A 144,179-nucleotide genomic window follows, 5' to 3' on the forward strand; every position below is an offset into this window, starting at 1 on the left:
TCAGTGAAATCCATAGTATGATGAAACTATTACCCTATTTACTAGAAATGCTTTAAGGAGAATGCAAGAGTCAACACGCTTAATGTCTGCAACTCCTATCCACACTGTCAGTCAGTGGAAGGGTACTAAAATAACATTAAAACACAGTAAAACAGCTAATTTGAGAGGACATTCATGGTCTCCAGAGGATGAATCCTCACTTCTCCTTTAGCGCCACTAACATGTTGACAGGACTATGTGCCAAACGGCTTTTCATCCATTGCCAATTGTCCAATACTTTATCTTTTCCAAAGACAAATATCTGCAAAATGTAAGACAATCCTATTGACTCTATCTCAACTTTGCATTAAGTTCTTATTCAAAACTATTCACATGCTAACATGCTTTACTAAAGTATTTGTCTTGTAGTGGATGCATTCCGTAACAGGTCATTTTAGGTACACTCAATCTGTTTTTAAACAAACTTGATTCCTCCTCACTTAACCAGCCACCAAACCATTGTTGTGACACTGTCCAGACTGGAGCGGTGCCCACTTCCCATGAAAGAGGAGCTTTTAACACCTCAAAGTATTTACAATAGAGGCTTGGTGAGATTAACCCTAACCCCCTAACCCTCCATAAACTTGGAAATCACTCCATAAACTCCAACTTGTCCAGAACGCAGCTGCGTGTATCATCACCAGAACTCCCTTTGCTGAACACATCACTCCAGCGCTGCAGCAACTCTATTGGCTCCCTATCAAATCCTGCATCGATTTCAAGATCCTACTCCTCACTTTCAAGATCCTACATCATATGTTGCTGAACTGATCCATACCCACACACCCTCCCACACCCTCCGATCCTCTTCTACCATCCAGCTATTTACCCCATCTGCCAACCTAACCACCATGGAGTCAAGAGCTTTCAGCCCATCTGCCCCCAGCCTCTGGAACTCTCTCCCACTAGACATTCGCACTTCTGACACTGTCTCCACTTTTAAATCTCGCCTAAAAACACACTTATTCCGCGTGGCGTACTCTGTATCAGCCTAATTATATAATCACACTCCTGCCTATTCTCCATTTCACTCTATAGCACTATTCCCACCCCGGAAGCTCAGCCCTGCCTAACCCGGCCAGGTTGACTTCCTGTATGGTGAGGACTGTGGAATCTGAATCCTGCACACACTCTTCCCTACTCTTATCTATTGCACTATTCACACCCCAGAAGCTCAGCCCTGCCTAACCCAGCCCTGTTGACTTCCTGCTAGACTACAGAGTCTAAATTCTGTTTGCACTAAATTGTCCTGTACTTATACTGTTTTATGTTGTACTGTTGTTCTTATGTGCGGCGTCCTTGAGTGCTTTGAAAGGCGCCTTCAAATAAAATGCATTATTATTATTATTATTATTATTATCAGGGTCAAAGGGAAAAATGATACCACACAGTATGGAGACAGGTATGTTCACAGTTTGTGAATAATCAGATCTAATCTTTGATTTGTATTGACTGTTTGTTAAATGGCTGTGGACACTGACATCAAATGGATTGTAAGTAACACTTCAGTGTGAAGCCCTTTTCAGTTACAGCCCTGACAATAACAGAAAAGGGACAGTCAGTGAGTCTGATAAAGTCCCTTTTCCTTACTGGGGAGCCATGCAGATACCAGCAGACGTAAATCTACCTGCATACCAAGTTGACTGAACATCAAATATCGCTACCTTTGCAGCACACTTCAAAATCAGTAGCCTATGACGTAGCTGTTTTTTACATTTGTCATCATGATCATCACATTCAGTCACAATTTGTGTTCAAGGTAAAAAAAAATCCCATCATTCTAATACTTTCCAAGCCTGAGCTATTCATGTAAGGGTTTGATTACATTTCTAATGTGTGACAATGCTGCCATCTACCGATCATTTATGAGAAAATTATTCTACATTAATACGTACATAGACCGAGTAACCAGGATATTTACTATTACAATTTGTTAATGAAATGTCATAGAATCCCGATTTTTTTTAGCAATATAGTTAAAAATGATTTACTCTTTAACAGTCATTTGCATAAAGTTAACATTCTTCACGATAATTAGCCTAAAAGAGGGATTCACTCATATACATTTTTAGTTTCTTTCTGTTAATATAGTCCTAGTTCACATATTGCTTATTTTTGATAATATAATGTGTCACAGTGGATGACATAAATGTATTTACAGCACACAAAACTCCATGATTTAATTATTTAAAGCTTCGAGAGTTACCATCTCAAACAATGAAAGGAGAAGAGACTCTTGATTGGTTGACTGACCGTGACCACACCCTCTTTCCTCAAAAATCAGGAAAGGACTAACAGGAAACATCTTCCCTCAGTATTACTTACTAGATTGTGATTGAACAGATTATTTCTTACACTATTCCCTAGTCATCATTACAATTCATAATCTGCTTGTGTACGTTAAATACTCATGTATGAATTCATTGAATTTGTATTTTATCAACCAGTGCATTGCCCGTAGGAAGCATGTATTTCTATAGAAAAGTGGGAGGTTAAGTAGCTTTTTCATGGATGGCCAAATGAGGCTGTGTTTGAAGGTGGGACGTCAGGGATATAATTGGCTGTTTTTGATTATACCATTATATGTCACCTTAAAAACTATTTACCTCGCCTTACTTGGTGTAATTATTTTTAGCACAACCTCACGTGTGACTGTACAGTTATTTTTTCATTTTAAGGTACTATATTAACACTATGGACCTAAAATCACAAAATAACATAAAACCAGAGTAGAAAAAGTTAGTTTTTTTACTGTGAAAACCACAAATATGTTTAAAGGCAGGAACACACCAGCCCAACCGTTGGACGTCTGAAGCGTTTGGAGAGACTCAGACGAGGTCGGGAACAAATATGTTTGGTGTGTTCGGCTCTGTCGGAAGCTTTCGGAGCCGCGCGGACGTTGTCGGATCCGACTGAGCATGCGAAGTCTGAGGAGGAGGGCTGTCGGACGTCTGAGCCATTGGATTCTCTGATTGGTTGTGTGCCAGCTGAATGGCCGTTCTGATTGGCGGTGTGCTGGCGAATCAGCGCGGTGTGTGGGAGGGGCGGAATACTGTGTGCGATTTGTTTTTCTATGCACTCCGTTCTGTCATTCCCCGTTTTCATGTTTTGCAGTAGTGGCACCAGACTAGTTGTTACGTCCGTTCAGGACGAATTAATTTGTGTAAGTTTGGTAATGCCTCGCTGCATGTTTAGTATGCAGCTGTTTTTTATCGGAAATAGTTAAGTTTCGTTTTGATCGAAAGTAAAGAGAGTTGCGTGCATAAGGTTCTCGTTTACAACTCACAACACAAGCGCCACCCGCTTATTGCATCTCGCGCAAGCGCAGAACGTACACGCTACTGTGGCATAGGCAGCACGTCGAAGCGGTGTGTTCAATGCAACTTTTCTGCCGAACGGGTCAGACAAGAGGCAACGGAGTGGTCGGAGAGTGGTCGGATAAGGCAGTTGGACGTCTGGGCGGTGTGTGGGGGCCTTAATGGACCAATTGCATTAGTTATAATGCAAATATAAATTGTTGTTTGCTAAACTGGTGCATAAGTTTTTGAAATTTACAAAGCTATGTGTAACTATTTACATTTAAATGCAGGCAATGCCTCAGGCTCAGGGCTCAGCTCATTCCTGTCTGTTCCACATTCAGCCGTCTCCTCCTTGGTTTGCCTCACAACACGACTCCACTACTCACTTAACACACTACACCAAACACTACATAACACACTAACTATACACTCCAAACACGCTATATGTCACAAATCTCTCAACTCTCAAAACTCGCTATCTCTGTCGCTGTCTCATACACATCACTGCTGCTGTCAATCATCCGCCGATGTCCCTCCCACATCTTCCTGTTCCTCAACAACCAAACTTGCTGCTTGGACACTTTCGTGACAAAAGCCTGTTTTTACTGTTTCTTCCTGCACCAGACATAAAGCAAACGTAACGGCAATGTTTGCGAAAAAGCATGTTGGACATTATTTACCCTAAATCCGGTTTTGGACGTGCCGGTGCGCCCGCTCCGTCAACTCTGTAGGTAACGTTAGGCCGTGTGGGTCGGCTAGCGGCTAGCAGCTAGCTACACACGAACATCCACAGATTCCGATCCCACTTTGTTGACCGCGCGTCTCCGGATCTCCTCAGACCCGAACAGACTCAGTCTGGACTTGTTTAATCTCATTATAATCCACAACAGTCAGTTTAGATGAACAGAACAGAACAGAATGGGACCGAACCGCCGGCAAAATCCCAGTCCAGCTCGCGCCGCTGCAGGTATAAATCCGCTTGTGACAAAAGCACATTTTTACTGTTTCTTCCTGCACCAGACACAAAGCAAACGTCCGGTGGACAATGCTTGCAGAATTTGTAAAGCATTTATGAAATAATTTATTCACGCTATCATTGCAGTCCAAGCAAATGCTTATTGCACACCACTGAACCACGCAGCAGCCATGTTGAAAGTCTCAGGTCAGTCTGATCCTGATCCGCAGAGATATTTGAGGAACACACACACACACACACACACACACACACACACACACAGACAGACAGAGATTCCTTGTATTATAGATAGATGATTGACTATTTTCATTTAAGCCTAGTCATTGACCTTTACATTCCTGATAATGTAAGAAATTATTGATTTGATTTCATGTTTCCTCTTTGGAGGTGCTGCCCCTAAAACAAGTTCAAAATAATGGAAATTCTACTACACTCAGATTTTTAACATTAAACTTCTAGGATAAAGGAGACACATTCAATGAAGGGATTGTTAACAATGCCATCTAATAACCAGTGTTGTAAAAATTACCCAAAAGAAATAAGCTGTTTTGGCTCTGATTCAAAGTACCAAGTGACTTGAATTGCCTCCAAAATGTAGTGGTGGGAGAGTATAAAGGAGCAGAAAGTAACAGAAAGAAAGACAGTCCAAGGACCTCAAAATTGTAAATGTACTGATTATGATTAAACTGATGCCCGCTTATGTGTCCCGGCTGCGGCGTGAGAAAGCCAGAAAGGTGGAGGTTAAGAGCTGGACTGCTGCTGCAACCGTGGCACTGCGAGACTGCCTGGAGCGCACGGACTGGAATGTAGTGACCGACGGGACTAAAAACGTCAATGATGCAGTGCTTGCTATCTCGGGGTACATAACATTCTGCGAGGACACAATTATTCCCAAAAAGACTGTTAAGATGTTTTCCAACAACAAGCCCTGGGTAACCCCAGAATTAAAACAACTTCTTAACCAAAAAACCGACTTTTCAAATTAGGTGGAAACAGAGAAGAGAAAAGGACAGTGCAGAAAAACATAAAAAGTATGATCAGGGACTGTAAAACAGCATATATTATATATTATTACAACATCAATTAGAAAGCTTTTTAGATATGATGCTAGGAGAGCATGGCAGGGGGTTCAGGCAATTACTGGCCTAAAAAATACCTCATGGCAGTGGATAATGAACTTGATATAGCCAATGATTTGAATGATTTTTATTGTAGATTTGACATACATGATTTTATGGCTGAACAGGACTTGATTTATAAAGAAATAAGTGGTATGAAGTGTGTGGACATTTCCATAGATGAGGTCAAATCTTATTTCAGATATGTAAATCCCCATAAAGCAAGTGGGCCAGATGGTATTAGCAGCAGTACATTAAAAATGTGTGCAGATCAACTGGCACAGCCCTTTCAAAGGCTGTTCCAGCTGTCAATAGACACTGGAGTAGTTCCTTGTCTGTGGAAAAAATCTCTGATCGTGCCCGTACCCAAAAACAATAAACCTAGGGAACTTAATTATCTGCGCCCGGTTGCCCTTACATCTACAGTAATGAAATTTTTTGTAAAAAAAAATAATCTGAAACAGCTTTTATATGAGGTCTCTCCACTTTTAGACCCAAACCAATGTGCATATCGTGCAGAGAGAGGGGTTGAAGATGCACTGCTGACCTTGACAAACAACATATGAGCACCTTGAATAGGCAAAGAGTCTTGTCAAGATTGTGTTCATAGACTTTAGCAGTGCCTTCAACACAATCCAACTGCACCTGATGGTACAGACATTGGTACACATCGGGGTAAATCCAAGAATAGTTTTGTGGATTTATGACTTTCTGACTAACCGTTGTCAACAAGTCAAATTCAATTCATGCTTTTCATCCTTAAAAGCCATGAACATAGGGGCACCACAATGGTGCGTTCTGTCTCCTATTCTATATACCTTATACACCAATAACGGTCAAGCAACCTCCTCAGACCACACTTATTTTAAATATGCTGATGATACAGCATTAGTGGGTTTTTTTAAAGTCTAACAGTGCATCCCAAGAGGGTTTTGAAATGGAGATGCAGGGTTTTATTAAATGGTGTACAAATAATTTTCTTGTGGTTAATGCAAAGAAAACAAAAGAGATGGTCTTAGATTTTAACAAAAAAGGAATTATAGTTCCGCCCTCAAATGTTAATGGTGAAGTGGTAGAGTGGGTCTCAACATATTCATATTTAGGTGTTGAAATTGATGACAAACTGACATTCAAAGAATGTGCACAAAATCAGACCAAAAAAACTGTAGAAGAGGATGTTTTTTCTTAGGAAACTTAATCATTTTAAGATAGATAGCTGCTTTCTTCAGATGTTTTACAAAACTCTCTTGCAGTGTCTAATCCTTCGGCCTTATTTGTGCCTTTGAAAACATGTATATTCAGGATCAAAAGAAACTGCAACGAATAGTCAAAATAGCAGGTAGGATCATTGGAGTTGATCAGATATCTGTCGCTCTATTGCACAATGACCTCAGGTTAAAAAAAATAGATCAAATCCTAAATGAGTCAACCCACCCTCTTCACCTGACTTTTTTAAGAAGTAGCAGGTCAAGTGGCAGAATCCTGCAGAGGAAAATCAGGACTACAAGGTACAACAAGTCTTTTGTGCCTACAGCAATTAGACTGTACAACATTAGACAAAAAAATCCTAAGTATTTTAAACTATTTCAAATGAACACTCAACTATTTTATTCATTCACACAGGCTTGTCATGTCTCCTCAATGTTTTTACTGTTTTGTCTGACCTGTTATTTGTTTCTTTTTTTCCTCTTAAATGTTTTGTTATGTTCTTCCTTAATGCTGTATAGTATAGAGCAATGTAACGTGCAATGGCGACCACATGAATTTCCAACCTGTGGGATAATAAAGTTAACCTTAACCTTCCCCTTACTTAGTTACATTCCATCCCAGCTAATGAAATTGACTGTGAGACAAGCTAGGTCATGATATGTGTGATTCATCCCAGTGGGATACAATGTTTGATTTATGCTTAGCAACAGATCAATGCATTTTTCATCTTCAAGAGGACCATTGGCCTGAATGGTTTAAAGTTTGTGAGCTACCTCACTGTGGTTTCAGACAATTGTGCTTACCAAAGTAATAGCTATGCAAAACATGCACAAGCACGCAAATTCATAGCAAGGGTGAGTTTTTGTCACCCTTTCTTCCTAAAATAGAGCCAGAGTTTTATAATTCATGAGAAGGTATGAACATTAACTTAACATGACGTAGAGAGAGCAGATAAACATGATCTTTGACCATAGAGAGAAAAACACAGAAATAGCTTACAGTCCAAAAGGCAAGTCCTTCAGCAAGCTTTTTCTTTTGTCTTCACAGGACTTGGTGATCAAATGCCAGTCGGACGGTGATGTTGTGTCTTTGGCAAAAAGTGGTCTTGTTTGGACAGCAAAAAAAACAGATATTAATGTGTAACTGTTCACTCTTAGTGGACTCTCCCTGAATAGATAAAGGTAAAAATACATTTTAAAAAACCCCTGAAAACTCAGATTATGTAAATAAACAGAAAATGTTGACAGATCTGTGCACATCTTTGAAATAAAGATAAAGACGTGCAAGTGTCAAAATCTTCTTCTCAGGACTGTTATATTTGGTCTGGTTTTGGTTATTAAATTGTTGTAAACAGATGGTGATATGGTGTTGTCCTTTTCACATCTCATGGAGTTGGTTTCGTTACAGAAAACTTAAATGTCTCAGAAACAATATGTCAATATGTTTTCTATTTTGGCAGCAGAAAAGTAACATGCAATTCTTGTTTCATTTTGTTAATGCATTAGAGTCAAATGACTTTACTGAGGTAATGTAGGATATCTCTTTCTTATCACTGCATAGTTCAGGACATACTGTAAACAGCCTTAAAGAAAAAATGTTTTCATGTTTTTAGGAATTAAATGTTATATGAATGAGGCTATAAATAATGTATAAACAGACAGCTCTGTAAAAACCATCAGAATACAGACAGGAATACAATGGAAAGCTTAGTGTGTGTGTAGGTGCCACTGATTCAAAAACTGCTCCTTGTCCTCTGAGACACTACAAGACAGCCTTCATCTGACAGGACCACTGCTGATTGGACTCTTGTGTTGTTTAGTTGGAAGTAGTTTCTTTTCTAGCTCTCAGTAAACTCAGCTTGATGTATTGATGTTCTGATGTTGTGCTCCTTTTGGCTCTGCCTGATCGTGCTTTGGATAAACTGATCCAGTTCCTATAAAGTGTTTGAGAGTGTACATTCACTGGAAGCTTTTAGTCTAGCCATGATTTGATACTGACAAAGCCTCTCTTTCATTAGAATAACAATTTGACACATTTGCTTAGTTCTGATCCCATGTGTCCCACGATCACAATGCAAATCTAGAGGCAATGATCTGCTGGAAACTTGAGGCACAGCCATATTTATAACAGGGCCTCTGATGATTAAACCAAAATGGGTAAATAAAAACATGTTAAATTGAAGAGATACAATTCAAGGAAATCTGGCCTTTTGTAAAAATAATGTTAGAAGCTTGCTGATTTAGTAATAGGGCAGGATATTAAATGTTTTATCTTTATTTTACATGACATAACATTACTGTGTTGCTAAATGTTTCTGAATCCTCAAATGGCTTATTTCTATTTATTGGAAACACAGCTGTAATTGTTGCCGTATTTTTGTTTTAGAAAAAATCACTGAATGGTCACAGTTCTTTTTGTGGTGTTGACAACATTAACCACAGGTCAAACCAGTTGGAGCTTTAGTAATATCAAAGGAGAGTTCTGTGAATATCTTTTTGTAGGCCATGATCTAACATTAGATGAAAATCTGCTAAATTGACACTTACTGTTAACAGTTACTGTGACAAGAAATGCTTTTGGTAATGTTTTACCAATAGCATTACTTGAGGCAGAGAGACTATGGCAAACATGCTAATGAAAGCACAAGGATGGCAACAACTCTATCATTGTTTGTTATTATGCATGTTCTTTTTTCTTTTTTTCATTTGACCCAGTGATACATGTGTGGTGTAAGCAGGGAATGTGGCACCTGATAAATGATGGGACAGACAGGTAGTCAGTAAGTCAGTCAGTCAGTTGCGATGCCATCCTGTCAACATAGTTGCAGCACTTCCTCCCCTTAAAAGATTAGTTTATCACCAAAATACTGCTGGAGGAATCCTGCCTGTCTGCCCTCAACAGGCTGCTCCAGCTGAGCTGAAATAGTTAGATTTTTTTCTGCTTCTCAGTGAAACATTAAGAGGTCCCTTGTAAAGGTACTTTTTGCATGTCAGTGTGTCACTCATTAGCTCATTGTTAAATAAAACCATGACAGATTTAACTTTTTATGGAGTGCCCCTGGGATGTGTTTGTGGGCCTTTGCTTTTTGAGGAGATAGAGTTGATTGTTGTCTAATGTTTATGTGTCTTTATGTTCTTTTCAGTGACAGTCAGTTTTCGTTACTGTTGTCTTTCTTTCTGACCTTCCTCCAGTCAACAGCTTACTCATTCCCCCTACAGGTAATCATTGACCACCTTGCCAAAAATAGCACTCTCACCTTGCTTCTGTGAACAATGAGTGAACTTTTGACAGATGAAAAGGTTTTTTCTTAACTGCGTCTATGAAGGATGAAAGCTTAATCATTTTCTTTAATCAAGATTGTTTACTCATTGGAGAAGGCAAAGATCAGAGAAATGTGCAAAGTAAATGAGAATGATGAGTTCATGCTGAGGTGACATTCAGAAGGGTCTGTGTAAGAATGACAGGTCTCTAGCATCTGGCCTTGAGTTGTAGCAGATGAGGTGACTTGTTCGCTATAAAGTACATATGAGGTGTGATGAGCCGGTCTTGTTATCTCACCTGAAATTCAAATCTGCAGGGTTGAAAATCTAATATCAACTTTGAAGGCACAACTACATGAATTCCTAAGTTGGACACCAAAAGTTGTACTGTAACTGCTATGGGACACTGTGTCACCCTACCTGCTAAGGAAAATTATATTGCTCCTGTCAACACTGCTAGATGTCAGTGTAAATTAATTCTTAACATTCTTAATTTCTCATTCTTCTCACTGTCAGTTAGGCCACTTGTCCGCTGATAGCACCACCCTCCATGTGGGGTACAACTTACAGGAAGGCTCAATTTATAGCCACTTGAATACACCTGCAGAATTCAACCTGTGACATGCTGGAGTCAGTAGAATAGGGGCCATTCTCAATTTGCGGTTGAGTAATGAAAGGAGTTTGAAATGGTGCTCTCCCAAACAGATGGCAATAAACTTCCAGGAATAAGTCAATTCTTGTTGTCGCTAAAACAAGTCTCCCAGAGCCAAGCCACATGGACACTTGAGAGTTGTCCAGGACACCTTGCCTTTGATAGAAAGACATTTCCTGGCAAATATCTGAATGTAAAGGTGAAGAAATTCAATGATACACAAGTAAGCATCACATCCTTAACTCATGCCTTCTGATTGGGGCGCAGGAGCAGCAGGATGACAGTAACTGTGGAACACACTTCCAGAAGCCTCACAAAGCTGCTATGAACCTGCCATATATCAGAAGGCTTCTTGATGGATCACCCACTGAACACTGTTTTAATTATCTGACCACGGAACCAAGACAAATAAAAAAGGTGTGGTTTCTCACCTCTTTTTTACCCTATGATTTTGACAAGATATGATTTTGACAGATTGTTTTTTTTCTAGACTGTGAGCAGCCCCTCCCTCTTTCACTCTAGTTTACAGCAGCACACTGCATTGACAAGGCCACCCACAGCTAGGTAGCTGCTTTAAATGTGGGCTGCACTATGATAAAATGGCGAAAGAAAGTAGTTTGATTCAGTTTGTAACAAAAAGATGTTGTAAGGAGCAGTACAGCAGGCCCTTACGTCAGCTTCTTCTGTGCTCGTCCAAAATAATGACATGTACATGATTGCTATTTCAGCCCTCTTACCGTCAGCAGCAGCAAATTAGCTCCTGATTCTCCATCCCTCCATGCCAAAGCACAGGCACTCACAGCCATGCACTTAGAAGTGTGTTTGCCATGTGTATGTGTGTGTGTGTGTGTGTGTGTAGATCATGTGGTTAAAAGGCCGCTTTGCAAGTTAAATGTTAAAGTCTAATTTTTAAAGTTCGTGAGAATGTTACATTTAAATTTAGGGCATTTAGCAGACGCTCTTTGAAAAAAGCGACTTACAATAAGTACATTTGTCACAAGAAAGAAACCACAACATATCACCACTGATAAAGTATGAATGAAAGAATAGAAACTATTTTCTAGCCCTCAACTGAGCACAGTAGCTGCTATTTATCAAGGATACTTTAAGTACATAAGTGCAGTGATTTAAGTGCTAAGGGTGACTACATACAAGTGCATATCCGTTTTTTGTTTTTTTGGGGGGTCGGGGGGTGGGGAGTCATAGTATGCGGGGTCGAGGTGAAGTCTGAACAAGTGAGTCTTGAGTCTTTTGATGTATGATGCTGTTGCCATAGTGTACATAGTGTACTGTATCCATGTACTTGATACTAATGCTGTTCCGTCTGATAGCCGTGTGTGTTTGGGAATAGGACGCTGCACGAGGCTATGCAACACTGTTAAAGTTTCTCTTGGGGCCTGTAACATTACCTATGATGTGGCTTGTTAAATTAATAAACCGATGTGTATCAGGCAGGTAGTTGTAATGTTCTGTTTTAGTTGACATGTGTTTCAGAACCTTATAAGAAGGACTGTTTTAAGGGTTAAGTAGGCCCACTTGATTTTTTTCTGTGCCCACCCACACTACGAGTTCTGCCGATGCTACTTCTATGAACGGATCTATTATGCGCTGGACCGGGATTTTGCCGGCGGTTCAGTCCCGTTCTGTTCTGTTCTGTGCATCTAAACTGACTGTTGTGGATTAATGAGATTAAACGAGTCCGGACCGAGTCTGTTCGGGTCTGAGGAGATCCGTTGATGCGCGGACAACAAAGTGGAATCGGAATCTGTGGATGTTCGTGTTTAGCTAGCCGCTAGCTAGCAGCTAGCTGCTAGCCGCTAGCTACACGGCCTACCTCCCGAAGCGACGGACCGGAAGCATCGGCACGTCCAAAACCGGACCTAGGGTAAATAATGTCCGCCACGCTTTTTCGCGAACATCGTCGTCACGTTTGCTTTGTGTCTGGTGCAGAAGAAACGGTAAAAACGGGCTTTTGTCACGAAAGTGTCCAAGCAGCAAGTTTGGTTGTTGAGGAACAGGAAGTTGTGGGAGGGACCTAGGCGGATGATTGACATGCAACGACGGTCGGTGTGTGTGAGAGTTGAGAGATTTGTGACATTTAGCGTGTTTGGAGTGTGTAGTTAGTGTGTTATGTAGTGTTTGGTATAGTGTGTTTAGTGAGTAGTGGAGTCGGTTTTTTGTTTAATGAGTCAGAATGAGAAGAAGCTGAATGTGGAGCAGGCAGTGCAACTCTTCATTCAGCTGGAAAGAGCTCAGGCAGACCTGAGCATTGCCTGCATTTAAATGTAAATAGTTACATATAACTTTGTAATTTTTTTAAATGTATGCACACATTTAGATAAACAACAATTTATATTTGCATTATAAGTAAAAAAAAAAAAATGGTTTGTTAAACATATTTGTGGTTTTCACAGTAAAAACTTTTTCTACTCAGATTTTATGTTTTTTTTGTGTGATTTTATGTCCATTGTGTTAATCCAGTATGTCAAAATAAAAAAAATAACTGTACAGTCACACATGTGAGGTTGTGCTGAAAATAATGACACCAAGTAAATAGTTTTTAAGGTGAAATATAATGGCAAAATCAAAAATAGTCAAAAACAGCCAATTATACCCTGGAATATCGGATTTCACAACAAACCTAAATATCCCTGACGTCCCACCTTCAAACACAGCCTCATTTGGCCATCCATGAAAAAGCTACTTAACCTCCCACTTTTTTTATAGGAATACACTTTTCTTACGGGCACTGCACTAGTCTTAATTTAAACAGAGGTAATTGTAATACAATCTATCTTAAAATGTTGGATGACCACGAAGTACAATAAACAAGATTCACTGTTTTGTTTGTTTTTTTACTTATCTGTATACTACAATATGATTATCATTAGGAGAGAGAAGGGTTACTGGTGAAACCCTTTTAAATAGGCTATATTTAGAGCACACTGGCTTGGTTCTAGATGGATCCCTTTGAATATAAAAGAGTTTTTTTCAGAAGAACCCACCTGAGTAGGTTTGAGATGAAACCCTTGGAATTAAGCTTGGTGTAAGTGTCGTTATAGCAAATGAAAGTGTCTTTTGCCTTACAGTCTGCAACCTTCCAACAGTCATTTTAAGCAGTAAACAACATAGGTAGAAGAGTTATACTGCTAATTCAGAGTCACTTCAATACAAATTGTTCATGGCTGAAGCTGCAGCAGAACACCATTTTGACCTTCATAACCCCCATCAGCCCTGCTGTCTATTCCTGTCCTAGACTGATCCCATACTCCCACGCCATTACATCATGCCTTCCCCTTCCCCCTGGCTGTGGAAAGATTAGTATACACATGCTGTAAATGTGACCGCTCTAGTGCCACCTTTACACAGATAAGGCTATTTTCACACAACAAGAATGGTGTTGCATATATTTAGCATTAGTTCATGCTATTTTTAACCCAATCACCTAAATAAACCAAGGAAGTACTTTTTCCACTCACTACAGCTCTTTGTTAATGGTCGTTGGATTAGGTGCTAGGTGGTGACATTTATTTTCATTAAGAAATCGTGTAATCGTATCATGAAACACATTTAATATTGAAAAAACCCATTTCACTGGATCAGATCTATACAGAAGTGTATACAGTTTGGTGCTGTAGATTTATGTATTATAATGAGTCGTACAGCACTGTCAGTTAGAGTTATTATGGCCTCTAATTAGCTCTAGGCTTTTGTTAAATGAGAGATTTGATAGGTGTGTCTGAGGCCTTAATTCTCAATAGCTGTGCCCCTGTGCTGCTGCGCTGGGAATAATATGCCCTTTATTCATTTCATGCTTTCCTTTGTGACTTTTAATTAGCTTCTTCTGTGTAACATGTTTGAGCGGAGTTATTGAGCTGAACTGTAAAACAAAAACTACAAAAAAAACTTTAGCTGTTGATATATGTAAATTACATTACATTTTGAACTGCTACAGTGTATTTCCTCTGATGGAAGTAGACTGTGGCTATTGGAATACAGAATTAAAAAATATATATATAAAGAAAAATTGAAAAACTAAAAAAGCAACAAAGCAATTCAAAATATATTTAATATCAAGTATATATTTGCTTCTATGATATAGTTCTCACACATGCAAATAACTGCCAACAATGTCATTAAAACCTCTTTAGCGCCCCTCTTGACTTCCCACTGCGTTCTGACAGATATAAATGGCATTACCTCAGGCTGCAGGGACCCCCACAGTCACTAATGCCCTGGCATTAACACACAGAACAGAAAGTAATCCAGTGTCAACGTGAATAGTGAGGCCACTCACACTCACTAACACAACAACCTGCATTCATAATATGAAACACTAATCTAAAGCAAACAAGTCCCAGGGAAGCCATTTTGAGTTTGTCCATAGGAACCGGATGACTGCATGAAAAACACCTTCAGCAGACCACCTGTGACTAATTATCTGCTCATTAGAAAAGTACATAAGGTTTTCGTATTCCTTATTTACCATTAAAACTAATATTGAATAACACAAGTGCTGAGGCAGTGCCAGAGCAGTGGGTAAATATGACAGAGCTAGAGGAATTGTCCTAAAATACAAAAAATCAGATAGCTTCAGGTTCCCTTATCTCAGACTTTGAGTTTTTTCTAATCGGTTTTGAAATGCTTAAAATAAGGTCTGTGGTTAACACAAGCTTGGGATATTTTTACGTTTTGTTCTACAACATAAAATATGTCAATAAATACCCCACATTTGAATTATACAGCTCTTTGTGTGTGAAAACAGCAGTTGCTAACAAGCGTCTAAATAAGACCACAGAAGTTGTCAGGGACACTAGAGGGGCATCGTGTAGTTTTGGAGAAGAAATTCAAACTCTGAATTTTTATATTTGCAATATTAATGAGGAAATAATACATCAGTGAATAAACAAGCTGTTCTCAGAGGAAAATAAGGTCCCAGAACACTGTTTGAAGCTAGAAAGGTGGCAGGGTCTGCCACATATAAACTACGGCTATATGTACAACAGTGTAAATTGTGTTATTTTTTAAGGTCAGTTTGTCTAATCAGTTTATTCAATTATGAAAACAAATATAGTTTCTTTACTTAGTTTGTTTAGCCAGAAAAAAAACTCTGCCGATGAACATCTTTGTCTTCTCATTAACATTTCTTTGGGATGAGTGCCCCTTTAAACATCATCACAGTCAACATGGAGACTCATCCACTCCCTAATCTGTCTTCACGGGCCCATGTTAACAATGTGTCAAAATCTTGTTTTGTGGCTATATCTTAGAGCATGTTGTCTTCTATGCCAATCAAAGATTTGACTAAAGCTATTTCTGGTTGCCTAGTCATTAGTTCATGCCATTCATCGACTAGTTGTTGCTTGTTTATTATATAAATTAAATTTCAATACAGTTAAATAAAAAATTAAAATAAAAAATATATATTACAGTAACACAATAATAACAGTTAAGAATTATATTAGGTGACAGACCCACTAAAAATGATTACAACTGTCCCAATATACATATGGGCATAATTTTAGGCATTAAAGGGTCAGGTGGGTTTTGCAACAGAAGCAATTGTTGTACTATATACTTAGGTGAGTATTAGGTCTCGCAGAGCTTCCTAAACCAACAACATGATGTATAGTGGTTAATATGGTTAAGACAACCAATTATTCAAACATGAAACGTCTCTTTTAGCTTTATTTAAAAGATAATATAACCAAAGAAGGACTTAGGAGAAGGCCAGCGAGTGAGTCAGACAGAAAGCGTGTTCTCCCTAATCACTGCAGCACTGCAGTCAGCACGCTGTCCCCCCTTGTGACAGTTTTATTATCAGGGCTGGTATGCAACACAAGAGTAATTTCCCCTAATGATCTCAACTGCCTTCCACACCTCAGGACAAGTGAGTGTGGCTGACATGGGTGGAGAGGGGGAGGGAGAAAAGAGGGGAGGACCGGCGTGACAGATAATATAGGAAGAAAATAAGTACGGTGGGTCTTGCAAGAAGATGATTGAGATCCATAATAACACGTATCAGACTAAACTGAGCACATGCAGCTAATCTGGCATATATAACATCCATACTACTGACATCCTAGTAATGAACCAGCATGAGTAAAATATGTTGCTCAAGAATCATTATCATTAATTCTTGCTCATACATTTAATGCTAAAAATATCCAATATTCTTTTTTAAAAATAGCAGTATACGATGATTAACTGAGTGCTATGTACATTGTTCACTCGTTTGTCCAAAGCACAAATAACATAACCCTAACATCTGCTTTGTCAGCCCTGCAAAACGTGCATTACAGAAATCTAGTCTACTGGCAATAAACATGCTTTTCAGAACCTGACATTGATAGAGAGCATCCAAATTTAGATGTATTTCTAAGATAATAAAAGGCAGTGTAGTTTCTGGGCTGCAGTCATGGAGTTATTAGCAATGTCTTTTTGAAAGATTAGAACAGCATCTAAAATCACACTGAAGTTTTTGGTTTTACTTACTTTTACTTGGTAGTGAACTTAACAAAGAGAGACTTTTGGACCTACTAAAAGTATCTCAGACTCTAAAAGATTTGATATCAGCAATGCAAATGCACTGAATGAGGTTATTTTCTTTATTGTAATGCCGATTATTATTATTATTTATTGCATTTATAAATGGAATCATGGTCAATATACAAAGAAAATTCAAAACAAAAAAATTATAAAAAAAACACTCTTTGATGTAAAAGTTTCTACAACTGAATGTCAATTAATTCACCCCCGTTAACGTGACTAACCTTATTCAACAGAGGCCTAGACAATTGGTCCTAGTAGTCTCACAATTAGTGGAATGGAGATCAGTGCAGTGAATGTATCTCAAGTGATTGTAGTATACAGACACTGTGTCTGAAGGTACAGTCACTGATTAATTAGTATCCCTGGCTACAGTCACACCATGAAGACAAAAGAACACTCCAGGAAACTCTGTGAAAAGGTTATTGAAAAGTATAAATCAGGGGATGGATACAAAACATTTCCAAAGCACTAAACATCCCCCGGAGTTCAGTTAAATCCATCATTAAGAAATGGAAGGAATATGGCACATTTGTAAATCTGCCTAGAGCAGGCTGAACTGAGTGACCATGTGTGAAGGAGACTGGTGAGAGAGGCCACAAAGACACATATGATTACTCTGAAGGAGGACAACCTGGTTCAGACTGCAAAAGAACTATGACTATGGCAAAGGTATATTTTTCAGAAAGACAATGACCTTGTGGAGTGACCGAGTCAAAGCCCAGACCTCAATCCAAAAGAGAATTTTGGCTGAACTTGAAAAGGGCTGTTCAGTTGATTGAAGGGGTGAATACTTATGCAGTCACTCACTTTACATTATTAGGGTCCAAGCACTGACCAGTACAAGGACCTATTAAATCCTGTAAGGATGCTTCTTCTTATTTTTCTCCCACTTAGATCACAGTTTTGAAAGCCTGAACATACCCCAAAACTCACCAAACTCGGAATATATATGTCACATCTGGCGAAAATTGCGACATGCACATTCATGAAAGAAATTTGGTATGCATACGTATCATGACCAGATGCACAAAAAACCCTCTTGGACACATACCCTAAGCCCAACAGGAAGTTGGCCATTTTAGTTTTCGCCACTATTTGGACGCATTTCTATGCCTTGTACTTTAACGATCTCCTCCTCCAGATTTTACACCACAGACTTCAGTCAGTCTCATCGTCAGACCTTGACGATGAAAAGTTGTCAAAAGCTTTTGCCTCCCTCATACCTGGTGGCCGTGGTGGTGTGCCGCAGCTTTGCCATAAAGCAGGAAGTCCTTATAACTTCAATATACAATTTCCCATCTTCGCATCTATGCAGAAATACCATGTCATATCAACAGCGCCACCCACTGGACACAGAAAGTCACTGAATATGCCACTGTTGTTTTTTGGGTTACATGTTTCCTATTTCGGTAGGAACCTTTCGACAGGTAAAAGGTGAGCACGCCCTCTGACCACCCCACAGCCTGACGTGTACTTCGAGTAAGGGCCCGTTCACTATTGCTTGCAGCTTTACATTATGGTCTTGTACATTTTTGTATATTGACTATGATTTCATTTATAAAAGCAATCAAACAGGAAAACTATTAAGGGGGTAAAAACGTATTATAGACAGCTGAAGTTTCAGCAACTGTGGCTAACCAGGTTAAAATAATTGAGAGCTGATTTAGTGTCGCACTCTTGTAACATTGGATAGTTGGCAGTGGCCAGTGACTCTTTTTATCATCTCAGAGAAAGCTGGCAGGAGAAGCAGGAAAATATGATCTGATTAGTGCTGGAGATGAGAGGGGGACGCAGAGGAAGCAAAAGTCTTGGATCTTGAAAATCTATCAAATATTCGTATAGGGTGCTGCTGGTGGTATTAGAAAAAAATCAAGATGTCTATGTAATTTTGCGTGTCTCAATCAAGAAGAGAGATCCCTTTTTTATTAAGAGACTGGGCTAAGAGAGATGGGCAATGCTTAATGCATGCATCTCACAACAATTCCAGCATGTTGTGAGAGTGCATTACGTACACATAGGTGGAGAAATGCACATACCATCTTGTTCATCTCTCGTTTCCCTATCCGCCTTAGGTGTGTTACAGAATTAACTATACAAACATGGGTTAATAATTCAAAGTAAGCATTAGAACGCTGATTGTTCAGCTACAAAAATACGTTCATAAATTCGATCAGATGTGGTTGAATGATCCGAAAGTCACAGTTCCAGGTTCAAAATGCTCCGAGTATCCTCTGTATGGAGGATATTTTTGTTCATATACACAATGAACATAGAATAGAAAATTTAAAGAGATGAGATCAAAATGTTTTTGTTTTCATACACTATGAGGCATCTATCTATAAATACAAGGAATCTCTGTCTGTCTGTGTGTGTGTGTGTGTGTGTCTGTTAGTCAAATATCTCTGCGGATCAGGATCACACTGACCTGAGACTTTCAACATGACTGCTGCGTGGTTCAGTGGTGTTGTCGTGGAAATTCTCCTTGTGAGGAAGAGAGTGCTAAATCTCAGAAGAATTTCAGATTTCAGCATATGAATCAGATGTCATTTAATACACGCAGCGTGGAGGGAAGGCAAAAGCATTCTCTGACAAACTCTTAATTGTTATCCCTTAAGTACAGAACAGAGAGGAGGTTACCTTCATTTACAACAGTCATAAAACATCTTCTTTACAGATAAAGGACTCTGATATTTTGGTGTGTCCTGTCTTCCCAGGACAGTGACCCTTTGATGAAATAGATGGGACAGTAAATGTCATCTTATCTAAACTTTGTATACATTCCAATGTGGGGATGTGCCCCCTCCTGTGGCTCATGTGACACCTCAGGCAGTGTGACAATCTCTCTCTCCTTCCTGTCCTTACAATACATTTGATAAACAAAAGGAATCCTATGTAAATTTCTCACAGTGTGCATCTAAGCATTTGCATGGACTGCAATGATACCGTGAATAAATTATTTCGTAAATGCTTTACAAATTCAGCCGAGCATTGTCCACCGGAGCCACCACAGTCATGTGTGCACCAGAGCCAATCACTGCACACTGTGGCCACGTGCGCACCAGAGCCAATCACTGCACACCGTGGCCACGTGCGCACCAGAGCCAATCACTGCAGAGCTCAAGCCCACGACATACGTGCAGCGGAGCGAGCTGGACCGGGATTTTGCCGGCGGTTCGGTCCCGTTCTGTTCTGTTCTGTGCATCTAAACTGACTGTTGTGAATTAATGAGATTAAACGAGTCCGGACCGAGTCTGTTCGGGTCTGAGGAGATCCGGAGACGCGCGGACAACAAAGTGGAATCGGAATCTGTGGATGTTTGTGTGTAGCTAGCCGCTAGCTAGCCGCTAGCTGCTAGTGGCTAGCTACACGGCCCATCTCCCGAGGCGAAGGACCGGACGCATTGGCACGTCCAAAACCGGACCTAGGGTAAATAATGTCCGCCACGCTTTTTTCGCGAACATTGCCGTCACGTTTGCTTTGTGTCTGGTGCAGAAAGAAACGGTAAAAACGGGCTTTTGTCACGAAAGTGTCCAAGCAGCAAGTTTGGTTGTTGAGGAACAGGAAGTTGTGGGAGGGACCTAGGCGGATGATTGACAGGCAACGACGGTCGGACAGCAATATTGAGAGTTGAGAGATTTGTTACATTTAGCGTGTTTGGAGTGTGTAGTTAGTGTGTTATGTAGTGTTTGGTGTAGTGTGTTTAGTGAGTAGTGATGTCGTTTTTTCGTTTAATGAGTCAGAACAATGAGAAGATGCTGAATGTGGAGCAGGCAGTGCAGCTCTTCATTCAGCTGGAAGGAGCTCAGGCAGACCTGAGCATTGCCTGCATTTAAATGTAAATAGTTACATATAACTTTGTAAATTTTTTAAATGTATGCACAAATTTAGCAAACAACAATTTATATTTGCATTATAAGTAAAAAAAAAAAAATGGTTTGTTGTAAATATGTTTATTTGTGGTTTTCACAGTAAAAAAATCTAACTTTTTCTACTCGGATTTTATGGGGTTTTTTGTGATTTTAGGTCCATTGTGTTAATACAGTTTGTCAAAATAAAAAAAATAACTGTACAGTCACACATGTGAGGTTGTGCTGAAAATAATGACACCAAGTAAATAGTTTTTAAGGTGAAATATAATGGCAAAATCAAAAATAGTCAAAAACAGCCAATTATACCCTGGAATATCGGATTTCACAACAAACCTAAATATCCCTGATGTCCCACCTTCAAACACAGCCTCATTTGGCCATCCATGAAAAAGCTCCTTAACCTCCCACTTTTTTATAGGAATACACTTTTGTTATGGGCACTGCACTAGTAATCATAATAATGGAAATGCTTAAACTGAAAGCTTAAATTATAGAGATGAAATCTGATGTATTAATGCATGTTAATTGTCACAAATTGTTACATAGAACCCCTTTGACCATCAGCTGTTCTGCGTGTAATTATAAGACATGGATATGACATCATTGTCACAGATCCCTGCATCATCACTGTAACTGCAATCATGTTTCTTCTCTTACAGCAGCAGCCTGCATGCACTGACGTCATTACTGTCTCCATCTGCGTACAGGATACAAGACTGATACATTAGAATGATGGAGACCTGCTTTTCATCTCTACCCTCATCCACTCACCCATCATTCAGTCTGTTTGATATGATGTGGCCAATTAGCCCAGAGGTTAAATGTAAAGTTTAGGATTAAATCGAGGTAAATGACTGCATGGCATTCAATCATCCCAGGAGAGCCTCTCATCAATATCATCACCTCTTATCATGATGTTGGAGTGCTCAGGGTCAATTACATCAGCTGGAATATCAAGTGCCATAAATATTCCTTTTTTTCTTTCTTTCTATGTTCACTGTTACTGAACAGATGAATACTTTGGTTCAAAATAAGCTGAATTTGAAGTGACATGCAAAGCTGTCAGTCATTGCAACAGCCAAACCATCTCTAGAACTTGTCTAAAGTGCTAATAGCCTCAGCTTTCACAGCTGTAACCTGGTAGCCAGTAACACCATAGTTGTATGTAAATTTGCAACTGATGGTAATAGAATGTAATCAAATTGTTAACAATGAACTTAAGCTTAATGTATAATGTGTAATGTAAATGTAGCATTTATTAAAGTTGTAATTTGTAAAATATGTCAGGAATTCAAAGGTAGCTCTAAAAACATAGGGGGCAGCATTTCAACAACTATTTTTGCTGACTTAGCTGTAGCTAGCTACTGTTGACTCATTAGCTCAGAGATCAGTAAGCCACAGAATTACTGGACTGTAAATTACGGGTGTCGTGGGGGCATTGCTCAAAGGCTCGTTCTAGTTCATACCAAGATTTGTCACACAGCACAACTGTTTTAGAAGGTTGCACGGGAAAGTTGCAACAGTGTGAACTGACCTGTTAAAAAAACCAAAAAAAAAAACCCATAATGCATGTAATCAGTGTAATCAGCTCCCAATGCTTATCTGACAATTTCAGTGCTTTTCCTCCTCTCAGACGCATTCACAGCCACTCAGTCGTTCTCTATTATTTTACAAAGTACAACTGTAGCTAGTAAGTAGCCCCATTCACACTGCTGTTTGAATTCTCTGCCTCCATCTCAGTGTGAAAGTCAGACAGACCTCTTCAGACAGCGTTAAGTTTACCGATGGTGATTATTTAATTATGTAATTCAGAGCGAAAAACGTAACTTTGACAATTTCCAGGATGTTTGCTGGGTCAGGATCTCAGTCACTACACATTAAAACAGCATCCATATGATTATAAACTGTCAGCGGGATTAGATTGATGGGGGGACACCAGGGCCACCCCTCTTTAAGAGCCGCAGCGCAGCTTTCTGTGTGAATTACACAGCGGTTCCTCTTAAGGCGGAGATGCTTCTCTCTATGTGAGTCCCTAACGGTGGAGAATCAGCGAACCACCGTTGCAGCGTTTATGCTGCTTCTCTGTGTGAAAGGGGCTAGTCACTATCACTGTGCTCATTCATCTGTTAAGGCGCTACAAATTCTATTTGTATCTAGTTATAAAAAAGCCAGCAGTTAACACGGAAGTCCAAAGAGTCATTGCAATAGAGATAATACATCTCTTCTACTTGCATTGGTGCCAACTGGAAGGTTTTCTGAATGCACTGGTACATTGTATTTAGTTTCAAGTTTCAACTCTTCTCATCACAAATCTTTGGTCTAAACTGGGCTTCGGTAAAAGTTTGGTAAAATTTGAAAAACTTGAATTCAGAAGGTGAACATAGGACAATGAATGTAACAATATTTCATTTCTTGAAATTGTGTGTTTATTTTGTTTTTTATTATACTAAAAGACAAGACAGCTTGTGAAATTTAGTGACTGCCACTGGAGTGTATCTCTGAGCTGAAACTTGCCTTAGTTCAAAGTGGTGAAGAATTCTCATGAGGCGTAATTCAACTAACATCAATTAACCATATAGCAAAGCAAACTACCAATGACCTGACTACACAGAGATCACAATATCTCCCAAATAGTGAACAAACACATAGATTGAAAACGTGCATTACATCAGCCAGAGTTAAAAAGTCCTGTGCCTAGCCGTGCTATGCTATGCTGTACACTGTCTAAGCCCTGTTCATTGTTACCAGTTTTTGAAGAAAAGGTGCTGGTGGCTCCTTGGCTGATGAGCCAACCAGGAGAAGGTTGTTATTCCAATGTTGAACACTGACGTTCTTGTCCTGCAAGGTCTGATTAAAGACAGCAGGTGGAGGAAACTGGTCGCTCCTTTCCTTTGCAGGGATAGCAGCATGATCCTCTGGTTGTGGAGTTAGCTGGCAAGCTTTGCGTCGCCGCTGCTGGTGCTTACTGATCAGGGCCCGTATTTACAAAGACTTTTATCTTAACGTTAGGAGTACTCCTAAATGGGACTAAAAGTTTTTATGTAGGAGTTGTTTCTTAAAAGTAATTCACAAAGCCGCTGAGACCTACATTTAGTTATGAAAACAGTGAAGTCCTAAACTAGAAGTAACTCTCTGTTGCTATGGATGATGTCATTTTCTAAGGACGCACTTAGAAGCGGTCACAACGGTGATTGGTTGTTGAGTGACAGGGCAGCCCATTGTAAAGTCATTTAGGCTACGCAATGCATGAAGTGAAAATAAGGAAGTTGCCTACAAGCCCATGACAAAGCCTATGAAAAGATATTGGATAAAGAAATGTATTTATGAGGAGAATTACGTGCACCCCCCCGCTCCAAACAAAACGCTTTGGCCAAATAAAATTAGAAGATTGCGATGAAAAACGTTAACGCGTCCACGTCGGCCAATTATCCAATAGGACTATGTTGCGACACTATAAATGATCGCCCGTTCAAGTTCAACAACAGAAACAATGGAAACAACAAAGAAAAGGACAAGATTGCCCAATTGGTCACAGAACCAGTTGCTGCTCGTGGCCCAGTTGGTGCTTGAATTCAGACACATGATCAAGGGTAAATCTGGCTCCGGGGTAACGAGCAAAGCAAAGCAGGATGCATGGGAAAGCATCAGCTTTAACATCAATGCTGCGTTCCCAGCAGTATCGCGTTCAGCCGACGACTGCGAGAAACGGTGGTATTTGGTGCAATCTCATTCAAGGGCTGAGATTGCAGCCTACAAACAAGCCATCCAGAAAACAGGTGGGAATTAACATTGCTAATTTACAATGCAATTTACAAAAGCCAAATACAAAATAATCTTTATGTTTACAGTCTTGTTTTATCCAAAGTGCTATTTTGATATGAAGATATTTAAATGTAAGGTAGCCTATGTTTTACATATTGAAATATTATATGCACAGGAGCAGGTTCAGCACCAAAGCCTTTGTCCCCAGTCACGTCAGTGGTGTACAGCGTGCTGGGGTCAGACACCAGTATAACGGGTGTTGAGGGTGCAGCTGACCCAGCTATGCTGTTATTGTCAGAGTTAGAGGGGTAAGCATTATGCAGTAATCAGACACTAAAATGTATGCACAGTGATATTTAATGAAATGACACCCAGCTCCCAAAAACGTGTTCAGAAATAAGGATCCTAATTACAATATCTCTCCCCTATACAGGGAGGATCAACACCCAGAACCTGCAGGCATCCCTCTTCCTCTCCCAGCCGCCCCTCTTCCTCTCCCACGTCCTCCTCTTCCATGTTCTCCTCCTCCACCTCCACGTGCTCTTCCTCTTCTTGCAGCTCCTCTTCCAGCTGCAGCTTCTCCCTCCAGTAGCTGTGGGCCTCTGTCACCTCCTGCCTCCCCTCTCCTTTCTGCTGCAGGTGCGCCCTCCTCACCCCTGATGGAAAAAAAAATTAAGCTGGAAATGCGTGTGCTTGGACGGAAAAGGAAAGTATTGAAAGAAAAAGAGAAGCTTGTGAAATTCAACAGTGAATATTACAGTTTACTAATAGAGAAAAGGAAAAATGAATAAATGGCTTTGGATTAAATGTGGTTTGCTGTATTTGATATAATTTTGTCATCATTGTGTATTCACAAAGTGATCCCTCTATGCTAGTCCACTTTGTTCCACTTCATCCACATTGTCATTATCATCATCATCATCATCATCATCATCATCATCATCACCATCATCCTCTGGCTGTGGGATATTCCTTTGTTGGCAAATGTTGTGAAGAATACCACACACAGTGATAGCTCTGCTTGCTCTCTCTGGGCTTAGTCTGACTTCACTGTGTAGCACATGAAATCTGCGTTTCATTTGGCCAATTCCTCTCTCCACAACACTGCATCTCCTCTTGTGTGCTCTAAAATACACCAAGAAAGCCAAAACATTGTTAATTGTGTATGTAGTCTTTAAGTCAGGGTATAGAATTGTATGACTAGTAAATAGCCTAAAAGCTGTACAGTCATCACAACCTACCTGTTATAGCTGCAGTGTGGTCCCGGCTGTGGATTGAGGTAAGGTGTCAGGAGCCACCTTTTGCATGGATACCCACTGTCCCCCAGCAAGTGACATCCAGCTGGTACATGGTGCCTCTCGAAAAGCTGCATCAATCCACTCTCCATTAAAATTCAGGAATCGTGTCGATCCGAGCCATTTGGCAACAATGTCCAGTATATTGTAACGTGCATCAAAGACAATTTGTGTGTTGATGGAATGAAACTTTTTCCGATTGACAAAGACGTCTTTGTCCTGAGAAGGTGCAATTATTTTAATATCCGTCCCATCAATGGCACCGATCACACCGGGTATACCTGCAATTTCCATTAATTTGGTTTTGATTCTTTATTGCTGGCGATTGTCTAAAGGAAACCGGATAAACTGACGGATTATATGGGATCTGCAGAGCGTGTTAATAGTTTGGTAAATAGAGCGGCTTACTGATGGCTGTGATATTCCTAAATTATCCGCGTTGCAGAGCTGCATTTTCCCCGTAGCCAAATACCGGAGTGTTGCCAAGCATTTTAACTCCGGCGTAATTGGATTGTTTTGGTTCGTTGGGGAAGTTATTGCGTCTCTCACTAACTCAACCACAACTTCGATCCCTTCGCGGTCCATCCGATATCGTTTTAAAGGAGCCATCACCCGGAAATCGCAATTTCTCTCGTTAAATCATGCATATTGGTGTTGGACCTCTGTTGAAACTTGCCTGAAAAGCTGGAGTTCGCTTTGGCTCTTTTTCCGAACAGGAATAGTGCACAATAGTGCGCATTCCTAAAGCACGAGATTTTGACTCTGCTCCTGTGGTGACGTTACCACAGGAGGCTACTTGCATAAGCTTACATAAGCATCGGCTCACAGCCGTCCTCAGCCAGAATTTGTGAGTGAGCACGCCGAATCTGCCTATTTCTCTGTCATTTTCACGCCATACATCGTGACCGCCAGCATTATAACTCAGGTCTTACATGTAAAACACGAATGTGAAAAGTAAGAAGAAGAAGAAAAAAAAAAAGAATTTACCATTCAGAGACGTCCTGCTGTAAACGTGTCTCTTCCACCGTCTCTGCCTCTTCACTCTCCCGTTCGGGTTCAGACTCCGGCTCGTACATAAATGCCTGAATTCCGTAAGGTTCGTCATTTAGTGTGTGCGCCATGACAGGGGGCTGTTTATGTTTTGGAGTCTGTGTGCATGCAGGCTCGCCCCCGATTCCGGCTCTGTCCTTCCTGCGGCCAATCAACGCGCGCCTCATTACATATTAATACAATGCACATCCGGACCGGTCAAAACCTCGCGCATAATCTTGCGTGAGAAAGTCGCGGTATGAAAAAGTGTCAGAACAAGCTCTATGTTTGATTCGTTTTTTTTTAAATTTTCTAATATGTTTTAAAGGAGTCATCACCCGGAAATCGCAATTTCTCTCGTTAAATCATGCATATTGGTGTTGGACCTCTGTTGAAACTTGCCTGAAAAGCTGGAGTTTGAAAGTGGCTTATTTTTTTCGCTTTGGCTCTTTTTCCGAACAGGAATAGCGCACAGTAGTGTGCGTTCCTAAAGCAGGAGATTTTGACTCTGCTCCTGTGGTGACGTTACCACAGGAGGCTACTTGCATATTAAGCATCGGCTCACAGCCGTCCTCAGCCAGAGTGAGCACGCCGAATCTGCTTATTTCTCTGTCATTTTCACGCCATACATCGTCACCGCCAGCATTAAAACTCAGGTCTTACATGTAAAACACGAGTCTGAAAAGGAAGAAGGAAAAAAAAAGAATTTACCATTCAGAGACGTCCTGCTGTAAACGTGTCTCTTCCACCGTCTCTGCCTCTTCACTCTCCCGTTTGGGTTCCGACTCCGGCTCGTACATAAATGCCTGAATTCTGTAAGGTTCGTCATTTAGTGTGTGCGCCATGACAGCGGGCTGTTTATGTTTTGGAGTCTGTGTGCATGCAGGCTCGCCCCCCATTCCGGCTCTGTCCTTCCTGCGGCCAATCAACGCGCGCCTCATTACATATTAATACAATGCACATCCGGACCGGTCAAAACCTCGCGCATAATCTTGCGTGAGAAAGTCGCGGTATGAAAAAGTGTCAGAACAAGCTCTATGTTTGATTCGTTTTTTTTTTAAATTTTCTAATATGTTTTAAAGGAGTCATCACCCGGAAATCGCAATTTCTCTCGTTAAATCATGCATATTGGTGTTGGACCTCTGTTGAAACTTGCCTGAAAAGCTGGAGTTTGAAAGTGGCTTATTTTTTTCGCTTTGGCTCTTTTTCCGAACAGGAATAGCGCACAGTAGTGTGCGTTCCTAAAGCAGGAGATTTTGACTCTGCTCCTGTGGTGACGTTACCACAGGAGGCTACTTGCATATTAAGCATCGGCTCACAGCCGTCCTCAGCCAGAGTGAGCACGCCGAATCTGCTTATTTCTCTGTCATTTTCACGCCATACATCGTCACCGCCAGCATTAAAACTCAGGTCTTACATGTAAAACACGAGTCTGAAAAGGAAGAAGGAAAAAAAAAGAATTTACCATTCAGAGACATCCTGCTGTAAACGTGTCTCTTCCACCGTCTCTGCCTCTTCACTCTCCCGTTCGGTTTCCGACTCCGGCTCGTACATAAATGCCTGAATTCTGTAAGGTTCGTCATTTAGTGTGTGCGCCATGACAGGGGGCTGTTTATGTTGTGGAGTCTGTGTGTGCATGCAGGCTCGCCCCCCATTCCGTTTCTGTCCTTCCTGCGGCCAATCAACGCGCGCCTCATTACATATTAATACAATGCACATTCGGACCGGTCAAAACCTCGCGCATAATCTCACGTGAGAAAGTCGCGGTATGAAAAAGGGTCAGAACAAGCTCTATGTTAGATTTTTTTTTAATTATTTTTTTTCTAATAAGTTTTAAGAATTGATCCAAAGCGATCCAAGAGGGACTGGATATGTAAAAAACCAGGTGATGACTCCTTTAATTAATTCTGCGTCATTAAGCGTCTCCAAAATATTCGGTCATGGATTGACTTCAGCCATTTTGGGACTTTTTGACTTTTTTGGACTTAGGAGTCCTCTGGACTACTTCTAAGGTCTCCCAGACTTAGGTGCTACTTTTAGGCTTAAATGTTTTGTGAATAACTCTTATTTTCAAAAATTAGGAGTCCTAAAGTTACGACTGACACGCCCATTATTTTTAGGAGTTGCTCCTAAATTTGCCTGTTAGGAGCTACTTTTAGCCTGGAAATGTAGCTTTCACCTCTCAGCAGCTGTTTGGCCCAGAAGAATCCAGGAGCAGAGAACTTGAGGGCCGGCAATCCCGTGGGGAGAGAGGTGAAGAAGAGTGAGAACAAAGGAAGAAGCTAGAGTTTTGATAATGTGGTCACCGTTGGGTTTTTCACCCAGACTAATAGTAGCACATAGCTAAGTTTGCACCCTGATGTGAAGACTGGGGAACTCTGGGAAACTTAGCTCAGTTCAGAGTTCAGTTCAGAGGGAAAATAAATAATAGCCGGGGCATTTATTTGTTTCAATCACTGAACAGACCAGGCGTTTATTTAGGACCAGGCGGCAATTTGGGACAGGCGTTTAATTCCTTCCTCTCAAAAATCCGGGATGAAAATGTCACAAACTTCACCAGCTTCTCTGTGAATTCTCCGGCATCCTGCTGGGCAATAGTTGTCTTCTGCAGGTGAAGTTGTTGTGGCGGAGGAAACGATTCAGCCGACCAGCACTCACAGATAATTCCTCATCTCTGCTGTCACTCACGGTGGTGTACATTTGTTTCGCCATCGTCCTGATCATTTTGTGGGACACTCTCTCGTGGCGTGCCCGTTTGCTGATAACTAATTCTCAGGCTCCTCACTAGCCTTCTTCTTCCCTCCAGCAGGCAGCCTGGCCCTGTTGCTGTCCTCCTCGGACAACTCTGTTTTTTTTTTTTATCGCCAATCTCTCACTCTCTTGGGGTCGACAGAGAAATGTCTAGCGGCTGCTTCTCCCGACTTTTCCTCTGCATATTTTACGGCAGAAAGTTTGAATTTCAAGCCGTACTTTTTATTTTTTTTTTGCTCCAGCTCTGACAGTTCCTATGTTGCCATGGAGATGGATACACTATTGCCACAGACTTGGCGGAGTAATATTTTGAGTAATGAGTCAGGCGTGCTGTCATGCTGTTTGAGCACGGTCAAAATGTCTAGTTGACCAATCAGATTGCTTGGTCGGAACTACTTGTTGTATAATTCCGGTTCAACCCCGGAGTTGGTACATTCCCTTTCCAGTTGATGTTATTTGTAAATTTGTTTTGGGACTTGTAAAAGTGTTTCACCACTTGTAAATTTGTCTCGGCATTTGTAAAAGTGTTTTGTATCATGTTAATTTGTTTTCTGAAATGTAAATCTGTTTCGGTAATGTAATTTTGTTTTTTGATATGTAAAATTGTTTTCCAAAATGTAAATTTGTCCCAAGCTTCGTAAAAGTGTTTCACATTTTGTAATTTTGGTTTGCACCTCCCGGCCACCGTAGAGAGCTATGCAAGTGCTGTAATATTCATTGTAAAGAAAAGCAAAGAAAGGCACTGATAGAAGCTAAAGTCCATATATCTTTGTTTTTCTGTTGCTGAGACAAATTCAGGTCTGAGTTCTTGGTTTCCACAGCTCTCTGTTGGTCATGTCAGAATTGGTTAATGCTGAACTGCACCTGAGCTGATAGGATGTTAGGGTATTAGTCTCGGTCTGTCAGTGGCCACTTATCGGATGATGCTTGTGGACCGATCCAAGTTGCAATGCAAATTGACAAGCAGACGAAGAAACATGCAAACACACACTGTTTGATCAAGATTATTTATTGTTTAAAGGCACAAGACAGAGGTCTCTCTGCTTTATTGTTCCGCGGCTGCAGCTTTTTGCCATGTGCCAGTTGTCTACATTTGTAGAAACTCCACATTCCTTAACAAGCACAGGGCGCTATCTAAATCTGCACATCATAGAAAGTATTCAGTCAAACAGTCCCTCAGGTCTGGCTTCAAAGCATACATGTGCTGTACACTGTTTCTCTTAATCTCATATCTTGCACACCACCTGTCATGCCATATGTAGTACTTGGAATGGACAACATAAAAACAATCATTTAAAACAAATGAGCAATGCCTACACTATAAACAACAACACTATCCAGTAAATCATAAAAATACAATTGTATAAAAAATATTTTCTTAAATAAAACACAAAGATGGGGCAATGAACAGATTAGGAATGTTTCATGTACATATGCTGTATGTGCCATTGTGTTTGCTAATAATCCATCAACCTTATAATTCCATATTGCGTTCCTTTACATCACTGAAATCATACACTAGAAAAAACAGAAAAATCTGACGCTGCTGAAAACAGCAAAGGACTAACATGTACATTTGAGAAATTATTGTCAACAAAATGATTTCAGCTTTCCCTTTCAAATCCCCAATTACATGATAAAACCTTGGTCAATGTAATCTGAGACTGTAAATCATACAGTTCTCTGATCCTAGACATTCCATAACACTGAACTGACTGAAGAGAAGCAACAATGCCACTGCATATCATTAGTGAGAAACAATTCTGCTGTATTAAAGGTCCAGTATGTTGGATTTAGGGGGATTTAATGATTTATTTTTATTTAAATGTCTACAACTTTAGAAATATGGCTCCTTTCATGATGTTCACGAAACACGTAGACAGATTTTCATCAGTAATGGTGGTACAGTTTATGGTGAGTTGTTGTATTTTTCACCTGCCATTCCTCATATGAGTTTGAACACAAGTTAATTTGTGTTATTTCCTGTTACTCATGTGAGTGTTTCTTTGCCATAAAAAAACTGACTACTGTACTTTATCTGAAGCTAGTGAGCAATGGCACACACAGCGGGTGTGTCTGTGTGTTGGCATTCATGTCAACCTCTGAGTGAATTCAGCGCTCAACAGAGATTCTGGTTCTCTCTCTTCTTTCCCCCCTCTCCTCTCTGTAACGTTACGTTTATGAAATAAAGAGCATGTCCCATCCAGATAAATCCACTTTGAAATCCCAAAAGTTGAAAAGTAATCTGTGAGCCTTCCTCCGTCTGTGAACTCCTCTGGATCAGAGCAGAATCTCATGTGACTCTAGGTGTTTTTTCCTACAGAAGGTCTGGCTACACAGACTCTCTCCGCAGTTGCCATGTATAGGCATGTTCAGTTAGTTGCAATCTGCAACTAACTCCTACATACTGGACCATTAAAAGACTGCTGAAGCAGTTAGCACTGTCACTATATGTCCAACTTGGAATGAACCAACATGGTCACTAAGCAAACGCCTCAAAGAACTACTGAGGTGAAGATTGGTTGCAGACCATGAGGGGATGTTGGCCTGCTTTTAGTGCACGTATTCCAGTTATATACAGATTAAATAAAACAGTAAAGACAACACTCAAAAATAAAAGTGCTACAGTGACATCGATGATAAAGCATGATTACAAGCTCAAAATAAAAGTTTCAGTCAGGAAGGCCGTAGTGAAGCCTCTGCAAGTGATATTTCACTTTGAAGCCTGGGGTACAACAGATTACCAAACTGTGAGTAGCCTTTTACTACTCTCTACAAGTAGTCACTTTTCCAACCCCTCAAATTCAAACAAATTCAAACTAACATGCACTTGTCTTCTGCTAAGATGCATCTGGAGCAAACAGTCTAACCTTCTTAGTATTCAACTGTTTTCCATTTAAAGACACAAGGTACTTCTTCACATCAGTGTGTCTGTTCAGCACAGCTTGCTCTTTTTCCCTGTGTTGTTTCAGTAGAGACAGCGACAGCAGCAAAGCATACTGACAAGTCAACAGGTCATGGTGTGTGTAAGAGAGCATCTGCTGCATTTTTCATCGTCTTTTTCGGAACAGAACAGAATCTGTGATAGTGGTTTTTAGGAGCAGTTACTGTTTTTCACTATCATCTAAGACTGATGCAGATTTCAGAGTTATTTAATTAATGTACAACAAAATATTCGGCTACATCAATCACATATAAAACACGTTGCCAATGTGTATCCATTTCCCTTTTGCATTTTTTTCTTGGATATGAGTAGCTGGCTACCTAGGTAGCAGCATAGGATGATGACCTCTTCACCCCTAATTCTGCCTAAAAAGCTCTGATTGGTCATTTGTGTCTCCAACCAGCAGAAACAGCAGTAAGCACCACATAGGACCTTTGACCTTCGTCTGCGTGGATGACCAGGGAAAAATACGAGCCGTGGAACGACAGTGAAAAGAATAATTCAAGTTGGGACAATCAATAAACTAGATTGTGCTGCTGAAAGCAAGGCTATCTTTCCCAAATAAACAAGAAACTCAGTCATTTTCCTCACAGTCGTTTTGCACAGCAAGTGTTCATGAATTATCAGCCGTCATTATGGATCCTCTGGGGGACATCTACGACTTTTTAAACTGTTTCTATGCAAATCAAAATTCAATTAAATTTAAAAAAAAATATTTTTTTTTTTCATGGGGATATCTGTTAGTTAAAAAATGACCCTGTTCACCGTTAGTGTCTGGTCTTAAAATGACATTGTGATGATAATGTTTGGGGATTTAGGAAGACAGACAGACAGAGTAAAGCATAGCCTCCACCACTTCATTAGCAGCGGTAATAACTAATAATGGTGCGGCCTGTGGGTGAAAACTCAAAACTATGTATTTTTCCTCTGTTTTTGGTTTTATGTAAAGCGTCTTTGAGAGCTGTAAAAGCGCTGTACAAATAAAATGTATTATTATTATTATTATTAAAACTTGAACGGATGTTTGAGCATCTTCTTGTTTTTGTTCAGCCTCCTTATAGCTATCAGGGTGTGATGTTTTTAAATGTTGTAGAGGATAGGATTAAAAATCCTCCTCACATACAAAGCCCTTCATGGCCTGACACCGGCATATCATAAAAACTTAATAGTAATTTATTATCATTTCATGTCTCATTAATGCTGTTATGCTGTAATGCTGTCATTAATGTTACTGATTTGGCCTCTTCCCCAGAGTCTCTGTGCTCTCTTGTCTCGCAGGTTGCAATGACAGGTGGTTGGCCCAGCTTCTGTTGTCCTGCTTGCCTTCTACTATCATCATTATTGTGTATTTTGTATTGTTCTTGTTGTTGTTATACTTGTAGTAGTATTACTATTCACATAATTGCTAAAGCTTTTATCACTGCTGTGGCTGCTTTACCTTTCCCCCTGTCTCTACAACTGCCTTTCTCCCCTCTCTCCCTCCCTCACCACAGATTGATCTTTCAGCTGTTTTATCGTCAGGTAAAACAGAGCACTGAACCATGCTACATTTCTTTCTGCCATGCCCCCTTTTCTTTGGTGCCTGCTCGTTTTACATTAAAAAAACAACTATGATAAAATTTCAAAGTACATTCATGACCAGAAGTTTACATACAGTTGTAAGGAACATGTATATTATGGCAGTCTTGAGCTGAAATGATTATTAAGACTCTCATTTTTCTGTGATGCATAACTTGAACAATCAATTTAGGTGATTAAAGGAGGTTGTATGAATCAAATTTTCTTTGCTACATGGCCTCTTAACTTCTTCTGAGTGATTCTAATTGATAGCAGTTGGTGACTTTTCTGGACCCATGTAATAGGTAGGGCTTGTTGCTCAGGATTGATCTGAACTGTTTGTTAGTATAAGTACATGGCACAGTTGTGTCACTGCCACAATAAGGAAGAAAACACAAACTATCACCTACTGCTGAGGGAGAACTGGTCAGGATGGTCAAGAGTCAACCAAAAACCACCAAATAGCAAGTCTGCAATGAATTAGAAGCTGCTGGAAGCCAGATCTCAGTGTCCAAAGTCAAGTGTTTTTTGCATCAACATAGGCTGAGAGGCTGCTGTGAAAGGAGGAAGCTCTTGATCCAGATGCAGCACCTTATAGCTGGACTGAAGTTGGTTGCTGATCACTGTTGTGTAACTGCATGGTCGCAGGCAAGTCTTCAACCCTCTGGAGAGACTCTACAATCGTGCACTAAAGACCTTAGGTAAGAGGTCGATAAGATCTCATCACTGTGATGTTCTGCGGGACCTGAACATGCTCAGCTTGGATAATTATATAGCTTCATCCAACATCAATTTAATTTACAAATGCCTGCATGGTCAAGCCACACAGGTTCTCTGTGACCTGGTCCAAACGATGCAGGCTGCAGGGCGGTCCACCGGAAGAGCCGCTGCAGGGAACTGTAGGGTACCTCACCGTAAAACCTCCCTTGGCCAGTCTTCATTCCTTATTAAGGGAGTTAATATATGGAATAGTCTGCCAACCGAGCTCAAGGCCATTCACAGTCATGAGCGATTCAGGAGCAAAATTAAGGAATTCCTAAAAGACAACCAAGTATGTAGCCACATACAGGGAAATGTGGGTATATTTTAAGAGTGAGTGTGTGTGCGTGTGTGTGTGTGGGGGGGGACGGGACTGTGGATTGTGTGTGTGTTTGTGCATGAATGTATGTATGTGCATGTATCTGCATTATGTTAGTTAATTTCTAGGCCCAGATTTAGGGAAAGATAGGCTAATATGTGACCATGTTATTTGATATATTTATGGATGAATGGAGGGATGGATGAATGGATAGGAAGATATTGCTTATGTATAGATGGATAGATGGTTGAGTGGAGGGATGGATGAATGGATAGGATGTTTCTTAAAACAGGTTCTTTGTATGTTATTCTAAAGGCCCCTCTAGGGACGGGCATTGGAAATTACCTAAGGCTATAAATGCTATGATGCTTTCTGTTGGATTGTTGTACAGCCCACATGATTTGTATCTGTCCCTATCAAATAAACCATATACTATACATGGACAAATAAAACATCCAGTAATAGAATTATATATATATATATGTATACTTTTGATCCAGCAGATTTGGCCCCTTTTTAAGAAGATTTTTAATAAATTAATTATTCAACCAAACTTCATGAATCTTTTTTGTGACAAAGTAGTTTGTGTTCCACTCATTCCATCACAGAAATATGAGAGCTGTAGAAATCATTGGAAGTGAATACTGCCATGATATACGTGTTTTTTAAAAGTTGAGGGAAACTTTTTCTCTGGGTGGCCACTTCTCTTCGGGAAAATTTGGGAAAAAATCATGTAAATACAGGCCCTTACACCTACAGTATGTGTCCAGCCCAGTGGATCTGAGGTTGGCAGAAGGCTGACAAATCATCAACACTAACTAAGTTAAGAAACTACATGGTTTCACGTACTGTTCCTACTGGACCTCAGCAAATGTGTGCATGGTTGTGAATATCCTGTATGTCTTTGGAAAAGCCTACATGCTAGTCGGAATGGACAGAGACAAAGGCTCAGGACCAGGTCGGATCAAATAGTGATGTAGTGCTGTCGAAGTTTGGCCACAAGGAACTCCTGGGTTAGATTATGTCTTGTGATAATTCCAACAATCTGAAAGACATTGGGAGATGACAAAAAAGAGTTTGGTCGGACACAATATAAGCCACTGCATGTTGGAGGGAAACATCATAGAGTTTTTATATAGGCTTTCCCTTGACGTGTCATGATTAAAAACATTTGCATGAAAAACTTTGTATCAGCCTTTATACGAGAGCTTTTCAAAAACTTGCTTCCATAACTACTTACTTCCCCGACAGCATTGACCACTGGTAAGTGTCGCAGGCCCATAGTCCTGAACAAGTTGAACACCTGGGAGATGCGGGTGTTGGGTGATACTGTGTAGGGACACGAGTTCATGTAGGGGGTGACATCCTGAGAAAACAAGGAACATTCAATTTTGAAGTGGAAATTATTTTTCCAATCAGTATTGTTACTGGTGCCGCTATTAAAAATGGTGACTAGACTGCTTTATTATTCCTTCAAAGTACCAACTACCAACAACTCAAAACTTAGTTGATTTATTAATTGTGACAGTCATGGAGATAAATGTGTATAGAAATGGTGCCAGCTTGCCTAGATCATCAGTCTACCTTTATTTTCCTGGGAGATTTTGTGCCTGGTCACAGAAAAAATTACATTGTGAAAGCGAGGTTCATAGGCAGCCAACCTAAATTATGTCATAGCTATTGTATTGGGCAATCAACAATCACTTCATAATAAGCTACACCATTGTCTATTGCCGATTTAAATGTAAAAAATCTTGAATTTGAGATTCTGTTTTTGTTTAAATTGGTCATACCACTATCATGCGGGGGTTGAGCAGGGTGAGGTCCAAGTCATGGATGTCTGGATAACGAGGGTAATCTTCAGTCATCTCTGCATAAGACAGCCTGGGCTGAGTGGCACTCTGTGATAGATGTTAAAGAGAGACATTCAATTAGATGTACATTATTACTTTGTCTCAGAAATGAGTCTTGTGAGTAGCAGTGATGGTTAGGGTAAGGCTCCCAGAGATTCATGCAAGTCTATGTAATGTGTGTGTTTGTGCGTGTATAACTGACCGACTGGTTCTCGGCATAGCAGACACCTCTGATGAGCAGGTTGACCAACTGGGAGCGCAGTATCAGACCGTGGAAGGTGAGAGGTCTGAAGCGCTCCTCCATGGTCCACTCCTCACTGGGAGACTGATCTGGGTACAGGTTGGGGTAGGGAGCATACCTGCACATGGACAGCAACAATACAAGTATCAGATCTGAGCTATAACACTGATGTTAGGTAATGGTCACATTCAGCTAGATATAGCTTCTATAGTATAATCAGAATTTTACATTGCATTGCATTGCATTACTTTCACACTATACTAATATTTCTTAGGACTAGAGGAAGGTCTACGCTGCTCTCTACTGGACATCACCTCTTCACTTTGCATGCCGTTTTGTGAATCAATTCAAATTCAGCAAATTTAGCAAAGAAAAAAATGAAATTATTGTCTTTCTAACAAAGGTTTTTATGTGATCATCATGACTCAGTGAATACAAACCAATACAGTGAGCAAATAATGTACATTGTATTCCCCTTTATCTTTATGTTGTATTTGATCCACTTTTAATGTCAGTGTACTCGATATTTCAGTAAACTCTGATGTTTAGTGGTCTCAGTGTGTGAACTGAATAGGTAGGACGTGACTAGCATGCCTGTGTGTCTGTCCCACCTCCTCTCTAACATCTGCTGCAGCAGGTCTTCTCCCTCCTCTGCCGGCTCCACTGCAGCGTTCTGCTCATCACAAACATTCCTCAGCTCGCTCGATGGGTACGACTTCATGGATTGACAGCGCCGCCTCTGTTCGCCCGCACGGGACATCACACTGGATTTCTAAATGCAACAGTGAAGGGTAAATTTACGCTGATGTGTGAATCTGCATGTAAGCTAATCCATGCAGACACAATTATTTTGCTGCTCAATCAATTAAAAATAAATATATTTATGGATTTGATTTGCAATCTTAGTTGATTTTGATATGTGCATATGATATGCATTTGATTCGGAATACAAGCTGATACAATCTTCTATCATGTTATATGTAACTTTACATTGAGTCATCAATATGGGTCATTCCACGCCAACCCAGAATTCAGAACTTTTCTCTCTTCATGAAGAAAATCTATTCCAAGCCAAATACCCATTTTTCATGGGACTGGGTTGAAATTTGCACTGAACATTCCTAAAAAAATGTTATTGTGACCAATTTGACTGTAAACATTTTACAACAGCTATTTTAATTTATACATGATGTAAATCATCCTTCAGGGTTTTATGATGTTCAGGACAAATTTCAATCCAAACAAGTGGAAAAGTAGTGATTTGTGAGTTTCAGATTACACATACAGAGAATTTTTTAAAAAATGCTGAAATTTAGCAATGAGGAACAAACTTCCTCCTAACCCTAACAAACAAAAGCATAACTATTTGGAGTATCACCACAGTTTACAATTATGAAGATCCCACAAATTTAATAAAAGTTTAACATGTTTTAAAGAAAGCCCATGACGTGAACTGGGGGGGGGGGGGGGGGGGGGGGGGGGGGGGCTCAGGTGAGCTGGTGTGGAATGATCTATATATATTATAATATGTTATATTTACAGGAAATTCAATAAATTAGAGACCAATCATTCAGGAACAAATCTAGTAAATAATCCAGTGAATCATTTTTTGCAGTCCTTGATTTGAAATGTGCAACCAGAGATATTAAAGCTTAAATCTTTTACTTAAGGTTATGGTCTTTGTGAAGGAGAAGTTCACTGGGCTTTTGTACTTGGTCTTACACATGGACCTCTATCTCCATCTACTGTTCAGACTGCTGAACGCACATTCTACATATAAATCAGCAATGTAGTGTTGTCAACGGGAAACGTTTCCACAAGAAAGGAATAGATTCACAAGAAAGACAGATTTAGAAGACAAGGAGAAAAAGACTGGAACAAAAGAGAACATTTAAATACAATGTGATAATAGCTAGAACAGACAGAACTTATATTCTATTATCATATAATTATAGAATCTTATATTAGGCTGGCAGCATCATTAGAAAGGTGTTTCACAATTACAAGGTCATTCCTGTCTGGTGGAATGTCCTCAACCCTCTCTTCTCTTTAACCACCTCCTCTTGATATGAGGCTAAAATGCACAATGTCACCGACAGACCTTGAAGTGGATATTGTTGCTGACCAGGATGTTTCCCTTCATGAAGTCCTGCTCGTTCTGTCTGTTTTCAGTGACCACAGGGAAGGCGTGGTACACAGTGGTGCGCAGGATGCTGACTAGAGACTGGACCCGAGTGTGGGGGTAGACATATGTCAGGTTGGGCTCCATGATATCACTGGCTGTCAGCCTTGGAAAGATGAGGGAAAGAATACTCAGTTAACATGACCGCACAGGATGAGCACTAACGTTCAGTCAGTATGGGTTGCCTGAAGCTGATGACAGTTGATACATACAGTCAGAACTCCAGGGGTGACAAACCCATGACTTATGCCACATGCCTCTAATGAACAAAGACTTGGAGATGAAGTTAACTCCAAACCATCTGTTCAGTTACAGAGGTGTATGTGTGTGTGTGTGTGTGTGTGTAAAAAGAGCTCTGACTGCAGCAAGGAGGACGGAACCACTGTGAACAGGCACAATTCTTGTCTTTTCTATTACTTTGTTTACAGGCTCTTCTAGTGCATGGAGGCCGCATGTTAGGCTTTGGATTTACACGCAGGCCTCTCTATTGTGAGGACCATATGGTGAGGTCCCAACAACAGCAATCCAACGACTTTAAAAGTCATGTAGTTGGACCAAGACATAAAACACCCTCTACTGGATGCAGCAGTGTCAACAAGCACTTTGCACCACGCGCAGCGGGTCAGACATAAGGGCCTGCTTAGGGAGTCTCGTTTGGTAAATAGTAAATCTTACTTGTCCATCTCAATCTCAGTCTCCCACTCCAGCAGGGGCACTCCTCTCAGCTGGATGTGGATGTCGTAGATGCCCTTGTTGAAGAAATCTCCAGTCCACTTGGCAACCTGATAGTGCAAAAACCTTCACTACATCAACCCAAAAGTAAATACATCACTGTACCATTCTGAACTTATCAACCTATCTGTGTTCTCATTTCATATAAAAGGCTTGAAATCCTGTGACTGTGCTTAATAGTTTGATATAACTTCACAGTCTACCATTAAAGTGATCATGATGGGCAGCCCATATGTGATTTCATTGGTGGATTCAATGAGGATGACAGTCAGACTGATGGTCATTCTGACCACGCCTCCAAGGAAGGCAGCGGCTCCGATGAGAGCGAAGGTCCCTGAATAGATGTCCATTCCCAGTTTCCTAACAGAGGGGCAGACACACAATGAGAACCAGTATCACTCCAGTCAGAGAGGAGTGTGATGAAAGCAGATGGAGTAACAGCTGCGAGAATGTCATTCACTCATCATCTCCTCCCTCTATATGCTGATGAAAGTCAGGTGAAGTTTTTCGTAGTCCACAAAATATTTCTGGAGCTTCACAGCAAAACAGCTTTGCAGCATTCTCCTAAACAACTGAAGTGGTTGATGACTTGTTTTAAAACACCAAAACAACCAAACAATCCATCAAATGGCTCCATACAGCTCATCTACTACAATCCAAGTCTCCAGAAGCCCCGAGTTCCCAGACTGATTTGATATTACTTACACCCTCAATGTGCGACAGTGCATTTCAGACGGGTTATGTGCATTGTCGCTACTAAGCGAAAAACAAACTCTCCTCTTTGGGGTTGAAGAGTTGTAAATCCCACTACGGCCCTGATAAAAAAAGGATTTTCAAAACTATGTCCCAAGATTTTAGGACCTTAAACTGTTCCTGGTTTGTTTTTAACAACAGCAGTACTAACAAAGACCCGTTAAAAGAACTTGAGTGTGAAATACAACCCTGAACTGCTGTGTAAAACATAATGAAACAACAGAATGCAAACATTTGTAAACAAACTGTGTTTACTCAGTGCTGAGCCCATGTAGTAATCTCCTAAATACAATCATGTGTTCCGCCTGTTTGAACCTGTTTATTATCAGAATTTTCCAAACAGCTGTTTTTGGAGCATTCCTCAACTTTCAAAGGTCTTTGTTGATCCTGTCCCAACTTGTTATAAAAAAAAACATTGGTACTAATTTGAATTATTCTGGCCATGTTTGTCGAAAAAAAAGAGCCACTCACAGGGCAAAGGCCCTCTTGGAGATTTGGAATGCCAAATCAAACAGATTGTTTGAGATAATTTGTTTCATCGCCCCTTGAGTACCTGAACAAGATATTGGTTATTTTACATTACTATTTATGTAAAGTGAAATCTTTTGTCGGCTTCATTAATGTATTGCATATGGTATAGTGTGCTGTGAAAACATCAGGAACTCAATTAAGGAGTTCATCCTAAAGGGGGGGTTGTGAATCCTCTTCTGTTGTGTTCTGAAAATAAGTTGATGTATGACACACAACAATGGTTGAAGTCTATAGGAAGTTTGATGCTTATCCTGAGGTGGATGTGGAGATGATGGGAATGTAGTTTTGAGTGAGATCACTTGTTGACTTGTGACTGCTACAATTGTGAGTATTGTTTTCTGCTATTATAAAGGATAAGGAGAGACTGCCCCTCTTCAGTCATCATCTATGCGCTGCTGATGTGTCACTCTTGCTTGCAAGCAATAAAGAACTTCTAGAAAATAAATATTGTGTCAAACTTGGTGTTTAGATCAACTCTCATTAGTATTTCTCACTGCAAGTGTTTTATGATGACTTCCTGTATCTTATATGTTGTATGACATGTCACTATGTATTGTATCTTAATAGGATGATGTGTACTGGTTGTGTTGTCCTACTGCACACCCCTCAGGGAAGATAAAGAATCTAATCTAATCTGACCTAAAACTGGTTTGAAACATGTTGCTCCCATCAAATTCAGAATATGCATATATTTACAAAAATCAATAATGTTGATTAGGTAACATATACAGTGGGGCAAAAAAGTACTTAGTGCAAGTTCGCCCACTTAAAAAGATGAGAGAGGCCTGTAATTTTCATCATAGGTACACTTCAACTATGAGAGACAGAATGGGGGGAAATAATCCAGGAAATCACATTGTAGGATTTTTAATGAATTAATTGGTAAATTCCTCGGTAAAATAAGTATTTGGTCACCTACAAACAAGCAAGATTTCTGGCTCTCACAGACCTGTAACTTCTTTAAGAGGCTCCTCTGTCCTCCACTCGTTACCTGTATTAATGGAACCTGTTTGAACTCGTTATCAGTATAAAAGACACCTGTCCACAACCTCAAACAGTCACACTTCAAACTCCACTATGGCCAAGACCGAAGAGCTGTCAAAGGACACCAGAAACAAAATTGTAAACCAGCACCAGGCTGGGAAGACTGAATCTGCAATAGGTAAGCAGCTTGGTGTGAAGAAATCAACTGTGGGAGCAATTATTAGAAAATGGAAGACATACAAGACCACTGATTATTTCCCTCGATCTGGGGCTCCACACAAGATCTCACCCCGTGGGGTCAAAATGATCACAAGAACGGTGAGCAATAATCCCAGAACCACACGGGGGGAACTAGTGAATGACCTGCAGAGAACTGGGACCAAAGTAACAAAGGCTACCATCAGTAACACACTACGCCGCCAGGGACTCAAATCCTGCAGTGCCAGACGTGTCCCCCTGCTTAAGCCAGTACATGTCCAGGCCCGTCTGAAGTTTGCTAGAGAGCATTTGGATGATCCAGAAGAGGATTGGGAGAATGTCATATGGTCAGATAAAACCAAAATAGAACTTTTTGGTAAAAACTCAACTTGTCGTGTTTGGAGGAGAAAGAATGCTGAGTTGCATCCAAAGAACACCATACCTACTGTGAAGCATGGGGGTGGAAACATCATGCTTTGGGGCTGTTTTTCTGCAAAGGGACCAGGACGACTGATCCGTGTAAAGGAAAGAATGAATGGGGCCATGTATCGTGAGATTTTGAGTGAAAACCTCCTTCCATCAGCAAGGGCATTGAAGATGGAACGTGGCTGGGTCTTTCAGCATGACAATGATCCCAAACACACCGCCGGGCAACGAAGGAGTGGCTTCGTAAGAAGCATTTCAAGGTCCTGGAGTGGAGTGTGATTTTCTGGATTTTTTTTTTTCTCATTTTGTCTCTCATAGTTGAGGTATACCTACGATGAAATTTACAGGCCTCTCATCTTTTTAAGTGGGAGAACTTGCACAATTGGTGGCTGACTAAATACTTTTTTTGCCCCACTGTATAAATTATATCTTGCCTATAGAAAACATTCACATCATTTATATATGGCATCACAGTCAATATAATTTGTCCTTTTTGAAAAAAATGTACATGTCAAAAGTGAAAACCAATTTCTACAAAGAAATGTCAATTAATCAGTAACCCTGGCTTCAATTACACCATGAAGATAAAAGAACACTCCACACAACTCGAGGGGGGTGAACACTTATGCAATCACTTATTTTCCATTATATATTTAAAAGTAATTGACATTACTTTGGTGAAGTCTGTTTTCACTTCGACGTCAAATAATTCTTGTAAATCCCTTGTCAAAAAAGCCAAAATATATTGACCATGATTCCATTTGTAAAAGAAATAAAAAGGGGAACAAAATCCAAGGGGGTGATTACTTTTTAGAAGCACTGTATATACAAAATACATAATAACATAACATATCATGAAATAAATAATGAATACACATTAAATATAGGATCAAAAATTATCACAATTTGTTTCATCATGTTGAACACAGGGTCACAAGTTCTTTGAAGGGGGGTTGTACTGTTGAAAAAGCATTCTACTGAACTCTTTACTCTGAACGTTTGTTTTCAAATTCTGTGACATTCACCTACTGACCCCAGGTAGGTTGTAAGTTTGCTGTTTTTTTTTTTTTGCTGTATTGGATGCAATTCTGACTTATATTGGTATTCATGATATTTCATAGCCACTTGGAGTGGGGAAAGTCAGACCTTGGTCATTAGAACATGAGGAGAACACTGTTCTTACACTTTGAGGATGTTGGAAACCAGGCGTCCAAAAGCTGCCCCACAGAGCAGAGAGGGGACAAAGAGACCACTGGGTACAGACACGCCATACGTCCAACAGGCTAACAGGAAGTACAGCAGGAAGAACACTGACAGAGTCATAGGGCTGAAGGTACCTAATGGAAGAACAAGAAACAGGTGTTTCTTTATGACCAGTCCATGAATACCTGAAACTGACAAATAAGAAGCAAGGAGAATTAAAGCTGCAATCAGCGATGATCAGGCCCTCGCAACCCACGTACGTCAGGCTGTGGCGCTGTTGGAGGGTGTACACATGGATATCTGCATGTGCACGCGTTTACTGGACGTTGAATAAATTGGTGAAATAACAACGCCTGTGCTCGAGATCACCCATCAATTATGTGTCATGTTGTAGTGTATGATGTGGAGAAAACAACCTGTAAATGTAATGTAAATCAGGTGATGTTTGTCCGCACTGCTTATGGCTGACAGTTGTCTGCCAGGTGTACTGTAAAACAACTGGTGTCATGAGACCGAGGACGAGACGATAATCACATTATTACTCGTGACCACAGTTATAGGTATGTGTTATAAACACAACAACACGAAGTGTTCCTGACCGAAGGATTAGTAGTAGGGCTTGTATTGGTCTCTTTTTTGAGATTTTTGTGCTGGCATCAACATGGATTGTTTTATTTTGAGAAGTAACCAGATGTTATATTGTTGTTTCGGTGCATGACTCCCTGTCTGCTCAGTGCTAAATCCGGCTGAATTGCTGTGTCGTGGCTCTGGCACCCGCTAGAAATAGAAGTCCTGTGCATCTGCTCTGGAATCTTCGGACTGCTAGGGCTGGGACAGAGCCGTAAAAAGTCAGATTCATCGATATGAGGCTGACTTCCTGTGTCCAATGGGTGGTGCTATGGATATGACACAGTACTGACACATTGACATATTCAGGACAACATCCTCTAAATGTGTGACCAATTTGGTGTAGATGGGAAAGTGTATGTAGTCCGGCAGATTAGTGAGATAATCGTTCACTTTGTGATACAAGCATCAAACTTGGCACAAATATTCTTTGGGACCCACTTTTTCCAAAAAGCCCGTTAGCCACGCAAAAAATCCAATATGGCCGCCAATTTCCAATATGGCCGCCATTGAAAGCCATTAGACTTGGTATTTGACCTGGATTTAGATTGGATAATCACATTTTGATGATCTTGATTTTTAAATATAGGTGGCAGGATCTGAGCTTTTCAACTCTTCGATAAAAAGTCCAAAAATGTGTTAAATTGTGAAGGCAATGAATGGCAAAAATTACACCTTTTTGTACAAATTTTCGTTAGTTTAGTTAATTGTTTTCTCACTGTTTTTGGTATTTTTTTTGTTTGTTTGTTTTGTTACATTTGATACATTTTATATCATAGAATAGAATATTTAAAATGAATGGGAAATGATCACTGGTTTGAACTGAACTTCACCATCCTTCCAGGTTAAGTAAGTGCATGTTTTTCTTTTTTCATTTTGTTTTCTTTTTTTTTGGTATAGATTTTTATTTCAATAGAACAGTGAGGTTTGACAGAAGGACAGCTTTGGTGATATTTTGCACTGTTCCTTCTCAGTGTTTCCTCAATGCCCTCTCCATCATCCAACCAGGACATGTCTAACCTGACTGGCAACTGGTTGATTGCTTGAAAGAGTGGTATGTTTGTGGCAATCATTGAATAGCCATTGCTCTCAGGACTACATGGATAATGAGTTGGAGGAGATTTCAACTCTTCCTTTAAATCTGTCTGACAAAGACAACACTTTCTCCAGTCAGTTTGAGATGCAGAACTCAGTGGATTAGAAGCAGCCATTATGTGCAATAGTTGAGGCCGAGGGGCTATCCTTTTACCACCTAACCATACAAAATACAAAAGCACATTCAGATATGGGACATAACTAGTTTCAAACATCAGAGTGCCCTACACCTAGCCCGATCATTTAAGTCCCATGTGATCTGTACACTATCCAGGTAATTAAAGCCCCATTAACCTTGGCTCAGCTTTCCCGCGCTGGCACATCCTGTCAGTTCAGGTGCGGCTAACTATATTACAACTAACTAAACTACCAGTTTGTGTATATAAAGGGCTAATTAGACAGCATTTGGGACACTAAGCTAAACTTGCTATAACTACATTTAGTAGACTACAACTACGGTATGATGCCACCAGTGTGCCCTGGTTGTGCTTTGACATCACGCCGTCGGCACAATAAACTTAATCGGCAGTGACACTGGCCATTTCTGATTTTTCGTTTTAGGTGTATTGTGGTGTTCTGGGATGCATATCAGTAGAAATAACGCCATTGAATAACTTCGCTAGCAACCATGCTAACTAATCAATTACGTGCAATGTAATGGCTAGCAGCGAGCGAACTAACATCAAATATATTACAGCCTGATCTTTGAGTTGATCCAAGCTCACAAACAGTATTTCTGGTATGTGACAAATGTATTGCACTTCCTTTTCAGCTCACTACATGGGCTGCATTATCTAGATATTCAGCATTTAACCAAGTGTCCCAAATTTGAATAGTCAGAGCTATATTTTCCACTAGCGGGAGCTAGCTAGAAATAAGATGGATAAGCGCTGTCTGTATGGAGACTTATTATGATTCATGTATACGCAGAACGTATGGTCAAGTCGGTGGTTGTTCTGTTGTGTTAGAGACACTTTTCTGACCACCTAAGTGGGACAGGAGCCAACTGATCAGTCCGACTGCCTTTTCTGACGACGGTCGGAAGTCAGATAGGTGTGTGAAGGCCTTTATGAAGACATTTTTCAACATTTTGAGATTGATTTTTGATGTGGATCAAAAGATTTTGCATAATCGAAACTTCATGTGTGATAACATTTTACAGAAAACTGCGAATCTGAGTCGAAAAATGGCCGCCATCTTGAAAACTAGCCTTGAAACAGTTTTTTTATTTGCATCATTGGATTTGTCTACTCAAAATACATACAATTCGATGTCTAGATCTTTTAAATATGCCCAGCCATTACCATTCTACAATAAAAAGGTGTTTTGGTACATTTTATGTGGCGGCCATCTTGAAAAATGGCCACCATGTTGGATTTTCAGGTGGCTAACGGGCTTTTCTCAAAAAGTAGGGTCTAGGCATCATTCATGCCAAATTTGGTGCTTGTATCACAAAGTGAACGATTGTCCTGGAATTTGGACTTAATCTGCCAGACTAATGTTGGAGTAATAGCGACTTCCTGCTTCATGGCGAAGCATCGAAATAGACTACAATGCAAAGCCCACCAGGTATAACGGAGGCAAAAGATTTTGACCTTTCATCTTCCATGTCTGAGGATGATACTGAAGATTAAAGAACTTTTTTGGGCACATTACCCAGCGTTAGAGGGTGCTATGGAGTCCCCTGGCCACACCCACACCCAATCATGTTGAATTATAACATTTTTCACCAGATGTGATGTGTGTGCAGTTATGGGAGTTTGGGGGTATGTTTAGGTCGCCAAATATGCACTTCTTTTGGCAGACAAACATTCTGAACTCCCAGAAACAAAAGGATCCTTGCATGATAGTGCTCAGGCCCTAATTAGTCTCTTTTTAAATTAATTCAATAGTCTCTAGGGACGGGTGGTATACCTGTTTTAACAATGTCACCAGTGTCACATTCTGCCACAACATGGATTTCCAATACCCTTATTACTGTAATAAATGTGTCTTATTGTGGTTGTGATAACATGCAGATAGAGGGCTTGGCACATACTCATAGAAGTGGAGTTACATCCACTACCTACTATTTTCACATAAAACTACTCCTACCATCTGAGGAAGTGGAGGCCTAGAATTTTACCTTTATTTGTGATGGACATGTTCCCACAACAAATGAAAAAACTAATTTGTGCATTAAGTTCACCATTTTTCTTAATACTGCTCTCTCAACGAATGTTAGTACGAAGAAGAATGTGCTTCAAAACTGATTCTCAATGCTGGATGGTTACCAACTTCAAACTTGGATGATGATGATGAACTTAGATGTATATTATTTATTAAATCCATTCCAATTATATACTAAATATAAATAAAACTGAAACTTTTAAACATGGTAAGATTTGTTAATACTGGGGATCATACTGGATGTGTGCCACTCGGGAAGCTGTTGGTGCAGCTAACAAACACACGATATCTAAACTTTGTAACTTGTTTCAGAGCGGACGTAAAAGGGTTTTTAACATCCGCTCAGTAAAGAGTCACACTTTTATTGGCAGAACTGTACTTGCTATTATACTGGCTATACCACTACATGCAGTATTATTCAGAGAGTGTGTGAATATAAAGCATTTTAAGTTTAAGATGTGATGTGATCTCATAGGTGTAAGGCAAAAACGTTGGGGTTCCAACAATGCTGGGGCTTGGACACCTGACTACACCAATGACAAACTTGGTAGAAAAAAACAGAACTAGAAATGAAACTATGTGTTTAAGTGTCTGGACATATCAAAATTATATGACTTTACCAACTTACAACTGCTAAGAATGTGTGTATGTGCTCATCTCACCATCTTGGTGGAAGAGCTGATGGATGGCAGCCTCCTGCGGGTTAAAGAACAAAGTGGCCATATCATTGTAGGTCTTGTTGGTGCAGAAGAACCGGCGGATGGTCGAGTTGATGTCCTCACTGCCGGACAGCTGAAAAAGATCATTCAAACTTTATATAAGACAATAAACATGATGATGAATGTAACCTAACAAGGTTTCTGTAAGGTTTTACAAATGTAAGACTTTTTAAGACCTAACCACAACAAAAACAAACATTTTAATACTAGACTAAATAGACACAAAATAGACACAGAATAGATGCTTTATTGTCATCTCTCTATAAAAGCAAATAACCTCTGTCTGTCTGTGTGTGTGTGTGTGTGTGTGTGTGTGTGTGTATTCCTCAAATATCTCTGCGGATCAGGATCAGACTGACCTGAGAGTTTCAACATGGCTGCTGCGTGGTTCAAGGGTGTACTATTTCGCATTTGTTTGGACTGCAATGATACCGTTAATAAATTATTTCATAAATGCTTTACAAATTCCACGAGCATTGTCCAATGGAGCCACTACAGTCACATGCGCACCAGAGCCAATCACTGCACACCGTGGCCACGCGCGCACCAGAGCCAATCACTGCAGAGCCCACCGCGACCCCCCACCTTAAGAAACAAGCAGATTTATACCTGCAGCGGCGCGAGCTGGACTGGGATTTTGCCGGCGGTTCGGTCCCGTTCTGTTCTGTGCATCTAAACTGACTGTTGTGGATTAATGAGATTAAACGAGTCCGGACCGAGTCTGTTCGGGTCTGAGGAGATCTGGAGACGCGCGGACAACGAAGTGGAATCGGAATCTGTGGATGTTCGTGTGTAGCTAGCTGCTAGCCCACCCACACGGCCCACCTCCCGAGTTGACGGACCGGACGCACCGGCACGTCCAAAACCTGACTTAGGGTAAATAATGTCCGCCACGCTTTTTCGCGAACATTGCCGTCACGTTTGCTTTGTGTCTGGTGCAGAAAGAAATGGTAAAAACAGGCTTTTGTCACGAAAGTGTCCAAGCAGCAAGTTTGGTTGTTGAGGAACGGGAAGTTGTGGGAGGGACGGAGGCGGATGAATGACAGGCAATGATGGTTGGTGTAGAGACAGCGATAGAGACAGCGATATTGAGAGTTGAGAGATTTGTGACATTTAGCGTGTTTGGAGTGTATAGTTAGTGTGTTATGTAGTGTTTGGTGTAGTGTGTAGTGGAGTCGGTTTTTTGTTTAATGAGTCAAAACAATGAGGACACTGCTGAATGTGGAGCAGGCAGTGCAGCTCTTCATTCAGCTGGAAGGAGCTCAGGCAGACCTGAGCGTTGCCTGCATTTAAATGTAAATAGTTACATTTTTGGTAGTAGCAAATATCTCCTCCTTGAACCGGCACCTTATCGTGGTGGAGGGGTTTGTGCACCCGAATGATCCCAGGAGCTATGTTGTCCGGGGCTTAATGCCCCTGGTAGGGTCTCCGAAGGCAAACAGGTCCTAGGTGAAGGGTCAGACTAAGATCGGTTCAAAAGCCCCTTTCCCCGAAAGGAAAAACACCAAGGACGTTCACGTCGCCTGGATTGGCGTCACCGGGGCCCCACCCTGGAGCCAGGCCTGGGGTTGGGGCTTGCAGGCGAGCGCCTGGTGGCCGGGTCTTTGCCCACGGGACCCGGCTGGGCACAGCCTGAACGAGCAACATGGGCCCGCCCTCCCGTGGGCTCACCACTCGCGGGAGGGTTCAGAAGGGGCCGGTGCTGTGGGATATGGGTGGCAGTCGTGGGCGGGGGCCCCGGCAACCCAATCCCCGGATGGAGACTCTAGCCATGGGGACATGGAATGTCACCTCGCTGGGGGGGAAAGAGCCTGAGCTGGTGCGGGAGGTTGAGCGGTACTGGCTAGAAGTTGCCCGCGGTGAGAGGCGGCAAGTTGGTGTGGGCTTGCTTATACCTCCTCAGCCCAGCCGCCATGTGTTGGAGTTTTCCCCAGTGAACGAGAGGGTCGCTTCCCTGCACCTCCGGGTCAGGGATAGGACTCTCACTGTTGTCTCGGCTTATGGGCCAAACAGCGGTGCAGAGTACCCGGCCTTCTTGGAGTCCCTGGGAGGGGTACTGGAGAGTGCTCCAACCGGGGACTCCTTCATTCTACTGGGGGACTTCAACGCCCACGTGGGCAGCGACAGTGTTACCTGGAGGGGTGTGATTGGGAGGAACGGCCTTCCCGATCTGAACCCGAGTGGTGTTTTGTTACTGGACTTCTGTGCTAGTCACAGTTTGTCCATAACAAACACCATGTTCAAGCATAAGGGTGCCCATATGTGCACGTGGCACCAGGACACCCTAGGCTGGAGGTCAATGATCGACTTTGTGGTCGTGTCATCTGACCTCCGGCCGCAAGGTCTCCGTGCCTGTCGCGGCAGCAATCCCTGAACCCGGTGGTGGACCCCGGAAGTAAGGGTGGCTGTCAAGCTGAAGAAGGAGTCCTACTGAGCCTGGCTGGCCCGGGGGACTCCTGAGGCAGCTGATGGGTACCGGCAGGCCAAGTGTGCAGCAGCACGGGCAGTCAGTCGGCCTCGAAGAAATTCTGGCAAACCATCTGGCGCCTCAGGAGGGGGAAGCAGTCCTCCACCAACACTGTTTACGGTGGAGGTGGGGAGCTGTTGACCTCAACTGGGGACATCGTCGGGTGGTGGAAGGAATACTTCGAGGATCTCCTCAATCCCACTGACACGCCTTCCATAGAGGAAGCAGAGGCTGGGGACTCAGAGGTTGACCCATTCATCACCCAAGCCGAAGTCACTGAGGTAGTCCGGAAGCTCCTCAGTGGCAAAGCACCGGGGTCGGATGAGATCCGCCCTGAGTACCTCAAGTCTCTGGATGTTGTGGGGCTGTCTTGGCTGACACGTCACTGCAGCATCGCGTGGCAGTCGGGGACAGTGCCTCTGGACTGGCAGACCGGGGTGGTGGTCCCCCTATTCAAAAAGGGGGACCGGAGGGTGTGTTCCAACTATCGGGGGATCACACTCCTCAACCTCCCTGGGAAAGTCTATTCCAGGGTACTGGAGAGTAGAATTCGGCCGATAGTCGAACCTCGGATCCAGGAGGAACAATGCGGTTTTCGTCCTGGCCGTGGAACACTGGACCAGCTCTATACCCTCCGCAGGGTGCTCGAGGGTTCATGGGAGTTTGCCCAACCAGTCCACATGTGTTTTGTGGACTTGGAGAAAGCATTCGACCGTGTCCCTCGTGGCATTCTGTGGGAGGTGCTCCGGGAGCATGGGGTCGGAGGCCCTCTGTTAAGGGCTGTACGGTCCCTGTACGACCGGAGCAGGAGCTTGGTTCGTATTGCCGGCAGTAAGTCAGACCTGTTTCCGGTGCATGTTGGACTCAGGCAGGGCTGCCCTTTGTCACCGGTTCTGTTCATTATTTTTATGGACAGAATTTCTAGGCGCAGCCACGGGCCGGAGGGGATCTGGTTCGGGAACCACTGGATTTCATCTCTGCTTTTCGCGGATGATGTGGTCTTGTTGGCTCCTTCGAACCAGGACCTCCAGCATGCCCTGGGGCGGTTTGCAGCCGAGTGTGAAGCGGCTGGGATGAGAATCAGCACCTCCAAATCCGAGGCCATGGTTCTCGACCGGAAAAAGGTGGCTTGCTCCCTCCGGGTTGGGGGAGAGTTCTTGCCTCAAGTGGAGGAGTTTAAGTATCTTGGGGTCTTGTTCACGAGTGAGGGAAGGATGGAGCGTGAGATTGACAGGCGGATCGGTGCAGCGGCCGCAGTAATGCGGTCGTTGTATCGGTCTGTCGTGGTGAAGAGAGAGCTGAGCCGAAAGGCGAAGCTCTCGATTTACCAGTCAATCTACGTTCCTACCCTCACCTATGGACATGAACTTTGGGTCATGACTGAAAGAATAAGATCCCGGATACAAGCGGCCAAAATGAGTTTCCTCCGCAGGGTGGCAGGGCGCTCCCTTAGAGATAGGGTGAAGAGCTCTGTCACCCGGGAGGAGCTCGGAGTAGAGCCGCTGCTCCTCCACATCGAGAGGAGCCAGCTGAGGTGGCTCGGGCATCTGTTTCGGATGCCCCCGGGACGCCTCCCTCGGGAGGTGTTCCTGGCATGTCCTGCCGGGAAAAGACCCCGAGGAAGACCCAGGACACGCTGGTGTGACTATATCACCCAGCTGGCCTGGGAACGCCTTGGGATCCTCCCGGAAGAGCTGGAGGCAGTGTCCGGAGAGAGGGAAGTCTGGGTGTCCCTGCTCAGGCAGCTGCCCCCGCGACCCGGCCCCAGATAAGCGGACGAAAATGGATGGATGGATAGTTACATATAACTTTGTAAATGTTTTAAATGTATGCACATATTTAGCAAAAAACAATTTATATTTGCATTATAAGCAATAAAAAATGTCCATTGCGTTAATACAGTATGTGAAAATAAAAAATTACAGTCACACATGTGAGGTTATGCTGAAAATAATGACACCAAGTAAATAGTTTTTAAGGTGAAATATAATGGCAAAATCAAAAATAGTCAAAAACGGCCAATTATACCGTGGAATATCGGATTTCACAACAAACCTAAATATCTCTGACGTCCCACCTTCAAAAACAACCTCATTTGGCCATCCATGAAAAAGCTACTTAACCTCCCGCTTTTCTATAGGAATACATATTTCCTACGGGCACTGCACTAGTAGTATTGAAATAAAAATATATATCCATAGTGAAGTTACTTTTAGCTGTTTACATTATAAACATTTATAGTCTGGTGAATGAAAAAATGTTTTTTGTTGTGCAGTGAATGAAAAGGTTATTGCATAAGAGGTGTTAAACATTTAGCAGCATAAGGTCCATATTGCACATATATCCTTGTCTGTTTGGGAGAGGGGGTTATGGTAACAACAGTTTGTCAACAGCTTTGGGGGAGATGCTGTTTCTGGGTCTGTTAGTCCGTGTGCTTATTGTTATCAGTCTGCCTGAAGGGAGGGTGGTGAACAAAAAGCAGCGACTGCTGCAACACTACGCCTCCACTGCAGTCAATTAAACTGGCCCCACCAGGTGTGAGAGCAGTACCTAAGTGGTGGGTGTATGAAATGAAGACTTGCTCTACAAATGTAATTTGTATTCACAAATGTTTACAGATATATATTATATATTATTCAGAGAAATATTTCTTTCCAGAAGGGGCAATTTGCAATAATTTCAGTTAAATATGTACAAAAATGACTAAGTACTAACTAAAATGATCAATAGAATGTTAAGAAATGACAGTTTGGAGGTAGTGACGTCTATGTATTGTGTTGAAGAGATATCTACTGAAGTTAGCATGCTAACCAGTTAGGCCTGGCCCATCCTGGTCCTAAGCTCCTATGTTAGTGGTGTAAAGAGCAACACTTCCAGTCAGACCACTACATGCACAGATTACTGGGCTAACTAGCAGCTGTACTAAGTGCGATATGCGGCCTCCGGTTTGTTTTGAGTATAAATTTGACAGCTGACCAATTCTTAAAACTACCTGCATATGGGAGATCACTCTCTCTGCCTTTCACTTTGGGGTCTTGATCATCCTGTCTGCGCTAAAAAAAACAGCTGGTGGTGGTTTAGTGACTTCATCTAGCCTAATGTAGCCTGTCCATGTTAACTTACCCACAGAACACAAAATCAGTGAAAGCTTGAAGTTTCACAGCACTGTGATGAAAAATTGAAGACACACCCCCAAAAATGAAAGCTCACCATCTTGTTAAACCTGTGACTTACAAAACCCCATGCAGGTGGTGGGAGTAAAAGAATATATATTTCACTGCACATCAGCGTTGCAAACAGTCTACATAAGTTGCATATTCATTGTAGGCACAGTGATAACCTCTGCTTTTCAGAATTCTATCTCATTAACACTGCTCTGAACATGGAAAGATGGTTTAGTTCACTGAGCATAAGTATTCTCACGAAGGAAAGAACTGATATTTACCGTGGTGTTATGGGTGGTAGGGGAGGAGAGGTCACGACATTCACCCAACAAGATTGAAGCTGCAAATATCACCACTGTCGTCACCATAGAAACCAGCAGACTCTCCAAGACTCTGGAAAAGTGTATTGATAAGATCAACTCCTCTCATCAAACACTTGAAAGCAAATAGGTCACATTTTCAAATATTTTAGGTCAAACAACCAACTGATATTCATGACAATTACATTGACACTTGATCGATTGACAGTCATGATGACTTGTTCCCTGCATTGGAGGTGAAGTAGCTAGCAATCACCTGATAAACTTGGCCTTGGGGTGGATGTGTCTGATGCGATACTTGGCCAGCTTCCTGTTCATGCAGTTGAAGAGCGCCCCCAGCAGGCCACCCACCACCCCCATCAGGACAAAAAAGGCAAGGTCCACTGCTGTCCACAGGTGGCAGTTCGTATCTCCATCTGGACACTGAGGACCAAGGAGTTAAACTGATATATTGCTGTGCTGATATGTTGCATTAGGCTGACAATGAATAATATGAATACATTATTTGTATGAAGCACTTTTGAAAACCCATGACATAGAAGATCCTACAGAACTACACCAAACTACAGATAGCAAAGGATACTAAATACAACACCAAAAGCAGTTCTAAAAAGTTTGGAGAACATTGACACAGAGTTTAGCAACACGTTCAAAGAAAAGGTGCAGCTATGGAGTCCATTCCTCAAGTTCAGTGCTTGGTCTTGGATGATGGAAACAGGTTGTCCTCTAAAGGAAAGGAGACTGCAAGAAGGAGCATGTGTTTGCCCTCTGACAGAGCAAAAAGAACTCCCATCCCGATCCCTCAAGAATGACTCCTGTCCCCTCCTGTTCTGGTCTTATGCTTTTTTGGGGGGTGCAATGAAATGATTTTGATTTTATGTTTTTGCCAGGATTTTCATATTACTTTCACACCGAGATGAAACAGTACTAGAATATCATATTGAAGTAATAGTACTGTTGTGACACTTGTCCAACAAAATAAGCAGGTATACACAGGTTGTTTTTTTTTTGAATGCAGGTACACCTGACCACTTCCAGTTATTGCAGAGAGACTGGTGGCAGCATAATCTGTGCACTCCCCGAAGGGTCCGGTACTTTCCCCATTTTAGAGTATTTTACACACCTATTTAATCATACACCATATGGGGAAGTATAAAGTAAGGAAGGCTAAGAACACAGAAAATCAGACAGAACCACAAACGAAGAAATAGCAACAGGACACGCTGATGAAGTTGTTAAATGGACATGTGCGCACTGTGCGCCAGCATCAGCGCTATCCATGAAAATAAAAGCAAGACACAAGGACATGAAGAAGGAACTAGGCTGTTTCTGTGAGACAATTAAACAAGAAATGAAGGGAGAGTTTGGGAACTTTAAAGAAGAGGTTAACCAGAAGCTGAAACTCATAATGTGAAGAAACAAATAAATGACTTGTCAAAGAATAAGAAATTAAAGAAATGGAACATAATGACCCCTGATTATTAGAGAAGATAAAACTGACTAGACACGCTTGAAGGTATTATGACACAACAGGATAGTGCAGATTCTGGAAGCAGTACACATTTTTTTAATTCAATGGACCTGCCAACCATTGGAACAGAACACATAAGTAAAGTAATGACAGGTGAGATAACGAAACAAGAATTAGATAATGCCATATCGAGACTCAAAACAGATCAAATGCCAAGCGCGGATGGATACTCAGCAGAATGTTACACCAGTATTATTGAAATGGTTTAATTTTGCACTCAAGGTGGAGAAACACCAATATCCTGGAGACAAGCAATCATTTCCGTAACGCCAAAGATGGGTAAAGATAAATCTGAGTGTAGTTCATACAGACCTATATCGATAATAAAAATAGACTACAGACTATACGCCTCAATAATTGAAAAAAAGACTTCAGAACATACTTCCTGACATAAAATATGACAACTAAACAGGGTTCCTCAAGAAGACACTTTTGTTCTCAGCCTCCATGCCGAAAAGGCATTTGACTCCGTTGGCTGGGAATATTTTTTGGTAAACATTTGGCAATTAGTCAGGTTATTAATTAAAATTCCAAATGATTTATCCAACCATTTATTCAATAAATTACCTAACAAATAATAAAGAAATAAAGGCATATTTAAATTGGAAAATCAAATAACATTTTTACGATGGGTGAAACATGATAAAGATTTTAAACCTGCCTGGACGGATGGGTGATTTAAACACTGGTCCTTTAAAGGCATCACAACATACTGTCTCATTTCTGATAAAGGGGGATTAGTTAGCTACCAAAAACTAAAAAGACAAAAATTATCTAGAAAAACAAGATTTCTTCAGATACCTTCGGGTTGGAGCTTACTATAATAGTAATATAATGACTGAAGATTACAACACAGACATACAGAGACAACTGAATGCTAGAATTTTCCTACAGGCGCAAAAAGGGGATTTCCACACTTTATATTAAATCTAAATGGGAGAAAGAAGCTAAGTAACCATCTCAGAAGAGGATTAACTTAACATTTGTAAAACCCACCTCACATTTATGAGTTCAGGTGAGTGGAAGGAATTCACATGGAAAAATATTAACTGATTTTTCATCACTCCAAATATAAAGCAACTTCAAAAGGGGTTTACCAGGATGTGGACAGGGTTGGAGAGAGTGTGGAAACTCTGAGGCAGGTAATTAGCACATCTTCTTTGACTGCCCAACTTTTCAACTTTACTGGTTGAAAATAGTAGGAAAAATGTACTCAATAATTTGTTTTCAAAATGAAACATGATTTCTGGACCTGTTGTCTTGGGAATATCTCACTCACAATCCATTCTAGCAATAAGCATCTGTTTAAAATAATGTTGGCAGCTGGTAAAAAAGCTATAACAAGAAGGTGGCTAAATGAAGAGCTCCCAACAAAAGGGGAATGGATTGGAATTGTAAAATAAATATTTTACATGGAAAGGCTAACTTTTTCCCTGAATCTTTGTATGGACAATTTCAGTAATAACTGGAAAAAATGGACAAACATACATTGCTACAGCAGTTCATGTCTAATCAAGGAAAATGCTTATATGTGTTGTAAAGATACAGAGGTATGTACATGTGGGTGGTGTATGTATGCAGAAGTGTAGGTGTCTGTGTAGTTATATAAATGCAGTATGTGCTAATAGGAACATGTTTGTGACCCAGAGTGCGCTTCTCGGATGACACAGCCCTCTCAGGCGTACATCGAGGATACCAACAACAGGATAATGGATTTCTATTTTGACTTTCAATCAAAAGGCACTCTCTAACTGTATGGTCACTCAAAAGGAACTAGTTTTTGAACTAGTTGTCAAATGAACTGATGTAAAGTGCATGAAGGACACAGAGGTGGACTGATATAGGGCAGCTCTGGGGTTTGACTCCCTCCATTTGGCTATAAGAGCAACAACAAAGTGACTCACTGACCTAACCTTTTATTTCATTGTTTTAATAATCTATTTATTTGTATTTTTCTGACGCAAATCTTTGCCTTCTTATATTCTATAAGTGCTAATATGTATAAAACAATTAAAAATAAAGTTTTAAAGTGTATTAGCCCCCTTTCCACTTGCCACAGGCCCATCTGTGATTTTTATCTGAAGCATTACATTGTATGTCACTGATGTCATGTTTCACATCACGAATAAACCAGAAACAGCTGTGACAGAAGAGAAAACAACAATCGACCCAGCTCCCAGGAGGGGCACCAGGCACTGAAGCTAGTTTTTTTTTGCTAATCTGGAAATCCTCAGTTGACCTCAGCTGCAACCTAATGAACTCTACACAGGCCATCTGTGATTTCTGTTCATGGGTCAGCCTCAATTTTACATACATTCTCCCATTGATCAGCTTCATATCAGTTTGCTGCCGTTTATAAATCATCTGAGCAGATCTGTCCCTCTCAGACTACATTAATAAATGGAATGCATTAAAAGTCGAACATAAATGAAAAAAAGATAATCGTTTTCATTATTGATCTGTCACATATTGATACTGTCAGGGCTTGTCATCTGAATCCTCACATCCCACTGACCACAAGTTTTTGTGTTATTAAATATCTTATAGGCCAATTTAAAGTTGTCAAATGTTACCAATCATTTATTGTGCATGTACCACATGTGCATGACGCCAGAGCAAGTTCAGATCAATCTGAACACAAATCTAACTAGCATGCATTGTGCAGAGATTGCTGCTGATCGCTTCTGCGCAGGACTGGCTTATCTCGAACATCTGTGAATAGATAGCAGCCCAAATTCCGGCAAATTTATTTTGAAAGCAAGTGAAAGAACACACCATTATGCCCATGAGATATTACCTCAGCCAAGAAAAGGCACTATCAATGATGTTGGGGGTTAGGGTGAGAATGGTATGCCTAATTGCTTCCAAAGCAGTACTGAGATTGAGGTAGATGAAATTTTGACCACAGTCTCAGAAGAGGAGGAAATTGGCAGTTACTTTAAGGATGGCTGCATTGTAACTGTGCTGTGTGTTAAATCCAGATAGAAACAGTTCAAACAAATGGTTGGAAATTAAGTGGGCTTTGAATTCAGAGCTGTTGACATGTTCCAGTTGTTTTGACATGAAGGGGAGGTGATAATCGTTGCTCCTCAAAATCAAATATGAGTATTAGGATATCTTTTAGAATTAATATAAAAACACATGGACATAAAACATAAACTTAACACATATTCTGATAAAAAGAAGAGACAACATGAATGATAAGACTTTTACCTTGAACTCTCCAAAGTTGAGCAGACCAGGCAGCTGGAAGGATCCCCACTTGCTGAAGTTGATTCCTGAACGGAAGAAGTTGAGGGTGAAAGTGGCTGACATGGAACAGAAGAGCTGAAATCAGACGAAACAGAAGAGCTGAAGAAGGAACAGCTGTTTATACTTGATGGACAGATGTTTCACTGGGAGACTAAGGCAGTGGTTTCATATTTAACCATAGGTTGATGAAGGTTCTCAGTCATCCAGGTCATGGTAATTCTAAATCCTAATTTTAAAGTTGTTAGGCCAACTTGTGGGTCGTTGACCCAGCCGCCCACAAGTGGCCCCAACAACCCTGGAACTCAGAGAGTTTCAAAGGCTGCAACTCTCCTCCAGTTAGTTAGAACTGAAGAAGCACCTCGGATGAGAGGTGAACATCTTCAAGAAAGTGAAACACGTCCAAATGCTTACTATACAGCACTTATAGTGCTTACACTATTTCACCACAGTTTTGTTTTCTTCACATGCACTCTGAAAAATGTGAGAACTGGCGCAGTTCTGACACTGTCACAAGCTCAGGGCTTAAGTGCAAGTCTGTTCGGTTCTGTGGCTCCATGTCTGTCAACTGGCACAAATGTTCCTACGTTTTGATGCATAGTGAAGATTGTGTGAATAAAATTTGCAGCTCTAAAGTGAAGCTTTGATCTGATCACGGTGCTTGAAAAAAGAAGAAAGTGATGGGAACAATACGGATACATAGTTTCAGAACCATGAGTGATTGAACTGACTTTTGCACCAATCCATCTTGTATATCGGTATTTCACTGCATTAGTGAAAACTTTGCCTGGCTCTAGATAAAAAACACTCATAAAAAACACAACAGTCATCTGGGATCATCTCCTGAATACCAAGTTTCATGACTGTCCATTGAACAGTTATGTGAATGTCCGTTTGAAAATGCATGCATCTATCTAATAGTCAGCAGACAGAAAATAAATCTCTCAACCCTCTTGGGTGTTAATTGGCTTAGGTGACGTACCACTTTCCATGTGAGGGCCTGGTTCCAGAAAGAAGAGCCCTCCTCCAGACTGAAAAGCATGCCACCTATAGGAGCACCAAAGGCAGCAGCTACTCCAGCAGCAGCACCCGCTGACACAAAGTCTCGCTTGTCCCTGAGGAACCGTAAAGACAACAAGCCAACATTTGCACAACATGTTTTACTTACAGGGAAGCAGTGAACAGTGTGCAGTGTTTTATTTAGAAGAGTATGAACCAGATCCATACCTGTCACTGCGGAAGTAGGGGAAGTCAAATTTGATCCTCTTGAAAGTGATACTCTCAAACTGATCAGGAGAGAAAGCATCTGTTGAGCACACTTAATCCATAATAACAGTCAAATATATGTGACATGTGTCAGTGGCCAATTGCACTGTCAAATCTTTGTTTTTCGCTTTTTTGTTTTACAATTGAATCAAGCTGTATCCACTAAAATCACAATCAGTTCTGTCAAGTCAAATAATGTCAGTTTCGTAAATCTAAAACTAGTCAAATCAAACTGTGTCCAACATTCTCCTATACACAAAATTAGGTTATGTCAATCTGGATCAAGCTGAGGCATTATGAGTCAAGTTAGGTCAGATCTAAGGCTGCATACTGGCATTTATTTTGATAATCAGTTTTGAGTCAAGAGTCAACATTCGCTGATTCCAGCTTTCTAAATGTGAATATTTCAACATTTTCAGAAATTTTTTAGATCAAATAACTAATCTATATAAAACAATACAGATGAAATGTGAATCAAATCAAATCAATTTTATTTATATAGCCCAAAATCACAATCACATTGCCTCAGTGGGCTTTACAATCTGTACAGTGAACAACATCCTCCGTCCTTAGACCCTCGATTCATTCATTCATTTGATTTGATTTGATTTGATTTGATTTGATAAAATGTGAATGAAGACAACTGTTGCATTTGAAAAGTCAAGCTTAGAAAAGCTCAATGGAATCATTTCAGATCAAGTCCATTGTAACACAATTAAACCCTGTAAAAACTGAAAGCTTCAAACTGAAGTCAAATCAAGTGAGGTTATCAACACATATTTCATAGAGTAAGGAGCCAAAATATTGAATAGTCTAAGAGCAGGTTGCACAACAACACAGTACAACTGCAGCCTCGTTAACAGCTGTTGTGCAGGACTATTAGATTTATTGAAGAAATTTGATAATATTTTCTGTTCTATACTAAACTGATAAGCAGCAGACTCATGCTTCAGACTCAAAAGTTGATTTTCACTTCTTCGCAGATTGCTCAGCCTCTTACTCAGCTGCAGACAGCAATGGCAGATTTTAGTCTCAGTTGTGTGAACTGATTGTGATCATCAGCCTTAAACATTACAGTGAGGGGTCAAGCCAATGTGCAGACCGCTGGGCAATAAGATATGGATACATCTATAGTCTGATTTCATGAGTGAAAATCTAATAACTTCATTCATTGGAATCATCCACTGGTGCAGGATGAGTCCTTGCTGAAGATTTGCTGTTGCAAGGTATTAGAGGTTCAAATGTCCATGTCATGGGATCTCTAACTGCTGACAGAACAAAGTGATGTTGTCAATTTGATGTCTTTTTCTCTCTTAATGTATAGAACACTTGACTTTTATTAATAAAGACCATCATTGGTTTCTCTACCTCAGTCTTGCATCTCTATGGCCCTAATTAATGAGTGTTCACAAGCATTGAAGTTCTCCCCTTTGGGAATAAAGTAAATCTCCAGCAGTTAATTTCTTTTTGTAAAGATGACGTCCATTTATATATTAGAAGCCAATCTGAAGTTCCACTGCTTTAAACAGAATTCCCTCCCCATTTTTTATCTGTGCTGATGAGACAAAATTGAGGGATAGTTACTCAAAGAAAGAATTTTATACTCAAAGGACAAACTTTAGAGGATGACTAAGTTGCATCCGGGATGTTTACCTGAGGAAGGCCAGCTCCCACAATGGCTCCACTGTGGATCATCGGCCCTTCTTTCCCCACAAACAGACCTGAGTGGACACACACAGAGTCAGAGGCACTGTCACCCACCTGCTCATTGCTGACTCACCATGAGTGCTGACATGACATGAAGGAAGGTTCTGTTCGATGAATGAAGAGCTGACACTTTGCTCTTGTGTCAGCTGAAGGTGAGAGCTGGCATGGTTACTCATCCATACAGTAATATGTCACTTCCTAGTGTGTGCCAGAGTTTCTTTCTGAATTTTCTTTTTAAGCTAGTAGGGGTTGGCCGTCCAAGCGTTCTGACACACAGAAATCTCAAACTTTTAAATGAAACCATGTAAGACATTAAGAGGGGAAATGTATCTTTGGTCAAACAGCTTACAAGACACAGCATTTAAGTAAAAAGTCACAAGCCAGAGAGGTTGTAAACCACTAAGCTTATTCATTCATCGAAATGCAAAGTAACTTGTAACAGCTGTCAGAAAAACAAACAAAAATATATAAATTTTCTAAATCAAGTTTCCAAGACTTAAACATGATCTGTGAATAATCAGATGACATATGAATTTAAGCATACACATTCATTTACATTTTGGTTTAGAAATATTATTTTCTCATGAGGGACTCCCCTCTGCCCTGTGATGTCAGTTTTATTCAGCACAACCGAGCAGTGCAACATTATGCCGTCACAGAAAATCGGCCACAGTTGTGGCCGAGTGTGATTTGGGTTAAAAAAATGTCATCTGTCAGAATCAAATTTCAAATCAAATACATTTCCATTGCACACAGCTCTCCATCATAATTTACCTCCGGCCACACTGAACAGGACTCCAGCGGCCTTGCAGAGAAAAGTTCGCAGCCTGACAATTCCAGGAATTTTCACTCCATTCAGGTAACTTTTGATTTCTGGGATCCCCGAACCTGCAGCTACCGGCTGGATATAGGGTGGCAAGACATAGCATATTAGCAACATCACATGATTCTACAGGTTAGTGTAGTCTCTTGTATCGCAAACACACTTTAAATTGAAAATGTTTTGAAACAGTTTTATCTCAGAAATGTTGAAGGAATATTGGGAATTTAAATGGAGGGTATGAAGCTCAATGGCATGGGGGGTGTTTGGCTGGAAGAGCGTTTGTAGATTTTTTTAGTACATCTGCACAGAAATCTCATCACTCATGCAGTTCCAGTTGCTGGAGGAATTGTGGCTCCCAGGACGCCAACCACTATCACTTGTTTTGGGCCTGCACAAAAGTATATGCATCTTGGCTTAAGATTTATTCAGAATTAGTTACTATATTTGGGGATTTAAGTGGGAAGAACTCCTCTTTGGCCTTTTAGTTTCAATGCTTGAAAAAAATATTAAAAGAAATCACTTCTTTGGTATCCTAAGTACTGCTGCTAGTAAAGCAATTACAAGGAAATGGCTCCAGCCAGATCCTCCAGAGTACTGGTATGATGTTATTCATGAAATCTTTGTAATGTAAAAAATTACATTTTCAGTCACGCTCCAGGAGCATAAGTTCGAGGACATTTGGAAAAAGTGGAAAATGTATATTCCCCTGAAACACCCTTCTCTTGTTTAAAGAAAGAAAAATAAATGTTTATTCATCTGTTTATAACTATAAAAGTAACCATAACTATTCCCACATTATTGTTCACTCGATGAAAGGACATATCTAACGATGGATATGGAATTGTTGTGAAGAAGTGAAAGCAAATAAAAGAAAAAAATGTTTAAAAAAAACCCCAAACGATTAATTAAATTAAACACACCACGATCTATTGATACCAAGTGGAGATGGGGTGAAAAATGTCAAAGCTTTCAAACTCAGAAATCCTGTGAGGTGACTTTAACTAGGTTTACCATCTCACTGCAGCTTGTGCTGGGATCTGCCAAGAATCAGAAACATCTGTCTGCGACGGTTAATATGTTTCTTTAGATAGATCTTTAGTTAACCACCATTACACCATTACAATTCAAAAACTGCTTTCATCTCACAAAAACAAACACAAAAACAATATAAAAGCAACATATTTGTGTGAAAAGTGTTCCATGTGTTCATGTCATTGGATAAAGTTTGGCCATGATTGTTGAAAAGATTAGTGGCTTAGAAGCGTTAATGTACAGTAATATTTGGCCCGTGGCTCAACATTAGGCAGTTTCAGTTTTGGCTGTCCAAAGGAAAAAAGTTTTCTCCCTTCTCAGAGATGAGCTGTATTTTTTTCAGCACACTGACAGATGTGTGAAAAGAGTTTGCTTCATTGCAAACTCTGGTCAATTCTTAAGTCTGTCACTATGTTTTCCAAAGTTGTCAAAATCCTGTTTCTAAGTTGAATAGGAAACAAGCAACCAGATGCTTGCAGTCTGCTTAGACCTCTGTCACTCACACATCTGGCTACATATTTTAACGTTTCTTTCCTGGAGGGACCATTTAAATATAAGCAGAAAGTTAGAATACTGGAAAACTCAAGTGTATCTGAGACGTCTTACCTCAATGAGGACGAGCACACTGGCAATGAAGATGAAGGTCATGTTGAATGCCAGGAGCTCCAGCAGAGACAGAGGGAGACAGCCTTTATCACTGCACTTCTCCACAGCTGGAGGTGCACCGCTAAGAAGATGAACCACCAACACTTTGTACAGTTTATCGTCAGAACATACGGTAATAAATGGAGAATGGAGGCTGTCTGGCTTTGAAACAGTCAGAATTATTAAGTGGTTTTTGTTTACATGCAAAACAACTTTAGGTCCTTTAAAAAGTATTTAGAGGCACTAATTGTCAAACAGCGTATATGATTAAGCTTAAGTTAAGTCTTGATGTTATTATAACATTAAAAAAAGATTTAAGTTTCATGAGAAAAGTTTGTGACATTTTACTTCTTGAACAACCAACAACTTTCCTGTTGTAAAATGATGCGTATTCCCAAATTATTGGAATCTGTGTTGAATTATGACTCATTCATGTAATAATATGATCATTTCCTCATAGAATTAATATACTTATATGTTTGTATTACTATGACTTATTTTCTCAAAATTATTACAACATTGCAACGTCCTCACTAAATATTCTGAGATTACAGTGGCCCTGACACTCTCTGCAGACAGCTCATCACTGACTGTCATATTGAAGGATACAATCACCAACAACAGTAAATTTGATTTTGGTGAAGAGGTGTACAAAGAAATCAACAAACAGGCCCACCTGAGAAGAGACATGAAGGCGAAAAGTGACTCTCTGGTCATCAGAACATATTTATCTGGCAAAGAAAATCAACAAATCAGATATGCACCCACCAGACCTACTGTGACTCCGATAGCAAACATCATCATCCACCGTATTGCTTCATACTTCCTGGCTTTCTAATGGAAGATACAATAATGTTTGTTAAAAAGATTTAATGTACACAAAATATTTGCTTTCCTGAATAAAATGTGTGGGATTGCTTCTTTTGCTCATCGCAGCAACAAGTTCTGGTGAAGATACTGCCCAAAATTCATGGTTAGAAAATAATGCGTTCACACAAAATTTTCATAGACACAAATGGGTCTGTATCGGTCAAATCAGCTACATCCCTGGTGCTCACTCTAAAATAAAATGTTACTCTACACCTCACGGTTATCAGCCAAAATGGTAAATCCTTAATTATCACCAACACGGTGGCACTACTGCTTTAATCCACTGCTCAACAAAATTAAGGGAACACCTAATTCACACATCACCACAGGCTGATCCAACTTGTGTGAACTTTATCAAAGCAACTCCTAATGTGACTCAGTAGTGTGTGTAGCCCCCGCATGTCTGTATGCACACTAGTCAACCTGGGCATGCTCCTGATGAGTTGGTGGATGGTGTCCTTGGGGATCTCCTACCAGACCTGGATCAGGGCATCAGTAAGCTCCTGGATAGTCATGTGTTGGTACTTGGCAGTGTGGGATGCAACGATACATAACCTCCAACAGGTGCTCAATTGGATTTAGGTCAGGGGAACAAGAGCCAGTCCGACAGTCACTCAGAGGATTTCCTCCCGGTACCTAACAGCAGTCCAGGTACCGTTGGCTATGGTATGGAGGTCTGTGCAGATGATGTTACATGCAGCATAATGTTCGCCACGGCGTCTCCAGAATCTTTCACACGGCAACATGTGCTCAGTGTGAACCTGCTCTCATCTGTATCTGTTCCTGACAGTTTGGTCAGGAACATGCACACCAGTAGCCTGCTGGAGATTATTTTGTAGGGCTCTGGCAGAGCTCCTCCTGCTCCTCCTCGTATAAAGGAGCAGATACCCATCCTGCTGCTGGGTCAATTCCCTTCTATGGTCCTGTCCAGCTCTCCTCATGTAATGGCCGGTCTCCTGGTATCTCCTCCATGCTCTTGAGACTGTGCTGAGAGACACAGCAAATCTTCTTGTGACTGCACGAATGGATGTGCCATCCTGGAGGAGCTGGACTACCTGTGCTGCAGGTATTGCCTTATTCTACCAGTAGTGAAGAGACACTGGCAGAACACAAAACTAGACACGAATCAGTCAGGAAGGATAATGCTTTTGCCTCTCCTTGGCACATGTTGTCACTTTCATTTGCACCAAAGCAGATAAAACTGATTCACAATTATCAGGTTTAACTGACTTGGTATTGTACTGTGACCATTAAGTGTTTCCTTAAGTGCTTTTGAGCAGTTGTATGATCAGCACATCTGCACAGAGTACTTCTGTTGAGGTTGAGAATCTCTGTTACAACTTGCTAACAACAGCAGACACTTCTGTGGAGACAACTGCCTGTTGATTTTCACTATGGAAAAAAGCTGAAGAAGGCTCTCAGTCATCCCGGTCATGGCCATTTTAAATGCTGTATTGTATGCAACTGGACATGTTTCAGTTTCTTCTACAAGCTAGTTAGAACTAAAGGACCTACTTGATTGAGAGGTAAAACATCTTACAGAAACTGAAACATGTCCAGTTGCCTACAATACAGCACTTGGAATTGGGGAGAAAAGTGAAATCTGCAAACATGTTTATTTCTGTTATGGTTTTCTGCTGCAACAGTAACATTTGAAGATTGTTAAACACAGTGGTCTGACCAAGCTGATGTTTTTGCTGTGACTGTTTTATGTATTGTGTTGCCTTGTTAGCATCTTTGAGATCTACACAACAGCAACATCGCAGAATAAATGCTATGTTTGGGTAAACTCAAGCTGTCATTTTATTTAGTCTGTTGCCAGGCAGGCAAATTAGGTCTCCAACCCAATGTAAGTGAAAGTTTTGTTATTAATGAGATATAAAACATCAAACATACATTTTAGATGAATAAGATACAAAACTTTGATATAAAACCATGAAGAAAGGCAATTATTTTTTTCAATTCATGACAGAGATTTTCCCATGTAAGTTATAGTAACAGCATTGAGATACTTAATGAATGTGTGCTCTCCCGTAGTCAGCCATTCCAAAACTAACTTCAGTAAATCACTTCTATCTCAATAGCTGTAAGAGACGCTAATCAAATCCCATCTGCACAGAGACGTTATCCACATGTGAGGAAAAGACACGTGTCTTACCTTGTTGTCTATCCCCTCCAGGAACTCCACATGAGGCTCATTGATGCAGCGGTCATAATCCAAACTCTGTAAGAGCCAAAACAAAAATCTGTGTAACCGCTTCTTGGGTCAGACTTCCATTGACTATAGTCTCTGTACCAAGAGCAGCATGAGCCCATTGACACTGGCTTATAATCAAGACATCAGAGACTCAAAATTAAAATTAGACTTTTTCCCATGAACTGTGGAAGAAGGTGAACTTCTGCTGGGAGCCCTTCTCTACCTCTACGTAGTTACTGTACTGTGAAAATCTCATACAGTTGCAACCCTACACCTAACACGTTTTTTGTTTGTTTTCTTTTAAAATTGGTTTCTCACCTCATAGTCCTTCCTTGGTAGAATCTCATCCTCTTCATCTCGGATTTCTCCAAGGATTGTCTTGGGGCAGAGAAGAGAAATACTCTAAATGCAGTAGAAGTGGAATACAGACAAATCCAGCAAAGCAGGGGCACTTTACCAAACCAAAAGAATGAACAGCTACAAACTACAAGAATGCGGATCAATTTACTACAAGGCGAACGTTCAGAGTTTTGCTGCCAATTTGACTGCACATACTTTACTCAATAATAATAATAAAAAACATAACAGAGTATCGTTATTCTTGTAAGGTTGGAGCCACTGAGCTGCAGGGTGTAGCAAGCAAGCCAGAATGAGGCACTGAGGATAGTTCAGCACACATATGATGTAAGATGTCTGCTTTAAATAAAACCAAGATATCTCCACCAGGTCCATATATTATATGTATCTTTACCAGTTCCTCGGGTGTCCGCGTCTCTCCTTCTCTGCAGCAACACTGGCAACAAAAACAATTTCCACAACACGCCATTTTCGTTGTTGTGTCATGCTGTGTTTGGGGCCAATGGTAAAACCGTCAAAACATGTTCTTGAAAAAAGAAAAAAAAGGAATTGCTGGGGGAACCTAGAAAACGTGTTTAGTGAGTAGTGCACCTGACAGCTTGTTGTACAGAAAATAACAGACCAATGCTGTCGCTGTGTCCTTAATTTGGATTTTAATACACATAATCATCACATTGTCACAATCTTTAAAGAGTTGTCCGGTTTACCATAACATTTAAACGCAGCATGAACGTCTCTTCCTCATTGTCATGTGACGCAGAAGGTAAAATGTTGTTCAAAGTGTCAAAGCTGCGTGTAATTTACGCACAAAGCGCAGCTATAACTCTTTGAATCTTTGATGAAGGCGAATATTACCCAACAGAATTCTGTGATATTGCAAGGAAAGCAATTTCATTGTGTAAGAATCCGATTTTTGATAACTGTGCAAGAATAATAGTGCGATATTCAGGGATGTCCCGTGCTGCATTGGATGCCCGTGGGAAAAGTTGTGAAACCAGCGTTCACCTGACACAACTGTTAACTTTCAACTTTTAAAGTTTATTATTACGTGTTTTTTTTTTTTTTATCTCCTGGATTGACAGGAATATGTATAAACTTCAACAAAAATTAGCCAAATTAACAAGCATATGATACATTGACTCACATTTCGACTTTTGATATACAATCGTCTTTTCAACGACTTCACCAACCGACGCAAGAGAAGCACCCGTTGCTTTCACTGGCTGTGTACAAACGCACGTTTTCCCCTAACAAATAAATGCATCACGTCTCCACTGCATGATCAGGTGTGTGTGTGTGTGTGTGTGTGTGTGTGTGTGTGTGTGTGTGTGTGTGTGTGTGTGTGTGTGTGTGTGTGTGTTTGTGTTTGTGTGTCATTGCGTGCGTGCTCCCTTGCTGGCTGGATGGAATAAAGTTCAGCAACACAAGAGGGCTGCTGGAGGTAGGAGAAGGTTTACTGGTTTAGTAACGCATACAACCTCCATGTGATACTCCTGTATCTCTCTCAGTGTAATAAACAATGTGCTAACACCGCTCGTGAGGTACGTAGCGTTAACTTGCTCTGCTCAGGCAGCCGCTGTGGCTAACGTTAGCATGCTCTAACTAGGTATCTGCCACTAACCTATTTCCCACGTGCGCCTGACCTGGGTATAAAACAAGAGGCTCGAGCTGTTCGCGTCACTCAACGTTAGAGACGTTACCGCCGACATGAGCTAGCTTATGACTCATCCAGTTATTCGTCTCCTCAGAGGGGCCAGGTAGGATAATGTGTGGGGGCCCTTTTGTGGTCCCCTGTTGGATTATGTACAGAAGCCAGTGTCTGGCAAGCAGGACTTTGAGGTGTAACTTTAATTTGGGCCAACTGTGAGGTTGCGTGTTGTCAAAAAAGCAACAAATATGACAACATGTTGAACTATGTTTGGTGTGTCAGTGGTGTAGCCAGGATATTTTTAATGGGGTAGCATGGATGGCACACAGTTTGGGGTGGCCATGGCAGAGTGAACCTGAATGACGGGCAGGAGATCAAAATGTTTAATGTATAATTTTGCTTCTACTAATGCACATATGAATTGAATGCCAAAAGTCACCTTGGTATTTATTGTATTGTTTTTATTGTTGTAACATTTTATAAAACATCTTTAATAGTTCTATTGTGTGACAGATATTCAGCTCCTGCTTTCGTCTGGCACTGCAGCTTAATTCTACTACAAAGTGATTTCATACAAGTTCTGCATTCATCAATCTTAAATCAGATCAATCCTTCTATTTTGGTGATGGCTTGCAAAAAGTTTGATAAACTTGTCCAAAACTTGACTTGGCTCTTCGAGCCTCAATGCTAAGGACTTCCAGGTTGCTAAGTCTGTCATCTGTCATAGTTGTGCGCAAATGGGCCTTGATGAGTTTGCCAGCTAAGAAGTTGCGCTCACATGCTGCACTAGTTCATGACTGAGATCTTCTGCATCACTGTCATAAATTTCTCCTAAGCGAAAGACTGCTTTTTCATGCTTTTCATTCAAAAAATTGCTTTTTTGAAGTTAGTCTTTGACTGTATTTGATTTGACAGGTTTTTAGTAGAGTAGAAACTGTAATTACGCATAGACAAAAATATAGGCCTAACATATGTTCAGTTTGAACTATAAGACAGCTGTTCAATAAAGTTTTTGTTTTTGGCCTGTTTTGCCTAAAAATGTCCAGGCGTTTTTTGGCATTTGTGGTACTTCTGAAGCAGTTCCTCTCCACCTGCAGACACAGGCCGACAGTACACTCCTCACACTTCCAGGGAGTGTACCTTTTGCGGAGGGTGCACTGTTATCGCCCCTTGCTGGCTCTCTGTGATTTGCCCTCTCTTACACATAACGCGCTATCTTACACTTAGCCATTAACAGTGTGGACAAACATCATCCAATTTACATGACATTTAGCTACCAGTTGTTTTTCACCACATCATCCCATTGAAGTTGACAGGACACATGTCACATTGACATGACATATAATTGATCTGTGATCTCTCGGGCCACATAGTGGACACAGGCAGTGTTATTTTACCAATTCAGACAATGTCCAGTAAATGCATGCACTAAGGCTGGGCGATAGAGTGGGTGCAATTCATCGATGTGGCGATGCATCGCGATGCGTCACGTGACGATTTGGCATCGATTAAATAACGTTGATGCTTTGCGGTAAGACCGGAACAAAAAACACATAACCGGAACCTTAGCGCGCGCACCGCCCGGACTGTTTAGTGAGTGGGACCACAACAAACGGAGCAGTAACATTAGTTTCTTTGCAAAATGGCAACAGCTTTAGCAGCCCCCAAAGAGCGGCCGATTCTCTCGCCACCGGGGTTCACTGCAACCGTGTGGAAGCACTTTGGATTTTATGAGAGAGCAAACAAGACGACTGACAAGACTGTTTTCAGTGTTTTCCACCAATAGAGGGGGCTCTCGTGCAAGTGGAGCTTTCCCTGGTCAAAGTTAAGTAGGTCAAAGGGCAAATGTTTACATAGTCATAAAATATAATATTTTGTGTCTTTGAAAAATACAAGTCAAATGTTCAAAAAACCTTGTTATTTACTTAATGAGTGTAGTTTTAGAGGAACAGAGTTAATTAATAGGCTATTTATTTACAATTGAAGCCATAGATGAAGACAGAATCAATCTTGTATGGAAAAAAAGCATTAAAAATCACAATAATCGAAGAATCGTGGCACCAATAATTGAATCGACAGTCGTTAGAATCGAAGAATCGAAGCTCTCATAATCAAAATCGAATCGTGAGATACCCTTGTTGGAACACCCCTACTGGGCGATTTGGCCTAAAAATCGCATCTCCGCTTTTTTCACACCAAACTCGATTCACGATTTTAATATATTTTTTTTTTCCTTCTTAAAAACTACAAATGAAAGAAATTATTGAAAGCATTGCTTTTATTTTAATGCTTTTGTTGTAAACAAAATTGCCCTGCCATTTTAAACAGTGCACCTTCAAACTTACTTGAAAAAAATGTGTCCCTTTTTGATAAAATGCTTTTGTAAACATAAATTTAACATGTTAGATCGCAGGTTTTTATAAAAGCATGTGTGAAGTGTAGTGTGAACATAACTTTCATCAAATACTTTTTTTTGCAAAAGGTGCTTTTTGTTTACAAACAGTATTTTGTATCCCTGAAGACATGTAAACTAAATTAAACATCTGCATGCTGCATAGTAACCATGACATGTTGGTAGATGTACAGGACATGAGGTGTGTGCTTGCGGTCTATTTTACACAGTTTTGGCCAGGAAGACGAGTCTGTCTGCTTCCTCTGGCTTGAGTCAGGCCCTGTTGCGGCTTCGTAACACAAACTTGAAATCGAAAGTTTTCAGCATGTGGATGAACCTCCAGTGTTTCCACTGTATATATGGGCACCATATCACTAGCGTGGCTGCATCCGTAAAAACACACAATGATAAAATCATTCTGCTAATGTTTGCTTCTTTTTAGCAGGTGTTTGTGGACTGCCGCGGTCTTGTGCATCTCGTAGTGAATAACAAGTGTCCCACTGTGATACATGTGTCTGTCTGAGATGCTGAAATGAATGGCTTGGTCCGCTGCCTTTAGTTGCAACAGCCTTTAAACAAACTTTGCAGTGGACTGTGGTTTTTTTCGAGGTCCAACGCTAAGGAACCAAACTACTGACCAGAAAGTTCCTTTTTGGGAACGAACTCGTGGCTTGCTGCATGTTGTTGTGTTTGTTTTTCTGTGGCGGCGGCTAGTGGTGCAACGGATCATCACTGATCCGTGATCCGTTCGGATCAATATCTTCGGTTGGGCACACACGTGAAGTTGTGTGCATGTTCAATCCACACACTTGTTAAGTGCAGCGTGGTCATGGAGAGCGAAGAAACGGAGGAGCTTGAACGCCCTGTGTCATTTAAATCCCCTGTATGGGAGCATTTTGGCTTCCCTGTCAAATATAATAATGAAGGAAATTTGAAGCGACATCACCCCGGTGTTTCACTGACAGGAGTGAAAACGAAGGCTGCTCAACAACCGCTTATCACCGCGCATTTACAAAGTTATGTTTATTTGTCTTGTATTTTTTTTTTGGGCTGATCCGAAAAATGATCCGATCCGTGACTCTGATCTGTGAAATGATCCGAACCGTGAGTTTTTTGATCCGTTGCACCCCTAGAGGCGGTGGAGCAAGTTGAAGAGAAATTGATTTTAAATTTTTTTTAAATCATCCTAAACCACAAACTCAATATAATTGATTTTAACACCCAGCCCTAGCATGCACATGCCGACATCTACGTGTGCGCCCTCCAACCGTGCCACAGCCCCGACGTACATGGGCGGCGAGGGCCTGATCATTGCTGTTTGCAGCTTTAATTATTAGTACTATTATTATTGTTCATCTGTCTTTTTATAAATAATTTGGACTACTGTTCAATAGTATTCAAAACCATTGTATTTGAATGTGAAAGTACATGGCAAATTCAAGTCTGTTCATAATGCTGTCGGTGGAGGCCTGACAGCTCCTCATCATGACCGCTGTACCTAGGCTGCTTATTTGACAGACCTGCTTCCAGTAGTGGCTGTGTCTTGCTCTGACTTTTTTTGAAGACGCTCTGTATGTTCCTGCTTCTTTTCCATAGCTATTGTCTTATTATTCCTGGGAGAAATGTAATTCAATCAATCATTCAAGCACTATGACTGTAATGTCTAGCAGGATCATTGTTGAATTGGGTTTGAATCGATGTATGAAGTACAGGGTTTCTTAGGTTACTAGGGCCCCTCTATATCAAAAACAAAACTGAAAAGCCTGAAAGCCTAAACTATTTTTAGAAATTACACAATAAAAAAAACATTTTGAACCAAACATTTGTGGCATGTGAGTATAATGTGCTCTGCCTCTGCATGTCATATAAAATGTCAACTCAGTCTACAATTGAAAAAACACAGCGCGAAAAGACTTGCAGTAAGACCACCTCCAGGATGGCAGCATGAGGAGAGAGCTCCTGACCAAACCAGAGTACTTATTAATACACTACCATACAAACTGAGAAATTCCTTTTGAATAAATGCATAAAGAAAGGGAGTAAAACTTCCACCAAGACATCGAGCAATAATTGTGAGCAGAAAGCGGAGGTGGACAAAGAAGACGAGGCACAGCCAGCTAATAATTAGCGGTTAAGGCTAAGAAGCAGCAAGATGGTATAAACTACGCTAGCCCCGAGTGGAGAAATGGCTGATTTGGAGCTTATTCTCCAAAAATTAAGAGGGTTTCACAAAGAAACCAAAGAACAGTTAGGGTTAGCAAAGTCAATAGCTAAATGAAATGCTTACCACTAACGGCTACCTACTGATGTAGTTACCTTTTTAAGGTAGCTGTTGCTAAGTGCTAGAAAGAGTTTTCACACATTCAGAGGGGAACTCAACATAAAGTAAACATTAAATGACCATGCCTCTCAATCAGCAGGTAATGGCTTTTATCCGGCCGATGTTTTCACTGAGGCGGTCACGGTCAGAAATTGCATGGTCACCATTCTCCTCTTAACAACTGGACCAACAGTAGCACACGGATACAGCGAGGTCTGATCTCAAACCTGTATAAATGCTCACTGACCACAAATCGGCTCTTGCACAGCCGCAATCCCACCATCACTGTAGTAGCTGGACTTGTAAAACTGACCCCAAATCAGCAACTCAGCGATGATTGATTGACAGGTGTTTTTTTTTTTTTATTTGTTTTTTTTTATTCTTGTTTGATGAACTACCAATCAGATGTGCTGTCAAAATAATGTAAAATATATCTGAAATCATTTAACAGAGTTGGAACCATGTCTTTTCTTTCTCTCAGTATAATTGACTATAATGGTGAACCAGGTCCAGCGAGGGGACGGTAGCTGGCAGTCATGCAAGAGCGACTCCAGCGGGGCCAGCAACAGTGGTGGAGAGAGCTCCAAGGAGAGCTCCCGGTGTTCCACGCCGGTGCTAGACACCGACCGGTCAGACAGGCTGCGGGACAAGATGCGGAGAAGGATGGAGTCCGGGGAACGCTGGTTCTCACTGGAATTCTTTCCTCCCCGCACAGCCAGTGGAGCTGTCAACCTCATCTCCAGGCATGTGAAACCAAACTAGACCTACAGGAATCATATCCTAGTCACACTCATATTTACAGATAATTATCAAAGGCAAACTTCATGTAAATAGATAGGGCAGACAGAAGCGGCACTGCTCAGCACAGCAACCGATGTGTCCAGCCTGTCAGTTTGCTTATAACACTGATTTTGAATTTGCTGGAGTTTTAAAAAGGAGGGTAGCATTTATCATGAGTGACTCCAAGGATTGCTACCAGACAACAGCTGGACATTTATTTTATTATTTTTTCTTTTATTATATCATTTTCTCCAGATTTGACCGTATGGGCTCTGGAGGGCCCCTCTTTATCGACATCACCTGGCACCCAGCAGGGGATCCGGGATCGGACAAGGAAACTTCATCCATGATGATTGCCAGCACAGCAGTCAATTATTGTGGCCTGGAGAGCATCCTCCACTTGACTTGCTGCAACCAGACCAAAGACAAGATAAGTGGTTACCTGGGCAAAGCAAAGCACCTGGGCCTCAAGAACATCATGGCACTGAGGGGAGGTAAGAGAGGTGGCATTTGTTTACACTGATAAATTACAGAAGTGGTGATACCATGTAGTACTCTCCTTTCTTGATCCTGGGGGGCTGCAAAAATTATGAGTAAAGAAGTAAATGCTTGCGCTACAGTTTTCACTTTCCTATCCAGTTTGCAGAGGGTCTAGCATTCTGTTTAAAAGCAGGTGGGTTAGTCATTGAGAGAATTGAATTGGGATAGCACAAATCCTTGTTCTGTTTTTCTACTGTTTTCATATTCAACAGTTCAGTCATAGTTGCGTCATGTGCAGTATCTGTGAAATGTTAAAACAAAAAACACAAACGATAACCTTTAAAAAAACCTTTTTTTTAAAAAGTGCATCAGTGTTTATGTACTATTTGTATGAAAGCACGCCTGGCTTTATATAGCTGATTCTAAACCATTACAGGTGCCGTGATAAGGCCTGATCCCAATCCTGCTGATTCAACATCTTTAGTCTAAGATATGGGGAAAAATTGCATATGATTCCACATTAGAGCGGGAGTAACATTAGTGTATAGCCTTGGAGAGCTTCATAGATTTTGCGTATTGTTGTGAGTTGCGTTGTTCTCATATTTCCACAGACCCAGTGGGAGCAGACTGGGAGGAGGAGGAGGGAGGATTTAACTTCGCCATCGATCTTGTTAAACATATCCGATCAGAGTTTGAGGATTACTTTGACATTTGTGTTGCTGGTATGTTTTGTGCCTCCACATCGGTAGTTGACAATTGAAGTGGAACTCCTTTTGAATTATCAGTCAAGGATTTAAATATGTTTGTGTGTTCAGGTTACCCCACAGGCCATCCTGAGGCAGACAGTTATGAGGAGGATCTCAGACACCTAAAGGAGAAGGTGGATGCTGGGGCAGACTTTGTCATCACCCAACTGTTCTTCAGGGCAGAAACTTTCCTCAAGTTCCTGGATGACTGCAGGGCGATTGGTATCACATGTCCCATCCTACCTGGAATCTTCCCCATTCAGGTAACTCAGTGCTCTTTGTCCGAGGGCGCACACGTAGATGTCTGCACGTGCACAAGTTTACTGGACGTTGTCTGAATTGGTGAAATAACACTGCCTGTGTACACTATGTGGGGCTAGAGATCACCCATCAGTTATGTCATGTTGCAGTGTATGATGTGGAGAAAACAACCTGTAAATGTCACGTAAATTGGATAATGTTTGCCCGCACTGCTAATGGCTGAAAGTAAGATATTGCTTCAGTTGCCTTCTTTCACAAATGTTTGCATGTGTTATGTGTGAGAGAAAGTGTGTGTGTGTGGCTTTTGGTTTTACTGCTTTGTTTTGGTTGCATTTATTGTGCAAAGCACTTTGTGCTCAAGTTATTTGTATGAAAAGTTCTATATAAATAAAGTCAAACTGATTATGAGGCTGACTTCTGTGTCAAGTAGATGGCACTATGTATATGACACAGCACTGATTCAAAGACGTATTCAGGGCGAAACCCTCCACATGTGTGACCAATTTGGTGTAGAGGAAGAGTTTATTAATGTCGTGCATGCATGTGCATGTCGGAGGCGGGTCTTTAAGCTTGAAATCTTCCATGAGGCGCTGTGGAGCCATCTTGTCAGTGAAAAGGCCAAGACCCTAGCAGATGTCAGTGTTCGTGACTTGTGATGAATGTAATGAACTTTGGCGTGTGCAGGAGTTTGTGTGTATGTACAAAATGGGGAAAAGCCATTAGGGGGCGCTACTGAGCTGTTGTGCCGCACCTGTCGGTAGTTGCCAAATTAATTCCTGGCTATATCGATGAGGCCTATGAGTCCTGCAAATTTCATGAAGATCAAAAGGGTTTTTGGTCACATTACCCGGCGTTAGGCGATGCTACTGAGTGTCCTGGCCACACCCACACCCAATCATGCTGAATCATAACATTTTTTGCCAGATGTGACATGTGTGCAGAGTTTGGTGAGTTTTGGGGTATGTCTAGGCCACCAAACATGTGCTTCTTTTCGGAGGTGAACATTTTGAACTTACAGAAACAATAGGGTCCTTGCATTGATAGTGCTCGGGGCCTAATGATCAATCAGTCAAGCTTTATTGTCATTGAGCTGTACCAACAAAAGTAGTGCAGCAAAATTTGATTTCTTTTCTCCGGGATCCCATAATACGAACACAATAAACGTACACACAGTATCTAACTATAATAATTTAGAACTAAAACTATGACAAAGGCCCATGAATTGCAGCAGTGCGCATGCTCCAGATCAGCAGTTCAGCAGTCTGACAGTTGTTGATGAGTCTGTTAGTTCGAACTTTATGACTTTGGGAGCAGTTCAAAGAATGTGTGGAGAAGGTGGGAGGGGTCCCTGACGATGTTCAGTTCCTGCAGCAGCTTAGGAACAGTTCTTGGACAAAGGAGAGGGAAACTCTGATGACCCTCTCAGCTCCTCTAACATTTCTCTGCAGGGCTTTTTTTGTCTGACATACTGCAGCTGGAGTACCATGTAGAGACTGTAAAGACGGTCTCTGCTGGGCCCGGTTCGTGATCACTGAATTGTTCTCGTTGCAGCTTAGGTCCTGCGAGATCTGCACTCCGAGGAAGTTGATGTTCTCCACTCTCTCCACTGTGCGGCCACTGATGCTAAGAGGAGCGTGCTCGGGCTGTGACCTCCGGAAGTCGATAATCATCTCCTTCGTTTTGTCCGCATTGAGCACCAGATTATTTTCTCTGGGCCAACCCTCTAGGTGTTTAACTTCTTCTCTGTGCATTGATTCCTCATTTCTACGAATGAGTCCCACCGCTGTGGTGTTGTGAGAAGGTGAGCACGCCACCCCCCCTTCTCACAGTCTCCTCGGGGGAATGCCATTGTGTGGCGTGGCCCACGAGGGAGCGAAGAGAGACTTTTCTCGGACATTTGTAAACACATACACGCACACTCATACACCCGCACACACTCCCGCATATTATTCTAAGGACTCTATGAAAATGTTATGTTGATGTGTGCGGTTATGCACCAAGCATGGCACAATAATGTGTGTATTGTGCCATGCTTGGTTATCGTGTGTGGCGTGAGCCGTGCACCGGCGTCGGGAACGCAGTGTGCCGCGGCTCGCATTCACCGCACCCACCAACTCACCGCTCTTTATCTGTTCACTGGTAAAGACTCTGGTCCTGCATATATTCACCTCCACTCCCGGTGCGGCTCCACTGCTCCCCTGCAGAAGCGCGCGCCGCTGCAGGGGCGGTCTTTATCGAGCGCAGGGCAAGGGGGGCACGGCCCATGTCGCTCAGGGGTGTTTGTTTTGCTATTGTATATTGGTTTGTGTGATCCTTATGCAGAGAGTTTGGTTTGTCATCTGAAATATTGTCTGTGTCACAAGGGGATTTTGTATTGTTTATTCTGAGGGATATTTATGTGTATAATGTCAGGGGTGGACCAGTATGGTTTTGGTGTTCCCCCTCATTAATGGTTTGCCCCAATTGGGCTTAGCAGGCTGCCATATTTAAGGGAGCTTCATTCAGCTCTCTAGAGCTCTGAGTGGAAGTAGCCTGGTGCGAGGCTATGTTCCTGCCATTTTGTTTGCCTGGCTTTGTCCTCAGAATACGTGTGTATTTTTATTGTTTTTTTTTTTTTTTTTTGTAAAATAAAAAGCCTGTTCTTTTGGCACCTGACGCTTTGCTGGCTCTGTTTCCCACCTCCATCACCTGAGTCTGGCTTGCCCTGAACCCTTTTTGTGGGGAGACCACTCCGGTCCCTCACAGGTGTCACCTGCAAACTTGATGATCTGGTTCCCCTTGTGTCTGGATGCAAAGTCGTGTGTTAGCAGTGTAAACAACAATGGACTGAGTACACAGCCTTGAGGAGATCCAGTGCTCAGCGTGATGGAGTTGAAGTTGTTATTTCTGACACAGACAGACTGAGGTCTCTCCATCAGAAAGTCCCGGATCCGGAGACTTGTGGTGGTGTTCAGGCCGAGTAGGAGGAGTTTCTCCATTAGTCTCTGGGGGATGATGGTATGAAATGCTGAACTTGAATCAATGTACAGGATTATGGCGTAGGTGTCTTTCTGGTCCAGATGAGTTATGACTGAGTGCAAAGCGGTGGATATTACATCCTCTCATGGGCGTAACCACGCATTCTTTGGGGGGGTCGTGTCCCCCCCAATATTGAGAAAATGGCAATCTGTCCCCCCCAATATACAGAAAAAAATATGTTAAATATGCACTCTTTTATAAACCCTGTCAAACGATCTGTTTCGTTATTTCTTATTTATTTTCAATTTATTTCCGTTTTTAAGGAAAACACAATTTTGTGAACCCCCTCTCCCAATTGTAAACTTGGTTGCGCCCATCCTTAGGTATTAAACTGTTCGCCCTCGTGGTGTAATAGCATACTGAAATGGAGCGCACCTCAGTAGCTGAGTCGCTCCCCCATACATGAAAAACCCATTGGTCAAGTTACAGTGATTGACAGCCATCAAGCCAATCACAGCCATTTGATCAAACCCACTAGTCCTGGCCGCCCGGGAAAGTAAACAATAACATGCTAGCGGAGCTGCCGTCACTCGCTGCTGCAGACAGCGAACAGAGTGGAGGTATGAAACTGTTGTTTAACTAGTTAATAATGTAGAATTTTGTCTGTAAATAACTTTGTCTTGCTTCGTGGCATGTTTGCTAATATTAAGCAAGCCAGATGGATTAGGCCAAGCCAGGTAAGCCAGGCAAAGTTAATGGTAACTGACATAGTTTTCTAGAAACATCCACTGATTTTGATATTATTCAGCATGATTATGAATGCCAAAAAGGAAGAGGCAGCAGAAGATTGACTTCTTTTTCAAGTCAAATTGTCATGTAAGTGGAGTTATGTGACAGGAGTACATTCATATTCTTGCATTAATGCCATGTAGGTGTTAATTTACGTAATTTAAAGCTGTTTGTTGGAGCTTAAAACCTTATTTTCAATGGAGAAAATCTCTAACATAAACTCATCCCTGTTACTGCTCTCATTTGTTACACATACAGCTCCTCCAGGTAATGTCCAGATCAGTTCAGAATAGCAGTGCATGTGTGAAAGGGGCTACGCTGCTGTACATTATACACTGTTATTTATGCACTTACTATTTAGCTAAAGCAAATAAACTAGTAACACAAGCAGAAAAATCAATGTATTAAATTAAAATGATCATCAAGGTCAGCCATTGTGGCCAGGCAGGGACATGCTCTGGAGGTACAGATGATCAGGTGAGAAATCTGAATGAGAACTTAAACAGCATGATAACATTAGTTTTGACCTAGGCCTACATGTCAGCAGTAAATAAAACTAGTAACATTGGGCCTGATACTGGCATATAGGTGAGATATAGAGCAAAACCTTTGAGATAAAAACAGTGATTTTCACTTAATGGGAATTTAAAGAGAAGCTTTATATTGATTCTGTAGGAATCCATGCAATTTCACAGAATATTCCTTCACATGTGAATTCAAATGGTCAGTGTTGTCCTCAAAACTTCTAAATGTGCGAATTTTCATATATAAAATATCATAGAATTGTGGGAAATGTACTTTAAAAAACAAAATTCGGGGGAAGGGCTCTCATTTGGACCCCCCCCAATATCTATACCATGGTTACGCCCTTGCATCCTCTGTTGAGCGGTTGGGACGATAAGTTAACTGGTGTGGTTCATGTGTTGCAGGGAGGCTGGCTGTGATGTGTGGTTTGACAAGCTGCTCAAAACACTTCATGACAGTTGGTGTCAGTGCGACGGGGTGGTAGTCGTTCAGACAGGATAACAACTGATTTGTTCGCTACTGGTATTATATTGGATGTTTTGAAGCATCTGGGGAATGACTGAGGGACATGTTGAAGATGTCAGTCAGGGAATCTGCTAGCTCACTAGAGCAGGTTCTGAGCACACGTCCCGGGATGTTATCCGGGCCTCCCGCTTTCCGTGGATTGACCCTGGTTAGGGTCCAGCATTTGTCTGCTGCGTTGATGGTCAGGGCTGGCCCGATGAATGTCAGAGAAGGACCAGCCCTCCCTCTGGTTGTCAGGTTTAGTGTGCAAAGAAGTTGTTGAGCCTGTCTGGAAGAGAAGACTCATCGTTGTTGACCCCCTGCCTGGACTTGATATCCGTCAGCGCTTGGTATCCCTGCCACATTTGTCTGGTGTTTCCTGTGTCGCAGAGGTGTCTCTGGATTTTCTCTACATAGGTGCCTTTCGCAGCCTTGATTCCCTTTTAATAGCACAGACCTGGCTGAGCAGACAGCAGTCATGTCTCCCGCCCTGAATGCTGCATCTGGAGCGCACCTCTGTAGTCATCCAGGGTTTTTGGTTGCCACGTGCAGTGAAGGTCTTAATTGTAGTGACATCCTCTGTGCACTTTGCAATGTAGCTGGTTACCGCCTCCGCATACTCTTCAATATCTATCTGAAATCCCTGGGAGGCTGCTGTCTTAAAAACATCCCAGTCAGTCAGTACGTTTACATGAACAGCTTAGTCGGATTACAGTCATAGTTCGACTCTGCTACTCAATCAGACAACTGCTATTGTCCGAGTATACATGCCAGTGAGAAAATCGGATTATTGGCCGAAGCATGTCATACCCCGGTACGCTAGGTGGCGCTGTACCCATTTCAACTAGTGGTAACAGAGCCACCTCCAGCTGACCTCTTTACGTCACCAGCAACAACAAACTGCCTCGGCATTCAAGAAATATGGCGTACGAAGAGCGAGACGAAGCTATATCTTTGTACATTTCTTATATGGTGTACTTGACAATTACACAAACTAGATGCACAATGGAGCTCTTTCTTGCGGTGATTTCGGAGGAAAGATGTCGCCGTTGCCGGCCTTCTACTTCCGGCTCAAGGCCCGGGGAAAGAAATCTCGCGCCTGCGCAGAACGCAAAATCCGATCCGATCTGATAGAAGACTAAGGTGTATACATGCATCTTAAAAATCTGATCATAGTCCCCAGTAATTTGGTTTTCTTGAGTGTCATGTAAACAAACAGAGTGTGGATGGGTTTTTTTTAGAATTACAAGTCACTTACCAATCAACAACCCATCTCCACCGGCTCCTTGAGCCAGATGCATCCCCAAGGAACTATTCTGCAGCACAAAGGAGTTTTGTGCTCCCCCTGGCCAATGCATCACAACATTCAGAAAGTGGCAGTTTGCATCTGATATTATTTGGATGTTAATAGAGTGAAACAGCCTTAGGTTTAGGAATGGGAATGGGTGAGGACAGGGTGCTTTGATCCATATATGCATGCAATCTACAGCACGAATGATACTTGGTGCCACAGCAAAAAACATTCGCAATCTCTAGCTGCTGGTAGGCAGGATACAGGAGCGATATGTACTGGGACATTTATATTATTGCTTCCAGTAATCTCGGAAACGGACAGCTCAAAGACGACTGTTAAGTGCCTGATAGTGAATCCCAGAAATCAATAGGTACTAACAAAATGAGAGAAAATAGTGGATATAAACACGACCATCACACCAACACAACATACAGCACTAAGAAAACCCAGAAAGAGAAACATGACCTGTATTGACTATTTATTTTTTTTATCATTTCAGTGTATTAACTTGTCCTACTCGTCTATGTTCTGTCTGTGTTTTGTCTTGCATTCATAGAATAGGAACAAAATAGATGATCCATCTTTGCTCACTGCATTTTGGCCTTTCTCACTTTCGGTATACCAGCAGATAACTCTCTATCTGTATCAACTGATAAAAATCCATATTGTGCATTCCTAGAGGAAACTACCTGGTACTCAACATAAACAATTGGCCATGTCCCTCCCAAAGGCTCCAAGAATATGTTCATTACTATTATCAAATAAGGGCAAACAGACCACTGGGCTAAAGCTGAACTTCAACCTATTCATTGTCAGGGTTACCAGTCTCTGCGTCAGCTCGTCAAGCTGTCGAAGCTCGAGGTACCAGAGGAGATCACCGAAGTCATTGAACCCATCAAAGACAATGATGCAGCCATCCGTAACTATGGAATCCATCAGGCAGTAGAGATGTGCCGTGTGCTGATGGACAGTGGCAAGGTACCAGGTCTCCATTTCTACACTCTAAATCGAGAAGTTGCCACCATGGAGGTGCTCCGACAGCTGGGCCTGTGGATAGAAGACCCCAGGTCAGTAATCCCTCTGTTTTCTATTCTTTAACATGAAAACCCCCTCAACAGTCAACAGTGCCTGGTTCAAATCTGTTTCAGATGTTCTAGCAGACAATAGAAATGCCTCCAAAGCTTTGACCTTGTAAATTTAAATGTTAAATAACATAACGTATATGTGATATCTAATCACATTCCACATGTTTGTATATGAAAGTATGGCAAGTCTATGCTAAAATGCAAATAAAATGATAAAATTGATATTCTGTGCTCTTTTCTACTTTACCTTTTAAGCCAGCATTAACAACATAATGGATCCCATAATCTGCAAAGATATTTAATATATCTAATGCAGGGGACCAAAGTAATGTAGCAGCAATGCCTTAAAAACATTGATGTAGCAGTTTTTATTACCTTAAAAATTAGAATTTTACACTGGTTAGATTTTTGGCTGTCAGAAATTGATATGTATTAATATATTGTATTGATATATCTGTCTCATAGCCCCCATGATATCTTGCACAAATTATGTACACTAATCCTTTTTCTTAGAGCAATTCGTATGGCATATCTTTCATTCCTAAAGACCCACGTCAGACTTTTTCCAAGTGAATACTGCTAACACAATTACCATACTACGCTTACTTGGTTAATACTGCTATAGCCTTGAAAGTGCTGCCTGTGGTTCACTTAATGATAGTTTGTTACTTTAAGTTTTTCCAAGCATCAGAAGTTTCCATTAGCAATCACCTCCCTCCGCTCTACGTCGACACACTTGAAGGACTCCTTTCTTTTTTCAAGGGAGTTCTCTTTGCCTATTTCTTTGCTAGATTGGTGTGGTAGTATAAGTTGTCACTGGGGGCACAAGAATTGGTAACTTTCCTTGTTCCGCCATTGCCAATTTAGCTACCAGAACAGGAGGATCATGCTCTCTATAGCCTCATTATGGAGTGTTCTGTCCTTATTGGATAAAGTGGGCAGGATACAAAAGAAATATTTTCTCTTTTACTGCATACACATTAGAAGGAATCTCATTGGTTACTGACCAAACACAACAGTGATTACTGTTGGAATATAGAGCTACTTAACACTTACTTTGATAGAAAAATAACGGTAACAGCGGGTTTTAGATAATTCAATTTCAATTCAGGATTTTTTTTTTGTGTACAGTGAACATAATACTCAAGACACACAAACTAACATGACCAAGTTTTGTATAAAGAGAAGGTTTATAACTTCACAGAACTAACAATGAAAAATTCTAATTTGAAATGTCCCAGAGTTTCAGATCTTATTTTCTTCCAGGCGGCCTCTTCCCTGGGCAGTGAGTGCCCATCCCAAGCGAAAGGTAGAAGATGTTCGACCCATCTTTTGGGCATCCAGGCCCAAGAGCTACATCTACAGAACCCAGGACTGGGATGAGTTTCCTAATGGCAGATGGTGAGTGCAGTCATACTGAACAGATTTGACATGATGAAACTTGAATGTCAATGTTCTTGTTAATGCATTTTATTAAGTGAATGAATGTTGAATTACTATCAACATTTTTACTTTCTTCATTAGGGTAAATATGGAGAGTTGTGTGAATTGGTGTGAATCCCACTATCAAATGACTAAATAGTGTTGACTGCTTCAGGGGAAACTCCTCGTCTCCAGCTTTTGGTGAATTAAACGACTACTACCTGTTCTACCTGAAGAGCAAGTCATCCAAAGATGCACTTCTGCAGATGTGGGGTCAGGAGCTGATGAATGAAGAGAGTGTATTTGAGGTCTTCACGTGCTACATTACAAGTCAACCAAACAGCAGTGGACACAAGGTAGATGAGATGGACAGTGATAGTGCTTCTACTAGGGCTGACCCAAATGCTTCAAAGCTTCTGCCAATGTCATTGGTAATCAATGTTATTAGTATTTGACTAGTATTTAAAGGATACATTTTATTGACTCTACTGAAAGAGGGGCAAAATACTGAGGAATACACATATACAGTTATTAATGACTGCCAGTTTGATTTCTCGTCCCACCCCTTGTGTAATTCTTGCTTATAAGAAGCACCATAAATGGCATTTGGTACAGCCCTAGTCTCTATGAGCTCAAGAATGATGACCTTCAAAACATTGCGCTTGATCCTTTTCTTCTAGGTGATGTGTTTGCCATGGAATGATGAGCCTCTGGCCCCAGAGACCAACCTGATGAAAGAAGAGCTGGAGAAGGTTAACAGACGAGGAGTCCTCACCATCAACTCTCAGCCCAACATCAATGGCAAAACTTCCACAGACCCTATTGTAGGCTGGGGACCTGCAGGAGGCTACGTCTTTCAGAAGGTCTTGATTGTGTCTTTTGATGGAGTACTTAGCAAGTTGCGCTGTTTTTGTCTGGAATGTTACCTTATTCCTCTTGTTTTAAATCCAAGGCCTATCTGGAGTTCTTCACCTCCAGTGAAAATGTGACTGCTCTCCTCAAGGTACTGAAAAAGTATGAGCCCCGTGTCAACTACCACATTGTTAATGTGCACGTAAGTTTAAACAGACAGCACACATAATTCCATGTTTGTAAGAGTATATGATCATTATGAGACTAACTAATGTATATTTCTGTGTCCAGGGGCGTAACCTGACCAACGCCCCTGACATGCAGCCAAACGCTGTAACCTGGGGGATCTTTCCTGGCAGGGAGATTGTTCAACCTACTGTAGCGGACCCAGTTAGCTTTATGTATTGGAAGGTAAGACCTGTCAATGTGCACCAATTATTTAGGGATGTACAGTCTTCTGACAGTGGTTTCTTTTTGAAGACAACCAATGTTGCCCATTAACATTTGGCAAAAAATATGCGTTTTTAAAAAAAAGAGCGACCCATGGCGGTGCCACAAATGCAACAGGGCTCGTTGTCACAAATACAGCAAGGAACGTTTTTACAAATGCAACCAGGTCTGTTGTCACAAATGCAAAAAGTCTTCAGCCCCTGCTGCTGGAAACACAATAAACATTTGCCAAGATCAAGCAAAAGTGCTCTGAAAGTGATTGGGGGAGAAAAAAAAACAAAAAAACGTGGTATGAAAACCACCATAAGAGACTAATGCACACCAATTGCAATAAAATGAAAAGATAAAAGAATAAAACAGAGAATAAAACAGATAAACAAGCAATAAAAATAAAATGGGAGAAAATATCGATGATGAAGGTTCTCAGTCATCCAGGTCATGGTAATTCTAAGTGCTGTATGGATGGCAACTGTACTTAGTTTATTTTCTTTATCTTTTTACAAGAAAATGAAACGAAACAAGTCCAGTTACCCTATATTGCATTGAAAATTTTGATTCAAAGTTTATAAAATACAACATAAGAATAACAGTAAAATGTGAATAAAAGATATGTACAATCTATACTAAAAAGACTATGGGTGATGCTAAAAAACAAAATAAGGTTAAATAAGAATAAACATCCTAAAACTTATAAGAGACTCCATAAAAGCCAGACTAAATAGATAAAAGTATCAATATTTCCTGCCCCCTTGAGATCCTCCGACAGGCTATTTCAATGGCTCGGAGCTTAATGGCTGAAAGCAGCATCGCCAAATGTTTTGATTTGCTTTGTGGAACAGTTACAAGAAGAGAGCACAGTCGGAGGGTCTAGGGGTCTTCGTGCCTCATAAATTAAAAGCATTTGTGTGATGTAGTCTGGTGCAAGGGTTAGCTGTGTAGTGCCTTTATAATTTAATAAAAGAACTTAAAAATCATTATGAAAACTAACTTTACACCTATTTTAAATTCTTTGTTAAGTTTAAATTTTGGTTGTCCTTCTGGCCTTAGTCATCACTCTTGCAGCAGAATTGTGAAGTAATTTTAGCCCATTCATTGTGTTATTTGGGTAACCAGAAAGGAGAGTGTTACAGTAGTGTAGCCTGCCAGTTATGAAAGCCTGCATTAGTCTCCCTGTGTTGCTCAGAGAGAGAAAAGGGCCTTGCTATGGAAATGTTTTTAGAATGATAAAATGCTGTTTTTAAGACTTAGCGTACATGTCCATTAGAACCAAAATCTGAGTTGATGACTAGATGATGGGTTTAAAAAAAACTGAGGTGGGTGGGGAAGCAGTTGGTCATGCTGTAATACATTGCATTATGTTGTGAGCTTATACCTGTGAGCCCCTGAGGTTGGAGTACAATCCATCACGCTTAAAAAATGCAGGGCAACTCCAGAACAGATGGTTATGTGAACTTAGCATTTCCACATGCAGTTTTCAGCCATGAATTGAGAGGGAGAAGGCGACAGAATTTTTCTATGCCCCTTTTGTAGGTTGGCAGGGGTTCTGAGATGGCAATTGTTTTCCCAGTTGATTTAAGGCTGGTGAGAAGTTTTAAAATGTTCCTTTTAAAGTTTCTGACTCTCAGTAAAAAATGTCGTTGCTGCCAATATGTGCCGACACAGTGCGCATGTCGGTGTGTTGTTCTAGCACTACTGGAAGCTGAGTGATGAGGTCCATAAAATTGGTTCTGTGGAAAACGTAGACGATGGTTTCGTCTGAGGGGAGTGCGAGTTCAGTTTTATTAAGGCTGAGTTTGAGGGGATGCGCAGATGATCAAGTGGAGATGTCTGCCAAACATTCCAAGATTTGCATTGCGACTTGGGTCTTGGAGGGAGGATGGGGGAAAGAGAGGAATAGTTGGGTGTTGTCTGTTGTCTCACAGTGTTAAGACCATCCTTGTAATGTGATTGCAGAGCCTAGTGATCTAGTGTATAGTGAAAACAGAAGTGGTCCTAATACTAAGCCTTGAGGGACACCAGTTTCCAGAAAGCAAGGTTTGGATAAGGAGCCATTCCATGTGACCGGAAAAGTGCCATTTGTCAGGTATTATGTGAACGAGGTTATAGCAGAGTCAGCAATGCCAAGTTCAGCCAGAGTGGAGAGGAGGATTTGGTGGTTGACTGTGTCAAACGCAGAGGATGAGTCGAGGAGAATGAGGAATGACGAGTGGGCCAAGGTTCTGGCAGCACCGAGTGACTCAGTCACCTTGAGGAGGGCCATCTCACTGGAGTGAGCAGTCCTGAAGCCTGACTGATTAGGATCAAGGAGGTCGTTTTGAGAAAGATAGGAGGACAGTTGGTTGTAGACTGTGCGTTCGAGGGTTTTAGAGAGGAATGAAAGAAAAGATACAGGTCTGTAGTTTCAGATGTCAGCTGAGTCTAGGGTAGTTTCTTTTTCTTTTTCTGATGTCTTGAAAGTAAACTGTGCAAAAGTTAGTCAAACAATTCACACTTAGGCCAGGTCATAATTCACAATGCTAAAAGGTGTAAAAAAAATAAAAATAAATAAAAAAGTAAGGTTATAGGTCAATACATGAAATAATCACTGCAAGGTAATGCAAGGTATCAATATGCATGGTTAAATGGAAATGATCTATTTTGCTACTACAGTGCGCAATGCTGCCTAACATAGTGTTTAGTCTGATGTCCAGTAAGCTCACTGCTTGTCTCATCATACCCAAGAACCTTCTTCCAGTTGACCTTGGAGTCTCCCACATGCCTTTGGTTGAACTCTAATCAAGATTAAATGAGCTTTCTTCAACATTAGCTTTCCCTTTTGCCATACTTCCATAAAGCTTTGACTTGTGACGAATCCGGGCAAGAGTTGTTGTATGCAGAGCCTCTCCCATCTCAGCTACTGAAGGTTTTATCACCTTCAGAGTAGTCATAGGTGTCTTGGTGGCCTCCCTCACTAGTCTCCTTCTTGTATGATCACTCAGTTTGTGAGGACGGACTGCTACAGGCAGATTTACACGTGTGCCATATTCATTCCACCTCTTAATGAAGGATTTAACTGAACTCGGGGATGTTTAGTGACTTGAAAATGTTTTTGTATCCATCCCCTGAATTTCAATTACCTCTTCACAGAGCTGCTTGGAGTATTCTCATGTCTGCATGGTGTAATTGCTTCCAAGAATAACAAGTGACTGGACCTTCAGACACGGGTGTCTGTATACTACAATCACTTAAAACACATTCACTGCACTCTGGTGATCTCCATTTCACTAATTGTGAGACTACTAGCACAAATTGCATAAATATATATATTTTTAATAAATTGACATTACTTTGTAGAAATCTGTTTACACTTTGAAATATTTTTTGTAAATTTTTTTCATATTGACCATGATTCTATTTATAAAAGCAGTAAAAGTGGAAAACATCCGAGGGGGTGAATTTTTTATAGGTACTATTTATCTCAATATGTCAGTGCCTCTTGAGGGTCAACTCTTCTGGTGGTTAGCCATAGCTCACATGATGTTGACTGTGCTTTATCTGGGAGAGCTGTGGTAAGCAGGATACATTTAAGCAATTGTCCACTCAGAATGAAGTGTGAACTGTCTCCAGAAGATCCTCATGGTTGCACTGGTCATCTCTGACATGCCTTTGGACAGTGTAGATAGCACAGCAGGGACCACACCACTCATAACTATTTGGTGGTATATTTCTTTCCATATCTTGCCAGAGAAAATGGACAAGTGTGAGGTCTTCCAGGAGGAATCTGATTCCTTGAAACATATTACGTAATCAATACTCCATCTATTTTGACACGGATGGTCTTTTCGTCAAGAATAGAAAGTGCTGCCTGATCGTGTTTAGATCGTGTCACCTCTTGTCATTGCGATAGGGCAATACATCACCTGCCTCAGTCTTTCAGCATGCTGGTGCGAGTCAGAATGAGGTGTCGTAAATGAGTGAAGTCATGAAGGCAGGAGCTGTCTGACCCTGTTGGTCCAAAGCGTACTGGCTGGATAGGGGTTATTACATGTGGATGGTCAGATCCAATCAGTAACCTGGGCTGCACTTTCAGGTCAGTGTATTTTCTTATGAGTGTGTTTGCTGGACAAGACTGCTCAGCTAAATGGATTTGAGTTGCATTGAAGGTTTGGCAGATGTAGTGATACGCTTGTGGCTGTGTGCTGACACTGACGGACACCTCAAAAGACACTGCCATTCCCCGGACCTTGACTACATTGTGCCTGATGGTCTTCAGGTTAAGCAGCTCCTCTACTGCAGAAGCAATTATTAGCAGTCAAACCTGTCATCTAACACACCATGAGTGTTTCCTCATTCTCTTTTGATGATGGAGCTGGACAGGTACCAACTTTAGCATAACGCAAGTGGCTGGATTGATCCAGATGTACCATATTAGTAGGTGTTCTGACAGTGGATATCCATGTCCATATCCAGTTGGCAAGGTCAGTCCAGAAGGATCAACCAGTTCATTGTTTTTCATTTGTACTTACTGATGTGAAATTTCCAGTTTTGCGATGCTGCATCTAAGTTTTCAGTATTGTTTTGAAGAAGTTATTAATTAAAATGTATATAAAGTTTTGTTTTCATGGTTTATTTCTTTCCTCCCCTCACCAAACCTGCCCCCATTTTTTTCCTCAGGACGAGGCCTTTGCCTTGTGGATTGAGCAGTGGGCCAAACTCTATGAAGACGAGTCTCCTTCACGGATGATCATCAATTATATCCACGACAACTACTTCCTGGTCAATCTGGTGGACAATGACTTTCCTCTAGAGAATTGCTTGTGGCAGGTCATTGATGATATGTTTGAGCTCCTCGATGCACCCACAGAACCACTCTACAGTGGTGCAGTCTCTGAATAAAATTCATTGTTTTTCGGGAGAGAAAGAAAACTGAAGAACTCTGATATTTTATGCATTGTCTACAAAGCTGCTATTTTCATTACAGAGCTTGAGTATTAACTTGACAGAATTTTTAACAGCCTTTTTATAAATGTTTCTAACACTTGCGTGAATGGTAAATACAGTGGTCTCACCTAAACAAAATCCAGAAGTTTGTACAAAACATCTGTATATTTTTGAATTCATTGATGAATATTTTCATTCTCTCCAGCACTCCCAGCTTTTAACTACTCTTGTTCTCATAAAGGTTGGATTCAGTCAAGTCAGTCTTGTTTTTAAGAGGGACAGACAGGGACAGGGTGTCTGGAAAAACAACAAAAAAGAGAAAGAAACCTGTCAAAATGAATTGTGAACTTGCCCATTACTCTTGGAATTGTCAAATGGATTCTATTTTCATGGAAAAAATTAATTCTCATACTTTATCTGAATTAGATTTTTGAACTATTTTTATTATGCGTACTGTTGTAAAGATGGCGATCTTGTGTGTTGATGTTTTTTATCAGTGTCAATTATGCTTTCACAGTAAGCAGTCAGATGTGTGAGCTGCTAATGACTGCTTTGTACCACAGACAAAAGTTACACTAACTACCTGCTGCCTTACATGTTTTTAATGTACATCAAATTTATTTTATGCCTACTTTATAAAGCTCATTAAATAGTTTTTTCCGTTACACGTAATCTGGTGAGTGTGTGTTACCAAATCATGTAGAGGGACATCTAGCACATTACTTATGATTGTGGTGCACTACTTATTGTGACTTCACTAGGTATTCAGGGTGTACTACAGAACTACAGAACTCCAGTACAAAGGCCAGGCCATAAATTCTCTTCCATTCTGGAAGGGATTTCCACAAATTGAGTAACTACAGGATTACCAGAAACCCTACACTTTATATATTTTTGTAAAATGCTAAACTTTTTATAACATTTGTTTTATTATATAAACCTAATTTATTTCACGTTTCTTCCCTTTGTTCAGGAACCTGAGCCTACATTAATGAGTCACTGCTGTATTATAGTATTCGTTTACCCTGCTGTCAAGACAATAAAATTAATTTGACAGTTTTGTTCTGTAATAAGTAACCTGGTGAGTGTGTTAGTGGAGCAAGCACCATCTGTAACCGATGAATGTGGGGTGTTGTTGCAGCTATAGTGACTTTATAAGGTATTTAGAGTGAAGCTCCACAACTAGCCCACACAACTTCTAGTACGAAGACCACACCATAGATAGTAACTCAATTCCTTTCACAAATAGAGTACCTAACCATGACTATGTAGGATGATGAATCATGTCCTTATTTTGATGCTAAAAAAAGTTTATATTTTATAAACCAATCTAACCACGCAATGCATTCTGCAGGCTTGGGGAGTAATGGAATACATGTGATTATGGAAGTTAAATCAAGTCATTAATCAAGAGCATAGATTTTCAGTTTGAGAGCATGATTTCATTCCTTTTCAGTGACACAGCTCCTTCGCGTGCTCAGATTTTTTCTCCTCATGCTCACATTTTGTGCTTGCATTTAAATTTCTTCTGCTTTCTTTCAAAATGTCTGCTTAAAGTAAAAAATCACATGCCTGTGTTCACATTTCTCCTTCTTGCAAACAAAAATGTCGCTCGCATTCAAATGTGCCCTCTGCGCGCTCAGATCTAAGTGCACGCGCTCAGAACACACACCTGCTCACAGGTCAAGTTCTGCTCTCGGATCTCTCCTGTGCTCACAGATTTTTCTTGTGTATCAACACTGTCAACCAATAGAAGGCCGGCTACTGTTGACCAATCAGATTATACCCGCTTCTTTGCGGATGCATTCGCTGTACTTCAAGGAGCGTTGCATACGGATGGGCACTGTTTCTACCGGGTTTATCTACTTCCGTCCTCCAGGCTGTTAAATGTGGTGGTTCCCTTTATTTATGACGACTTTTGGAATAAAATATCAGTTAATCAATACACGAGCGCCCGTGCTTTTCATTACAATAGCTACATACATCAACATAAAGTACAACAATAGCGGCTCTACTTTTGCCATATTAGCCAATAGCCAGCTACCCAGGCAGCGGGATATGTTATATAGTATAAATAGTGAGAAGTGAACATGATTGTGATGATAGTACAGTGGTTAAGAACTCTTGTTCATGTTACTTTTTGCATCATGGGACGCTGGTTCGCATCCCGGCCTGGCCGGCACCCTCGCTCGTGTAATGAATGAAAAATACTCTATCATCATAGCGTATTTTTCATTACACCTTTTTAATCATGTATGTTTACCCACCATCTCTTGTTAAGCGTTTGTCAGGGGGCCCATGAAGGAAGAAGAAGAAAAAAGGAAGAAAAAAAAAACAGCTGTCCAGAATTGCCACAGGCCCTGTCTTTGTGAATGAAATATCTGGGGGCGGGTCAGTAAGGTAACGCTGAGTGGCCTTGATGCCTGTCAGTCATGATGAGTCGAGTCTCGTCACCTCTCTGATGTGTCTGCAGCTGAGCACTGTGATCCATGTCTCTCTCCCCGGCCGAGCGAGCTATCATACCGTAAAATACCAAATAATAGCCGCGGCATTTATTTGTTTCAATCACTTAACAGACCAGGCGTTTATTTGGGACAGGCGTTTAATTCCTTCCTCTCAAAATCCGAAATGAAAATGTCACAAACTTCGCCAGCTTCTCTGTGAATTCTCTGGCATCCTCCTACCACATTTAACAGCCTGGAGGACGGAAGTAGATAAACCCGGTAGAAACAGTGCCCGCCCGTATGCGACGCTCCTTGAAGTACAGCGAACGCATCCGCAAAGAAGCGGGTATAATCTGATTGGTCAACAGTAGCCAGCCTTCTATTGGTTGATAGTGTTGATACACAAGAAAAATCTGTGAGCAGAGGAGAGATCCGAGAGCAGAACTTGACCTGTGAGCTGATGTGTGTTCTGAGCGCGTGCACTTAGAACTGAGCGCGCAGAGGGCACATTTGAATGCGAGCGACATTTTTGTGTGCAGGAAGGAGAAATGTGAACACAGGCATGTGATTTTTGAATTCAAGCAGACATTTTGAAAGAAAGCAGAAGACATTTACGTGCGAGCACAAAATGTGAGCATGAGGAGAAAAAATCTGAGCACGCGAAGGAGCTGTGTCACTGAAAAGGAATGAAATCATGCTCTCAAACTGAAAATCTATGCTCTTGATTAATGACTTGATTTAACTTCCATATGTGATGGGATTACGTAATCAGGTAACTGCATTCTGCTAAAGTTACTGAAAAAAGATGTAATGTAGATACATTCAGTAAAAAGGGGGATAACTAACAGGATTACAATTTTTATATAAAGAATGACATACTAGTCTGTATCCATGCACATGCACACGCATGACACCACTTCACAAGTCTACATAATTCTGGTCAGAAGTGAAACCAAATACACGTACATATGTGTACATACACTCCTTATCTATCTATAAATGCACGGAATCTCTATCTGTCTGTGTGTGTGTGTGTGTGTGTGTATGTGTCTGTGGATAAGGATCACACTGACCCGAGACTTTCAACATGGCTGCTGCGTGGTTCAGTGGTGTGCATCTAAGCATTTGTTTGGACTGCAATAATACCGTGAATAAATTATTTCATAAATGCTTTACAAATTCCGCCGAGCATTGTCCACCAGAGCCACTACAGTCACGTGTGCACCAGAGCCAATCACTGCAGAGCTCAAGCCCACGACATACCTGAAGAAACAAGCGGATTTATACCTGCAGCGGCGCGAGCTGGACCGGGATTTTGCCAGCGGTTCGGTCCGTTCTGTTCTGTTCTGTTCTGTGCATTTAAACTGACTGCTGTGGATTAATGAGATTAAACGAGTCCGGACTGAGTCTGAGGAGATCTGGAGACGCGCGGACAACAAAGTGGAATCGGAATCTGTGGATGTTCGTGTGTAGCTAGCCGCTAGCTAGTTGCTAGCGGCTAGCTACACAGCCCACCTCCCAAGGCGACGGACCGGACCCACCGGCACGTCCAAAACTGGACCTAGGGTAAATAATGTCCGCCATGCTTTTTCGCGAACATTGCCGTCACGTTTGCTTTGTGTCTGGTGCAGAAGAAATGGTAAAACGGGCTTTTGTCACGAAAGTGTCCAAGCAGCAAGTTTGGTTGTTGAGGAACAGGAAGTTGTGGGAGGGACCAAGGCAGATGATTGACATGCGGTCAGTGTGTAGACAGCGATATTGAGAGTTGAGAGATTTGTGACATTTAGCGTGTTTGGAGTGTGTAGTTAGTGTGTTATGTAGTGTTTGGTGTAGTGTGTTTAGTGTGTAGTGGAGTCGGTTTTTGTTTAATGAGTCAGAATGAGGAGAAGCTGAATGTGGAGCAGGCAGTGCAGCTCTTCATTCAGCTGGAAGGAGCTCAGGCAGACCTGAGCATTGCCTGCATTTAAATGTAAATAGTTACATATAACTTTGTACATTTTTTAAATGTATGCACAAATTTAGCAAACAACAATTTATATTTGCATTATAAGTAAAAAAAAAAAAAAAATGGTTTGTTAAACATATTTGTGGTTTTCAAAGTAAAAAAATCTAACTTTTTCTACTCGGATTTTGTGTTTTTTTTGTGATTTTAGTTCCATTGTGTTAATACAGTATGTCAAAATGAAAAAAGAACTGTACAGTCACACATGTGAGGTTGTGCTGAAAATAATGACACCAAGTAAATAGCTTTTAAGGTAAAATATAATGGCAAAATCAAAAATAGTCAATAACAGCCAATTATACCCTGGAATATCGGATTTCACAACAAACCTAAATATCCCTGACGTCCCACCTTCAAACACAGCCTCATTTGGCCATCCATGAAAAAGCTACTTAACCTCCCACTTTTTTTATAGGAATATACTTTTCTTACGGGCACTGCACTAGTTGAGATTAAATTAAAGTCATCCTATCGATAGCCTATTTATTTTTCTTCTCTTTATTTGCATGGTGGTACTGATGTAATTCAAAAATACCAAAGTAATCCATTTGGATTTTGATACTTTGATTATTATTCTATGTGGAATGACCAAAAGCATGGCGAAATGTCAGCCAAGAGCACACCAAATAAACCAGAACTGGCCCAAGTTTGGACCAGTTCCAAGCCACCAGAACAGAACATATGGAACGGTGACTTTAAAATTTGGCATCCAAAAAAAGTGTCAGTGTCACTGATTTTCAGTTTCAACTTTCTGTCACTGTTTTGGCGTCGAGAGGGAGGGGCCTGAGGGGAGGGGCAAGTAGAGCGTGGTTTGCATATCATTTGAGAAGGTAATGGCTGCAGCCTGCGGGAAGGCGGGGCTGGACGGTCCAGCCACAATACCGTTGTACCTGGCTGTCTCTGGGCAACACAGAGTCCAACTACCTCGCAGACTTTTCTTCAAGCTCTCTCCTGATGTGTCCAAGTCTCTGTGTATCTGGTTCTGTCCCGAGCTCCTGAGCTTCGGTCTCTGTATGCGTATGAAGTGTGGTAGTAGTACCGGGGCGCCGAGCACGGAGCATTAGTCACAGTTAGCACAACAGTAGAACAGCCTGTTGCTCCGAGCTCCGAGCCTGTTGTGCTAACTGTGGCTAATGCTCTGTGCTCGGCGCCCCGGTACTACCACTGCACTCCATACGCATAGAGACCGGAGCTCGGGAGCTCCGGGACAGAACCAGATACACAGAGACTTGGACACATCAGGAGAGAGCTTGAAGAAAAGTCTGCGAGGTAGTTGGACTCTGTGTTGCCCAGAGACGGCCGGCACACGGGCCCTAACATGGTGTATTGTGGCTGGACCGTCCAGCCCCACCTTCCCGCAGGCTGCTGCCATTACCTTCTTAAATGATATGCAAACCACGCTCTACTTGCCCCTCCCCTCAGGCCCCTCCCTCTCGACGCCAAAACAGTGACAGAAAGTTGAAACTGAAAATCAGTGACACTGAAAAAAAACTGACATTGTAAAAAAATCTGTCGCTAAAAAAAAGTGACATGAAGAAAAAATCTGAAGATTGTCATTGAAAAATACAAAAAAATCCCAATGAAATAAAATGATAAGATTTTCGGATTTGAATTATTTGAATTACTTTCTTTTTTCAGTGCCAATACTTGTTTCAATGCCAATACAACTGTTTTCAATACAAATGTTTCAATGACAATGTTTCTTTTTTCAGTACTGGTTTTGTTTTCAATGCCAATTTTTTTTTTTGGATGCCATATTTTAAAGTCAACGTTCTGGCTCCATAAGAACAGTCACCCAGGCTTACCCCTCTGCCTACCCCAGAGACACTCCCACAGAAAAGAGCAGTAACTCCGGTGGAGCAGCAGCAGGTCAGGCAGGAGGGTTGACTACAACCGTAGAGGTCTGTGTCTCTACTGAGGAAAACTACAGCTCATAATATGCGGACTAACTACATAGCATACTATATGACGCACTCTTATTAAATGGTGAGTGGGAACTGTGGCAATGTGATGATTAGCTAGTCAGCTCATGCATAAAAACACAGTCAAAAATTGTACAAAAAGTATTCTTACAGCTAAAGAACTTTATTTTATATTAACAAACTTTAATTTGCAGGGTTTTCTTCAACAAATTCACACATTCAGATATGGGCATGCAGTTTTCTGTTGTTTTTTTTTTTTTAAAAAGTACTCAAAGAGAACATAGAACTACAGGCTCTGTGAGCATCATTTCACAGGCTCAAAATGTTAATGTCTCACATTTGCTTTCCCATGACAGTTAAATTCTTGATAATAAGCATGATAATAAAGCAATTCCTTTCATATTCAATCTGACAATACCTATATCTCACAATATGTCACAAATTTGACTTAGTCAAAATGTTGAGAGTTGTGAAGAACAAAGTAGTAGTCAAGTTTCCAACGAAACGTAGTGTATTTTTAAAATGTATGTTAGTTTCATGTATTGAGAGGAAGGTTACAGTCTCCACATCGATCCAAATATATCTGATGTTTACAGCTCTTCACTGGAAGTGACAAGTGTCATTTCATGTGCATCATCAGTTATTCAACAAGTATTTCACTTGAGTGTTTCCATTCTGTATTCATTTATTTATTTATTTATTTATTTAATAGGCAAAAATGTGATACAAACAAGTGGATGGAAAGACATTCGTAGTTGACTTAAGTCTCAAATATGAATATACATTTAAGTATATGTCCAGTATGTGGACTATCTTGCTCGATCAAAATGTACTGTTAACTAGTCGATGGCCCGATTTTGAAGTTATGAATTGGTTGAGTCAAGCTGCCATGCTGCTAGTTTCTTATAGCATCTTCAAACGTTCGAAGTAGTTCAAAGTTGAGAGCGAGATTCTCGTGAGATGCAGCACAGAAACGTTATTGTTGCAAAGGAAACAAAAGCAGCATGGGGGCAAGATTTGCAATATACCATCAAATTAAATATCCAAATTCTGGAAGAGATTTGGATTTAAAAAAAGGATGGAAAGTTGGACAAAAAGCAGGCTGGTTGTAAGCTCTGTGGAACAACACTTAGGTACAGTGGTAGCACAACAAATTAGTGTTTGCCTGGTGAGACGGCCTGGTAAAACCTATGCAGACAACGAGGATGCGAGTTAATCACAACTTGGTAAGGTCTAAGGTAATCACATCTTCTATAGCCTGTTTTATTGCTAAGGACTTACAACCTGTCTGCTTTTGACCAGTTGCTATCATTAGCTGTATTCTGTGACTGCTGGTAGTGGCTCAGCGAGCCTGCATGTTGAAGTGTTCTTGGGCCAAACTGCTCCTGATGTGCTGGTTGGCACTTTGCATGGCAGCCACCACCGTTAGTGTATTAATGCATAAATTACTGTAAGTCTCTTTGGACAAAAGTGTTTGCTAAATGTAAATGCACACTGTCATTGTCTACTGAAATTATGTATTGAGTTGAACACTGCACACTGTTTACTATCTGCTGACAGTTGCTGCACAGTGCACACTGTTGAGGTATTTTATTAACTTTTCAGTTAATCAATATTAAACATTTGGCTTATTCTAATTTAAAATAGAAAATGAATGTTTACCTGAAACAAAGAATTGTATCAAAATTGTATAGCATCGTACCCAAACCGGATCAAATTGGACGCGAATCAAATCAAATCAGAATTGAATTGTATCATACCAAATTGTTGCAAAATAAAAATTATCGTCCCTGAATCTTATTTTAGCCCATGTATCCAAGTATATAATCACCTTAAAAGGGAGTGATGCACAGATTTTCCATCAACTGTCAAACACCATTATTGTTTAACTTCATCAATATTGACTGGTGCTCTATATTTTTACAATACTGTGAATGGTTAAAACATAGAAAATGGAAATAGAACAACAGGGTTTAACATTTTGAATTGAAGGTTTACTTATCTATTTACAATCACAATATTAGTGCATAATATTACTCTGGATATTTACAGTCTAAACCCAACCTCTGCTGCAGCACATCCCAGCCAGTCACACACTTAATTTATTCACTTTGGATTTTAAAAGCCTGTTTTGGCTGGTCAGTGCTGAAAACAGACTTAGTCTTCACAGTCTGTGTGAAGACTAAGCCTCCTCTGCAGCGCATTATTATGGATCCCACTGGTTTTCTGGCAAGACCTGTCTTACTCTGCCTCTGATTAGTTGCCTTCATTGGTTGTGTTCCCAACTAGACTCTGTTGACTTATAGTGAAGTTCATATTTCGGTTTATGAGCAGCAGTTTCTCTGATAAACACACTTGGGGTAAATCATCCTCCAGATCAGCTCTTTGCTGGCGGGGGTGTAAAAGCTAGGCTGAGCAGACAGTCCAGGTGTCCACTGGGCAGGCTGCCACCATATCCCCCCACTGCTGGTTTACTAACTTGCCCAGTCACACTGCAGCAGCAAAAGAGGTAGGTGTGTTTACTGAGGACAGCTCACACTCCACTGTATCAGCTACACCATGGGCTGTTTGTTTTCAAACAAACTGCAAGAAGAAGGCACCTGTCAGTTAAAGTCTACCGACTTACCCACCCTAACCCTGTCCCTCAAAATAGTTGTTGGATGTATCTAGTACTGAGTACCAGTCATCATAATATCATATAAAAACAATAGACGCATGCCAAACAGAGATTGAGTAAGAAAACAAGTAGAGTCCATAATAAGGCTACCCTACCATCAGCTTATGGGATAATTAAAACATGTCACTAATGTACCCAAAGTGTAACAGGTAACTATGCTGCAAGTTAGTGTCTTGTGGTTTGTCTGACATTTTTGTGTTGGTGTTGTTCCTACAACACACACAATTATTCGGTTGGGTTTAGGAAAAGATCCTTTTTCAACGTTAATTATGTGTTAGAAAGGCTAACCGGTTTCTTTCCTGAGTCCCAAAACTTTGACAACAGAAATATGTCATTAGTCAGTTGCCATCATGGTCCTGGAGCAACATTACTTATGATAACAAAGGATAATTTCCAACATGGTAATATCAGACAATGAATATGTATGTATGACAGCTTTAAAGGTCGGGATCATCCCCTCTGAGGGTGTTGAACTCTTCTGGTGCAGAGTACTTGTCAGCACCTTGACCAGCTGACTGTCGGAAGCCTGCTGCAATCTCATCAAAGGTGCGGCCCCTGGTCTCTGGCACCTTGAAGTAGGTGAAGACGAAAAAGCCAAGCAACATGACTGTGAAGATGATGAAGACGTACGGGCCACAGAGTTGCTGCAGTGACATCAAAGGCAAACATGTCTTATTTTCAGTGATTGACACAAGCTATAGAATGTACGCTTAATGGCATTTCTGGTCTGAATATAAACTAAACATATAATCACTGTACCTACCTCTACATAAGGGAAGCACATCCCTACTAAGAAGTTGGCTGACCAATTGGAGAAACCAGCAACTGCAATGGCAGCAGGCCGGGGCCCCTGGCTAAAGAGCTCAGCCACAATGAACCAGGGGATGGGGCCAGGGCCAATTTCAAAAAAGGCTACAAAACTGAAGATAGCCACAACGCTCATATAGGACATCCATCTGATCTGGTCCTGAGGAGCACAGCACACCACAGAGGCTTTTAGTCACATAAATTGATAAGCATAATGGGTTAAGTAAAGGTAATCTCAAACACTGACCAACAATGCCATAGCAACAGTTAGGAAAACTGCTGAAACTGCCATTCCCATCAAACCAATAAGGTGAAGTGGTCTCCTGCCCATACGCTCCACCACAAACAACTGCATAGAAGGACAGAAAATATCTTAGCACAATATGAAGATATTCAGTTTGCAAACATTCTGGAGTTCAACATCTCAGCCTTTAGTGATTTTCTCAAATGGTTCTTCTGTGACTTACAGACACCACAGTGAAGGCGGTGTTGACCACTCCGGCACCAATGGTTGCATAGACAGGCTGGGAAACTCCTGCTCGCTCAAAGATCCGCGTCGAGTAGTAAAACACCTTAAGATGATTACATGAGACAGAGAAAAGTTAGTTTACCTGTGCTAGAGTTTATGTTTGTGTATGCATCAGCTGCTCAGTAGACATAAGAGTGGAGAAAATACTAAGTTACTGGTACTCAGGCCTGCCACTTGGAATTATGGACAGGGGAACAACATTTTCCAAAATGGGCTCCTCATCCACTTCAACCACAGCTCTTGATCGTTAGCCTTAATGGCGTAGATACAGTCTCAGAATTCATTATTCTGTTGCATCAGGATTGATGGTATTGGAGCATCAGGGGAAACCCTTACCGTGGATACTGTCTCTCACAGTTTGTTTATCAGAAATACTTAATTGATCCCAGAGGGGAAATTGCTTGTGTTACTAGGGTTTGCGTTTAGGGCCAATATGAATCACCAGGATGAACTGCTTTGGAGAGGGCTGAAAAGACAACAATTAATATATTCAGCTCTCCAGTCCCCTACTTCCAATTCTTGGAAGAGTTTTAGTGATTTTATCAATCTTTTCACTTGTTCTGATAGACTGTTCTCAGTCCTGAATGTTGCTCATGTCTCATCTGCAGTGTCTGCAAGAAAATCTACATTCTAATTTAGTGGTAAAACACAAGGTCTTAAGAAGGCCCGCAGGCAAATTGAAATTTCTGCTCAAGTCGTCCTTCTGGATCCACATGATTCACATGCATTTTATGTTCTACCTGTATAGCATTTTTTTGTCACTGAAAACTGTATTCACTGTTATTTTGTTGGTCTGTTGAGTCCAATCTACTACGAGAACTTTTGCTTACTCAAATTAAGGGTCTAAGGATCATTGTACAGATTTAAGAGCCCATTGAGGCAGTGGGATTTGTGATTCTGGGCAATATAAATGCATAAATTAACTTGACTAATATAAGTCCACTGAGAAGTAATGTTTGAAACGCTTGTTGTTGCTTGAGTGTCTGCTGGCGGCGGTGTTGGTGGCTGTACGGCTGTTTCCTCCGTGCTGACTGACAGGTGCTCCATTTATTCTTTGTTTTGTTTGTTTTCATATATGTTTGTTCCACTTTATTAAGTGTCCTTGGGTACCCTGAAAGACGCTATATACATTGAATCAATTATTATCATTATTATTATTATTATTATTATTATTAATGCTATCACGTCAGACAGTCCCTTCACTCATTGAGGCTGGGTCCTAGAGGCAGCAGGCTTAGCCATGTAGCCAATACATCCCTCTGCCTATCATTGCCCTCCAGCTCTTTCTTGACACACAGAGGCATTCCCAGATGGACATGTCTAGAACATCTCCACAGGCATCCTGTCTATTGCTACAGGAGCTATCAGTTATATTTAGTTGTGATGGCATTGTACTGGATTTTATAGGATTGTACTGTGTGACAGGCCTCATTAGTCTGACACTGAATTGTACAAAATGTTTCCTCTTTGGTCCTTCAACTTACAGCGTTGATTCCAGATAGCTGCTGTGAGAGGTGCAGCATGATGGCAACAACGATAGGCTGGCGGTACACGGGGGAGCGGAACAGCTCAGGAATGGTAACCTTCTTCTCTCTCATCATCTGCTGGCTCTCCTCCTTCATCTCTTGGATATCCTCACTCACATCATCAGTGCCCCGCAGCTTCAGCAAGACTGGAGGACAGTGGTTCAAGTTATATATGTCAGCCTGGAATGGGATTTTTGATGCTGCCACATACTGTACTGCAGGTGTCCGTGTGCTTGGCATGATATGTGTTGTAAAAAGGTGAGTTAGTAACCAATCTCTCTGGCAGCCATTAGTGCCTGTTAATTTTACTGCAGTAATTTCTAGAGAAAAAAGTATTGAGCATATTTTAGCACATTGAAGATATTGAACGCTCTTCCTCTTGTGAATAATTAAATTTTTTGTTTTTTGTATCTTTCTGGGAAAAATATGTGTTTTCAAAGGTGTATATCTCACTGCTACGGGCTTTGCTCTCCTCGTTGCAGTTGATGAGGAGGTAGCGGGGGCTCTCAGGGCAGAGTGGCAGCAGGGCACACTGCAGCACAGCTGGCAGCAGAGTAAAGCCCAACAGGAGGGGCCACAGGGAGGCATTCCCCATGATGGATTCAATACCAAAGATCTACAAAACACACGGAATACACTGCTTACACATGATAGATACAACACTGTATTGTTCAATGAACATCATATGTGTTAAAAGTCCTAACCCAATAATCATTATTTAACATTTGTGTAATACTGTCATTTATAACACTGTTCATTTAGTTTCTGCCATTGTGAGTTTCATATGGAGCTGCAGCCCACAATTTAGCAAGTTAAAAGAAAATGTAATGTAACAGAGCAGCTTCATTCCCCACGCTGTGAGACTCCTCAACTCATTCTCAGCCCTCCATCATTGAAAATGGTGAAATTTCATTGCACAGCCATGTTCTGTGTGTCAATCAAGTTATTGTGGAGTCTCAGCCTGAGGATGTCTAAATGTCTAAACTAATGTCTAAAGTATCTATCATTGAAAGGGTGTATGTTCACAGTATGCTGCGGACAGTCAAGCTCTGTTCCATAAAAATATCTAATTATGTTGCTCATCTATTGCTTTACAGGCCAGAATTCAAGGACTACATTTGGAGCATCAAGTGCTGGAACTCTGCTTGACACCTATTTATTTGCCGTTCTGTATTTAGTCCTTGATATGCATTGTCTCTAAATTGTTTAATTAAAGTCTTGAAAATAAATGCCATACAAAATCTTCGGGAAGCTAAAATTGATTGGATGAAGTTATTACAGCCGTGTTGCTGCCAGAGACCATGAAACTCTTTTTTTGACAGGCAAGGGAAGGGTAATTATTTGTGAATTTATTTTCAGTGTCAGGCTTCACATAGTGACATTCTGAGCTATCATCTCTACCAAGACCACGCGTGTACTGTCAGTATGAAGCTTCAATATCACACTATATAGAGATGTTTTTTTCTAATTCTAAAGCTACTGAATGAAGCAAATGAAACGGGAAATCATGATTCCACTGGAAGATCTTACCTGTGCCATGAGAATGCCGATCACTACTCCAAGCTGATGCAGAGTGCCTAATGCTCCACGGAGAGATGTGGGGGAGATTTCCTCAACATAAAGGGGCACAAAGCCAGTGGAAAGGCCTGAGTAGATACCCACTATGAAACGTCCGATGATAAGCATCTCAAAGGAAGCAGCCAGCTTGGAAAAGCCCATAAATATAACAGCAATAAAGGCGAGCACATTGGCCATGAGCATGGAATTCCTCCTTCAGAGATAATAAGAGCATTCATTAATGGGTCTGTTTGTCAATTTCAAAGGAAGGTGTAATTGATAATGTTGATCATAGGAGGAGTCAGACCTGCCAAACTGGTTGACGAAGAGGCCAACAGAGAAGGAGCCAAACATTCCTCCCACTGAGAAGATGGCCACAGAGAGTGACCACAGAGCTGTTAAGGTGCTCTGAGGGATGGACTCTGAAAATCTGCTGGTCCATGTCTCATTGTAGAAGCTCTCAATGATCTAAAACATAGAAGAACATACAGTTGGCTCAATTTCTAAGAAAGACAAATCAAACTTGCTTGTCTGATCTTTAATGACATAGCACTTAACATTGTTGGTTGGTCAGTGGTTCCACTGCTGAAGTCCAGCCTGAAGTATTTCACCAGCCTTAAAATTTGGTGCTAGCAACTATCATTAGGTTTTTTTATCAGAGTGAAATATCTCTACAACTATTCAATGGATTGCTGTAAGACTTGGTACAGACATTCATAGTACCCAGGAGAGGAACCTCTGAGGTTCTGCACCATAGCACCACAAGCAGGTCAACGTTATAATTACCCTATGGTATGGTCAGGTGATACAGTAATTGCGCTCATCTGCACCTGCTAGCATTTTAGTTAGTTGTCAACCTAAGATGGTGAACATTCTGCCTGATAAACACCAGCATTTAAACATTGTCATTGTGAGCATGTTTGCATACTAATATTAGCTTTTAACTCAAACATGCACTGCTCCAGCCTCAAGGTGAAAATGAATTTCCCCTCTGGGACAATAAATCATGAATCTGAATCTGAAGGAGTCACCAGAATTGATGTAGTGGGTTCATTTTGTTTCTATTCCAGATAAGATATCCAGTTATGGACTCTTTGTTAATGCAATGTATGTTGCATCTAAACATATGATATATGTATGCTGGGGTCTTACATTCTATGGTATCCCTCACTTCACTTCCAAACACATCTGAAGGCTTAAGAGAGGTGGGGAATGACACACTGCGTTCATTCTGATTCCTTCTTTGAAATACTGCAGTCTTCATCCTACATAAACTATGCTTTCTCTGTTTGGGCCTTGTTGTCATTTCTGTCTTTTGTTCTTCCTGATGGAGGGACTTTTTGAGCACTCATCAATTTTTGCCTTGATGAGTGACTATCAAAAGAGTCACTATCAACTAGGTAACCTGCATTGAAGCTGTGCTTAGTAAAGCAGACACTGAAGAGGCATTGTATTTAAAATTTGGGATTCCCAATAAATAATTCTTTTTTGTGTGTTTATTAGTGTTCTTCCTGCCAGCACTGCCGAAATGCACTATAGCATCATACGCATTATTATTCACCATAAGACGTTCCAGTATAGGTAAACAGCAGACCAGGTGGAGGAGAGCCACCTCTACTATGTGTAATGCTATTCTACCCCAACTTATTTGCGATTTTCCCACATTGGGTCATCACATACTCTTGCCATAGTCCTAAAACCTCCTCATGTCTCACTCTTTTAAAAGCATAACATCTCTGCTGCATTAAAATAATGAGTGTTGCATCCATTGCTAAAAAATTAAGAAGCAACAGAAGGAGTAAGTTATCTGCTCTGAGATAAAGAAGCAAACTTGTTTTTTCCATTCTTCTTAAGCTCGTGGTATTGCAATATAGCTGCCCTACAAGTGTCTAGGTGTTGTACCTCTCAGTTTTTCTGAAAGGGGTTGTTTTTTTGTTTGTTTTTGACCCCCTCTAATTTATAGTTTCAGTTCAATTCATTTACTAAGGGACATTCAACAGTGTTCTCTGACTTTTCAACCGCCAAACTCTGGATGCTACCCTGAGTCCGGCAGGGGGTAAAAAAATTTGTTTCTATTTGTGAAGTGCAGATAGGAAATATATATAAAATGGTATTTGGATTATTGGGTTATAAACCCTATCCCTAACCAAATTAATCATAATTGTTATTATTTTACCTTTACCTTACTGTACCTTTCTCAGTTATCCTTCACATAACAAAATACTCACATTCTGAGGGGCATTGATGACGCCAGTGTTGTAGCCAAACTGGAAAGAGCCAATCACAGCTGTCCCAACAGCCATGATCAGCTGGGGTGTCAACTGTTGTGAAAGAAAACACAAAAGTCAGCATTTACAGTTTGTAGGTGCTATTACAAACAGAACTAATGACATTATAACAATATTACAATATTATGTGTGGAAAACTTGTTTGTTGAAGTTAACATGTAAGTGCTGTGATCCTTCCCTCTCAGTGAAGTTACTTGAGCAGAAACAAGTGACAGAGACACAGTTCACTGAAGCTGTTGGTTTAAGATCAAAACATTTCATCATGTTGCTTTAAAGGTCTCAAAGATCAACATTTTTGAAAAGTATTAACCTTATTTATAGTATAGTCTGTGGACTTAAACACATCCTACAGTAACTGAAGAGGCTTGTCTTGATAAATGTTTAAGGTAGTAAAGTCACACTGTTCTGTATGTGTTTGAAGTGAACCAACCATCTGGCAAATCATCATGAAGACAGTGGAGGCAAAAACAGGTCAAATTTTAAAGATGTATTCCATTCTTACCAACACAAGGTAGTAGTAGGTTGGACAATGATGAACACTGGGAAAAGAGGACAGACTAGCTCATGTAAAGATGATGGTTTGATGAAGAGTGCAACATTTGCCAGCAGTTGTTTAAAATCACTGCAGTCTGTGATAAGCCTTTCATGTATCAGTATCATGATGAGCGCTTGTCATGCTTAAAGATGTAGTTTGTAAAATATGACCATAATTTGAAAGTATCTCCAAAGATTTAGGTGGGCAGCATATCACCAGATTAACTGTGAACTGATGTGGTGCCAGTGGCCCTAGAGTTTGCCTGGACCGACACCATACAGAGCGAGTCAACAAGGGCAACGGAGGGACTTGAATTCAGGTGTGTGGTTGTGTAATTATTTTGTTGACATTTAGGGCTTTATGTTCGTGTATTACACTGCATGTTTAGAGAGACTGTGATATATAGATTGCTTAGGGCATACATCTCATTTTGCGGGGGTTGTGACACTCAAAACAATATATTAACAAAATTTTACAGACGCTTCTTTCACATGGGTCTATTGTTTTTTCTCTTCTGTTACAACTTTTTACAGCGTGTTTGTGTTGTGAAACATGTCAGTGAAGTACAACGTAAAGCTTCAGATAAGAGTCATGGAGGGGCTTGCCTGCGGGAAATGGGAAGGAAGCAGGTTTACCTGAGTTTTTAAAACTTTTGTAGCCCTGCTACTTTTGGTGGAAAAGTGGCAGAAGTAGATTGCTAAAACTATTAAAATTGGGTTAAGAACTGTCCACTCATTATTAAAACCTGGAATGATAGTGGTGAACCATCATCTTCGAGAAAGAAATGTGGTTTGAAAAAAATCTTGAATGATCTGGATGGGAGATCACGTAAACGTTTGGGGAAATCAAATGGTAAATAATCAACAGCAGAACTCACGGCTATGTTTAATAGTGAAAGTAAAAGCATTTCCACCTGCATAATGTGAAGAGAACTCAGGGAATTAGTGCTAAGAGCTGTAGAGAAAGAAAACCATTTTTCAGTGAGGCTAATAAGAAAAAAAGGCTTCAGATTGCTAGGGAGCATAAAGATTGGACTCTGGAGCAATGGAAAAAGGTCATGTGGTCTGATGAGTCCAGATTGACCTTGTTCCAGAGTGATGGTGGATCAGGGTAAGAAGAGAGGCGGATGAAGTGATACACCCATCATGCCTAGTACCTACAAGCCTGTGGGAAAAGTGTAATGTTCTGGGGTTGCTGCAGTTGGTCAGGTCTAGGTTAAGCAACATTATGTGCCCAAAGAATGAGGTCAGCTGACTACCTGAATATACTGAATGACCAGGTTATTCCATCAATGCATTTTTTCTTCCCTGATGGCACGGGCATATTCCAAGATGACAATGCTATGATTCATCAGGCTCAAATTGTGAGAGTGAAGAGTGGTTCAGGGAGCATGAGACATCATTTTCACACATGGATTGGCCACCACAGAGTCCAGACCTTTACCCCACGGAGAATCTTTTGGATGTTCTGGAGAAGACTTTATGCAGCAGCTGACTCTCCCATGATCAATTCAAGATCTTGGTGAATAATGTATGTAACCCTGGACAGAAATAAATGTTGTGACATTCCACAAGCTTATCAAAATGATGTCATGGTGAATGTAGGCTGTAATCAAAGCTAAAGGCGGTCCAAGGAAATATAAGACTGTGTGACTTAATATTCTGGCTGGGCAGTGTACTAGTATCAAAAGGCTGTAAAGCTGACTCTGGGCTGACAGGAGCACAAGTTGTGTTAACCACATTCTGAGTGTCTCCTTGAACTGCATATAATCCGGAACAGTAGTAATGAAATGGTATAAACCTTTTGGGACTGCATTTTTCTTCAAAGCTTTTTGAAACAAGGGTGAATTGTTACAGTGTGAATTAAAGTACTTTTCCTAAATTAAATGCTCTGATATCACTGTATTATCACACACTTAATACCGCAAATATGTGACTGAGCTTGATGGGGGTGATGTCTCACCTGTACTGCACCACAGAGGTATCAGATAAGGACCCAGTCTATGTGACTGCAAGACTGCATCTAAGAAGGACCCATCTAAACAGCAAGCTAACATCAATAATGGATATTGCAAGGACTACCAAGGCAAGATAGAGAAGAGGTGAGACCAGCCTTGAGGCACTGCTGCGAGAACCCAGCAGAGCTAGTCCACGCAGTCCAGCAGATAGGAGGAGGACCCTCCTACCATTGGCTTTAAATTCAGATGATAACAGGAGTTTGTACAGGTCTCTCAGCCTCGATAAAGCAAAGCCTGGAATCGGCATGGAAGAGTGCCAATTGCAGTGGTGGTGGACTCATGCAGGGACACAACTATCTGCCCTGACTTGCAAACATCTGGCTTCCCCTGCCCCTACTTCTGTTTCTTGTGGGGGGTTATTCTCAATTGCAGGTAACATAGTTTACCTTACTTTGAGAACGTAAACAGGCTAGTTTTCCTCAGCAACTGGCTGAAGGAGAAGTAAGAGGTATCATGAGACAGATGGGTCCTATGGGTACATGCTTTATGTACATGTGTTCTGTAATTCCTTGTGTCTTGAACTGCAAAATACATGACTATTAATCTATTATACTGTTTACTTAAAAATTGTGTTAATTTTTTTTTATTTTTATTTTTTTCTAAAATATGACACTTTGTTACATGACCATCAGCAACACCAAGAATTTAACAAGAAACTCATGTTAACTTCATCCAATCACCTGCCAATTATGAGTTTTTGAAGTTGCTGACCTTATCCAAACAGTTTACAATGGTGACTTTCCAGATGGGTGTATATAATGAACCATCAGTGGTACCTGGTACCTGATTATGGATCAATGCTGGTCACCACTGTCATCCAAACACCAAATGAGAGAATATAATAGTCTTTTGTCCCTCCAGTACAGTCCTAAGGACTTGTAGAATCAATGCCATGGTGAATTGAAGCTGTGCTGGTGGAACATGGTGGCCTAACCAAGACACTTCAAACACACAAGCACACACTTTTGTTTTTTTAAAACTGGGAATGATTCATTTATAAATGGTATTCTGCTGCCACCCTTTGGAATAATACAGTAACGTCAGGTTTATCACAGTCAACAAATGAGCAGCTATTTTGAATAGATGAACACATTTGAGCTTGCCCTCATATTTATATATAAAAAAATCCCCCATACATACTTTGGATTTTCTTACTTAAATAAACAGCAAATGCAATCCAAATTTGACTAGTGAGGTCTGCCCTTCATCTGTACTGATCAGGCAACTACAATTCAAACGAGACCCTTTAAGCTTTCCATACTAATGTGAGAATAGAAATGAATTAAGAGAATGGTGTAGACCCCTGTTGTGAATGTATTTGTGCTATATACTGACCAATTATTAAGGTTATTATCATATAATATTATCAGAGTTACATTATTCACTCACTGTCTTACACATTGTCAGAGTGTACATCTGTAACCTTCTACACATAACTTGACAGAATGAGGTCCACCAGCAAACTAGTCAACTTATAGTATTATCATGTGTTCATCACGCAGCACTTACCTGGCTCATGCTCTCCATCTCAGCTCCTTGGATCACTCAAAGATCCAGATTAGGCTGCCACACTATAAGAGAATCCGGATGAGTAATCTTAAATAGTATTCTATTTTCTACCAAAACATGTTGTCATGTTAATGTCTGCAAAATCATTTAGTCCATCATGAATGTAAACAAATCTTGCTCAGTTTCTCCCTCCATTCACCTGCTGCTGTAAGCAGCTTAGTGACGTCAGCACTAATTGGATCTTAATGAGCTGCCATGGCTCCCTGGGGAAGAATCCCTGTGGTTATTGGCTTACAGGAAACGCAGCAGCGCAAACACGTGGGGTGGGGGTGGGGTTCTTAATGTGGCCCTGTGGAGGATAAATGTAAAACATGATGAGTTTGAAATAAAGCATACTGTCCAAGAGCCGACCCGAGGCATAAGTGAACTAAGCGGCTGGTTGGGGCCACCAGGGGGCCACGAGAAAAAAAAACATACATATTAAATACATTAAACAAGTGACATAAATGAATGAATGAATGAATGATTAATTCAAGACAAGATGATTCAGATTTCATGATCAATATACCTGCCTACCACTTCTGTGTCTGCCAGAGTTTGAGTCATGCGCATAAACTGGACACCTCGCGTGCATAGTCAAAGCAAGGATGGATTACTGAATCAGCCTGAATGACCCAAGAGGTCAAGGGGCCCTGAAGCCCAAGTCGTTGCATGAAGTCACTACCTCAATAAGTCAAAAGGCAAAAGGCTATGAATCTGAACAAATTTAGGTATTGCCCTTCTCCAGCTGGCCATCCCAAAAAGGCACCAGAATACAGGAAATCAGATCTACCAAATTCGGATTTTTTTGCAGCGAAATGAACCAGAAGAGACTGACTTGTCTTTCATACATACCTGACTCATTTACTGCCCTGTTCTTACTATGGAATTTGATTTCCAACAGTTTCCACCAATAATTGAAGAACACTTATGCTTGATATCTATATCTATACCTATATATAAAATCTCATTATAACAACATTACCCCATACATATGACTTACTTTTCCCTTCTGATATCGACTTTTCATGACATTTATAATTTTTTTTATCTTATAATTTCAACAATAGTGAGGAGTTCTCATAACAATGACTATTATTGAGTCATTTTAAATGTCTAATTTTGACTTTTTTATCTCATAGTTTATAGCTTTACTCTCCTGATCATGGCCTTTTCTTTATAATACTACTACTAATAATAATTCATTTAATTTATATAACGCTTTTCAAGGACCCAAAGCCGCTTACTGAGATATAGCAGACAAAGATAATACACCAATAGCAAACAAAGATAACAGAAGACAAAGCATGACAGGGAAACAAAAGCAATGGTGGGGCGTGGAGTAGATAACGCTGGTACAGACAAACGGACAGAAACAGGTACAACAAAAGTGAAGAGGTGGGGGGGTGGATTGAAGAGCGGTGATGAGTGAGGAGAGTGGAAGGAGATTGTAAGGGGGGGGTCAGGGGGAGAGGGCAGGAATGAATGTAGTTATGGGTAGGGGAGATCGTAGGCTTGTGAGAAGAGGTAGGTTTTTAGGCGGGATTTAAAAGTGGTAAGTGAGGGAGGTCACGGATGGGTTGGGGGAGAGAGTTCCAAAGTCGGGGTGCAGTTCTGGAGAAGGCTCTGTGTCCGAAGGTTTTGAGTTTGGATGGTGGTATAGTCAGAGTGAGAGAGGAGGAGGATCGGAGGGCTCGGGAGGGGTGATAGGGGATAAGGAGGTCAGACAGGTAGGGTGGGGCCAGGTGGTGGAGAGCTTTGAAGGTCAGGAGGAGTATTTTGAAGTCAATGCGTTGTTTGGTAGGGAGCCATTGGAGGGTGTAGAGAACGGGGGTGATGTGTTCACGGGACCGGGTGTGAGTGAGGAGGCGAGCAGCAGAGTTTTGGACCGTTTGAAGTCTATGGAGGGAATGAGAGGTGATGCCAGTGAGGAGGGAGCTGCAGTAGTCAAGACGTGAGGAGATGAAGGCGTGGATGAGGGATTCAGCAGCGGGGGGGAGAGGCAGTCAGTGCGTTTACATGCACAGCTTAGTCAGATTACAGCCATAGTTCGACTATGCTACTCAATCAGACAACTGCAATTATCCAAGTATACATGCCGGTGAGAAAATCGGATTATTGGCCGAGGCATGTCATACCCTGGTACGCTAGGTGGCGCTGTACCCATTTCAACTAGTGGTAACAGAGTTACCTCCGGCTGACCTCTTTACGTCACCAGCTGCCTCGGCATTCAAGAAAGATGGCGTACGAAGAGCGAGACGAAGCTACATCTTTGTACATTTCGTATATGGTGTACATGATAATTACACAAACTAGGGGCACAATGGCGCTCTTTGTTGCGGTGATTTCGGAGGAAAGACGCCGCCGCTGCCACCGCCGCCGCCGCCGCCAGTCTACTTCCGGCTCACAGCCCCGGGGAAAAATCTCGCGCCTGTGCAGAACGCAAAATCCGATCCATTCTGCTGGAACGTATACATGCAGGAGTAATGCGACTATCAATCGAATAATCTGGGTGCTTTAATTCGACTATGAGAAATCCGATCCGGTCCGATTTTAGTCAGACTAAGGTGTATACATGCATCTTAGAAATCCCCTCATAGTCAGACTAACACAGTAATTCGGTTTTCTTGAGTGTCATGTAAACGCACTGAGTGTCTGATTTTGGCAATGCGGCGGAGGTGGAAGTAGGAGGTCTTGACAGTGGAGCTGACATGGGGATCAAAGGAGAGGGTAGGGTCCAGGATAATGCCAAGGTTGCGTGCCAGGGGGAGGGAGAGATGATCGAGCTGTCGATGGTGAGTGAGATGGGTCCAGTTTTGTTTAGAGTGGATTTTGTGCCAATAAGGAGGAGCTCTGTTTTGTCACTGTTGAGTTTGAGGAAGTTCTGGGACAGCCATGTTTTTATTGCAGAGATGCAGGTTTCGATGTGGTTGAGTGGAGGATTTTGGGTGAGTTTGGTGCGAATGTAGATCTTGGTGTCGTCAGCATAACAGTGGAAGTCAAGGTTGAGTTTGCTGATGATGTGTCCAAGGGGGAACAGGTAGCAGATGAAGAGAACGGGGCCGAGGACTGAGCCCTGAGGGACCCCCTGCGTAACAGGAGAGAGGGTGGATGTGTAGCCAGAGAGGGAGACAAACTGTTGCCTGTCGGTGAGGTAGGAGGTAAGCCAGTCGAGAGCAGTGCCCTCAACACCCTGCTGGCGCAGCCTTTTAAGGAGGATGGAATGATTGACAGTTTCAAAGGCTGCGCTGAGGTCTTGTAGTAACAGGATGTTGAGGGCACCGGAGTCTGCAGAGGTGAGGAGGTCATTGATGACTTTAACAAGGGCAGTTTCGGTGCTGTGAAGTGGGCGGAAACCAAATTGGAGGGGTTCGTAGAGGTTGTTTGACTGGTGGTGGGTGTGAAGTTGGGCGGCGACAATGCGTTCCAGAGTTTTGGAGAGGAACGGCAGGTTGGAGATGGGATGGTAGTTGGAGAGGTTGGCTGGATCAAGGGTGGGCTTTTTGAGGATGGGGGTGATGGAGGCAAGTTTGTAGATAGAGGGAACAAGACCAAGGGATAGAGACTGATTGAAGAGGGTGGTGAGGTGGGGGATGAGGACGGGGAGGCAGGCCTTGGTTAGAGCCGTTAGGAGGGGTTTGAGTGAGCAGGTGGTTGTTTTGGATGCAGTGATGATGTCCGAAATGTGGGAGGAGTCAATGGGGGAGAAGGCAGTGAGAGAAGGGGGGGGCAGGTGGTCTGGGAGGGGGATGGGGACTGGGATGGTGGTGGTGGAGGAGTTGCCAACGGCGGCACTCAGGGAGCTGTTGATTTGGGAGATTTTATTGTTAAAGGCGAGGAGGAAAGAGTTGCAGAGGTCGGGTGAGGAGGGTGGGTTGATGTCTGGCGGCTGGAGCAGTTTGTTGATGGTGGAGAACAGGATGCGGGGGTTCCGGTTGGTACTGTTGATGAGGGTGGAGAAGTGGGTGGATTTAGCAGCGTGGAGAGCATCACGGTAGGAGGAGATGTGGTGTTTGTAGGCTTCAGCGTGAACGTGAGGTGGGTTCGTTTGTGGAGTCGTTCGATTTGGCAGCCGGTCTGTTTCATGGTGCAGAGTTCGGGGGTGTACCAGGGGGCAGAGTTGGTGAATGAGACAGAGGACGTTTTCCAGGGGGCAAGGGAATCAAGTGAGTCAGAAAGGATGGAGTTGAGCATGATGGCATAGTCGTCAGGGGAAGAGGGGGCAGAGTCGGGGGGGAAGGCAGAGGATATGAGCTGGGAGAGGGAGAGTGGGTTGACTGATTTGATGTTGCGGTAGGAGATGGAGCACTTTTTGGGATTATGGGGGAAGGGTAGAGGGGCGGAGAAGATGATGCATAGATGATCAGAGAGGGGGAAGGGGAGGGGATGTGGGTTAGAGACGGGTAGGGAGGCGGAGCAGATGATGTCGAGGATATGGCCTTTGGTATGGGTGGGGAAGTCAATATGTTGGGTGAGGTGGAAACAGTCGATAAGGGAGAGGAAGTCAGATGTCAGTGGGGTGTTGGGCTGATCAATGTGGATGTTGAGGTCACTGGTAAGTAGGGGGCAGGAAGAGAGAGAGGACGCAATAGTGAGGAGTTCAGACAGTTCAGAGAGAAAAGATGGGTGTGGCTTCGGGGGACGGTAGATTAGAACAGCAGTGATAGAGTTGGGGAGATGACTTACCATGGGAATATTTTCATCATGCGAGAAGATGCCAACCTTTGTCCAAAATATGCCATAGAACCATGTACATTTAGGAGTTCTTCACTTAAACATTTTATAATTTAACTGGTTTATACAAACTGTGTACATTTAAATCCCTAACTTGGAGAAAACAAGTGGTGTAGCATCTCTGTTGTTAGACCAGGTGAGAGGCTATTGCTCTTTACTAATCCACACAATCCACACTAACTGCACAGTATCTATTTATACCTCCACTCTGCAGAGTGAGTATAGACTGTCTCACTGATGCTAACATGCCTAACTTGTTACCTGATACTGTGGCCTCTTTTTGAAAGTTATACAATAAAGGTGTCTTTTTAAAAAAAAAAAATGCTGGACCTTATCATGTGTATTCTTTAGCACATCTCTTCTCTGTACATTCATAAAGCAAAGTACATTTCCACTTTTTCTCATCCAGCAGTCAAATAACAGCAAACTGCAGTATATTACAGTGGATATCATAAGTTTAGCAAGTATTTGGTCATATACTTAAGACCTGATGACGTACTAGACAATCATGACACACACAAAGAAAAAAAACAGAGGCAACAAGGCAAACTCATCTCCTGGCAATGTGAAAGGAGTTACAATCACTTAATGTCAGTGTACCCACATGTAAAAACTCCTTCAACATTTGTTCCTTGCCAAGACACTTGGTCCTCAGGGTAGGTAAAAAAATAGCTTAGTTTGTAAGTATGTTTATAAAAAGGTGGTGGCGCATCCCCTCTTTCTTCTGCCTTTTCCACCCACCTTTGGTTTTGAGATAGGTTAGAGGTTAGAAGATAGTTGGGTAGGATGCATGCTGCCATGAGAATCAACTTTTTCTGACTTCACCTTGATCCTGGCAGGGAGCACCCCACCATCTTAATGAAAGAATGCCAATTGCAGACTCAACCAGCATCCTGGTAACTGCTCCAGCATCCAAACTGTAACTGAAAATCCATCTCCAACTTGGGATACTGGTCCCAGGAAAAGAAGGTCGGTCTGCAAGGGGAATGCAGCTTCAGACTGATTTTTTTTGTTGATGCTGACCACTGTGTCAGCATCAACAAAAAAAATCATTAGAGGTTATGTATTGTCTAGTTGAAGAAGAGGTTGCCAAAATTCTCTGGTTCTTTTATCATCACAAGTTTGGCATCAGTGGCACCAAGGCAGCAGAAAAGAGACTATGGTTGGGAGTACCAGGACACTGTGGCATTGCCTCAATAGCGCAAGGATTGTAACACCCCTGGTTTCCAGTCAGCTTGCTAGCCATCAGTTCGCTAGCCATCAGCCTGCTAGCGTCCAGCTCACTAGCTCCCAGTCTGCACCTCACACATCCAGCCTGATGGGCTGTTTGCCTACTCTCCAATAATTTACGCTCGGGTTTGTGAGCCTTCAGGCTTCCTGTCCTGAGTTGGCTAACAACCGAGCTATGGTTATGGGTTTCTGCTCTGACTCAGAATCATGTGCCAATAATCCGCCTCCCCATCCGTGTGAAAGTTACAGATGTGGAGAGAGGGGACAGTTTTGTTTTGTCTCTGATCGGCTGGAAGCACAGAATGGGTGTGTCGATCTGATCTGAGCAAAAAAATTTAATGAACGTATACATGGAAAAGTTTCTGTTATTGTGTCAACCTTACCAACTCTTCGTCACATTTCTGCCCAAAAAACAGCGCCTGTCCCAACAGCGGAGCCAGACAGCTCCCGCAGTTGATTGTGTAAAGTGATTTAGAGTAAAAAAAACTTGAATTCACCATGTCTTTGTCGCCTTCCACTATTTTAGTCTTGTATTTTCTGTCTCTGGCAGCCATGTTTGAATTAACAGGTGGAAAGTGGTAACATGTTGGAAAAAACACATGGTCGTCAATGTCATGATGTGTAACTCCAGGCCACTTTTGGTTCTGCAGTGCCACACTGGAGGGGCTTTAAGGCGCTGTGGGTTTCAAGCACCTATTGAGTCTTTTAACTACTACTTAAACCTCCATATGAAAGTAGAAACATAGACAGACAGTTTATACATATATTTTACAAAATAATGTAGTTTTGACGGTATATACGTTTTACCAGGAGTCACGTTCAATGCAGTAACTGAGCATGGTGTGGTCAGTGCAGGTTAATTTCTTAAGTAACATATATATATGACACTTTTTAACTAGCCTTTTTATTAATTTTTTATTAAGTGTGTTTGGTGTCCTGAAGGGTTAGGTCAGATCTGAACCAAGTCACACAGTAACACAAACATGGTAACCCTCCCGTGTTTTGAGCTAAAATAATTATTTTTGCCTTTGGGTCTGGTGGCTGTGAAGAGTGCGATATAATGGCATTTTATAGTTCAATAAACAATCTTAGACTTTCACAAAAAGTCCATCTCTGAACGGATCCTTTTCATGTTGTCAGAAAAACCTAAATCTATCAGCGACACGAGCAAGCACTTTCAGTGGATGTCACGTTACTTTGGTAGGCACACTTATCAATATCAAACCTATTTGTACTTAGAAGTAATTTAGACACCAAAATGTGTAGGTTTATAAATACTTAAGTTATCCCTTAAACTTGGCATAGCAAACGGCACCTAGCTAACAGGTTAAATAGAGCCAAAGTTATGTTATGTGAGTAAGGTAAAGCTAATGTTTTTATCAGTACATCCAATTACTTATCTTGTGAAGTAACTTATGTAATAAATAAACTGGCTTTTTTATTTTCTCACTGTCAAGCAAGATAGGCATTTTCAAGTGACTTACTAACGCAGGCACAGTGAGCAATTCTTCTTGTCTAACCTAGAAAAACAAATTATTACTTAAATACACCGCGAACTAAAACTAAATACGAGGAGATGGGGATGGGGGACTGGCCATCCACGTGAAGGACTGTGCATCACAGGGGACAGGTAGTCCACCTATCTCTCGTTTCTTCTTCCCCAACCTAACCCTAAACCCAACTACCTCCACCCAGAAACCACCACCAGCATCCTAGCTTATGTAGAAGGTTCTTGTGTTTGCATCTCTCCTTACCTTAACCCAGGTGATGTCTTCGGCTGGTCTCCCATCCATGGCATACTCCCCACCGTCAACACCACCTGCCGGAGCACAACTGCAAATTAGCATAGGGGACTTCCGGGGGGACCATAACCCATCCAGGACACCCTGAACATCTTATCATCCATTTGCCTGCATTAATCATCTCCTCTGCTCTCTCCCCTCTACCTCCACTAGATGGAAACATTTTTCCCTTCTCCCTCCACACACATTCACCTACACATGAAAAAAACACACACCATGTGATGGGCACCACCCAACAGGTGCTCCCTCAACCCAACCAACCACAAACCTGGATTTACCTTGGAGGAGGGACGCTCCGCCCTACCCCAACGTTATATCCACCAGCACTGGCTCACCCCTGCTTCATTCCCTCTGAAGAAGCAGCCTTGCTGCGAAACGTCAGGGACACTAGGCTGAATTGGGCCCAACCTGGCAGCCTGTTTTTAGCAAATTTGGTTTTTATTCTTCCCTGCAAACCTAAAATAGGCTGCAGTGGATTGTTTTAAAACATTTTTTAAATAATAAAGATTACAAATTTTAACTGTAGTATGTCATTGTGAGGACCCGACCACCCAGGGCCTGCTAGCCACCACCACTGGAGCTTGAAGAACATTTTGTTTAGACATCACTAAGTGTGAAAAGATGGACTAGTACTTTTTTGCCTTTTGAAGTGTAAACCACAGTGAACACTAACCTGCATACCAGAAGTACTCCATCTCCACCCATCCAGGTCCAGGATCCACACGGCAGACCACAGCAACACCAGCTGCGGCCTAGGATTGCGGCCTGCAGAGTCCTCAGGCTTCGGCCACAGGTATGCCTCACTAATGTCTGTGTATTTTAATTGCAGGTCCAAGGCGGCCCAATTCAGCCTCTCAGCGGGGGCTGAAGCCAGTACATCGATCCATCACAAACCGTTCCTCCTTCACCACCAATCTGACTCCGAACCTACCACTCCCTCAGGGTCCCTGGTGGGTTACACCCCTCCGAAAGTGCCCCTTTGCCGACAGACAGGAGCCTTTAACTGCAATTGCAGTTCACCATGCGGCTCCCTCTGCTGCCCGGGTCCAATTTCAACATCCCCTTTCAGATCCCAGCCCCACTTCGCAGTCTCCACCTGGTCATCCCTCTTTTTCTCCTCCTCCTCCTTCCCTCAGCAGACAGAGCCCCAAATGGACAGTCCGTAAACGGACTACATGTCCTCCGCCACTGTCAACATCATTATTATACAGGGGCTTTGTCGAACCAAAAACGATACACCCACCACACTTACCTGAAGCGGCCACCTCAATTGGTGGCTCCTCTACCTCTGCAGCCTCTAATCTCCATCTTACCTCCGCAGGGTGTGTGGCAAGACCGGGGACTGACTTTCAACCCCAACCAGGGCTAACACTGGGCTCACAGACACTGCAGCAAGTGGTTGAGGATACAATGATGAGACAGAGGTATGATAAGCACAACAATGCTATCCTCTTGGTCAACAACACCTCCTCTGACCCCACCACTAAAAGCATTTCTGTCGAGCCCAGGCGTCAGAGCTCCCCGGTCTCCTCACCCACCCGCGGTGAACTGTTGGCTGCGGAGGTGAGGCCAAAAAAGCGGGCTTCAAAAACTACGCTAACATCTCACCCGACCAACCACAGGTCCGTCAAAGGCCACAAACTGACCAACTGGCACCCCAGGAGCACTAAACTTCACCCATCTTCAGAAAGCTCCACTTCACAGGTGAACAGACCGGTGTGCCATGGATGGGAGACCAGAACGGACGACAGGAGCAGTTGCCGCACAGGCAAGCAGAGGACCTAGGTGCCCTCGAGCCTCTTAAATACCTGAAACAGAGTAGAGATTATTTGTGATCATCATTTTCCCACATTGAGTTGCAATAAAGCTTTTTCTTGACAACAGTGTATCTATGTTTACTTACCTCTATGCTGTACATGGTCTTACCACAACACAAACAAAAAGAAACACAAAAAAGAAAAGACAAAATTAACAAATTTACTCACCTGTCCTGACCACCAGGGCGGCAGTCAGGAAACACCTACCTGCTTCAACCAGCAGAGGTCCTCCTGTACCACTACTGAGCCTGCATCTTCAATCTTGCTCTTAAAAGGCCTCACAGCCTGGTTTACAGACCCTATGCATAAAAACTCAAACATAGTCATGTACATGTGTTGTGCTGAGACTATGTTTATGTCAAATTTCAAATGTTTTTTTTGTTAGACACTCAAACACACAGTTTCAGCTATGCATAGTTTGTGCCACTCCATCTTGCACCTGGGAGTGTGGATATGTGCGATAATGTGGAGGCATCCCTGTTGCCAGTGCCAAGAAACCACACAGTGGTAACTAAACATTAATCTTACACACACCTAACCCTACCCTAACCCCTAATTTAGGCCCTAACAAATAATTGTTAGGATAAGTATATACTTCATTAATTAATTTATATATAAAAAAAATATTTTTTGTGTGTATAAATAACAATTAATATATAATCTGTAGAAATAATTCATATATTTAAAAATATTTTGGTTAAAAATACATTTCTGTAAAGATAATTAATTTCATAAGGGGAATATAGGGTGAAAAATTTAGAAAGGAAAATACTAAAAACCAAATTCTTAAACTAAATTCAGAAAAAACAGAGGCTACATAAGGGAGGAGCTTCAGGGGAGGCTCATTTCTCATCTGGACATCGAGGCATGCAGACCTCTTACCAGCCATCCCAACCATCTATTTTTCTGTGTGTCCATTGACCTGAGGAAGACCCAGTGAGGGTCGAAACGTTGTCGGACACACCTTCTTTTGTTAATTATTTCACATATTTTTTCTAAAAAGGAATACATTTATTGGAATTCATAATTTTACTTAAAAATTCATTTTTGTAATTTCATTATATTTACAAAAAATAATTTAAAAAACAAAAACACTTAGAGACACAGCAAAATAACTACAACCATCCCTGTGATTTCAACAGGGACTGGACCTTGGTCCAGCGAAGAGGGCGACGCCAGCGGGCTCGCCCGCAGTTTCAAGACCGCGGGGGAGGGTGGATGGCGAGAGCACCTACCGTTCCCTACGGGGGATGGAATAAATTCCATAGCCCTACCCTAACCCGACTCAGGGCCAAGCCTGGGCTCCCGGACGCGACCTGAAGTGGTGGGGGAACACATGATGAGAAAGAGGCAAATAAGACATAACAATGTTAACCTCATGGTGAACACCACCTCCTCTGACCCCACCTCTAAAGGCGCCTCCGTGGGCCCTAGCCACCGTGTCTCTCCGGCCTCTGCACGCGCACCTGCTGAATCGCTGGCGGCTGGAGTACAGACGCCACAAAATGGTGGGCTACGACCCGGTGGCCCTCTCGGCCCCATCTATCACAAAGCCAGGAAAGGTAACAAACTTACTGATTGGCATTTATAGGTAAAAAAATCTATCTGGTTTTTGGGAGACTCCAACCTGAACCGTGTGCCTGCATTTCACAATTCAGACATCCAAATTGACAGTTTCCCAGGTCTCAACTTCTACCACCTCTGGCAAATCCTGGACAGGACTCCAGTTCACCCACATGTCAAGATATTGGTGCTGTCGGCGGGGGTCAACAACAAAGATCAGGACCCTCACAAAATGTTCATTAAGCAACTTAGACACATCTACAATAGGGCACGAGGCGTCTTCCCCAATGCCTCCATTTATATACCTGTCCTAAACTTTTCTACATCCCTCTCTCAGGAGCAGCAGACTCAGTCATTAACAAATTCATCCACAGCTGCTTCCCTTTCCTGGAGCCGCTGCCCAATGCCCACTTTCACACCGTGAGCGACGGCGTCCACTGGACACCTGCGACAGCAAGTAAAACGCTTATAAATGTACCTGTAACTGAGCACACCAGTTCATAAGTGGCGTTAAACCGAAACAGGTACCCGCTAGTAATGATATTCGGTCCGGGGACCGGGGCCCCGACCCAACGGCGACTGGCATGAGACCCCTTACTCCCACGACCCCAGTCGACCTCTCCTGGGGTTCGTCCTCTAACATCCTTAATCTCTCCACTCTTTTCAAGCCCACTACATGACCAAGTTAAATTACTGGACATGGGCCTCTCATTCATTCCCACGCCTGCCTCGCTCGACAGGGAGGAACTGCGCCGAGATCTGTATTTGTATCATCGTAGAATGAAATTGTTAGATCATTTTGACATTTCCAATCAAAACATTATTCCCTTCACCCTCCCATCCACCTGGGAACCAACCTGGGAGCAGTTAGATGCCAGGGTTCAGAACCTCATCCGCTCCGACCTACTGGGCACCGACGCCTTTGTCCCTCCTCCAGCACCGGCCGATGGAGAACTGCTTAGATATAAACAAATTATCAGTACATTACAGTCTAACCGCAATATTATCATTAAACCCGCCGACAAAGGCTCTAAGATCGTCATCATGGACGTACAGCAGTATGCCTTCGAGGCTTACAGACAATTAAACAACGCCAATTATTATAAACAGATCCCTACCAGCATACAGTCCCTCACGCTTACTGTCATTCGAGGCATCGTTCAGGACCTCTACGCGCAGAAAGCCATCTCTGCAAAACAGAGCGACTTCCTATACGGCCCAAACGATCCCCATGATAGACTGTTTTATTTACTGCCCAAGATCCATAAAGATACGGCGACTTGGACGGTCCCTAACGCAGTGCCACCCGGTAGACCCATCGTCTCATACTGAAATAGCGCCACATACAATGTGTCGCGGTACATAGATTCCTTTCTCGGCCCTCTCTCCACCAAACACCCCAGCTACTTAAAAGATACTTATCATTTCTTGGATACCATCCGTGCGCTGAGAGTGCCCCCAGACACCTGTCTCTTCACCCTGGACGTCGATAGCCTATACACCAATATAGACACAGACACAGGATTAAAAACAGTCAAAACAATATTTGAGCGTTACCCGGACCGATCGAGACCAGACGCGGAAATCCTCAAACTTTTGGAGATCTGCTTAAAACGGAACGACTTTGTATTTGACGATAAATATTACCTTCAAACTCAGGGCACGGCTATGGGCCACAGGTACGCTCCATCCTATGCAAATCTGTACATGTCGGAGTGGGAGAGAGGTGCGCTCATCAACTGCTCACTTAAACCGACCTTTTACTTCAGGTACCTAGATGACATCATCGGAGGATGGGAGCACGGGGAGAGCGCCTTTCTCCAATTTGTCGCCACTCTAAATAAATGCCATTCCTCCATTAAAGTCAAACATCTCTTAAGTAAGCAATCGGTAGATTTCCTGGACACCACTGTCTACTTCGCTGACCTTGATCCGCATACAAATCAAAAAACCATACTCACCCGCGTCTTCTTCAAGCCCACCGACACTCACGCGCTCCTGCACAAGAGAAGCTACCACCCAAAACACACGTTTAGAGGCATCGTTAAATCTCAAATAATTCGCTTTTACCGCATCTCCTCCTGCCCCACTGACCTGCACAAGTCAATCTCCATCCTTTACAGCAGCCTCCCACGCAGGGGTTACTCCAGACGCTTCCTCAGGTCCGTTAAGAGCACCACGCTGGCCGCTCTCACGTCCACCACAGCCGCTGGCCATCGCTCGGCCGAAGTGACCGGCCAACCGGGTCACGAGGTTAACACGCGCACTGATGGAGAATTGTGCATCCCCTCGTTACCACCTACGCTAAACAATATTCACAGTTACAGGCTGAGATCAAAAACAGATTCCATACTCACCTGAACAGCCACCACCGCCTCGGGGAGTACAGGATAATCTCGGCCTATAGAAAAAACAAAAACTTACACAATGCTCTAATTAGGGCACAGTACAGCAGACAGGTGGAAACAATAAGGGCAATTAAACACCGGGCAATTACAGACAGGAAGTTCCTACATAATCCGCATGGGGGAGCTGGAGCTGCAATAAGCACAAGAGTCACCCCTCAGATCAAAAACGTTGTTTATTGCATTGTATGTCACACCTGTCAGCTTATCTATATAGGCAAAACTGGCAACACCACTTCTAGCAAGACTTAAACAACACCTGTACAATATCGAACAGAATAAACTCAACACCCCCTTAGTTAAACACTTTCAGGAGCATTCCCCCCAGCACCTCTCCATCTCTGGGCTGCATACATGCGTGTCGTGGACGGTCGGTCAGCACAGAAGGAATGAAGGCCTGTGGATCCGCAAGCTGAGGACTGGGGTCCCCTCAGGCCTCAACCTTCCTTAAACGCAAAAGTCAAATGTGCATTCACATGACCCTTCTTCTCCACAGCATTGAAAAGTAATAAACATTACTAATTGCAACTGTATACTTATGTGTGCCGCCTTCTCCTTTCCTCTATTTCACACGCGCCGTCCTGCCACACTTTCCTCTTATGATATCTTCCATAAGAACTAAAAAAATACAATAAATAACTTAGACAATAAATAACAAAAAAAACAAAAACCCTTGTAATTTCTAAGATGTATGATCACTTTATGTGCACATACAAAGCAAAAACATGATACTTTCTCTTCTCTTTATTTCTTAGCATGACCTTTAATATAGATGTGAATATTTTGTCCCACATTCACCTACCCTGATACCAGGTTTGGTGAACTGGAAGGCACCTCCCAGCTGTAGCCAGCAGAGGGCCTCCTTGCTCCTTTTTAGAACTTTGGGCCTCTTAATTTGCCCCTCCAAAGCCCTTTGAGGCTCTTTCTTTCTCCTCTCTCCTATCCCTCATCCATGCAGGAGGTCTCAGTGGATACCTAATATGTCAACCAATGCTGTTATTCTTTATTGTTTTTTCCAACTATGAATATTTCCCTTTATTGCATATCTCTCAGCATTTGGGGAGGATATCCAGCCCTCTGAACACCTTGATTTGATTATCTATTATTGCTACTATTCTATATACATTAAAAAATTTATGTGTACATATATGCTTTGTTATTTTTGTCTGTTCTTCCTTTGTGTACATACAGTTGTTTGCTCCTTGATACTGTTTTTACACCTACACAAAGGACTACTGTGGCACACAAACAGAATTAGACTCCTCTTTGATATAAATTTCTTATGGAAATTTTCCTTTGAATTTACCTTGCCTTGCTGCATGATCTATAACTTATTATATCACTATTAATATTACTATTACTATTGGTATGACTTTGATTACTACATAATAGCTTGTGCTTTCTATATTATGTATATACTTACTGTGTAATATGCCTCCTCCGGAGCATATCTACATTCCCTCCAGTTTGGCTGCAGATCCGGACCCTCCACTGACCCCTGAGGCCTCCTCTCTCACTCTCTCCCCCCTCCTTCCTTTCCCTCCTCTTCTCTCCCTTCTCCCTCTTTCTATCCTTTCTTCTTCTTCTCCTTCTCCTCCCTCTCCATCTTCCACAGGCCACACAGGGTCAGTTCTGCAAGACACATATAATGACATTCATTTTAATATATCAAGGGGCAGCGTGTATGTGTGCAACTGTGGGCAGACCTCTGCGCCAGTGCACCGGACCCACAACTGTGGCAATTTTAGAACCAACCATCCCTTACCTAAACCCATAACCCTACCCTACCTTTTCAATGATCCTAATTATAACCATCACCGGACCAGGTGCCCTAAACATAACCCTTCTGAACTTATGCCTAAAACTTAACCCACCAATATCATGTCTTCATTTCAGGTTTTTGGACTGGTTCCTTGTTATCGTCTCTTCTTTTGCTCCTTTTCTCCTGAAATTTTACTCTTGATTATTCATTTTTTTTTTTTTTTAAAGTGATAGTGGCCTCATAATTTCAGGTGCCTAATAAGAATATCTAAAGAGAAACCTGTGCCAATGCCATGTTGTATATGGTATCTGGGGTACCTATTGGGTGGCGTACAGGTGCATTCCAAAGTAGATGAGACAGCTACAATTGCTGCCTGCACAACACCCAAGACAAAAAAAGAGGTGAGGTGGTTCTTTGGCCTGGCCTGCTACTACCAGTGGTTCATTCCCCACTTTGCAGACCTGACCAGCCCCATGACTGATCTCACCCGGAAGGGTGCCTCAGATACGGTCCAGTGGATGGAGCCGTGCCAGCTGGTGTTTCAGAAGGTCAATCCAGAGCCACTCCTCCACACACCTAACTTCTCTCTCCCTTTTCTCCTGCCGACCGATGCCTCGAACAGGGGGCTGGGGGCAGTTTTGTCTCAGCAGGTGCAGGGGGCTGAACTCCTGGTACTTTAAATCAGCTGGAAGCTGTCCGAGAGGGAGTCTCGATACAGCACCATCGAGAAGGAGTGCTTGGCTATCCGGTGGGCAGTCGGTGCTCTGCTGTATTACCTGCTTGGGGAACCATTCATCCTCTGTTCAGACCACACTCCCTTCCAGTGGCTTCACCGCATGAAAGATACCAATGGCCATATCAACCGGTGGTATCTGGCGTTGCAGCCATTCAAATTCAGGGTGGTACATCTGAACAAACCAGGGCCGCTGATGACCATGGCCAATTTTCTCTCTCACTCCCATGGGGAGGGGGGAGTAGGTTCGTCCGGATGGCTCCCCAGCCTAAGTTGGGTAGTGGAGGTATGTGGAGATGAGTGTGGTCGAGGTGCGGCTGCGGGAGAGAAAGAGGTGGTGAGGGCTCAGGAGAGCAGCGCCAGGTGCGTGACTGACAGAGCTCGCACCCAGTTAGTAAGCACTGTCTCCCTTTATATGCAGTAGTGTGCTGGACCTCAGATGGTAGATGCAGGGGAGATGCTCAGGAGAGCAGATGGGGAAGCTGTGGGAGGAGATGCAGGCAAGACGCACAAGCCGCGTTCAGTTCCCCTGACTGTGTTATTGTTTATGAAGTGATTTAAGCAATAAAAAGGCTTAAATCGAGAACGGTGTGCTTGGTGCTTGCTGAGACGACTCACGGTAGCCTGGAAAAGGCTGATTGGATGCAAGCCACAATCTACCTTCAACAAGAACTAGAAATAGACAGAGAAACATAATAAATACTTATTTTAAACCTAACAACAGCATACGTCGGCCCAGCATTGCCTTTGCCACAGTGCCCAGTACCTGCCCAGTCATCGGATGAAGCAGGAGGTGTCATCGCGAACAGTGTTGGGCAACTCCAAACACGTAATGCATTATTTATTACTTGTTACTGTCATTTCAAAGTAATTCGTTACATTAAAATATTAATGTCTTTGAATTGTAAAGCATTACACTACTATTGCATTACTTTTAAGCTAGAGGCCCAAATGAATTAAACAAACATTAGCTAAAGGGCCTTAAAATGTAGGCTACCCTCCATTCACAACCACCGACACTGAAAACAACAGTTTTTGAAAGGGCAGGCCATGCTGTACATGAATTGCAATGTTAAAATTGAAACATTTGGGGTGCACTACCTGTTTCAGTCCCATGAGAAGATTTACATTGAAAAATCACCTTGGTCTCCATTAATATAAGGGAAAGTATTTTCTAAAAGCGTATGTCCTATAGATGTGATTAAACATGCTTCATGCATGGACATGTCCCACCTTCCTCTATATATCAGGGACAGTACATATTTCAATAATGCATCAACATTATATTGAAAGTTTTTGAAACACACACATTTATTTTCAATGTAGCTTAAATCTGTTCATGGGGCAGAAACCGGCCATGCATCCCAAAATGTTTGATGTTAACACTAAAATTCAGTATGGGCAGACCTTTGAAAATCAGTTGGTTTCGTGTGTGTGTGTGTGTGTGTGTGTTTGGGGGGGGGAGCCTTCATTGTAAGGCCCTTTAGCAAATGTTTATTGTGTTTAACATAAGTTTTTGTATGTTTTGCTGTGATGCCACCATCAGGACAATGTCTTGTGTTTCATGTTGAGGACATCTGACATTTTGATCTGTCATCTACATCATCATCGCTGGGTCTTGAAACCACAACCCCGGGCACCAAGATACAGCTCCTAACTCACTGAGCTAATTGGCTGGAAGAGAGACCTGCTGTGTAGCTTCATTTGTTGACTCAGAGAGTCACTGTCCGGGCAGCTGTTGTCAAGGCAGATTTCAAAAATGATCGAAATGTCAGAAATTCTGTTACCTGAACAAAAATCTGATAATACATAAATTGCATCTTGACAGCATGGAAATGTTGGCGATTTGTTTTTAACTCTAAGTGTTTTGCTTCATAAGAGAAAATCTGATGTTTAAAAATGCCACTCTTACATTGACTCCAGTTGTTCCCGTGAGAGCAGAATTCAAAATGTTCTCAAAAATTCAGTTTTTGAGATAAAATTCTGATATTTTCCAAACTTCATCAACCATGACTCCAAAATATTCTCAATTTTTTTCAGGAAGATTGAAAATGTACTTAGCAAGAATTTGACAGTATGTGTTTACAATACTGTTTAAAGTCAAACATTTTGATGCGCTGTAGGCTTAATTTTTGATAAATCAAAAATCAGAGAAACAAGTTTTGTGGAGGACGGTCTGAAGATGCTCTCTAGCAAGTTTGGTGACAATTGAGCAAAAATTGTGTTAGGAGAGAGAAAAAAACTGAGTGATAGACTTCATAATTTGTAATTAGTTTAAGTGGACTAAAGTTTCAGCAGTATTGGGGCTACCGTTTGGTGAAAGTTTCAAAACTGTAGCATGTACTGTTGATTTTGTAGGATTTTTAATGTTTTTAAAATTTAAACGCTTATTGTGCCCCCCCAGGAGGAATACTGACATGTCCTTGGGATTAAGTAAATCTGGCATGGGGCCGGACATTTTCTGTAAAGTTTGGTGAAGAAAGAAGAAAGAAGAAAGAAAGAAAGAAAGAAAGAAAGAAAGAAAGAAAGAAAGAATTCCTAGGAATACAATAGTGTCCTGGCAGCTTAGCTGCCCGGACCCTAATTATATCGTTATCACGGGAAAACAAAGTTTCGTTATCTCAAGATCTCAAAAAAATGGTAAGAGGAAGTGCACCTTACCAGTAGTTTTTTTTATGTGGTGTATGAGAAGGCGTGTTCTCAGCTAATTAAGATAAATGGTGAATGGTGTATGAACCATTTGTTTGTTTTGAATGTACAGTAGTTATCTTAGCATGAGGAAGAATTCATTTAGACCTTGTTGGTTTGATCGCGAGAAAGAAAACAATGTATATTTGTCGTATACCCTGTCAACTCGCCATTGTAGAGATCTGCCCTGATAGGCCAGTTTCTCTCTCTCATGCTATGTGAGTGGAATGGGAGAGGGCCAGGAGTTTTTTGGGGGGAAGAGTATGACTGGAGCGGTCTTAAGCTGTTTACGGAATGTTTGTTTGTTTTTTGGGGGGGACTATAAATAGAAATACTTATTAAAAACTATAGATCCTATGGGACTGAATGAAAAATATTAGAAAATAATCCATTAAATTAATATTTTTATTAACCTCTTGTGCTGTTCATGGTGTCTCCCTTACAGGTTTTATCCCCCGGCAGCACAGCAAACCCTTTTTACTTATTTTATTTGTCTTTTATTCTGTTTATAAACCTTATGTACCCCTCTCCCTTGAAATCTTACCTATTTTAATTTAATATTGATTGATTTGTTTTTATTAAAACATTTTTACTCACCTTATAAATAATTTTGTTTGTATGTGTGTTTATTTATTGATTTATTAATTACAGGGTCTCAATGATGAATTGAACGGTGGGGCCATTAAAGCTATGCTTTATTGCATGCCTCAGTTACTTTTAAAGCACTTGAAAATCCAAGCAGTTAATAAAATAAAATATGAGAATATATGTCTGCAGTTGTAACTAAAGAAACAACACACAAAAAAGGAGGGAAGGACATGTGTCACAACCAGTTTTCAATTACATTTTTAATTTCTGCTCAGACCGCCAAAGGAGAAACATCTCTCATAGCCAGTCAAACCAGTCAGCTTTAGTTTTCAGTGTACCTTGGCCTAGGGAAGACCCATATTGGGTCAAAGCGACGCCCCCAGGCATATGTGTTTTAAGTTCATACATTTAATAACAATTTAATCTCTCTATTTTATTTGTGTCAAATCAATCTGCAGTTAAACAGGATTACATGAAACAATAGTGGACAAAAAATTCTCAGATTTTATGTTCGCTGTGGCTTTATTACGCCATATATGGTCAAGAGTCATACAAATATAAAGGAGAATATTTATTTATTATTATTTATTTTGTTTTTGACTTTTGTATGACAGTTTGAGGAATACTTCCTAAACCACACTAAGTCAGTGCTTTTAATGCTTATAACACTTATATTGAAGATGACCGGGTACTGTCCACTCAGTTGTATTGTATTACCTATGACTGGTTCTTAATAATTTCTTCTTTTTTCATTGACCAGTATGGCTATTTTAGCAGTACTTAGCATCATCCCAGGAGAAAATAGCTCTTCAAAATTAACTCTGACTTTGGGGATACCAGGCTCCGTTGACGGACTTCAGAGTGATATAAAGAGACAATGTGAGTTGTCAGGAGACTTTAAACTATATTACTAGAACGCTGATTTTTATGAGTTTTAAAGCAATATTACTTTTTGAACGGGAAAACATTTTAATGGAATGTTCACCCAAAAATTGAAATTTTAATTATCAACTTATGCTAATGCAAGTTGAAATTTATTTGTTCATGTGATGCAATCACAAAATGTTGTGGCAAATTTCCCCAAGGACTGGCCACTTACGCTTGGACCGTATGGTGGTCATTGGAACTATGCCTGGGAATCATGCCAGGATGGTAAAGTGGATGGTCGTCTTTGGTCTATCCTTTCTGACAAAACCATTGGTTTCTGTTCTGTTTGATTTCAGATGGAAGGTGGATGTTTCTATAACGCTTTGTACTATACAGCAGTAACTGCACATTTACTTTAGTTCCATTTTCTGTTTCCACTCCAGTAATATAGGCTATTGTACTTACTATCACACTGCCAATACAATTATGATATCTTACTTTGCACATTCAGATTAAACTATAATCAAATAAAGTATGTAATATTTGTAATATAATGGATAAGATGCATACAATGCCTGTCAGTCCACATGTTGCTGGCTTTATTATCAGAGCAGAACTTTATTTAAAAAGAAAAAAGAAATTGACAAAGTTACTATTGCCTTTCTAGAGATGGACTTAGGATAATGAAAACAATGCATGTTTGCGCCTGTCTACAACTTCACAGGTAGCCTTAATCGCCATTGTGCCTTGTTGTAGGAACAACTTCTGGTTGAAATATGTTGCCCTCCTGTTACATTCATGTTAAACCACACATAAACATACAGACATATGTAGATACTAAACACACACATATACTATACACAGTGGTGAAAATCCCAAGTCATAGTTGGGGGGGACAATAAACAGTAACATTTTAGAGAATAATTCCAGGGGGGGACAAGGAATAAAAGTTGTGACCTGTCTTTTATACAGCATCTTTTACTGCAATTTGACACTTTAGTCTCTCTATCTCTCCAACAGGCAGGCAGAAGACCTTTCTTAGTACTGGCTGAGTTCACCTGCACATGTCTAGATTCAAAACAAAATGATTGAAATCAAATTAACATGTACACATGCAATAAATAAGCTAATTATCAGGCAAACATCTAAGTTTGTTTATCAGATTTCTCATAATCAGATAACTGCCTTTTTCCAGATGAAAGATATCAGATTATGATATTTTCTCTCTCTCTCTCTCTCTCTCTCTCTCTCTCTCTCTCGCAGTGTTGCACTCTGCACTGTCAGCATATTCAACTCAAAAATATTATCAAAAGTAATGATAATTACAGTAATTGCAATATACTGTATTAGTCCTTACACTACCTGTATACAAGTTCTTGTTTATTCACCCAGCAATACAAAACAATGGTATTAGGTGGAAGGTGGCAATAATACACTTTATGTGAACACATCTGACATAATACCTTTGTTCACTGTTCTAACTTCCACCACAGTCCATTAAATATCTTTACAAGAGGTAAAAGCTCCAAACAATCCCAAAACTAAAGGAAATACCTTAAAGAATAATCCAACATAAAACAATTTCTCAAAAATATATATTTATTGTGTTGTCAACAAACATCTGACAACTATGCCACAAAACTGTATGTATTTGGTTTTACAGTTAGAGAGTTAGTGCTCTCGTCCTGTCCTGTCCTCTCCCTCTCCTCTCTGTCTGTGACTATCACTATCTGTAGCTTTTAACTTAGCTTAACAGCACTCGTAATTGAGTAGGCTTTTGAACAATGCAGGATAAATGTTGCAGACAGCCTGGACCTGGTGCTTTTAGTAAATGGGATGTGTGTTGTTGTAACTTATGTAACTATGTCTGTGTGGTATAGACCTCTTACCCCGCGAAGCACGGTGTGAGTAGCAGGCTCCGCCCAAACGCTGCTGCGGCTGCTAGCTCTGCCCGTTGGAAAGAGTGTGGGGTGGACTCAACCATTTGTAAGAATGAGAGGGGGGGGGACTTTAAAGATGTAAATAGCACATTATTGCACGATTATAATGAGCACCGCTTACATTGTGCTTTCAATAAATGCTAATGCATTGTTCAAAAATTATTAATTGTGTCTCAAATTATTCAAGGGGGAGACAGCTTTTCTGGAGGGGGGAGACATGTCCCCCCTGTCCCCCCCGGGATTTCCGCCTATGACTATACATATTGAAGCACACATGTATACATTCTGACACACAAAAACACATACATTGTCACACTTCTGTACTCCTCTTATACCCTCATACATGTCATGGTCGTAGGCTTTTATTTTTGTGATCACCTGTTTGATGTTGGAGCAGACTCTCCTCATGTGTTATGTTTTGCTTTACACTTCCCAGATCTATCTTTTTTCCCGCCTGTTTTCTGTATTGTCTTGTGTTTGATCAGTTAATTAGACCGATATGTTCATGTCTCTTCAGTGTTCGTGCTTTTGTTCCCTGTGCCTCTTTGGTTTGCTCTCACTTTAGTTTTGTATTTTTCTGTACTTGTCCAAGCTTCTTCTGTTTTACTGCCTGCAGTTTTTGGTTCCTGTATTTCAGCTTAGGTTTATGAAGCTTGTTTTCTGGTTTTTCTACCTGCCTGTGGGTGTCTTTTACAAACAATGTCAATACCAACACATCCTGTCATAGCAGAGTGACATGAATCATTTTCACAAAGGGCAAACAGTTATGAGAAAAAAAAAAACCTAGATATGGCAGTTTTTAAACATTGGTTATGTGTTATTATTTGTTGAAGCAGTGTTTTCATTCGACTGGTGATGTAATGTCTCAGCCAATCAGTTGTCTTTTCCCTCAACAGTCCAACCAAGATTGTTACAGAACACACCCTGTAAGAGGAACTGCCATATAGCAGATGACACAGTCCTCACTTAACTTACCTGGAGTCAGCCATGGATTATCAGGAGCAGGTAGGAACCAACAACTCACATTATCAGTGGAATTATCTGGCAAAGGCACAGAATTGTTAACAGTGACAGCTGATATAAGCCAATTTATAATTGTATAGTGCAGCAGCACCTGCATTCTTAATAAATCAGACTTTGATTATGTAGTTAATGTAATGTCAGCAATGTAAAATTAAGTTATCAGTGTAATGTAATGTGGTCATATAGATTGATACTTTTGCCAATGAAACAGTGAGGTTAACTATCTTCCAGGAGAATCTTTGAAAAAGAAAAGCATAACCTGCATTATTACATTATTTCATATTGCATTCATTGAGTTTGCCCAAAGCCATTTACAACAAGCACATTCAACCTCCAGAGGAGCAAGAACTCGATGTCATCATATCTGTGAGTGCATGCCTGACAAATAAACAACATCTACAAGGGTTTTTAGTGTCAGTTCATCTGGCCATGACAAGTATTTACCATACCTAAAGAACTGTTGATACCAGCTCGGCCCTGAACTGAATGTAATGTAGTTAAACCTGCTCCCAGGCAGGTTAGGGAGTGGAGCAGGGTGGAGGCATGTCAGAAACTGCTTCTTTTATTATCATTTTATTTACTGTCACGTGTTCTGTAATGATTGCAGGTTGGAGAAATTGTGTCCACTGCTAAATTTGGAGACTTGATAGAATTTTCCTATCCCATCGGCTATTCACACTGGGGAGTGTATGATGAAGATGGACACGTAATCCATTTTGCTGTTGCAGGTGAGGACAACTTCCAGTACATTACATAGATTTACAGTTGTTCAAGCAAAAATACGTACGTCACTTTCTTTGAAAAAATTAAATTTTTGATATAGTGCTCCTTGACAGGATGGTACCTCAGAATTAGGTTATGATTGACATATGACAAAATCCATGAGGAATATTTCAGTTTTGAAGGACTGTTGTAGGGTAACCAGTTATAATGCAGGACCATGATAAATAGGCAAAACGTTTTTGTAGCCAGGAGTGGGGCAGGGCTGTCCTTTAATTTATATGGTAATATTCTAATAGTGGATAATATATCATTTGATAATGAAAAAGTTGACAACTGGGGGAGGAAAAACACAAGCCACAGCTTGGTAATTGTTCTTTAGCACCACAATATGACACTCCACCTCGCCCTCTAGTGTATGTTTTGGATGTGAAGCTCCACAGTAAATTGAAAAAATAAAACATACATTTTAAGTGCTACATCTGGTTAGACTTTCAAAATAAATCTTGCTGAGAGACAGCTCATAATATGATTTTTGGATTGTTATTAACATTGTCAAACGGACGCAGTTCAGGCACAAAACTACTTCATTAGGCATATGAAAAGGTAATGCTTTTGTCTAGGGTTAGGGTTACAGTAACACAGATTACAAAATGAAGAACTGGGTAACAACTGCTCCAATGCACAAAGATGAACATTGTTGTAATCATGCATCATCATCTTCACAAGCCAGTTACTATCATTGTGTGGTCCTCAATCATCGCTATTACAAAATACAGAACACAAAAACAATTTAGCCATACTTTTCTTGCTTTTTCCCACTCTTTTATTTATCTATTATCAATTTATTTGTCATCTTTGTTCACTGAAAAACAAAGTACAGCTTAGGGTTGGGCGATATGGCCAAAACTGTTATCGGGGTATGTCAGAATGAATAAATGACAATCATACAACAGAACCAACCAACCAAATGGCTTCATGTTAAAACCTGAATTAATAAAATGATAAATATGTACAACAAATTGTTCTTTTCAAATTTATATTAGTATTATACTGAACTTAACATTGATTGAAAAAAATAAACTAAAAAGTTAAATGTTGAGCATCATTATGCTACTGTATCCTGTGAATATTGCACATGCTTGAGCTTGCAGGTAGTTGTTCAGTTCATTTTCATTAGCCTCCTGTTCTGTAAGACCTGATGTGGTTCAGACGTGCGACCAGACCACCAACTGTCACCGACACATTTTGCGCCCCCCCCCCCCCCTTGTGGCCCAATTGGTGAAAAACGCATGCTAAAATGCCCTCTTGGTTGGCAAAACACACCAAACTGCCCCTTTGGCTGGTTAAAACATGATAAACTGCCCTCTTGGGAGCCAAAACGCACACTAAAGTGCCCTCTTCAGTGGCGAGGACACGCTGTATGTGCCCTTTTTTTTCGTTTTGCCCCTGCCCTTTAAAAAGTCTGTGCACGCCACTGGGTAGCCCAACTATTTCTAAATCACCAAAGTGGTGTGACCTTTTAATTGGTACAATTTCTTTGCCTTTGTGAGTTTCCTCGCACTCAGTTTTGCTAGTCGGGTCGCTCATTTTCTTGTGTTGGCTCGACACCGTCATTCTGAGTTGTTGTGAGTAGGAGTGGCCAGAAACATGCATCCACCACATGCATTTGTTTCTCTGCTGTGTGCTTGGCTGTTTGTGTAGTGTATTCTAGGTGGAGGAAAACGGACTGTATTGAAAATAGTCATACATTTCTATCATTTTGAAAATTGTCATCATGAAATTGATCGAGATGGTTTTATCCCAGAGCTTCCCCTGGAGATCATAGCTCTGACAGCTTGAAGACGAGTTCAGTTGCAGCAGCTCAACAACAGGCTGGTTTAGTCTATTATGGTGCTATTTGACATTAGTATAAACACTAAACGATACATATTGTTTCATGGTGATCAACTAACTACTGTAAATCCTGAGAGTAAACTGTTCCATTCAAGATGACGTACCCGGTGCTCGTTTTGAAGCTGCTCCTATCATTTCTATTTTAATTTGTTTTAATGTGTCTTTTTTCTTTTTTTGATTCTGATATATTTAGTTTTTTTAATGTACTTTTTTGCACATGCAAGCAATGATAAATATATACATAAGGTAGATAGTAAAGTATTTTCTCTCTCTCTCTCATATATATATATATATATATATATATATATATATATATATATATATATATATTCTTTTCTACAGAGGAGGGGCAAACGCTGAAACTCATACGTACTTACCTGCAATCAATATTGCCTGTATGTGGGGACCTTCTAATTGGGGAAACCAGGATCCGGAGAGTACCTCTTGGTGCGGTGAACGTCCCCTCGGGTGCCCAGGTCTTAATCAGTAACAACCGCCATGCCTTCACACCATCGACAGCTGAGGATATGAGGCTACGACGCGATGCCCTTCTGGATCAGGTCTTCACATATGATCTTCTCAATCTCAACTGCGAGCACTTTGCCACTTTTGTACGTTATGGAAAGGCTGTCTGCAACCAGGTAAAAATATGTCACTGCAAAAACATCTTGCAGTGTTTCTCATTTATTTTGTGTATCAGAGTAATTGTGTGCTATCAAATTATGTTTTATTATAAAGGGTATGTTCACTCAAAAATGTGTAATTATTTCTTGACCCACAAATTGAAATTCTCTCATCTCCTCACCCCCATGCTGATAGAAAGTTGGGGGAAGTTTTATTGTCGACAAAAAAATTCTGGAGCTTAACAGCAAAACACATTCTCCTGAACAACCGAAGTAGCTGAGGACTTGTTTTAATAAACCACTGAAGAAAACATTAAATGGCTCCATACAGCTTGTCCGGTGTCCAGATGCGCAATGGAGCTTGTGCACCCACTTCAGACAGAGTGCGCACCAACACTTTTAGCTTAGCAGCTATACAGCATAGACTTCCGCTTATAAAGGGTATAATTAACAATTTTCCAAATCCTTTTGGCATCTCAGGGCTTCCAAAGACTTGGATTTAGCCGGACGAGCTGTGTGGAGCCGTTCAGTTTTTTGTGTTTTTTTAATGTTTTAAAACAAGTCCTCAGCTACTTAAGTTGTTTAGCACAATGCTGCAATTCTGTTTTGCTCTGAAGCTCCAGAAAGGTTTTGTTTACTACGAAACTTGAAATTCCATCAGCAGGGAGGAGATCATTACTGAGTTTTAACTTTAGGGGAAACATAATAACTTCACTCTTTAGAGTCAGCAGTAACATAACTTTTGGCCACATCAGACCAAGCAAGCTGTTCATAAAAAATTTAAAAGTGATGATGATAATAAATAATGTTTGTTGTGCGCTGCTTCAAGTGGCCTGAGGTACATTACATTTTAAGGATTTTGCTGACCATTAATAAGCATTAAGAGACTGTGCTGTCCCTCCTCTAGATTCCTGCAAAATCCAAGAATGTGGAGAACGTGGGGGCGACTGCAACCTTCGAAGGCATTGTCTGCCCCAAAGAAACTGCTGAGAATAATTCTGAATGAGTGACTGTATTTTACGATTTATTAACTAACATAATGCTAAGCAACCTCTTTAGTGGTGGTAGAAATATTAACAACTAGAAATAAACACTATTAAATCTCTCTGTATTCCTCAGACATTCAAGATTGTCTTTGTCGGCACTCTGTATAGCTAGGATGAGGATTTTATTCCAATGCTAGAGTGGAAAATAAGTCCATTAAGACTGCAACAAACATTATTGTTATTATTATCATTATTATTATTGTTATTATTATTATTATCATTATTATTATTATTGATATTGTTATATCTGTAAAATGCCCATTATGAATTTGAGTCAAAGATGAGATAGTCATATTAGATTTAACCATACGTTTTCTATAAAATATAGAAGGTATTTGGTTACCATTTTACTATATGTGGCAAAAAAAGCAAATCATGGGCGCGCAGGTGGTGGAGTGGTTAGAGCGCATGCCATGTACGCAGCCGACCCCGTTTCAATTCCGGTCGGAGGTCCTTTGCTGCATGTCACATCCCCCTCTCTCTCCCATGTTTCCTCTGTCTACTGCTTAACAAAGGTGTCTATGCCAGAAAAAATCTTTAAAAGAAAAGCAAATCATCATTCAATGGAACTGAAACCAGGTGATAGTAGCCAACACAGACTCCAGATGTAATGTGGTAGATGAGAATAAAATGTATCTGTAAATCAGTGCAAATGGATTAAATCTGTCTATCATTAGATTTTTTGGATACTCGATTGAGAGTCTGAAATTGGAAAATGAAAAATGATTTTTTATTCGGTAATTATTTATGAATCTGATATGAAAAAATATTTTTTATTCGGTAATTGTTTATGAATCTGATATGACAGGCTGTCCTAACAATAATTTTATTTCTGGTTGCTAGGATTTCCTAACAATAATTCAATTTCAGCTTTGTGCTGACAAGCACTGTTTGGCAAGTAATTATATATATATATATATATATATATATATATATATATATATATATATATATATATATATACATATATATACATATACATATGTATATTTTTACTCATTACTCTATTAAAAAGTAATAACAGTACTTTACCAATACTTGGTATCAAATGAATTAGTTATGTCACTCATTCTATTACTATTTAACTTTTACATAAGTTGCTCCTCCATGAAATCCAGTTTCTGTTGTTATCAGGACAGCTGCCCAAACCAGTTATTCAACAGAGGTGAACTAGCTCTGAAAGGGACTGTAACATTTTACCTGTATACTACCTTTATTCTAATTGATAACACTATGACCTTCATGTAATCCTGTGCAAATACCAAAAGGCAGGCTCTGAATTTATATCAATAATTAAAGCTGCGAGCAACTGTGGTCTCATTAGAGCACAAACTACTACTACTAACATTCACATAACATACAACACTTGTATTACAGGTCAACCAAAATAGGTCCTTTCATAAACTGTTGTTATTGGCTGAACTTGACTCCGATAGTTGCAGATTGCTGCGCAGCGTCCACCAAGCATTTGCGGGAGTTCGTCACCACGCTGAGTAAGTCCTCAGAGTATGAGGGGCACTTCTGCTGAAATTATCTAAAACCTCTTAGTCTCCCTCTCTATCTATAGTAGACAAACTATTTCTTAAGACCTAATATACACTTGTTTTTGGATTAAGGGTCCACTTTACTGGCAAGGCTATACAGTATATATTAGCAATAACCATAGTTTACGAATAAAAATAAAAAATCCACATACATAAAGCATTGAAAGTAGTAAGCTATGTTATTTGTGCAATTTAATGTTTCAGACAGTAGTTTGTCCTCTGGTCGGACTATTAGAACGTTAGAAGCAGAACGTACGTAAACATCATTTAATTGAAAAGCTCTGATAGCAAGAATAATTCAATAATTCACAAGAAAATCCTCAAATACGATAAAAACTCAGAATCTGGTGCTATTTAAGAGTCATACTTTTATTCTGTCCGTGTCTTCTTCATTTAATCACTTACATATGCATGCATCAAATATAATCAACAAAAATACCTGAAATAACATTTAAAACAACACCCTTACTATTCCACATACCTCCTCCCATTTTTTCAATTTAGCTTTTGCTATGTAAAAATGTGTTTTGTAAATACATCTTTGCATAAATCATAAAGAAAAGGCACCTCAGAGGCATGAAGTCGTATTGTTTGGACAGTAGAGCATTTATTTTCAGTGGTACAGTGTCTCCCAACTTTTTTGGCTTGTAACTAAAACTAAGCAACACACCTGTGACATGCGCAGCTGTTGCAATGCTCCACAGTCTGTCCAAAAGTGACAAACTAACTAAGTAGCTTCTGAGGTCAGTGACTGTGATTGCTTTACAGTCATGATGTTTTTCCAAATGCTAGACGAACAAAGCAGGCTGCTGTGAGTCCTGGAAGCCCATCGATCTCTGTAGATACTCGAGTTTACACTAAACAATAACACTTTCTCGTTTTTTTCGCCCTTGATATCTAAAAAGACAATATTTCAAGGAAATTGTTAGAAGAAATAATAAATGTCATGAGCACAACAAAGAAGGGAAGTCCACATACCAACTGCTTAAGTAAACAAATCATTTAATAAAGATAGCTCAACATAAGCAAACTATGAAGTGTAAATTCACTGGTGAAAGATGGGTGTTGGGTGCAATGAAACTGTGGGTGCTAACCTAAACTATGTAACATGAACCAAAGCTATCTAAACATAATCACAACCCAAACAAAACCTAAATGGAGTGTCCAAAAATGGTACCAGCCTTCCAGGAGCGAGAGAGAGTGCTGTCTTGGGATCACCTAATCAACCCCAACCCTTATAAAGGCTCTAAACAGGTGACACCAGGGCCAGACCATCGGGAAGGATCTGAAAAGAGGAGCACAGGCAGGGAAGAGGGAAACAGGACAACACAGATACTAGCCTAAGGACTAGGACCGTCACAGGTGGAAGAATAAAAGTAAAGAGTTGGAGTGAGTGATTTGTAATACTTACCTTTACCTTTATTTATTCAGATTACTCTGTTTTTCTAAAAAGTGCAGAAGGGATCAAATTACTGAAGGCTTACTTGTCTAAATACTAAAGAAGAACAAATGAAATGCACTCAAACTATTATACTGCTACTATTATTATTATAACTACTACCCGGACCAAAAAAAGAATGATGTGGACTGGCAGTTGGAGAGGGCTGGTTCACATCCTGGGCATTGCCGAGGTGCCCTTGAGCAAGGCACCGACCCCTAACACTGCTCATTGGGCGCCGTGGCATGTGTGGCTGCCCCTTCGCTCATCTCCTCTACACTGCATGTCTCCTATATGTATGTATGTATGTATGTATGTGTATATATATACATATATATATATATATATATATATATATATATATATATATATATACATACATACATACATACATACATACATACATATATATATAACTCAGAATAAGTTAGGGATATTGTGAGAGACTCAGTGGATTTCATACATACGATGTTTGTTTCACTTCAGAGAGTTTTGGGATAGGGAGGCAATTGTATTGGGGTGATAGACACACCTCATTTTGTGTTTTCCACGTAATGGTCTCACTGTGTACAGTTTGCCTTACATATTGGGGCCAATACCAAAAGGCAGTCAGATGTTGCTCGTGAACTTGGTGTGTCTCAAAGTGTTATCTACGGTGGCCAGGAGGTGCAAACCAAAATTACAAAATGTGAAACACTTTTACGAAGCTTGAGATAAATTTACATTTTGGAAAACATTTTTACATATCATAAAACAAAATTACATTAGTGAAACAAATTAACATTTCAGAAAACAAATTTACATTTCAGAAAACAGGGTTAGGGTAGGGGAACTGAGCCCGCGTCAAAGATGGCACGGGAGGTGCACGGTCCTTCCCCCAGGATACCTCTCTTACTCGGTCCCATCCGGGATCACGCTGACGGTGAGGTCTGCGCCCGTAGCGCACTTCCTTCCAACCGCCTTCCATCAATATGTTTTCGCGGTGTATTTAAATAATTATAGGTAGGTATAGTTATACTTTGTTTTTGCTAGTGTAGATATGTATAATAATAGGTGCTTATGCAACAATATATGTGCTTCTCCAACAATATAGGTGCTTATGCAACAATATATGTGTTTCTCAGTGAATGACTGACAGATAATGAATCAGCTGACAAAACAAACTGTGTGCTAAAACGGCGACGTTTCGACTCTAATGAGTCTTCTTCAGGCCTTAGCACACAGGAAACAATCCGACTGGTCTTCAGAGGTGCTCCTCTAATAGGAGTCACACCAAAAGTCTCTCACAAAGTAGAATCCGACTGGTCTTCAGAGGTGCTTCTCTCATGGGAGTCACAGCAGAAGTGAGCTGCCTGCCTGGCCTCCTCCTTTTATGCCCTCCCCCTGGAATGTGTCTGGGCATGTCCATACGTATTGACTCTCCCCACTCTGGCCATAGTAGGTGTTTTACTGTTGTTTTTAAAGGGAATAAAGTATGAACTTGATGTATTCTATGAATTATATTTGATTTTAAACTACGTAGATTTGATTTTTATGAATTTTGTACTATGAATTATTTTTAATGTAGAATGAATTGACTATTTTTAAAGTACTATGAATTGGTTGTTTTAAGGTTTGTTTTTAGTTTCTCATGAATTGGTTATTAATTATAGTATGAATTGCTTTTTAATAGATTGTTTTTTAATTGCTATGAATTAATTATTTATTTAAGACCAGATTGAAATCATGTATTTATTTTGAAAAAATGAATT

At 41.2% G+C, this 144,179-nt stretch overlaps 4 protein-coding genes across 6 annotated transcripts; 2 read left to right on the top strand and 2 right to left on the bottom strand.

Moving 5' to 3' along the window:
• Positions 1-30,804: 30,804 nt before the first annotated feature.
• clcn6 (chloride channel 6) lies at positions 30,805-69,436 on the bottom strand. The gene is made up of 23 exons (XM_030424437.1): positions 69,126-69,436; positions 68,693-68,752; positions 68,336-68,401; positions 66,076-66,141; positions 65,917-65,983; positions 65,269-65,375; positions 63,582-63,708; positions 62,754-62,821; positions 61,062-61,120; positions 60,817-60,949; positions 59,799-59,912; positions 55,311-55,477; positions 55,016-55,127; positions 49,047-49,176; positions 44,474-44,627; positions 40,602-40,758; positions 40,342-40,448; positions 39,586-39,772; positions 38,096-38,256; positions 37,446-37,602; positions 37,184-37,291; positions 36,631-36,756; positions 30,805-36,435 (listed from the first exon to the last, which is right to left on the bottom strand). The coding sequence occupies exons 1-23, from the start codon at positions 69,198-69,200 to the stop codon at positions 36,355-36,357; spliced, it is 2,589 nt and encodes an 862-aa protein (XP_030280297.1). The 5' UTR covers positions 69,201-69,436; the 3' UTR covers positions 30,805-36,354.
• A 605-nt stretch (positions 69,437-70,041) lies between these two features.
• Positions 70,042-92,829, top strand: mthfr (methylenetetrahydrofolate reductase (NAD(P)H)). 3 transcript variants are annotated; one of them, XM_030424438.1, is made up of 12 exons: positions 70,042-70,172; positions 75,573-75,834; positions 76,127-76,365; positions 76,963-77,073; positions 77,167-77,360; positions 84,245-84,495; positions 85,780-85,914; positions 86,111-86,291; positions 86,616-86,798; positions 86,888-86,989; positions 87,079-87,198; positions 91,891-92,829. In XM_030424438.1, exons 2-12 carry the CDS (start codon positions 75,587-75,589, stop codon positions 92,110-92,112), a joined length of 1,986 nt encoding a protein of 661 aa, XP_030280298.1. In that variant the 5' UTR covers positions 70,042-70,172; positions 75,573-75,586; the 3' UTR covers positions 92,113-92,829. The 3 variants fall into 3 exon arrangements, with proteins under 3 accessions (XP_030280298.1, XP_030280300.1, XP_030280299.1); XM_030424440.1 differs by lacking the exon at positions 70,042-70,172 and adding an exon at positions 70,177-70,272; XM_030424439.1 differs by lacking the exon at positions 70,042-70,172 and adding an exon at positions 70,366-70,488.
• A 5,924-nt stretch (positions 92,830-98,753) lies between these two features.
• Positions 98,754-112,181, bottom strand: LOC115585803 (solute carrier family 2, facilitated glucose transporter member 1-like). Its single transcript, XM_030424441.1, has 10 exons — positions 111,971-112,181; positions 107,850-107,942; positions 105,929-106,089; positions 105,595-105,835; positions 104,518-104,680; positions 104,023-104,210; positions 102,477-102,581; positions 102,257-102,358; positions 101,966-102,169; positions 98,754-101,846 (listed from the first exon to the last, which is right to left on the bottom strand). Exons 1-10 carry the CDS (start codon positions 111,986-111,988, stop codon positions 101,640-101,642), a joined length of 1,482 nt encoding a protein of 493 aa, XP_030280301.1. The 5' UTR covers positions 111,989-112,181; the 3' UTR covers positions 98,754-101,639.
• A 22,895-nt stretch (positions 112,182-135,076) lies between these two features.
• LOC115585305 (phospholipase A and acyltransferase 2-like) lies at positions 135,077-140,133 on the top strand. The gene is made up of 4 exons (XM_030423591.1): positions 135,077-135,143; positions 135,769-135,889; positions 138,120-138,418; positions 139,308-140,133. The coding sequence occupies exons 1-4, from the start codon at positions 135,126-135,128 to the stop codon at positions 139,404-139,406; spliced, it is 537 nt and encodes a 178-aa protein (XP_030279451.1). The 5' UTR covers positions 135,077-135,125; the 3' UTR covers positions 139,407-140,133.
• The last annotated feature ends 4,046 nt before the right edge of the window (positions 140,134-144,179 follow it).

This window comes from Sparus aurata, chromosome 7, assembly GCF_900880675.1.
Source record: "Sparus aurata chromosome 7, fSpaAur1.1, whole genome shotgun sequence".
Lineage (NCBI taxonomy): Eukaryota > Metazoa > Chordata > Actinopteri > Spariformes > Sparidae > Sparus > Sparus aurata.

Bases quoted from the DNA above. Each gene is read 5' to 3' on its own strand.
- clcn6 (XM_030424437.1), bottom strand. From the start codon at position 69,200: ATGGCGTGTTGTGGAAATTGTTTTTGTTGCCAGTGTTGCTGCAGAGAA. The intron at 68,402-68,692 runs GTGAGAAACCAA...TGGCTCTTACAG, and splicing joins TACCAAGGAAGGACTATGAG to AGTTTGGATTATGACCGCTG. The intron at 36,757-37,183 runs GTATGACCAATT...TTGTTTTCTCAG, and splicing joins TCAACCCCCGCATGATAGTG to GATGTCACCCCCTACATGAA.
- mthfr (XM_030424438.1), top strand. From the start codon at position 75,587: ATGGTGAACCAGGTCCAGCGAGGGGACGGTAGCTGGCAGTCATGCAAG. The intron at 77,361-84,244 runs GTAACTCAGTGC...ATTCATTGTCAG, and splicing joins CTGGAATCTTCCCCATTCAG to GGTTACCAGTCTCTGCGTCA. The intron at 84,496-85,779 runs GTCAGTAATCCC...ATTTTCTTCCAG, and splicing joins CTGTGGATAGAAGACCCCAG to GCGGCCTCTTCCCTGGGCAG.
- LOC115585803 (XM_030424441.1), bottom strand. The intron at 105,836-105,928 runs GTCTGACTCCTC...TTATCTCTGAAG, and splicing joins TTCGTCAACCAGTTTGGCAG to GAGGAATTCCATGCTCATGG. The intron at 104,211-104,517 runs GTGAGATATACA...ACTGTCCTCCAG, and splicing joins GGAGAGCAAAGCCCGTAGCA to TCTTGCTGAAGCTGCGGGGC.
- LOC115585305 (XM_030423591.1), top strand. The intron at 135,890-138,119 runs GTGAGGACAACT...TCTTTTCTACAG, and splicing joins AATCCATTTTGCTGTTGCAG to AGGAGGGGCAAACGCTGAAA. The intron at 138,419-139,307 runs GTAAAAATATGT...TCCCTCCTCTAG, and splicing joins GAAAGGCTGTCTGCAACCAG to ATTCCTGCAAAATCCAAGAA.